Below are 144,179 nucleotides of genomic sequence, written 5' to 3' on the forward strand. Positions count from 1 at the left end.
AGACAACGTACTGCCTTGAGTTGTTTTTTTTCCTATTTCATAGCCCCTACCGTAGTGTCAAAAATATTTTTTTATTATAAATATGCCAATTTAAGCAAACAATTTGTGATAGCAATTTAAAACCTAATGATCTCCCACAAATTATATGATTATCCAAAACACACAATCAAAACTCACAAGTCCACTCCAACCACTTAACTGTACTAAAAAGCTCAAACAATTCATTTACCATCACAGCACAACCATTCTTGATATGGAACATGAGATCATCTCTCACTCTCTCTTCTCTCTCACACACACACACGAGAGGGGACGCACCATGGCCTATACCTTATAAAAATGATGGTTAGGTCTAATTAAAGAAAGAGGGATTGAAAGTAACATTGGATTAAAGTAATGTTGATGAAGGTCCAATAATACAAGTCCCATGTGAGTTGATTAGCCTTAACAGCAGCAAGTTCGATGGGGAATTAAATATGAAAATGTTGGCATGCAACGTAACAAGATGGACAAAGAGAGCAAAAAAAACATAACAGAAACAATTAAGTACAACAAAAACTCTATACTATAATAATGCACTCATTGTAATTGAAAGGGACATCTCAATCATAGAGATTCATTCCATTGATTCTAATATTGGATTAAGTAAGAATGCGCACAGACCAAACAGCATTAACTTACATCAACAAGAAGCTTAATAAACAACAATCATTGCCAAATGGATTTTTCACAACTAGGACAAGAATAGTTGTCTGGTTTCTAGGTAGTTTTACATATAAGAGAGTAACACTGATCAGATTCATATCACCAAAATGCAGTTTATCCATCTAAATCACCTCAAAATCAGATGCTTCAAAAATATAAACGAGTAAACAATTCGTATTTTCCAGTAGTTAAGATGCAGCAAGCAAGATTGATTCACGAGTCACAACCATATCTTGATGCACAACAAAGAGGAATCATACCAAGTAACAAAATTTAGAATCTAGGTATATGAATAACTCCATGATCAAAAGCATAGATAAAATCCAACCTGAATTCTTTAGGACAAGAAGGAATTATACCAAGTGATGATTATGATTATGATCATGCTCTTTAAACTACCCAATATCGATGCTCACCATAATAATCCCTCAAACAAAGAATTGAGTTAAAAGGGTTAAATTCTTTTGTAATTTTCATTTTGTTCTCCCTTCCCATTTCTGGTTTTGCAACACTGCCAATGCATAGTTACAAACACAATAAATCTGCCTTGGAGCAGAAAAGAAAAGCAGCACCAAGCGAACAGTAAGTAAGATCCACCATTAACATACGACACTGAATAATATCAAATATATTAGACCATACAGTACTAACATGTGGCTAGTTCATCCGAAAGCTGGAAACAATCTGCCCGAGTCAGCGAGATAATTAGGAGAAGAAACTCAGGCACGATGAATATTCATTAAATTTAAAGGCAGTAGTTGAGTTTGTGAAATATCATAGCACCTTCTAGAAGAATTCCACATGCTTCAGCATCTCCAAGCCGTAGCAGAGATCAGTTCCTTCCTTTGCCAGCATAGAACGAGAGAAGACTGCCTCTTCTCAACCAGAAAACCTCGAACTGGAGTCCTCTTAATCACACACTCAGCTTGTGATTCCGTGAAGTTGCTAAACGTTATTTGGGAGAACCCTGAAGACAAAAAGAGAGACCTCCAATGCTGTGTCTTCTCAGGTGAGCGAAGACGGCTCAACACAATCTTCTCAATGGCCGGTTGGAGCAAGAACCTCTCAATCTTCTGCAGGGCGTCCATATTCACATTGGCAGCATCAAGAGACTCAAGCAGGTTCGAGTAAGACTGGAGAGCATGGATTATGTGGTGTGCAAACGGAAGATCAGTCCTATCACACCCCCTGTCAACAGATACCACAATCCTCGGTGAGAGCTGCTTGACAAAGCGCATGATCAAAGGCACAGAGAACTGATGAATGGCAAGAGAGCCAACAGGGAGATTCACTGCAACCGCCTCGTTGTCTTGCACGCGGAAAGGCGGAGACCAAGAAGCAGAATTCAAGGAATCAATACTAATAGCCTCAAACTCGAATGCAATGTTAATCTCACTAGCAAACTGGATGAGATTCTCTCGTGTGAGGCTCAGCTCAAGCTGATCATGGGTGGAAGTAGATGCAAGGGCAGTAATTTTGAAGGAGGGTGCGCCCCCTCCGCGAAGTGCAAGCTCCTGCATAAGAGACGCCCACTGGCCGCCATAGCCAATGTCAAAATCAACAATGTGAATCCTATCAAAGCCTTGGAGAGCTTCAAGAATGGCTTGATTGCAGGTGAAGTTGGCAAATTGGACAAGAGGAGAGATCTCAGAGAAAGATTTGTAAGCACCAATCTTGAAAACGAGGCTAAAAGGCGTGGAAGAAGAGTTGTTGACATTAGTGTGGAGGAGCATTTGCAAAGCCTCCTTGCAATAAAAGGCAGCCCTATTGAAAGGCTTACCAGTGGGGGAGAGCTGGTGATTGAGCCGCGCCAATATCCCTTGCGCGAGTGCTGGATTTCCAGTTTGGACCAGCTCTGCAGCCTTGAACAGCTGGTCGACTACGGCCTGCTGCTGCTGCTGCTGCTGGAGCCCTGATTCCTCCATTTTGGGCTTCTGCTGCTGCAGGTAATGAGGAAACTGCCCGGTGTCCGTAAACGGCCCTCTCGAGATCTGGGCGCCGGGCTCGTCAGCGGGCCACCCCGGGTTGTGGCGCTTGGCCTGAGGAGGCCCGAAGAGGCTATGCTCTTGCTGTTGAGTGAACGGCAGCGGGAAGTAGTTGGTCTGGTGCTGGTTGAAAATGGGAGGTTTCATTTCTCCAATCGGATGATGATGGAGCGTTGTTGCACCGAGATTGTTTGAAACCGAAGATGAATTCATCATATTTGGGGGAAATTTAAAATTAGGGTTTGAAGAAATGGGATTGGGAACCAAACCAATCTTCTCAACGCTGGATCTGTTGGTAGTTGGGTAAATTGGGATCGAGGGCATGAAGCTGCTTCCCCCAAATTGCTCCCCGCCGAACCCTTGATCCACCACACCAAAGCCGCCGCCGCCGCCGCTAAAATCGAAATCCCCGGCGGCGCCTCCGCCTCCGCCAAATTGGACGAACTTACTGAGATTCCCCATTGCAGGATCGTCCACATCAGCCATGACATAGCGGAGGAATGCCTGTTCCTGGGTGGGAGACTCCGACAGCACGCCCTCCCAATCCTCCATGGCGAATTTCTCCGGGTTGCCTCGGATCTCTAGAGACGGCGGAACGGGGAGGAGGTCGGAGTCAGTCGCATTGGAGCTGGTGGCAGTGGTGGAGTCTTGCTGCCATTTAGCGTCCGAAACAGCCGCCACGCCGGCCGTGTCGGTAGAAGCAGCACCACCACCTCCGCCGAGAGATGAAGACAGAGTTGAGGAGGAAGTAGGCCTGCTCCGAATTCTAGCAGAATCCAGCACAGATGTAGGCTCGCTGAGGAAGCTGCCTTTCTTGACGAAATCAGTGATGAAATCTTTGTTCTTTACCACGAAATCCAAGTCGAACACCCCCTTCCCCTCAAATTCAAAGGGTAAGGGCATCCCCTTCATCTAGATAACCGAATCCCCAAATTCCACAGGCAATAATTAATCAAAGTCTACGTTTGCAAAAATGCAGAGAATTCGTGAATATATACATGCATGTATGTATGTATGTATATGCTCGGCAAAAATGGTGGGTTTGTATTGTTGGAGAAATGGAGGGTGTGGATGAATTTTTGTTGGTGTTTAATTTGCTATCGTCTAGTCGATGAAGGAGCAGTACTCTGTCTGCCTTCTGTTTTCTGCCATGGCTTGTCTAGTTATCTTTCTTCCTAGGGTTTCTCTCCCTCTCCATTTCCCACGCGCTAAAACCATGACCATTCTCCACTTGCGCCATGCTCAAGTTTAAATCACCCTGTCGGAAAGTACTTTGATCCGACCAAGAAATTTTTTATTTCTTATTTTTGTTTACTTTTATTTTTATTTTTTATTACTCCCACCGTCCCACATAATTTGGCATATTTTGATCCGGCACGAGTCTTAAGAGATCTAATCAAAAGTAAGTTGAAAAAGTTGGTGGGATGTGGATCCTACTTTTAAAGTATTAGTTCTATAATAAAATGTGAGTATAAATAAGTTAGTCGAATATGGGATCTACTATAAAAAAATGGTAAAAGTAAAATGAGACAAGTTATATGGGACGGCTCAAAATAGAATAATGGGTCAAATTATGTGGAACGGAGAAAGTATTTTTTATAACAGATCGTATATTTCATTAACTTTATTTAACTCACCTAAACTATTTTAATCTAATTTATACTTATAATTTTTTAACTTCATTATAAAACTATTTTAATCTAATTTATACTTATACTTATACTTTATTTAATTCACATCAACTATTTTAACTTCATTATAAAACTAGCTTACAATTAAGAATTACCTTCCATAAACTATTTTAATTTAATTTATACTTATAATTTTTTAAATTCGTATCTAGTCAAATTTGCTCTTTTATCGGGAGATGGAGGGAGTATACTTAATAATTAGCGCTTATACTTTAATTTTTCTCATTAATTTAAATAAAATGTAGTCAACCAATATACATGAATAAGATTGTAGCAATTTTCCAAACATTTACTATAATTTTAGTTAAATCATCAAAACCAGACAAAATAATTATCTCAATCAATCATAATTTCATGATTTATGTTTCGGCAGATTAAAATTATAATTGTGATAAAAGTCGTAGATTAACTGAGATGCAAAGCAAAATTAAATTAGTAGGAGTACAATTCATTTAGAGGGAGTGTGTGCAGACGCGCTGGCTTAGAGCGTGGGGGAGGGATTTAGTGCTCTCCTACTGTAGTATTTGTACAGGGACCAACAACGCAGTGGAGGGATGAACTGGCGCCATTTTAATTCCGGAAATACCCCTCCTCGGTCACCCCACATTGACATGTTCTCCTCCATCACAGACCTTATTCAAAATTGTGTCCTCGCCGTAATACAAAGCCACCTTCACCGACTTCTCTCACTAGATCCACTAGCTAGGTGCTGTTTTCTGACAACCCCTTTTGATCCCGGGACTGCCCCTCCTCGGTCGCCACCTTCTATGCCAATGCGGGGGCATTCCCGTCTTTTACCTAAAGCAGCTTCTGCTGTCCATGTCCTGAATTTCGAAACTGCGTCTCACGACACGAGATAATGAATGAAAAAGGCTATTGTTTTTTCCCTGAGCTCAGTTTTTGAAAATATCGAGGACCGAATCGACGGTTGAGATCTCGCATGGGGGGTGGGACGAGGATCTCGGTTTGCTTCTATTGGTGTAAGGGCCTGTTTGGTCGTGGGCTATTAAATAGCGGTTAAAAGGCAAGAGGGGTTAGTTTGTGAACCAATGGCTGCTTCAGGATTCACTGTCGTTTTCGAACGACAGACGTAACTAAGTAAGAAAAATTTACTAGTTTACTGTAAAAACTAGTACTAGTAAAAAGTAAAAGTGTGATTTTTTCCCCCTTTTATAATAGAATTGTGGTGTTTGTGGGCTTTTTTGGTCATTTCACTGTGGTTGCTTATGATTTCATGCTCAAGGATGTAAATGTCAGTTCGTATATGAAAGTAGAGTATTGTATTTACTTCGTATTGGTCCTAAAAATATGTATTCTTTTCTTTTTAATCCGTAACATAAGAGTATTCACTTTCTAATTTAAAAAAAAAAAAATAATTAAGGTGGAAGTCATCCATAAAAATATTGAATTTTAATATTTTTTCATAACATATTTTAGTTTTCTATATGTAAAATGTTGATTTGAGGAACATGCATTTTTAAATTGACAATGTGATTTAATTATTTGCTAAGTATATACAGAAAATTGATAAAATTCATTGACGTGTACATACTCTAGAAATTTTTTAGATTCCGAAGTAAATACTGCTTTCATCCCGTTAGTGTTGAGTATTTATTTTAGATACGGAAATTAAGAAATAGCAAGAGTATGGATTATAGTTAAAAAGTTAAGTATATTGAAAATAAAGTAGAAAAGAGAATAAATTAGGAAAAAATAGAGTAAATGAGAATATAAAGTAAAAGTGATAAGTGTGTTGCATTTGGCCTAAAAAGTAAATGACTCAACATTAACGGAAAAACTTAAAAGGGAATATGATCACTAATGAACCAGAGGGAATACAATTTTCCAGATAAATCTCGAAAAAAATTGAGAAAAATATTTTTAATTTATAATTTGTACGTTCGATATTTACATTTTCGAGACAAATCAGAATTTAACCAAAAACAAGTTTTTTTTTCGAGAATTTGTCCTTAAATAAATTGTTTGAGTAAATGATAATTATTCTTTACGTTTTACATGCACACGGTTTATATAATTGAGTAAATTACGGTGTCGTACTGTTGACATAACTAATTATCTTATGATTATCCATATAAGTTTAAGTTGTGTGATTCAATCTCATAAATCTATCATAATACATATTTAACCTCAAGATATAATATCGTAAAAAATAAAACATACATGAATCTAGAAAATGAATCGAGATTTTAATTATTTGAATCATAGGTCGGTCGATAATTCATTGACCTTCATTCATCTCTCTTAGATATCATGTCTTTTATATCTTATAGTATATGTTCTCTCTATAAAGTCATCGACCTTCTCACCACAATGTTGCATAATGCCGAATACATATGCATCGTGGTTGACATTAGTGAGCGACTTCCAAATTTTATTAGTAACAAAATTTAAAAAATTTGGTCAACGACTTATAAGCCGGAAAATAACTAAACTGAATGTATGCGTAGACTCGTAGTTGTAACAAATTAGAAATTGCAAAAAAATATGTATATTTCCCTAACCTTAGCTAATATTTATGGCAAAAGACCAACACAATAAAAACTACTATACGATTTTAATGATTTTGTAACCATATATAGACTTGTTTACTTGAATGTAAGGAGGCGAAAATACAAATTATAATACTATTATATGCATTATGGTAGTTGCCTCCTGACACTTGACCCATACAAGAGCACTTGGATTTGTAATAAAAATGTGATTTCTAATTTATAAATTCATAGCTTTATAATTTTAATATATTTAGGTTATTCAATAATATTACATTTGCTATTTTATTAATTTAATAATTGTTAATGTTTCTCAATATTTCATAATTTCATTTATTGAGCAAAACAATATGTACTACTATATGGATCAAGATCATACTTTGTGTTACGTATTATAATAATAATAATTATTATTATTATTATTATTCTGTGCTTATATAATAATACTCCTTTAAATAAAAAATTTTACTCTCAGTATTATGCCTATGTTTATAATTGTAATATTTTTCTTGATTATGTGCTTGTAGGAATATTTTTCAAGGACATTATTTTCTTGTTAAACACTAAAGAAATTATTCTATTTCCGACCCCGACTTTAGTAAATTAGGAACGTGTCCTCCTCACTTGTAGGCGTTTGCTCTAATTAAATTTAATTTAATTCTTAATTAAATTTTAAAAATTGCAGACTCCGGACTAGAGTCATCTTCTTTATGACCACAAAAAATAATGAAAAATTATTGTCAATGTGTTGGTGAACATTCTGCGTTCTGCCCCTTATTAAATAGTTTAATGGAGTAATTAATGGCGTAATAAAAATTACACCGTCTACAATTACGTGCTTGTATCTATAAAACATTAGTATTCCTATATATTTTTGTTAAAATATTTACTAGACGGATCACATTACAACTGGTTTTAAGGTTTAACTTGTAATTCTTATTATTTATTAAGTTGCATGTGCCAAAAATTGTTTGATGGTTTTAAACTTTTAATACTACATAGGTAACTCGATAAAAAAAATTGACAGTTTAGGGGAGAAAATAAATACTACTCCCTCCGTCCACGAAAATTCGTCTCGGTTTGACCGGGCACGAGTTTTAAGAAATGTAATGGAAAGTGAGTTGAAAAAGTTAGTGGATTGTGGGTCCTACTTTTAAAGTATTAGTTTTATAATATAATGTGAGTAGGAATGAGTTAGTGGAATATGGGTCAAAAATGATAAAAGTGAAATGAGACAAATTTTTGGGGACGGACGGAAATGGAAAACTGGGACAAATTTTCGTGGACGGAGGGAGTAACATTTAAAATTAGAAGCAACGTGATCAAACTTTATACACACTTTTCCGGTTCATTTTAAAACAAGTAGAAAATGAAAAGATGAAATTTATTTTGGCTAAAATCGAAAATAATGTATAGCAAAGTGCACTGTAATATTGGGTTCGAGTCTATTGACTAGGATTGTCTAGGCCTTTATAGGTCTAGATTTGATTGCAGTCAGTAGTGTAGAAAGTAGATTTGATTTTAAACTCTTTTATCACTTTGTAGATATGAATTTTATTTGATAGTTAAAATTAAAGTTACTGTACCTATCCTAGTAAAAAGAAAAAAACGAGAAAATTTATTGAGAGCAACAATAACTGGGGACAAGCTCGTAGACCGTTGTACTAGTACTTTTTCGTATAGATAAATTTTATTTACTGCTATCTGCGTCTCCCAAATTTTGACATAGTTTATTGTTTCAGTCCGTCCCTGAAAATTTGACGCACTTCACTATTTATTATTTTTAGTAGTAGACTTCATATTCCACTAACTCATTCCTACTCATATTTTATTATAAAACTAATACTACTTTAAAAGTAGAACCCACATCCCACCAACTTTTTCAACTAACTTTTCATTATATTTCTTAAAACTCGTGTCGGGTCAAAGTGTGTCAAAATTTGGGGGACGGAGGTAATACTATATAGTACCAAAAAATAACAAATCATGTGTATGTTAAATAACTTAGTTTATATTAAAGCTCGTTACAGATGTAGAAAACGGAACTTGTATGATCAGAACTTGCCACTTGAAGAAGGTGGACTCTTACTCGTCAATGACAATGTAGTTTTAGCTAGAACATGTGTTTCATGTAACTTATAGTGCTTCAAAACTTGATATTGTAATTTAAATCTCGAACTCTTAATTTATAACTTTGATCAAACTCATTCTTCTGAAAAAATCAACCACCAACAGCTCAAATTTTCGAATCCCATTAACAAACTTTAGCAAGTTCATTTCTTACGGAGTATTAGCTTCGTTTTAAAAGTCTGAAAGAATTTGAAATTGGTTCATAATTATAGCTGGTGTTTAGAATGATAACTTTTTCCAAATAGTAATAAAATATGAAGAGATGAAAATAATAATGAAAAGGGACAGACACAGAGAGTATAAAGAATTAAAGAGGTTTGTTAAATTGTCCTAACAATGTTGAAAAATGTGTGAAGGAAGAGTGGACAAGCTTAGGTTTCATAACATTAATAATGATTAATTAGCACAACCATGATTTGGATTTGGGAGCAATTAAAACCTTAGTTTATTATTTCCCTCCCATCCCATGTGATACCTTACAAACTTCTTCCTTCTCAATGAAGTGGAAAGTGCATCCAACTCAACTCCCTCTTTACTTGCCCCCTTGTTTCACAATCTCTTGTCTTTCTTTATGCATAGATATTATATCTCTCCTCTCTTTCTCTCTCACAAACACACACACACACACACTTTTCTCTAATAACTAAAAATGGTGATTTTATGTTCTTTACTATATTCTCAAGGAACCAACATCTCAAGCAACACCATATTTTGGGTTGATAAGTCACAACATTGTAGTACCAACGATATCATATCGTATATCATACCAAAAATATCAATACGAGAGAATGTCATAATTTTATCCTACCAAGAATCAGTATAGTGAATTATACTAGTAATATACAATAAAATATGATATGAAGCATTTCCAATACTGTTATGGAAACAAACTTTGGGACAAAATCATCTTTCTTATGATGGTAGATTTTTTTTGGTCATACAAATATTTTATAAATGATTAGTTATTTTTCTAAGAACCACCCCTGTGATTAGGGGACACCAAAAAAAATTCCAGCTAAAATGGTTGTCTTATTACAAGACCACCACCACTTTACCCTTAGATTATAAAAAATGAGAAGTACTGCTATATACATTCACATTAATCATACATGCATGCACATGTTTGTGGACTATATATAAATTTCGTAGGTCAATAGTAATTAAACTATATATCTAAAAAAATAGAAGTTGAATTAGTGGACAGCTACATTTTGCAAATTGGGTGACCGCCACTCGTTTAAGATCACTGCAACAAACAAAATATGTCAAATGAACCTACAACTTCACCTAGATTTTTAGACACAAGTAAATTATATATGTAGGTTTTGAAATTTTTTAAAATGCAATCAATAATGAATCCAGGTGGGATTAGGGAAATGGATCGATCTTTCACCGCCTATGAGGAGTTGGCTCGATTTCACAGTGCAATAGCTCCGCTAATCCTTCGGGATTGAGATATACGAGTACTTTATTTTCTTGTTCGCTATCTTGCAAGCAATGATCGCCGCACCGTCTCTTATTTACAAATAATTCAACTTTTTCAATGTTTATAACCTACAACTCTTATTTACAAATGATTCAATTAATATATATATTACGCCATGTGTATTATTATTACAATGTACTTCTATAGGAGTATTATATATTCAACGGGCGGTTCCATTTCTTTATTGTTTGCTGATCTAATTTGTCTATGAATATTCAAGTTCGTCTATAATGTCCGACAATATAATTGTAATTTTACAACCTATCATGCTTAGCGTATTTATTTTTGGAACATTTCCAATTATTCTCTCTTATATCATTTTTACATTAAAATTCGTGGAATTAGCGCTAGGGCCTATATAATCTAATCAATTATTTACTTTTTTTTACATTAATTAATTTGATAGCATTGTTCACTCCACCAATCCTACATATCATATCACAATAAGCAAATGCTTCCTCTATATATCGATACATTCAAATTGTAAATAGTTTCACCTTTTGTAATGGAAAAATATTTGCTAAGGTACCGAAGTTTAACAAGGCCTATTCTTTTGCTATGTTAGTGATTTTGGTATGTTTACTATATCTTTTTTTTTATTATTATTATTATTATTATTATTATTATTATTATTATTATTATTATTATTATTATTATTATTATTATTATTATTATTATTATTATTATTATTATTATTATTATTATTATTATTATTATTATTATTATTATTATTATTATTATTATTATTATTATTATTATTATTATTATTATTATTATTATTATTATTATTATTATTATTATTATTATTATTATTATTATTATTATTATTATTATTATTATTATTATTATTATTATTATTATTATTATTATTATTATTATTATTATTATTATTATTATTATTATTATTATTATTATTATTATTATTATTATTATTATTATTATTATTATTATTATTATTATTATTATTATTATTATTATTATTATTATTATTATTATTATTATTATTATTATTATTATTATTATTATTATTATTATTATTATTATTATTATTATTATTATTATTATTATTATTATTATTATTATTATTATTATTATTATTATTATTATTATTATTATTATTATTATTATTATTATTATTATTATTATTATTATTATTATTATTATTATTATTATTATTATTATTATTATTATTATTATTATTATTATTATTATTATTATTATTATTATTATTATTATTATTATTATTATTATTATTATTATTATTATTATTATTATTATTATTATTATTATTATTATTATTATTATTATTATTATTATTATTATTATTATTATTATTATTATTATTATTATTATTATTATTATTATTATTATTATTATTATTATTATTATTATTATTATTATTATTATTATTATTATTATTATTATTATTATTATTATTATTATTATTATTATTATTATTATTATTATTATTATTATTATTATTATTATTATTATTATTATTATTATTATTATTATTATTATTATTATTATTATTATTATTATTATTATTATTATTATTATTATTATTATTATTATTATTATTATTATTATTATTATTATTATTATTATTATTATTATTATTATTATTATTATTATTATTATTATTATTATTATTATTATTATTATTATTATTATTATTATTATTATTATTATTATTATTATTATTATTATTATTATTATTATTATTATTATTATTATTATTATTATTATTATTATTATTATTATTATTATTATTATTATTATTATTATTATTATTATTATTATTATTATTATTATTATTATTATTATTATTATTATTATTATTATTATTATTATTATTATTATTATTATTATTATTATTATTATTATTATTATTATTATTATTATTATTATTATTATTATTATTATTATTATTATTATTATTATTATTATTATTATTATTATTATTATTATTATTATTATTATTATTATTATTATTATTATTATTATTATTATTATTATTATTATTATTATTATTATTATTATTATTATTATTATTATTATTATTATTATTATTATTATTATTATTATTATTATTATTATTATTATTATTATTATTATTATTATTATTATTATTATTATTATTATTATTATTATTATTATTATTATTATTATTATTATTATTATTATTATTATTATTATTATTATTATTATTATTATTATTATTATTATTATTATTATTATTATTATTATTATTATTATTATTATTATTATTATTATTATTATTATTATTATTATTATTATTATTATTATTATTATTATTATTATTATTATTATTATTATTATTATTATTATTATTATTATTATTATTATTATTATTATTATTATTATTATTATTATTATTATTATTATTATTATTATTATTATTATTATTATTATTATTATTATTATTATTATTATTATTATTATTATTATTATTATTATTATTATTATTATTATTATTATTATTATTATTATTATTATTATTATTATTATTATTATTATTATTATTATTATTATTATTATTATTATTATTATTATTATTATTATTATTATTATTATTATTATTATTATTATTATTATTATTATTATTATTATTATTATTATTATTATTATTATTATTATTATTATTATTATTATTATTATTATTATTATTATTATTATTATTATTATTATTATTATTATTATTATTATTATTATTATTATTATTATTATTATTATTATTATTATTATTATTATTATTATTATTATTATTATTATTATTATTATTATTATTATTATTATTATTATTATTATTATTATTATTATTATTATTATTATTATTATTATTATTATTATTATTATTATTATTATTATTATTATTATTATTATTATTATTATTATTATTATTATTATTATTATTATTATTATTATTATTATTATTATTATTATTATTATTATTATTATTATTATTATTATTATTATTATTATTATTATTATTATTATTATTATTATTATTATTATTATTATTATTATTATTATTATTATTATTATTATTATTATTATTATTATTATTATTATTATTATTATTATTATTATTATTATTATTATTATTATTATTATTATTATTATTATTATTATTATTATTATTATTATTATTATTATTATTATTATTATTATTATTATTATTATTATTATTATTATTATTATTATTATTATTATTATTATTATTATTATTATTATTATTATTATTATTATTATTATTATTATTATTATTATTATTATTATTATTATTATTATTATTATTATTATTATTATTATTATTATTATTATTATTATTATTATTATTATTATTATTATTATTATTATTATTATTATTATTATTATTATTATTATTATTATTATTATTATTATTATTATTATTATTATTATTATTATTATTATTATTATTATTATTATTATTATTATTATTATTATTATTATTATTATTATTATTATTATTATTATTATTATTATTATTATTATTATTATTATTATTATTATTATTATTATTATTATTATTATTATTATTATTATTATTATTATTATTATTATTATTATTATTATTATTATTATTATTATTATTATTATTATTATTATTATTATTATTATTATTATTATTATTATTATTATTATTATTATTATTATTATTATTATTATTATTATTATTATTATTATTATTATTACTACATTGGGTCATACAATGTACATATAAATTTTTATATTATCTGTTAGTGATATTTCACTGATTTATAAATTTGTTTATTAATATAATATGTGTGCTGCAGTCTGGGCCATGGCCCAACAACCAAAGGCTGAAGGCTACAAATCATGGGCCGTACCCTAAGCACAAGTGTTTTATTGTTTTATTAGGATAAGGCACGATCAAAATCATTTCAATCAAGGACATAGTACTAGTATTATTTTATAATCTAAGATTGAGTTATAAAATTATTTTAATTAAAAATTATTAGCTAGGACTAATTATCACAAGACTATCTATCTAAGAATTAGGATTGAGTTGTGTTGTGAAATTTAATCTCATGAACCAAATATATTTGTTTTAATTCCGAGATACAATGTTGCAAACCAAATAACTTTAAAAGATTATAACATTATCTTATTCTTATATACACTATACTAATCCAAATAATTCACACCGTTTTTTAATATTTGTCTCAATGAAGCTATAGACAAAAATGTGCAGTACCTTTCATTACTCTGAATACGTGTGTTTTTCATGAATGTTTTCGTATTTTGCATATGCCAGTGAATTGTGATTTAATAGCAAAATATTGTTGTAATTATTTAAAAAGATAGGACTTTGAATAACTATAATTCATAAGTTTGTACAGAAAAACTCATTTAATGTGAATTCAAGTAGTGGCGGAGCTACATTGGAACAAGGGGTAGCATTGTACCCCAAAATTTGTCCTCGTAATGAATTTAGGTATGTCTAATAGCATTTGACATCCTTGGTCCAGTGCTAATCAACTCTTATTTCTAAGGTAAAGTCCCAAGTCGATTCCTATTAGTGCATACATTTTTTGTTTATTCAAATATCTTTATCTTTTTTAATTTTGTGTTATTCAAATCTTTTTATCTTTTTTTAAAGATTCTTATATGGACTCCAAAATAGAACACATATCTTTTGTTTATTAAATCTCATGCACTTTTATACTTTTCATTCTTTTATATTTTTTAATATTCTAATGCATTTGAAATCTACAAAATTAATTTTTTTTTCAAATCTTTAAAAGCATTTTTTATACCTGCATCATTTAAGCTTTTCAAAAATATTTTAATGCATTTGAAATCTATACAATTCACACACTTTTTCTTTTTCCTGTTTTTCAAATCTTTAAAAGATATTTTATATATTCATCATTTTAGCTTTTTAAAAATATTCTAGTGTATTTTTGTTCCATATCGTTTCGTCATAATCTATAGTAATAATTTTTTATGTTTCTAATTCTCTTCTTATCTTATGTACACCTTTACGATGTTTTTAACAATAAAAATAAAATAATCAATTATGATTGAGAAAACAAATTAAAAAAAATAAAGGAATCGATTAGATTTTGAAGCTTTGAGTTGATACAATTATTTATTGTACCCTCAAACAAAAAATTATGGATCCGCAACTGAATTCAAGTAGGGATGAGGGTTAACGGGCCCCACCACCAGCCTATGAAATCAAAAAAGCCAACTAAATTTGTCAATTAGAGCTGCCACTAATTCTAAAGTTTCTAAATTTGACCCGGGAACATAAGATTCAGTGTCAGAACACTAAACCAACACACAAAGGGACTGTTCAGTTTGAAAGATTATATCTCGGGATTAAAGACGTATTATGTGATTCATGAGATTGAATGTCACATCTTATCTTAGATGGATAATCATGATTATAGACATGACCATTTTCTCTAGCTAAGATAATCTTACAACTTATTTATAGATGAATTATTTCATAATAATTAGTCATTGCAACCAAACTGCACCTAAAACTTAATTCGGTATATTGTACTGAAAATAAGATGAAAACTAAAATGTATTAGTAATCGCTCATTAACCAAGGCATTAACTTGCATGATTCTCTCATGTCCAATGCTAGTTTTTCGACCATACTCAACCGAAACTTTAAGAAATATAACGACTCATTTGGTAAAATAACCACAAAATATAGTATATACAAATCATAGTTTGTGCTAGTAGTTATCTATCTCGTTGTTGTGTTTGGTAGTTAAACTAAAAAGTCACTATTTCTTTAATTATTACCATGTTAAATTCTATTACATAAAATAAAAGTGAGAAAAATAAAAATTAATAATTTCAACCGGTAAGTAATTCGACTCTCAAAACAGTTAGTGTGGTCGACCAAAATGGAGAGTTAATTTTCTAAACTAAAACATGGCCTTTAACACATGCTTCGCCAAACTATAAAAATAACGCGAGTCATTCGTTAAGATCAATGGTGAAATTATGATTCAAAAACAGAGGAGGCGGAATATATATTAATAGCTTGGTTTTAGTCTGACATAACTTTTTTTTCGGTCTTCGAGTCATCATCGGAGACAAATGGAGGAGGCAAACATGAGAATTTTACGTACGAATAAGGAGAAATTAGTCGCACGGCCCCTCCCGCCCCCTCAATCCACCACTGATTAAGATAAAAAAAACTTTTAATATATGGGCTGGACATAAAAAAATTTAGGAAAGAGTTATGGACTCAAATGTTAACCCGACCCGATGAAAAGTTGCAGCAACTGTGGCCCATCTTTATCTTTCACGCAATGACCATAAATACACATGCTGGAAAATTCCTCCTAAAAATTGAGCCTTTTGCGCGTCCTCGATCGAACAGGGCCGTCGTTTCTGACCTGTAATTTGGAGGTATTTTGGCGTCACGGCTGTTTTAGGCGAGATCCCCTCGCCCAATTATGAGCTGATTATTGCTCGAGGTCAAATTTCTCTCTAATTCATTCAATTTCTTAGGGTTCTTGCTTTTAATATTACTGAAATTAAGCTTATTTATGCCTTCATTCGTATGTTTATACCGCTTGAGGTTGAATTTTAGCTGCATTTCTCTTTTCGATCCCCTTCTCTCTAGACAGATTTTGAGCTGGTTTAATCTGATTTCCGTTGCTTTATTTTTTATTTAAGTTTTTATGTAATTAAATAGATGATTTGGGGCATGCAATCAGATAGAGTTTGGGCATAAATTCAACCGGAAAATGCTGTGGTTTTATTCCAAGAATAAATTTTTAGAGTGCTCGAAATTTGAATTACTGTTTGTGAGCCTTATCTCTTGAGAACACGTGAGCCAGCTGGTATGTATAGCTGAAAGATTATTTGGTAGAGTTTTTTCATTTTTGTTGGAGAGGGCAAACACTGCTGGGGTCAAGTTTTTTGGATGTTTTGTTGCACTTGTTTTAACTCTTAATCTAAATCTTCTCCTAAATCAAATCGACCATAGTCTGTGTTAGATTTCGTGCGAATGATTAACATTATCTTGATAAATAGTGTGAAATATAAGTGATGAAGTCATGCATGCATATATAAGTGCTTGGGAAAAGTTTTTTGCCCTATTTATTCTGGTTTGTTGACCTCTTGTTTTCTTCTCACTTTTTGTATGAATCATGGATCTTACAGTTGTGTCAGTGTCGTTTACTCAGTCACATTCTAAGTTGATTATTCTGATGGAATTCAATATCTTCATGCAGTCAAGCAAGTTGCTGAAAATTGACACCTTGGGCATGCTTCAAGATTCGAAGAAAGACTTGCGGGTTCCTGAAATCTGGTCTGCTGATTATCTTATCTGAACAACTTGTTACATTGAGCAGCTATCAGATTCAGAAAGTGCAGCATGGCCGAACCTCTGATGAAAGCTTGTAGAAAAGCATCAAAGCCATATGATTTCAAGAGAGTATCTTCTAGTCCCAAGGATCATATTCAGCAATCGAAAAGACCAAGGAAGGGGGAAAACCCTGTTCGAATACCACCGAGTCCTGACCAGTGCCTCGATTTCAAATCATCTAACTCTTGGACCTGCAAAAATTCTGCATGTCGAGCCACACTTTCAATAGATGACACATTTTGCCGGAGGTGCTCTTGTTGCATTTGCCATTTATTTGATGACAACAAGGATCCGAGTCTTTGGTTGGAGTGTGTATCTGATTCTGGTTTAGGAGATTCATGTGGTTTGTCATGCCACATTGAATGTGCCCTCCAACATGGTAAGGTCGGGGTTGTTGACCTGGGACCATTGATGCAGTTGGATGGAAGCTATTGTTGTGCTTCCTGTGGCAAAGTTGCAGGGGTACTTGGGTAAGTTGTTTGCTTCTAGTTCCACCATTATTTTTTCATTACCAGACCTCCACAGGCACCATTTGTTTTCTGTTTTCCAATTCTACTGTCTTACTTTAATGAGTGGTCTTGTATGCAGCCAGAAATGAGTACATATAAACTTATTGGGTAAGTGAAAGTTCTTGATGTTCCACCTGGAATTTGCATTTTTAGTTCTTGATGTTCTTGTTCATGTGATGATTGCCTGCTAATTTTATATTTGAAGGATTGAACATGTCTACCAAAAAGAGTGAGCATAGATTTGTAGCTTTTGGTGAACCTCTTATGCTTTCTAACTGTGTATTAATTTTGGCAGATGCTGGAAAAAGCAGTTGAGTATAGCTAAGGATGCTCGTCGTGTTGACATCCTATGCTATCGGATATTTTTGAGTTTTAGGCTCCTGGATGGGACTTCTAGATTCACTGAGCTCCACGATATTGTTAGGGATGCAAAATCTACATTAGAAACAGAGGTTGGTCCAGTCGATGGAGTTTCAGCAAAAATGGCTCGGGGTATTGTTGGTAGACTCTCTGTAGCTACTGAGGTGCAGAGGCTCTGCTCTCTTGCTGTTGAAAAAGCTGACAAACTGATGGCCTCGAAATCTACTGCAGCCATCTTGGGTAATACTTTAATCTCTTGGTAGTTCCTTTATGATATGCTGTTGCCAAGTGCTTACATTCTTTTACTTCCCCACTTTGGCAGAGGGTTCACTTCCTGCAGCTTGCAAATTCCTATTTGAGGAGGTGACATGTTCTTCAGTAGTACTTTTGTTGATCGAATTATCAACTGCAACAATCAAGGATATCAAGGGCTACAAACTCTGGTATTGCAAGAAAAGAGATGAGGTTTACTCTAAAGAGCCTGTTTTTGTCTTCCCAAGAGATCAGAGGAGGATCTGGATATCCAATTTGCAGCCTTGCACGGAGTACTCTTTCCGGATCATATCTTATACCGAAGCTGGTGACTTTGGGCACTCTGAAACGAAGTGCTTTACAAAGAGTGTAGAACTTATTCACAAGCACCAATATTCTTGTGCTGAAAGACCTGAAGTGGATGCATCACATGCAGGAAGCTCTAGTTCCAAACAAAATCACAGGACTGATGAAATAGAACTAGACTCAGGATTCAAGGTCCGAGATCTTGGAAGAATCTTGAAGCTCGCTTGGCTGCAGCATCAAGGCTATTTGGAGTCGTTTTATGGTTTACATGTCAATAAATGTGGTAATGATCATGGCATAGTTAAGCAAGAAACTCAGCAAGACAAGCCGGCATCTGTTGCACGTCAACTTGACTTGAATGTTGCTTCAGTGCCTGATCTGAATGAGGAGTTCACACCTCCTGTTGAATCATCTAGGGAAGAAGAAAACGGGTGCACTTTAGGGCAAGCAGTTGAGGCAGATGATGCTATCTCTCACGGCATACATAGAAAATGTGGAGAAGCAGCCACTGATTCCAAGTTGGTTAATTGCCATAATATGCTACATAACGGCAATAGGGAGAACCGGGATTCTGATAGCACTCTGACAAATGGATCCCCATTCCAAGTTCAGAACGACCTATGCTTGGATGAGAACTTTGAATACTGTGTAAAGATCATCCGTTGGCTGGAATGCGAGGGGCATATTAAGAAGGATTTTAGATTGAAGCTGCTGACGTGGTTCAGTCTAAGATCCACAGAGCAGGAGCGCAGAGTGCTGAACACCTTTATACAGACGTTAATTGATGATCCAAGTAGTTTGGCAGGACAGTTGATCGACTCATTCTCAGATATATCCAGCAAAAGGCCACAAAATGGCTCCTGCAGTGAGTTTCGGCATTAAACTTTGTTGGCTATATAGACTTGTGATTGATTAAACTTGACCACGACGTTGGCTTTTGTTTACAGGCGTTTTATGCTGAGTCAAGTGGGAGCAAGTTGTTGGTACCGATGGTCGTCTATTAAGCTAGCACAGATAAGAACTAGCATCCCTGATTCATTTACTGACTGCGTATTGTTTGAGGATGAATCTCACGCATTGTGGGATGATTTTTTTCAGTAGATAAGCCACCTCCTGATTGCTTATTGACTAGTGAATGTAGATTCCATTAATTCTAGGCATGAATTTTGTTGGTAGACTCCTATGCTTATTCCATCTAAATTCTATCTAAATTTAAATGTAGGATCATCTGATGCAGACTGCTGTATTACTCCACTTATCTTTTCTTTATTTATATAATTGAAAGGCTATTTATGCACTTTCCTTTATGGTATTTGTCTCTCTCAAAGGCCTGTTGTGTTGTTACCTATATGGATAAGGCCATGCTTGATAAACTCTGATTTAACTTTAGTTTCTGCAAATGGTAGGATATAGGTTGATGAATGATGACCTCTTAGTCTTAGATGTAATAACATCTACATATGTCTAAATTCCAACATTATGTTTGTGTTATGTGATTTTAGTTGTCTTATTCATACCATCGACATAGATTTTGCACATATTCAACCCCACCAACCACCACCATTTATCAATTACTACTACTATATGTCAACTAATAATGTGTTTGTGTGTGTGTGTGAGAGAGAGAGAGGGGACAAGGGATGTGGAGATGCAGGGGTTTAGGATGACAATGTGGGATGAAGTCACAAATCCCATAGCAACATCGGTACACCCCACTGTCGCGCCGACGTTCCCTTCCCTTAACATACCCATCCAACAGCATTGGTAATCAAAGATAAGAAAACTGAAATATAGTGTATGGAATGTGTTTCGTATGACTGACATTCGGTGGTACTAAATTTGCATCAAATTTGTAACTTGTGGCGGTTGAAGAAATTCAAAATCTGTTGCAATATGATGTCAATTTATTACTGCTACATCTTTTTCAGATCAAATGTCCAACTTTGATTCGATCTGAATTTTAGGGAAGGTAAACGAAACTAGTTGAACAAAAGTTAGTGAAATAAGTATATTTTATAATATTAATTTTATAGTATAATGTTAGTGAAATAAGTTAGTAGAATTTGTGATTTGTGATTTACTCTTATTTAAGTAATTAAAATACTCTCTCCGTCCCAAATTACAAATTAGGTGAGGTGTGAATGTTAAAAAGCTGATATTTAAAGGTTGGGTAGAGATGGATTAAGGTAAGAGATTAAAATTGCTGCTATAAAAGAAAATGACTCAACTAATTTTGGACATCACAAAATGGAATACGATTCAACTAAATTGGGATGGATTAAGGTAAGAGATTAAAGTTTTTGCTATAAAAGCAATGACTCAACTAATTTTGGACAATACAAAATGGAATACGATTCAACTAAATTGAAACAGAGGGAGTATCAAATATTGTTTGGCTAGCAGCAGTAACTATGCACGCACATGAGACACTTTCTACAAATGAGGCATGACCACATCTACACTTTGGAGGTTTTGAAATGAAGTGAGTATGTGCTATACGCGTGGGAAAAAATGAAGTTGCACCGCAGAGCCCGAGCACATCCACAATCCTCAGAGCATCCACAACACAACCTCTATTGCGGACCGCAGTGGGGCGCCAGTAATGCGACTTAGGGCATCCACAACCTTGTTGTCTAAGAGCATCCACAATGGGGCGGAGGATGCGACGCCCTAAGTCTCGCCCTATGCTCCGCCACATCAGCATTTTATCTCCGCCCCTTCCACCTGCAATGGGGCGGACTATAGCCCGCCCTATAGTCCGCCCTAAGCATTTTATTTATTATTTGAATATTTAAACACTACAAAAATTGAAAAAAACAACTTCATTTCATTGAAAGTTCAAATACAGTATATCAATTAATTAGCAAGAATAAAAATATATTTTTTATATTTGGAAATTCATTAATCCTATTTTTTATATTTGCAAATATATCAATTAGCAAGAATAAAAATATAAAACACCACAAATTAAAGGCATATCCTATTGTTAGTATTTATTATTTATTTTTTATATTTTATGCTTGCAAATATGAAAATCTTCGGAATTCATTATTGAATTTAGAGAGAAATTGAGATGGAGAAGAGAGTGGAGTGAAAGGTGTAAAATGAAGTAAAAAATGGTGATATATATAGAAGAAAATAAAAAAAAATAAAAATAAAATAAAAAAACGTGTGCATCGTCCATGGGGGTACGAAGGATAGGCCGGAGGATGCATCCTCCGTGCCATAGTCCGCGGAGGATAATGTGTGCTTAGTCCGTGGTGCTGCAGTGGCGGACTAAGGGGCGGAGGATGCATCGTCCGTCGCATCCTCCGCCCCACTGTGGATGCTCTAAGTTTGCATCTAGTTGGCAAGTGAAGCCACATGGGAATTGGTGACACGTGGCATGCTAGACCGTTATTAGCGGTTTAAGGCACTCACCTATAGCTATGTGCCTATGTCCCTTGCAATAGCTACAATATTTGTATGAGTTATGCTTACCTGTCTCTCTTCTTTCACTTCATGGCTTCTCTCTCTTGAGTTGGTGTGTTTGTATTAAAACTTTGACTTGCTACAAATTATAGTATACTTAATAAATTGATCCCATTCACCAAGGGGCATTGGGGGGCGTCTTAATTGGGAAAGGGTTGCCACTTTTTGCCCAAATCTTATAACAAAAATAGCAGATTTTCAAGGCTAAAAAGAAAGAGTGGTGAGTGATGCACATGCCCTTCCACACAAAGACAAGCAAATAAGGCTTCCTCGGTTTGAACAAATCAGACAGGCTCTTGCTTTAGTGTTTCTCTTGTTCTTTACAGCTCTCTCTATATTTCTCTTCAAATATATCTCATCACTATTCCTATAATCCTAGTAGGAGTATTACATTTAATTTTTCTTTCTCCTAGTTTTGATCATAGTTCATGAAGATTTGAAAAGGGGATCTTAATCTTAGTTCATGAAGATTTTGATGGAGAAAATGCATTTTGTGCCCCTTTTTTCTTGCTGAAATCTAACCTAGCTAGGTACAAGTATTAGCAGCACAAGTGTACTACTTCAAATGTCAATTGTGTTTTCTTTGCTACTCCTACTTCTTCTAGGGTTTTCTTTCCATGCATCCGGTGCTCGAGCTCTCGGAGTCGTCGCTGATCACCACCACTTAATCAATAAGGTTGGTTAAATTAATTGCTTGATTTAATTTTCATGAATCTAGTGAAATAATCTTTTGTTATTGGTGGAAATGATCCCAGGAAAGTGATGAGAAGTTGATTCCGGATGCTAGGGTTTCTACACCTCCAATGCCTAATGATGCCACTAATCCGAATGAATCGGATGATCGTGATCTTGATCAAGGGGTAGAAACGGTGCAGTGGAGAGTGCCTCACCCGAAGAAAGGGGAAGCGGTGTCAGAGTTTAACTTGGACTATTTACCGCCCAAAACGCATCCTCCCGTGCACAACTGAGATCTTGTCTTTGCATCCATCGTTTATATTTGGGAAAGTTTATGTGGATCGACACTTTGAGTGCCCTAGCTAGTTAGAGTTATGTTAACGTTAGGGCACGTATGTTGATTATACGTGCTCTGTATATCTTGATCATACGTATCTTAATCTCATATGTGCTCTGTATCAGTTCACAAGTCCGCCCTATTTTAATTTTGACATATAAGTATAATGAAAGGATACTAAAAATTACCATGATGTTCACTAGTGTATATTTGAGATACATGGAGTTTGAGTTTCGTAGTATGTATATATACTATGTGGGAATTGTTGCTATCATTTTATAGATCGCTACTAATTAATTAACAAGGAAAAAAAACTCTAATTGATTTATATTGACATGTTGGTTTTACTTCATACAATATGAGAAAGAATAAATGTTGAGAATTGGTGATTTTATGTATGCTTGTTTGGTGCCTCCCTTTGCAGGCATTTAATTCACGTTATAATGTAAGGTAAATAAAATTAGTTGAAGTAAATAGTAATGATCTTCATTCCAATGGTCTTCGAGAAAAACGATTTTCTCTTTTGTTATCTATCTTTTATTCATGTATTTATCCCGGACAAAAAGACCTAGCTAGTAATGCACTAATGTGTTTATGTCCAATTTTGGGTAATTAGTTATATAATATGAACAATTATATATATGAAGATCTAAAGTAGCTAAAAAAACTTATCCTCTCAAAAACAAAAAAAGAAGAAGATGAGTTTTATTTTTTGCATCGGCGTTTAAATTAGATTTATGTTGATACAACGGAAATTGTTATTGATGTAATTAGTTTCATAATTTAAATCAAGTACTTATCATTTTATTTATTTAAAATCATAGAAAATATAAAATGGGAGATTTGATTTTTTATGTATAATTTTTAAATTTAATAATATCAATTATAAATTTGTAAACATTTATTTATAATAAATATCTGAATAAAATACTACTAATATAATCTAATTGGGATGGTACTACAGTAAAATATGTAAAAGTAAATATACCTTTTTATAAAGTAGCAGTGAATTCTAAGAACAGAAGATAAATTGAAAAATATACAAAAATAAATTTTATCTTTTTTGTGTAAGAGGTCAAAGTACTTATCTAAGTTACCACTTTAAAATTGAAGAATGTATAATAGCTTTACACATTCTAACACCATCCAAAGCCAATATCATACTATTTCATACCCAACTTATTTATTTCCTATGCTAGATCACAATTCCTACAATCATATACCTCTTCCCATAAAATCTACTCATACCAGAACTTAATTTTGTTTTCATAGTATTTTTTATTTACCATCACTTTGCAAAATTAAAACAAATAACACTATAAATAACAAAATAACTACTCAATTAAAATTAAAATTCATAAATCAGACTAAGTTGAGCGGTTTCATTTGAAAATACTCCCACCAAACTCAGCTTCAAATTTTGAGCTCTCTCTCTCAATTTCTAGGATGGATGTGAAAGAAGCAGGAGCGTCTCTCGATGCGCTGATTTCCTCCTTCAATTCCCGAATAGCCGAGCTCCAGCAGCTAGTTATTGCTCGCAACAGTTTAGTATACTAATTTTCCTACTCAAATTTTAATCACCATTCCATTTTTCCTCATTTTTCTCTTCAATTGTTTCCAGTGTACCCGGCTGGCAGCATCGCCGATTTATCGGCGATAGATGCGGCGTTAAACGGCATGGAGCTCCAGGTTCTAAATATCAAGAATCGCTTACGCGAAGAGACTCGAGCTATCCCTAAAGCCAAGGTTATAATTTCTCTTTTGGATTTGAACGAAATAAACCATGGGTGATGCATTACTTTAATTTGAATTTCTAATCGTTGATAATTGGTTATGAGCAACAAATTTGAATTTTGATGATTTTTAAATTTATTAACATTTTCATTGCGGTTGCAGAAGTTAATAGAGGCAGCACTGCAGCAACAAAAGAAATTGGAGAGCATATCTGCTTGTGTTCCATCATGCATCCCTCAAAGAATTACTAACTTCAATCAGGATGATAATAAATGGTAGTAATGTTATTATCTTTAGATGCTACTATAATTTTAGGTTCATAAGGTTATCACCTTTAATCTATTTTAGTATGTTTGTATCTACTGGTTTTAGGGCACAAAAGGAAGAGCATGTGCAAGATCTTAAATTTGAGTCTTTGAAGCTTGAGGAGCGTACTGCACCTAAAGTAAGGCATCTCGTTTATTGTTTTGCATCTTTTTGTACGTCTGTGCGCTTCACAAGTCTACTTCTTCACTAAATACTTGATTGTGCTGATTTGTGGATGTTTAGAATTGCATTTTGTAACCTCCAGCATGTGGATTTTCGAATTGAGGTTTGTTTTAATGTAAAACAAATGAGATTTTGAATTAGGGCCTCTATATTATGTTGAACCGAGGCTTGCTAAATCACCTTGTTATAGAGCATATATTGTTATAGTGTTTTAACAGGCTTGGTCATGTTCTTGAATTCTTAGTTTATTGTTATTCATTGAGCTATGGGTTCGTTAGGTTGGATATGAATTCAGGGAAATGATTGAGAAACAATCAATTCATTTCCAGAATGTGAAGGAAATTGGCTGATTGTTGATGTCTATTCTTTGTCTATCCAGGGTATCATACCTCCATTAAATTAAGACTCCCCTGAATATGGAGAAGTCCCTATTTCAAATGTCTTAGCTGGGTGATGGTTGAAAGTTTACACAGACCCTATGTATTCTTCCATGACAATTTTTGTTCACTGGCATGAAGTGAAATCTAGTGCTAATATATGCAGTGCTGAGTTAGTATACATGAAAATTTTGCATTTTATATATTCACTTTCTACTCCAGGAGAAGAAAGGTCGAGCTTCCGCTCCAATGTGGTATATTACTGCCGAAGAACTGAATTCAGTGCCACCGTAAGTGAACTCTGTTTAAGCAGTCAGTATTTCAGCTATGATCTGTAATAAATGAACTTAAAATCACTTGAAAGCTATTCTCAGATTCAACCTTTTATTTGCCCATTTCATGCTAGTAGGTCTAAGATTTAACAACTTGTAGGTACATGAAGCAAAGGCTCACTTTGGATAAAATGAATGCTGCAATTGGTGACATGGCAAACTATGCTGAAGCAAATGCACACCTTATCACAGCACCGAGGAAAAAGGTATGTGTTGCCTGTCATGTAGCCTAAATCTCACACCCCCTTAATTAAACTAATCCGTATTCTTTTTAACTTTTTCAAACCGTGCAGCTGGCAGATAACAACTTGGACAAGGCTCTGGTAAGTTTTTTTGGTCTCATGTAGGTGTATATGCATTTTATAATAACAATTTTTCTTAGTTATTTATCTACTTGTATAGCATGCTTTTAGGGGAAGATATTCAAACTGCTGATTCTGCGATTTGTAATATGTTATTGCTGCTCAAACTTCTAAACGTAGCTAATGAAATAATAATCCGGCAGATATCTTGTGATTGTTCTGTTTTTTGTTCATGTTAAACATAGCTTACGGATAATTTAATGTGTATTTTACAACTTTTGCAGAAACTAAGAGAGATTTCAACAGCAGATTCAGTAAAAGGAAAATATTTTTTCCTAGAGTCAGATATAAAAGGGCCTTCCCTAAAACTTGATAACACAGGAAGAGCACTGTTGACGGTAGGTGTTCCTTTATCTGTATGGGATGCCTAGTGACTTTGGGGCCTAAATCTGTTGAAGCAATTTTCATCTAATTATAATGTCAGATGAAGATATGAGCACTTACGTTGTCACATTTTCATCCGTACCAAATTTTGTACCCCTATCATGTTATGAATAAATGGTTGAAGGAGATCTAATTCTCCATTGCCTTTTTGACCTTGCTAGGTGCTTAGGCATCTCGGGCGGATAACCGAAACTCGAATTGGTCATGACCGTGTTATCATCCTGTTGAGGCCTTGACCAAACATGTATCTTCAAACAAAAGTTTAGGAGGCCTGGCCGTGTTCTTGGGCAAGCGGCCATTGTTGACTCAATGTTGCTTGGTTGGATTAGGAGAGGCATTATATTCTTTAGTTATAGCTGCCTTCTCTACTTACGATTTTTTTTTATGTTTTAATTCTTTCATCTTACAGTTGTAACAGTTATGCTTCTCAGTTGCAGTTACTGAGTCTGAGTTACCTATATTCATTATATCAAGCTGAAGTTTCACAAACTTCTTTGTCATTGTGTGTGTGTTGTGAGTGTGAGAGAGAGAGAGAGAGAGGCTCCTTCATTGACATTACTTAAAGATGAAAAGCAATGGAGCTGACATGCCATTGACACAGAAACAGCAAAATCAAAGTGAAAATCACAAGCAGGTACAATCAAGAAACAGGTGGAGGAGAGTACAATCCATGTCAGCAGGAAAAGCCTTCTGGCACCTTCTTCCCACAGGAGTTGAGCACCAGACTTGTGGCAACTGACACTTTAAATTTCAGAAGGCCTAAGACATTCCCCTTGATTGCAGTGCACAGACACAATGCAGCTTCGAGATCAGCAATGCCCTCCAAAACTGCACAGCACTCTCTGCTAGGCTCCGTCCCGATAACCTCATGGAGAAGCCCCAGCCAATCCCCACAGACACCAAACTTAAGGGTGTCTCTCGGGCACTTAGCTGGCGTGGGGGAGGGCGGCAACGGAGCTGGTTTTGGGGTCGGAGGGCATGTCGCGCAACCGAATGAAACACAGTTGGAAAATAGTATGTTGAGTATGATGATAGCAGCAGCAACTGGTTTCAGTTTCAGACCTCCTGCCATTTTCCCTTAGCTCAAGAGCTTCTGAGTATTATTAGGATAATGCAGATGGTGGGTTATATATATAACTGTAGCAAATACTTGCTATTTACTTTTGTGGCTGATTCTTGGCCATGGATTTCATTTTGTTTCATCTAATGGTTGGTCTTGATGAATCAAAGCAAGATCTCTATGTTTATGCTAGTGGCTACCCCATCTTTATGTGCAGCTGTTGGTGGTTTGGCCTATATTGCAAATGTTGCATGTGAAGATTTTGAATTTCTTGTTAGTTTTATCGTGTGGGATCCAATCCAATGGAGATTTTGTCACGATTCAATATTGTATTTCGTCACGGTTGTTCATTACGTATGTCATAAAGTTTAATGGCCAAGAAGCCCTATTTTCTTGTTCATCAGTGAAAATAATTCATCATCATGTCATCCAAAGTTTGATCCTAAGTTGCAAACCAAGTTTTGGTGAAAATTCGGGCAGAAAACATGGGTTTAATTGGGTAGGGTTTCGCGGTGATAAAATGGTGATATGGATCTTATGTGTGCAACGACTGAAATTTGTTGGGCTGGACACAGTGAAGAAGGTCATTGTGAGTGTCAGAAGGTAGAGATGGTGAATGGAAGTGAAACCCAAAGGGTGTGGAGCTGAGCTTCCGCACCATAAGGTAGGCGGCAACTCTAAGAAAAATTTAATAGAATTTTCCGGTCCTTATGAGCGATGGTGGAGTCGGTCAACCCTCGACCCACATGGATCACCAATTGTGTATGTCATATTTGCATTGTTGTGATATAAAGAATTTGTATCACTTCGATTTTCTACTAACTTCGGCATCAAAATCCATCTGTCCACAATTTTTTTTATATCATTAGTTTATTCCTCTCAACAAAAATTCTCTTTCTAGTTAACTATTTTTTTACTTAATTAAGTAATTTTACACTTATCAAATGCTCGTAGTGTTTTTCTTCAACTAAATTTTAGAGTAATAGTATTATGTTTTTTGCTCATATAAAGAAAACTAGGTTTATATCTAACAAAACTGTAGCAATTTTACAAAATGAATTTTATCAACATTCACAACGATTTTGAGAGGCCACAACAATTCCAGGCTTTAAAAAAGCACGTCACCTTCACCTATTTCATTAAGGTCAGGCTGAATGAACCAAGACATTTTGTATGTCGATGTTTTCTAAAAGAATCAGATACCAAAATTTGGTATACTACATAACAGAAAGCCAATATCTTCCTGCGAAAAATTAAATAATAAACCTAAAGTCTCTACTAAGGACAAGACTGAAAGAGATTCCGGTGAGCAAATGTATGACATCTGAACAAAGACCAAACCTTACTGCAGTGTAGGCACTTGTATCCTGAGAAAGTATCCCACCAATATTCCGAGAATTAGCCCAACTAAAAGTATGAAAACGGATCCAAATCTCCCTTGTCCAGTTTGTTTCCTCATGGATTCCTGGCCAGCAATGCAATGAAGCATGTTAACATAGAAAAGCAGGCGCATATATGAAAAGCTCACAGTGTGTAGCGCACGAAGAAGGTTGAAGCAGATTAGAGATACAGTAATTGTGCGTCAATAGAGCAGACAATGACAGGAGGATAAAGAAATCATCTATATTCTTGAATTGAGATCCAGTTTAGAATGTCTTAGGTTTATGTCAGTGCAAGCAGATCCAGAGTCTCGAAACAAACAGAAACAAATTAGCAAAGCATCACTGGTTAGAAAAAAAAAACAAATTTTATTTTCATGTTTAAGTCAAAACCTAACAGATTTTTCCAGCTAGAGGAGCCCGGAGACTAGATTAATATGTTAGACATATGTCTTTAAAATTGTCTTATGAATATGTTTTTCAATATAGCAGTCTTCCTCGAGACTCCCAGAAACAGACAAGGGCATGTAAGCGAAAAGAAATTGACTCTTAACAAATTTTCTTATCTTTAAATTTACTTCATGTGATATTGCAATTTGCAAATATTTTAAAGACCCCTTTGTGAAATATCCTTGCAGCTTATCGATGACACTGGCATTGGTGAGAGTTACTATATGTCTTGTATTACGGTCCTTGCTTTTAAATTTCTCCTAAGACTAAGAGTTTGCAGAAACTATAGCTGAGGTCAGGCCTAAATGCAAAGACCTACTGGTCTTTCTAATTACAGCAACCAACCATCCTTGGACAAAATCACCCTGTCCTTTGAGTGGCAATAACTGTTTTGCACTTCATTAAGATAGACATATATAAGCTTGATGTTTGTCCATAATAACTACATTTCCTGAATGTATGTCAAACTGAAATTGCCTCAGATGAGGTTTGTGTGGTTATGAAGGTGCTCGTAAGATGAGATGCGAGTCATTAGACAAGAATACAAATAATGCAGTGCATGGAAACCAAAGCATACCAATTCGCCGAGGAGCTTATCATTTTGTATATTAACAGAAGCTTTCTCGTCTTTCAACTTTAAGACAGTAGACCGTTCCTGAAGATCAAAATTACATTTCAAACAGAAGTCTTAGTAATATTACAAGAAAATCTTAGACACGTTTGAATAAGTAACTATACTTTTACTCTATTTTATATGAAGAAATCAGCTAAACAAATCATAACAACAAACAGAACAACTGAAAGAAGATGGTCGAATAAAAAGGCCCAGATAAACAAAGAAAGTTTAAATCAGCGTCCTTACACAGGCCTAAGTTCTAAATAAAAATCATAGTAATATCCTTGGTCATAGCTTTTAAGTATATAGCACTTCAGCATAAGATAATTATATAGATACCTGTTCAATTAGTATGTATCTGCATATTAGTTATTTTAGAAAAACATAAAGAATGAGGCAGTAAGAACTAAGAAGCTTCAACTTTCAAGGCTAACTACAAGATAGTCTGATCAAGCTTCACGAAAGACATGGAAATGCATGATTGCTAATGACTTCATCTCTCACTAGAGATTTTCAGCTAGTTACATAGTGCAACACGATTGAGTGGTGACTGGTGAATCTAAACCAATTGTATACATATTTTGCACTATATCCTTCCTTGCTCTAGGAGAGTAACATAAAGATCGGGAGACATGGTCATGCAATTGCAGTTCTAAAAGAAAACCGACTTGTTTAGTTTTAATAAACTTCAGAATTCATATTATTGAATGTAAAATTAGAAGGTTCTTTCTAATATGCCCGAAAGGGAACGACCAATCACCAAAATGATGCATTTCCCATTGATTGCTTAAACGATCTGGCTAAGAAAAGAAGATGAAAAATATTAACAGTTCACTACACTTACAGGTTCAGACAACGAGGGATTTTTTATTTCATCCTCAGTTGAAGATGTTCCAGGTGAACTCACTTCTTCATCCTCTTCGGGTACTGGGGAGGGAGGGTTTGCAGGAATGAAAATGACCCTTAATCTGAACTCATCGACAAACTTTTCACCCTCCCTGTTGAACTACGGAAAAAAATGACGAAAGTAATGCTCACATTAGCTCAAAATTTGTTTACGCAATATCAGACAGTATAAAGCAAACTTGACCAACCATTTCCTGGTTTATATCCTTAGTTGTTGTGCCATTCGGAACAATAACGCTCTGAACTAGAAACTTATCCCTACATTGCATATCAGGGGGAGCCTCCTTATGTGCTTGCATAGTAACTAAAAACATAAAACCACAAAAGAAGAAAACAATTAAAGACAATAAAATAAGAGAATGCTTAGAATTAGATTGATCATAGTGCTTTTCACCTGTGATATTGCACACAGAATAGGGCAAAACAACACCAACATTCGGCCGAACAGAATACCTTTTTGGATTGGTTGTCTTAACCTATACCATTAAAATGGCATAAAAATCAGGAAACTGCACACATAACTCCTCAAACAAGCATATACACTAACTCAGCTATGATCTCTGAGGAATTATTACCTTAAACGCCACATACTGATCTGTCCTATTAGCCAACTGCAGAGCACATGAACTCTGTTTCCTCACTTCAACTGAATCCACAAAGCATTAATCACATACCAAAATTAACTAATCACGTTCAAGCATTTGCTATAAAAAAACAAAATTCTTAGATTCATGTGAAACGGAAAAAGGTTTGAACAGTCACAAAAGAATCTCAAAAACCTAAAAGTATTAATTACGCTGTAAAGAACCCCCAAAAAAAGCATCTTAAAAGAGCTAACAAAAGAACAATAAAGTGAGCACACGATTCCTCTTTTTATATTCATCCATTCATCGTCGCAAATCGAACAAAATGGATGAATTATCGAAATTCGCTTACATGGGAATTTTAGCTCTGAAGGCTGAATACGGAGAAGCTCTCCCATTGTCATCTTTTCCGAAATTTTTTTTCTGAATCCAGAAATTTTAACGCGAAATCGACCGCAATTTCTAAGAATTCCGAAATCGTGAAGGGGAACAAATTGAGAATTCCCCTAAAATTGAGAAAACGAGAAATTCCCTTCTGTGTCAAATATGATCCTCTGCAAGATCAAGATTCAAAGAAGGGAATTGCCTTTTTATTTTATTTTTTGTTTTTATTGCTGCTTTATGCTTTTTCCTGTATTTAATTTGTTTTCAATCATTATTGAAGGTGATGAATTTCTTTGAAATCCATTTTTTTAATTAAAGATTATCTACTACAAATTTCACTATGAAAGTAGTAAGTATTACTCCATAACTATATTTTATATCTAAATAATACTGGCCCATTTTAAATTTGATATCAATATTCTCGTTGGCTGTTGATAGATTATTATCAATGACTATTTCTAAGGCATAGTTTGATAGCTATCATAATTCTAGAATAGTTTATTTAACCTGCATCATTGATCATTTGGCAGCATAATTTATTTATTTTTAAAGCCTGTGACTAAAGACAAGCTTGATGAAGCCTAAGATAATAAACTCCAATACTACAGATAAATTGTTTGGGTTGCATGGTCTGATTATTTATGCGTATTAATTTTAAAACGTGACAACCTATTTGTAAAATAAAAAAGTAGTTCAAGTAGCATTCCAAATTATAGATATAATATCTTTTTCTTGCAGTATAAATTTTCAAAAGAAAATAAATATAATTATAGGACTTTACTTTTTCCTTGGAGATACGGTAGCAAGTACAAGATAAAGATATTGAAATGTATATATCCACGAATGTTGGTATGGTTTCGAAAATTGTATAGTACTACTATGGTTTGGTCAGCCATTTTCAAAATTAGGTCGGAAATAACACCAATTTCAAATTAATTTAATTTTTCGACATTCAAAGACCCACTTGGGTTTGTAGAAACTTTTTTCTTTCTAATAAGCTCAGACTCATTATCTACTAACAATATATTAAAAAATTTATCTTTTTATCGTTCTATTATTTTTTCAATTATGCATTAAAATTCAATACCAAACAAAATGTTTATATTTTTCTTGGAACGAAGGGGGTATTGATTTTTTGTCCGATTCTAACCAACTAATCATTTAATTCAATGTAGGCATATGCATGTCCATATTCATTGCCCATTAACCAACTACTCAAATAAGTTGTACGAGTAATTTAATTACATACATACTCCCTATATTCATTTTATTTGGAGGTGCTACATTAATTACTGTAGTCTGTAGAACTAATCAAATTGTTTCAATGTTAATTCAAACCAATGTTTCTTTTCTCACGAGTATTAATTGTATATTATACAGAATCGTCGTAGGATTTGGTACAATGTTGGGTGTTTCTTGAATTCGTTTAGGGTTTAGGGATGTGAACTTAACCTTTTTATTACACGTTTTGACATTTTGTATAGCATTAATTTTGATAATGATTGGGCTACCATATTATTTTTGATCTATAACTACAAATAATTTTGCAATAATCGAAGTCAAGTCACGTACATCTCAATTTAACTAGTCGCTACTCACCGTGATTAAGATGATTTTCGCGTGAAGCTTATAAGCTATAGTTTTATCAGTTATAAAAATAGATTTTAATAGCTTATAATCTCCTAAAAACAATTTATATAAATTTATTTTATTTTCTTTATGGTTATATAAGAAATAACTAAACATAAAAAGTAGTAGTAATAATTTGTTGTTTTTCAACATATAACCTTCTAAGTTCGTTTATACTCACTTTTCTCAATCTAATTAATATTTTCTGTTTTACCTTATAAGCTTAATTATACAAACACTTTGACTGATTCTAATAAGCTTTAGACACGGTTAAATCGGTTAAATCTTATTAGTAATTAAGCCTATAGATTGTTTAATTTATACTGCTATAAGCTTAAAGAAACATGTTCAATGTTGTCATTCCGATATACTGCGTATCTAATTCATTAATTATCAACTCTATCAACTAGCAATAATGTAACACTATATAAATTTATTACATGCCCAAGATACCTAGAGCCACCTTCTACTAATTAACAAACAAACGAACATCCTATATAGACTTGGGACCAACGACAATTAATGTAAATACCTAGATGCATAACACAGATATTTAAGATAGATATTTGTTTGCATATTAGTAATTTATTTGACGTATATACATGTAGTATAGTATACTCCATAAAAAGTAATTTTTGTACACATATATACTTTGCTTTGTCTCAATTCAGTTGCTTCCATGCATCATAGAGAAATTAATAGTAATTCTTTTTCATCCTTTTTAGAGCAATGGAACACTAATAATAATCTTCCTCTTGTATAACATACTCATGATATTTAATGCTGTGAAGAGTAACAATATAATACTACACCTATTATATAGTATTTCATCCGTTCTATAGTAATAGAGTCATTTTGCTATTTTGGTACGTTCTATAATAATAGAGTCATTTCCTTTTTTTAGTAAAAGTCAACACATTTTCCCACGTCTATTTTACTCTCTCTCTTACTTTTTTTTCTCTTTATTTTTCTACCTTTTTTCATTTTCGACTTTATTCTCCATTTACTTAACTCACCCAACACAATTATTTTTAATCTCCGTGCCGAAAAGAAACGTCTCCATTACTATGGAGCGGAGGGAGTATTAGCTACTCATAACAATAATATAGGCACATTGCAAGATTGTTTTTGTTTAGATTTGGTTTCAACTTATAAATTACTACTCCCTCCGTCCCAGAGTATTAGACTCGCTTCTTTTGGGCACAAGATTTTAGGAGGTGATGTTTAGTGGTGTAAATGAAGTTGGTAATAAAGTAGATTAGGTAATGTGATGTATTTTTATTTTTAAATTTAAAATAAATGGAACACAACTTTCAGATCTTTTAATTTCAGCTGACCGCTCTTGAACTTCTTTACGGCAGGGGTGGTAGCGTCGGCAACCGGAGCTTTCCTCTTTCCTTGCACCACGACGAGTGATTTTCCTCCGCCACTGCCACTGCCAGCAGACCACGACAGCGAGCGAGTAAGGGGCCGTCGGGGGTTAACCCACCCATCATCGCTTGGATTAGGCTCACATATTTCGTCGTTGGAAGCCATGGATGCGTGAGTTTGACAGGAAATGTTAGATCTAGGGTTTTTTTTTTTTGGAAGAGGCGTGGAGAGAGAATGAGGGATTGAGTCTGGAAGAGAGAGAAGACAAAAAATGAAATGATGTTGGTGGGTTGGGTACCAATTTCCATTCAATTAACATTATTTTAATCTTAATTGTAATAAGGGTGTTACTTAAATTCTTTAATTTTTACCATAAATAGAAAGTGGTCAATTATATTGGGACACCCCAAAATGGTATACGAGTCTAATACCCTGGGACGGAGGGAGTACAACGCAACGCATGTTACTAACACGTGCGAGAAAAAAACAGACAATCTTGTAGGGACAAAAGGTGATTACGTAGAAGACGTTAAGAGCCATTATTACATGATACAAATAAAATCTAGCTATTAAAATTAAAAAATAATCATAGTATTTGCTAGTATTTGATTCTTTAATTAATCTATTATACTTTATTGACAACAAAGAGGTTTATATTTGTGAATCATACCCCGATATCATGTAGTAATGCACAATTAAAAGTATTTGGAATTAGTTATGCACTACTAATTCGAGGTTAAAAATGCCATCTTTCAGACCCTAAGATCGAAAAATGCCTATCTCAATGATGAGTCGAATTTGAACAACGTGCATGAATCTGATTTAGTTGGGAATTCTTTTTCCTAAAGGCTAAAAATACATTTCGTTTTATATAACCGATGGTTGTTAAAAAAACTAATAGTATACCCTTTGCACCACATATATCAATGCTTAGGCACACCCTTCCTCCGATTCATTATGTACTTGTGATCCGGTCAACATGACCGACCAAACCAACCATACATTAACATATAGTAAGTACTACTATAGTACTAGTTCTACATTAAAAGGCAGTGGAAAAAGTTTGAATCCTACTTTACATAATTATAGTTTATTTTTTACAGTAAATAATAAGTAGGTTTTAGATTCCATTAACTTATTTTATTTATATTTTATTATAAAACTAATACACTCCTTTGCGAGTCTACGTTGCATTCGACAAACTTATTCAGCATAATTTTCTTAAAACTCATGTTTAAACAAATAAAATTCCTATTATGACAAGTATAATGCCATAAACAGAGAATACAATTGAATGATAAATATCCAACTATCAGAAAGAACAAAAGCAACCACTAAATTCATTGCAAGTAGGCTATCCATCAATCAATAACATGCCTTAAATAATCCATGTATATATATACGTCATTTTCACCATTTAAATCTATAATACTCCTTCGATTCAAAAGAATGTATTAAAAATACTCATTCCGTTAAGAAAAAAATAAAGCACAATTATCATTTTCAGCTGTCCATAAAAAAAGATTAGGTTCATTTATGATACATTTTCAACAAATAATAATCATACACATCATTCCACTAATACTACTTCTCACTTACTTTTTCTCATTCCCTCTTACTTTTTTCCCTTCTCTTTTACTTTATTAATTCTACATTAAAACACATATGATATATAAATTGTTCTATTTTTTATGGATAAAGGGAGTAGAAGAGAAGAATAAAAATAAAAAAGGAAGGAAAATAGTATAGGTGATAAAAGTTAACTAGGAGTTACTCCCTTTATCCGCCATTAGGAGTCCATTTCTTGGCACTTGGCAGCACTGATTTTAAGAAATGTTAAGAAAGTCAGTAGAAAAAAATTAATGGAATAGAGATCCCATTTATATATTTAATTTAAATGAAATGTGAGTGAACTGAGTTAGTGGAAGATAAGACCTTATAAACATTTATGATAAAGGTGAATTGAAACTCCTATTCACAGACGGACTAAAATGAAAAAGCAGAACTCCTATTCGTGGACGGAGAAAGTATTAAATATTTTACTTTTTATTAAAAAGAGTGAACTACAAGAATGGTCTCTGGACTATGAGTTTATCTCGCCCATAGTCCCTGGACTAAGGGTTTATCTCGAAATTGGTCCTTTTGGCTTTTTTTGGTACGAAAATACCCTTTGATATTATTTTGGGGGATTTGGGCAATTTGGTCTTTTTACACTTTTAACATTTTAAATCTGATATTATTTTAGTTATGTTCTAACTTTGATATTATTTCAAAATTATCATTCTTCTTCCATTTTGTTATCCTTCACTGGATTTGTTTTTTTATTTCAATATTAGATTTAATTTTATAAAATTAAATTTAATATTTAGATTTTTAAATATCAATAAATTTTTTTAATGAAAACTATTAATTCATGGACACTATAAATATTGATTAAAACTATTAATTTTTATTATTTAATATTCAATTGAATTGAAGAAGTACAGAAAAATAATATTAATCATGATGGAAAAATAAGAGTTATTCTATTTAGCCTCCGTTCGGTTGTTATAATTGGTTGTGATTAAATATTATAAAGTTGACTAAAAATTTGATCCTACATAAAATTTTATATAGGAGTATTCTTGTTGAAATTTTCTAGTAAATTTTGATTTTTTTCAAATTAATAAACGAAAATTATATTAGTCTTACATTAGATGCATATTTATTTCAGAATAAATTGTGTTATATAATCTATTTATGATTAAAGCTACTATTAAATATTGATTAAAACTAAGGAGTTGTCATACCTTATTGATTACATAGTACTATACACTATCAAATATTGATTATAACTATTAATTTTTGCTATTTAATAATTTTTATAATTAAAAAAATTTATTAATATTTAAAAATTAAAATTTAAAATTTTGTAAAATTAAATCTAATATTGAAATAAAGAAACAAAGTAAAAAATGACAAAAGGGAAAAAGGATGATAAATTTGAAATAATATCAAAGTTAGTACGTAACTAAAATAATATCAGATTTAAAATGTTAAAAGTGTAAAAAGACCAAATTGCCCAAACCCTCCAAAATAATATCAAAGGGTATTTTCGTACCAAAAAAAGCCAAAAGGACTAATTTTGAGATAAACCCTTAGTCCAGGGATTACTGGCGATATTTTTAAAGTCCAAGGACTATGGGCGAGATAAACCCATAGTCCAGGGACCATTCTTATAGTTCACTCTATTAAAAATAAAGAAATATCTCAATTTAATTAGGACATTTCAAAAGAGAATATAAATCAACTTAGTTGGAACATATCGACTGACATATGTAAGAAAAATCAAGTAGCTTCCATTTTTAACGAGCACAGATCCACGAGATTAATCGTTTCTACTCTGTAGTGATACATGTTAAATCAAAATGAATGGCATTACTATAACCAGGCTAAAAAAAGTCCGGTTTGAAGCAAATAAAAGACCCTATAATGCCATTATCAACACTAGAAGTTGAAAGAGTTTCACATAAATTAATCTGAGATTTTCGTATAATCAAGAGAGTTGTTAGCAATGAACCACACTCATCATATCAATGCAGCGGAGAGCGGTGCGGCGTACCCTTCCTCCGGTTCATTATGTACTCAGAATCCGGCCTACAACCCGGCCCGAACCTGGTTCGGACGCTCCGTTTCCCTCTTACAGCCTCCGTCGTAGCCGTAGAGTCCAGATACATACACTCCGCCAATCCGCCGCTGCTGGAACCAGACTCGGTCCGCATCGACAGAACCGACTCCGGCGTCATTTGACCATCGTCCAAAGGCAAAACCAGAAACTCAGAGTTGGGTAAATGTATGGACAGTTTGCCACCGGTTTCGACCATATGATCCAGCTGATGAGAAATTTGTGTGAATTTTAGCAATTGAATTCGTAATTAAGCTAATCAATTACTCCCTCCGTGTCTCCGATTAACAGTCACACTTTTCCATTTCGGTCCGTCTCTAATTAAGAGTCACACTTCATTTTTACCATAAATAGTAAGTAAATCTCACGTTCTATTAACTCAATTCACTCACATTTTATTATAAAACCAATATAAAAAAATGGATCCTACTTTCCACTAACTTTTTCAATCAACTTTTCTTTACATTTCTTAAAACTCGTGTCAGATCAAAGTGTGACTCCTAATCGGGAGTACTAAAAAGGAATTAGTTTTTGAATGTGATGATGCACCTTGCAAGAGATGGAGCAGAACAGAGCTGATTCCGGCAGGTTTCTGTCGCAGCCGACGCAGATGCTGCCGGAGGCTCGCGGCGGCCGATTCAGCGGCCTCTGTTTCAGGAAAACTACTTTGGCGCCATTGTTGGTGTATGTCTATTGAAGAAACAAAAGGAATTCGATCTCAATTTGGAAATGCGTAAACCTAGAATTTAGTAATTGTGAATTGAATCTGGAGAACTGACTTGAATGTGAGCGCAATCGATGAGCTTATCGGCGTCGGCGATCCTTATAACTTCATGGTACACATATCTTCTTATCTGACAGAAATCAAAACCAATAGTAATTGGATTATGACTTGTGAAATGGAAGAGAGAATTTTTCTAAAAAAAAACCTGCAAGAGGCGGTGGGAGGGATGAAGCGGTAGACAATGAGGGCAAATTCCGTGGCAGCAATCCAAGCAGAAGATGTTCTTCTCGTTCTTCTTGGCATGGTGGTGAATTACGCAGCAATTGAAGAACTTCTCGGACAAGAGAGCGAGGAGCCATTGGGGCGCAGCGTCCAACTACACAGAGTTGAAGACAGATTAATTATTAGTAACAGTGTAAACACAAGAAGAAAGAGAGGGGAGGGAGTGGAGGGAGACCCCACCATATCGAATGGTAGTAATTTGATGGGTTTGTTTGAGAAATGAATTGTTATTAATATAGGGAGGAGAGGGCCCTTGATCAGAATATCAGGAAAAAGATCTGTGCATAGTGTATACTGTATAGTCTGTCTGAGAGAGAGAGAGAGAGATGTGACGATAGGGTGCAAGAAAAGAGAACGGCGCCTGCAAAACTGTAGCTACTGTTACCAATGAAACAATGGTCATTTAAGTTTTCGGGTATACTGCCTTTTCATTATGCTAACCAACGTAGTTTTAAAAAATATAAAAAAAAATAGGTGAAAAAAAGTTAATGGAATTGTCCAATTTTATTTGTATATATTAATTTTAAATAAAATGTGAGAGAAATAAGTTAAGTAAAGGTGGAATCTTATTATTTATGGTAAAAATAAATCGAGACTCCTATTCGGGACGGACTAAATCGAAAATATAATACTCTTATTCGCGGACTGAAGGAGTATTTTTTTTTTCAATTATCATTACTTTATAAGGAAAAAAATAATACTAATGCGTAGAGGGAGTATAAAATTACTCTATTAATTTAAACAGAGAGAGATTAAAATTGATATAATGGCGTTTCCTCTTGTTTAGATGTGTGATTTTGAATGGAATATCTAGAAAATATTTTAATTTGGAAGATTATTACTACTACTCTCGTCCTCCATTTATTGGACCTAGAGATGCTCAAGGTTTTCGGTTTCGACAGTTAACCGCAGAACCGTAATCGTGACTTTTTTTTTAACCGAAACCGCCATATTTTTGAACCGTGGGCCGGTTCCGGTTTCAAATTTTACGAACCGAAACCACGCCGGAACCGTCGGTTCCGGAACCGTGAAAAACCATAAAAAATCGGAGGAAAATCGGCGGTTCCAAACCGAAACCGGAACCGTGAAATAGTCTTATGGTTCGATTTCGGTTCCACATTTCCCGAAATCGGAACCGCCTCGAACCAAAATCGGAACCGTGAAATAGCCTCACAGTTCGATTTTGATTCCACATTTCCTGAAACCGGAACCGGCAGTTCTGGTTGAAAAAAGGTCAAATTTTTATTAGTACAAAATCCCAATCTGCAGCCCTAGAATTTAAGTACTCATGATAGAGATCATCTCTCTATACTCTATAGGCAACGTACACCAAAATTGGAATAGTACAGATGGGAGAAAACTCAACACTGGAAACGGGTATTCAGCAGAGATTTATAAAAGAGACCATTTTTTTTGTCTACTGAAAAATGTTGGTATCATCTTTTTGGCATAACTTATATCTGCTGCTAAATCAGGTTTTCTGCATTTTGCAGCCGAATTTTTGCACATCTTACATATAAATTTATATTATATACCCATTCCCTCCCTAGTCCATCACTCTATTACAGAACTATAGTACTCCATAATAAATTTTTGCACATCTTACATATAAATTTATATTATATATTTTTATATAGTACTACTATTAAAGAGAAGTATTATTGAATTATATTTTTATATGTTAATTTTATGGAGTAATAAAATATACTTTCTCTATTCCATAATAATTAGTATCACTTTTATTGTGGGCAGAATTTTAAGAAATATAAAGAAAAGTTGATTGAAAAAAATAGTGAATAATTGCCACTCTTATTGTGGACACGAATTTTAAGAAATATAAAGAAAAAGTTGGTTGAAAAAGTTAGTGGAATGTAAGACTATTTTTTTATATTAGTTTTATAATAAAATACTTATGAGTTAAGTGAATTTGTAGAATGCAGGCATACTTACCATTTATAGTAAAAATGAAGTGTGATAATTATTGTGGAACTAATCAAAATGGAAAAAAAATGATAATTAGACAGTAAAAATGATAATAACAAAAGTTTGTGTTATATATATAAGATCAGTAAATCAGACAATAATTCGTAGAAATATGAGATAATTATTTATAAATGTAATGATTGAGTCATTGAAAACAATTTGATACAATTGACTAAAGCGTGAAATGTGAGAGAACAAAGTTTGAGTATAAACTAGACAGGAATGAGTCATTACTCATAAGTCATAACAACTTAACGAGGCCAATTTTGACTCATTATAAAATGAACAAATCAAAATATAAAATATGACTATTATATCGTTATATACTCCCTCCATTTCATGTTACTTGCACTGTTGCTTTTCGGTTCGTTACAAACTCCTTACACTATTTATAGTTTAAGTTAGAATTAATGCATTTAATTAATATGTTATATTAAATTAAGAATTCTCTTATTAAGTGATGTCTCATTAAACTTAAAATTCTAATTTAATTACACTAAAAAATCAATTACACATTTACGGTCTAAAATGAAAGTGCGAGTAACATTAAATGGAAGGAGTATTATACTAGTAGTATATTTTTACGAAGGTAAGTAGTAACAGTTGATATATGGTGGAATTTGAATCTTCTATTTTTAATCAGGATGACTAATAAATGTGCATTGTAGATGAAAAATCAATTACACATTTACGGTCTAAAATGAAAGTGCGAGTAACATGAAATGGAAGGAGTATTATACTAGTAGTATATTTTTACGAAGGTAAGTAGTAACAGTTGATATATGGTGGAATTCGAATCTTCTATTTTTAATCAGGATGACTAATAAATGTGCATTGTAGATGAAAACGGTTCTTGCACCCTTTGCAGCAAAAGGCAATTTCGCCGCCTTGGCGGCTCCCATACTCCGACCCAACATTATATGAGGAGGTTTAATCAGAGTACGCAGTAGTTCGTTAAAGGGGAGGTCTTAATCCACTGGCTACCAGAAGCCCATCTCCCAAAGCCTCACACTTGTGCATTAGAGATGGAAGCAACTACACGGCAGTAGTGGGATTCGAACCCAAGCTCATTGCAGCAAGATCCGTCCCTCCGCTGCCCGTGCGGGCAACGCTTCTCGCACTCTATAATGTCACCTAGGGAAAATTGTATTTACTCTTTAGACCATTTTTAACGATACACTAAAAACTAAAATCTAAAATAGTACTACTTAATTAGTAATTAGTTTCAATAATACTCCAAAATCATCCTATTTTTGGTTTTTGAATGAAAAATATATTTAGATTTACACTAAACCAAAACAAAAAACTTTTTCAAATTTTGTAAGGAAAAAAAAGCATAATATAGAGGAATATTATTTTAAATTTGAGTTTAGCATAAATTATTAGAATAAAATCATGTTTGATGTGACATTTACATTAAAATGAGTTTGAGTTTAGTGTAAATGGTTGGAGATGCTTTTTTTTCAATTTTTTAAATTTATATATTAAATTCGAAAATGAAAAAACATTTTGGTTACCATGTTAAATAAATCTTACACTCACTTTAGATTATAAGAATACTACTACTAGCTACTACTTACTTTGTCCATAAACGTTACAGTATATACTTTCTGCAACAGCGATGCAGAAACGTTAGGGGCGCTCTGCTGGAACTGCAGGAAGGACTGATTGGAGAGTTTCAAGGGATCCAACGACCCCGCGTCCTGCATTGCGCCAGCTGCCATCACTTGGTAGATGTCGGGTTGTAAACAGAGCATCGAAGGATCTAGCCTCGGTTGCATCCAAGGGGATACACCCTGAAACTGAAGGCCTTGATCTCCGACACCCCCACGAAGCCACGCCATTGGAAATTTCATCCCCATATCACCATCTTTAAGACCTGAAGGATGAATCATGATAGGATCAGAATAATGTCCGGTTGAAGGTGAAGGAAGCCATATAATTTCAAGCTTTTCAATAAACCAGACCAGGAAATGATGGCAATCCAGATGGCCACGGTCGCTTCAATCTGAGAGAGAATGGAGATGGGTACATGGGAAAAGTCGTTAGAGGTTCAATCTCCCACAAGGACACTCTGGATTGCCTTTCTCCTACAGTCGACTCGTCCCATCCAACCTGAAAAATAAAATACAAGACACCTCAAATCCAAATTTTTTTTTTTTTTTCAAACTGATAATTAGATCAGAGTAGCTTAGACATGTTCATACCTTCACGGAGCGCCAATGCGAGCTCGGCCAACGAACCGGATCCAAATCACTGACTCCCGTAATTGTACCCATATACCTGACAACCCGAATTCTCGAAATATATATAAGCAGACAAATACAAAATAATAAAAGAAATCTGCATAATCTGAGAGAATGGGGGGAGGACAAAAAGACGTACCTGCGGACGCTTGATTCTTCAGTTTCGAAAAGCATCCTAAAGCGCATACCAACAGAAACTCTCGTATGATAAACTGCTTTGGCATATTTTGCGAGAGGTATCACAAACTTCGATGGACAAGCCCTGAAATTCGTAAACCCGGGAATTTGAAGATTAAATATTGCCTAATGAGGGGTAACCACTTGCACAAATTTACCTGGGATTATAGAAGATGGTGAACCGGCTATTTGTCGCCGCAGCATGGGCAGCAGCAGCAAGAAGCCCAATGTGCATACTATCACTCGAGAGCACTGACGAAGGCATGACTGTCTGAGATCGATTTGCACGCCGAATCCCCAAGAATAATTGGTTGTTTTCGTTCCTTAAAAGTGTCAAAAAGAGATGTGACCGCAGAAAATATAAAAAAGGCACATCTAGTCCGCAACGTATAAATTTTTTAAAATATGACCAAATGCTCGAATGACGAAGCATAAAGAACTAAAGCTGCATACCAAATGAAAATAACAGAATCTCCAGCAACAAGTCTCTTTGCACTCACGAACACACTCCAACCTGTTGTTAGGAGATGCCTCTTCGGCTGACCTGGATAAGACGAGATTGCAGCTTCATAAGTAGGTCGTAACAATAATTACCACAGGCCGAGTTAATAACATGAAAGAAGCCCACGTTGCCCTGATTTTGAATCATGATTTGGAAGAAAACACAATAGTCCCTTCGGACAAGATATTTTGTACAAATAATACTATGAGAGAACAAATGTCAAACTAGTTATTTATGTAATACGATAATCACCCCAAAATATATGCCTAAACTTCCACTCGTTGCCGTGAAGATCCTTCGCGATTCATTCTTGAGCCGGAGGGGTTTGAGAGTAGTCCTAAACACACATTAAATTCATGACTTCCAAAATACTAGTCAAACAAAGTACAGATAAACCTACAAGAGGAGGAAAAACTTTCTCAACTGCTCGACGAGGGACAGAAAATCCTCCATGAGTGCTGGTGTCACTAGCAGTCAACGTCTTACAGAAGTAATTCGTTGGCTGTTTGCTTGGAGTGCCAAGCTCTGACGGTAGTAGGCATATGTCCTTCTGCTCTTGCTAAAGAAATAGTAAACGAGTAATTAACAAATAACGAGATCAAGAACATGATACAAATAAGTAAAAAGTAAATTACAGGTAAGTGGCTGCAAAGTCATTTGAGCGTGGACTTCACCTGTTTCAGCTTCTGCCTGTAGTATTGAAATCAAAATTTTAAAATCTGAACTTCCAATAAGATTTAAGAACAATATAAAATCCTACAACAATAGTATAGTACACAACTTACATGCATGGTAACATTGTGAAGTTGGCATATTAGCTGCGGCTGCAAGCCAGGATAGTTAGGGATAGCACTGTCTACTACCTTGTTCGTAGAGGCGGAAACCTGGATAAATACTACCAAAATGTTACAGAGCATTTAACACAACCTCCGATAGCTTAGTGTTAGACACTTGGACCAACATCATCACGACTCCAATATATATCATGATACCGGATAGTAACTGTTCAAGAAAACGAATCTATAAAAGTTCTCTTTCAGGCGATCCCAAATTCCTAATTAATGTTTTTCAGTGTCGCGTTAGCTTCTCATTCATGATGACAAAGTAACAACCAACAAGATGCAAGCACACATCCACGGTCCACTAAAGCAAATATCAAGTAATTATAGAATCTCCCAGCATAAAGCTACCCCCCTAAGGTTACTACAGAGGCTGCAAGAACCTATCATCATAAAATTTACAGAGAGTTAACATTGCATAGATCTCGGGTTATGCAACTAACAAAAAAACGAGGCCATTGTTCACCACCACTTGGAAAAAGAAGGGGGGGAGGTGAAAAAAATACGCACTAATTCACTGCATAAGCATCTCAAAGTGATGGAGTTTGAAGTCCAATGCAGCCTAAAACCCTTGAATTCATCTTTTCACGTCTCTAAACCGACATTACGCATCACACTAACCCACATGAGCTATCAGCTTCTCTATACATAGAATTTACTTAACTTTCCAGACTACATTATTTACAAGCTGCAAGCATAGAAATATCATATAAATCGAAAAATAGCAATGCATTAATCCCGCTAATGACAATCAATACCCTGAAATATGATAAAATATCCACAGACAAATCAAGACCTGCTCGCTATGGCCTTGAGGGAAATAAACCACCCTGCTCCCGAGCTGGAGAAGCGAAACCAGTGGCCCGGCACACGTACCTCCAAAGGCAACACTAATAGGGTCATTATGGCCTCCACCAAAGCTTTCCAGTGCACTGGCGAAAGCTATGTCTCCATCATATCCCTCACCGAGTCCTTCACTACAAAAAGCAAAAGATGCTTCAAACTTTCGAGATAGACTCCACATTATCACATAGAAAAATATAAAAGAACAAGTAAGTGTAGTTTAATAGAAACCGAAGGAATAGTCCAATGGTGCAGCTCACTAGGACTTTGGAGCACCTTGCTCCAGATTGATAAGTTAGCTCATAATTTTCAAAAATAAGAATCACTACTATGTAAGAGAAACGACTCTCCTTCACTAAGAAAGATAGCAGTCAACGTAGCTTCAACTGATAACTTGTACTCCCTCCGTCCCACTAAATGTGAAGCATTAGCGTTATTTTGCGAGTTAAGGGGAGAGATTAAAAGTAAGAGTAGAGATGATGTTGTTTCCATTTTAGCAAATGTGTCACTTTTAGAGCGACAATCGAAAAGGTAAAATGTGACACTTTTAATGGGACAGAGGGACTACCAGCTAATAAAAAGTTTTTTTCTACATTTTGAAGATGAATTTAAGCAGAGCATACATTGTCTGTGGTTATTGTTGAATTATTACACCACTCAGTATCAGCACAAATTAGGCAACAGCTTATAACAGTTTTGGCTTGAGTTTTAGGCACCACTAAGCATTGATGCAGTGAAACCACATATATAAGAGAAGCAAGCATACTCATTTCTACGCAAGAATACTCATTTCTACTTAGTAATAAGAAAAATTGTAGATAGTCCATACTTAATTTGAGGTCAAAACCAAATAGTGCTAACATGAAGTACCATAAAAACCAAGAAATATCAGAGGGGATGAAAACATCATGACCACAGAAAATAAAGCATAACAATACTAGTCTCACGTGTATCTGCAACATCCTTTGCAAAACTTTAAACATCTTTCCCCCAAGGAGTCAGCACTTTCCTTCAAAGTCTGTATCTGTTTATAGAGAAAGCAGAGTGTTAGAACTACCATTGGGAAAAAATATCAACGAACATCAAGAAGCAAATGTAGAAGGAATGAAAACATATTTATACAAATAAGTATGTCATGTCTGACAAGTAAGTACAACTCATAATTTGCAACAGAACGAGCTCAAATTTACGATGTTTGAGAAAATTGAATGCAGACTACTGTCACTTTACGATGTCAGGTACTGAGGGGGGAAATTAAGCACAAAAAAAACCCAGCATTTTTCAATTTTGAGACACGAGCTAGGCCTAAACATTTTAACCAAAAGTTTTGTTAAATTCAGAGGAAAGATAATCTAACAAGGACAAACAACTAATATCACAGAGCTAAATGGTATAGTGATCTATTATCAGAAAAGCATGAAATCCAGGACAAACCAACCATGATTTTAGTAACAGACTCAGATTCTCCAATAAATTCAAATAAATGAGTGTAAGAAAAGAAAAGAACACAAACCTGCTTACGGAACATCGGAGAGTCATCAAGCTTAGCAAAATGCATGTTTGCAGAAACAATTCTTCTGCTCTGTTTTACCGTTTTTGGTTCTAGACAAAATTAAATTTCATCAAATTTCCATAGGGAGGTGACAACATGGATCTTTACCCCTGGATCTTTACCTCTCCTTAAGCTTAAGACTTCACTACAATAACCACTATCATCTCTGCGGATTTCAGAATCTAACTCTACCTCCAATCTCAGCTCTAAGAGAACACAAAAGGGAAAATAAAAATATGATTACAAAATTTACTTTTCCTTGAAAAACAAAATGTGTTTTCTTTTTCTTTCCCAATTTAACACTTTTCCATTAAAGACTAAAGTGTTCGGATTTGAGTCTCAAGAATTATATTAGGTACTTTTCCACAGAGCTTTCATATTAACACACATACAATAAAATCAAGGTATCCTCATTTCCACAACAAAGCCATCAATTAGGCAAAAATACAATTGAATCTAGTTAATACCCATCAATTAGGGTCTAAATCCACAAACGGCCATCAATTAGGCAAAAATCAAGAACATAGTTTTGGAATCAGTGTACATAGAAATCACTGTGTCGTGCAAAGAAATTTGCCGTTCAGTTAGGCAAATCTAGTGAAAAATGGAAGCATTTCCACTCGCAGCCTGTGATTTTAAAAAAGAAAAAAAAGGCTAATAAAAAAAGAATGCTTAATCAAATTATAAATTCAAGAAGGCGTAGTGATTTTAAAAGAAATTACCGTAAAACCTCCTCTATAGATCACGCATGTGGCAGTTTAGATGATGCTCTCTTGCTCGGACAAGAATAGCCTCATCATCGGTCAAAATGTTGACCTTCAAATTTGGGGCCTCCGCTATCAGAGCGTCCAAATCTTCATCATCATTGACCACGAGTGTCCTCCCTTGAAGTTGCTTAATGAAGGCCAGTCGCCTTTTTTGCAACGATTTCGGAGTTGCCGTTGAGAGCTTCAATTCGTCATCCAATATCTTTAGAGCTCCTGTCTCCTGAATGATTCGAGTCTTGGCTGCTGCGGTCAGCTCAAGGAGCTCTAGTCTTCTGGCAGTAATAACATTTAGATCCATGTGGTTTCGCGTCATTGCAGGGAGACCCATGGGATCTTCTTGATTCTCCATGGGGTTTAGAATTTACAGGCAAAGAAGTGGGATTCAAGAGGGCAGAGAGATGCGGGGAATTGAATTTTCGGTGAGAATTTTCGATGTATGAAAAGAATGAGATATGATGAGGAAAGAAGTGGGATGGGATTTCAGAGGGGAGAGAGATGCGGGGAATTGAATTTTCGGTTTATGAAGAGAATGAGATATGATGAGGAAAGAAGTGGGATAGGGAGAGTTTCGGTGAGAATTTTTTATTTTGGAAGAGAATATGCATCATATAACCTCACACGGCCAGATTTAATTCATACTACGATTGGAGGTAGCATTTTTATTTATAGTAAACAAAAACAAAATTTAATTATAGTAAACAAAAACAAAATTCATATATAGTAGTAGTCTGCATTCAATTTTCTCAAACATTGATAACGTATCCAATTATACAATCACGCACTACGGGGTGTAGAAAAAGACGAATTCGATATACTAATTCGGAGAAAATTAAAATCTTATTCTACTTATTAAATTTTAAATATTTAGATTAGTCTACTTAATTGATATACTAGCTTCTAACACATTGAAATTCAACGTGATCATTTGATGTTATAATTTATACTAACACATACCAAATTTATACTCATTGTTTGCCCATTAAACTATTATTCTCAGATGTTAACTATCTTGACATGCAAAAATTAATGTGAGTGAAGTAATTTAATTAGTTTAATGTGTGTAAAATAATTCAGTTTAATACTTCCTCCGTCCTAAGATAAGTGACTCATATTCTTTTTTGGGACGTCCCAAGATAAGTGACCCATTTTCTTTTTTGGTACTCTCTCTCTTACTTTTTCTCTCTACTTTATTAACTCTCTTACTTCATTCACTTTCCAGTTTCCACTTTACTAACAAAATCTCATTTCCTTAAATCTCATGCCGAAAAGTTTGTAATCACTTATCTTGGGACGGAGGGAGTATAAAATTTGTTTTTCGATAAGCATAAGTTACTTGGTCCATAAAAAGGTGGCGATAGAAGAGAGATAATTTAGGTAGCAAATAACTAGACAATAGTAAAACAATCTTACAAACCAATAACAACATGCTACTATAATAGCAATGAAACGACATCAAAATAGTCACCAAAAGCTACACAATATGACATCAATTATGGGGGAAGCCAAGTAAAAGATGAAGTAAAAACTAGCAACAAAACAATCCAATCAACAAGCTAATAACAAAGCAACCCAATCAATAAGTTTTACAAACACATTATCCACGTACCAAATATAATAAAAGCCGAGACTTTAGACTTCTTAATTGCAACATACCTAGATAGCATGAATGAAGTACTATAATTTATCAAAATAATTAATTATATTGGCTTAGTGACATCACTTGTCGGTTAACTATACTAGTAGTAGTTAACAATTTCATATTTTAACGATAAGCATGATTGTGACTTATGCTTAAAGTCTACTAAAATTCTAATATTTCTACAATTATGTGGATTCCAATCTAAGTGAGGTGGGCGGCTTCCACCCATTTTTAGGACATAGCAAGAATCTTGGAAGATTATTTTGTCTCCAATAAACATTTTAGACAATTTGACAAATTTCATGTCTTTCACTCTAAAATGGGCCTACAAAGCATGAAATAACATGCATTTCCATGTTTCATGCATCATTACTTTTGTTTCACCAAACTTCTTATCTAAGGTAATTAAAACTCCCCAGTTCCGCAATTAATTGCCACTTTCATTAATTAGTCAAACCAATTTAATCATTTATCGAGAATTTCTGTTTAATTTAGTGATTTTGATATTTGACAATAATTATTGAGATTTATATGAAAAATGAAATAGAAAATCAAAATTAATACCTACCGGCGACCATTTACGGCAAGTGCTAACAAATGGTGTGTAGCATATCACTTGTTCAAATTGAAAATGATATAAATAGTTGATTTCAAATTGAAAATGAGATAAATGGTTGATTTTAATTGAGTTGGGCATGAAATCATGCCCCGCCAATATAGAATATATTAAGTAAAGACAAAAAAGTTGTGATGCAGACTTAATTAGCTAAATTAAGGACAAAATGTCTAGAAAAGGGTGACTATTTCAGCACATTTTGCTACGATCGAGTATGATTCATAAATTGACTAATTTCCCGACAAAAATAAAATAAATAAAGTTCCAAATGTTAAGGATCAGATTGAGGGATGTTTCACTATTTGGCTTGATTAAGTGTATTTGTGATAAAGTTGTTGTCACACTCAAATTTCAGTCGCGTTAAATGAGTGTTATCAATAGATGGTCTCATTTGAATAGTATCTACCTATCCATACTATTATGATTTTATATATAAAAAAAAAGGTCGGCTTAGCCAGCGCAGTTAGCAACAGAGGGGCAGATCTTGCTGCAATGATTTTATAAAAAATTTAATGGCTTGATTCGTAATAGTTACAAAGTTACTGTTATATTTAAAGTTTGAGACTTAAATATTTGATTTGTCGACCAATTTCAAGGTTAAACACAAAGTATACGCATTTTTCGATTATTTTACAAGAATTTTCAATCATTTCAAATAAAATAAAAATTAGCATTAAGGGAGTCAACTACTTTTACCATATTTGCTTAATTCATATTAGAATTTTCTTCCGTCTTTGGTTTCGTTAATTATTACATACACTATATATTAATAGTCGATTTCATAAATAGCTGGCAACCTTTATATTTAATTTTTATTTTATTACATCATCAAAATTTGTGGAACAAATCGAACTACGAACAATAGTCAATTTATAGAAAATATGTGTATTTCCAACTTTTAGCTTTTCATTTGGTAGATATAAAAACACAGAAGGTGAAGTGTGAATTTGATAAATAGGTATCTTGTTCGTGTTTTGGTTGTATGTTCCATATTGCTTTTTTTTCTTTTGCCTTTTGGTTCTTCTTTATTTGTTAAGCCTTATACATTGGACCACTAGCGGATACACATAGGCATACGGGAGGGCTTAAGCCCTTCCCAATTTTTTTTTTTTTTTTTACTTTTCTAGTTGTATAATATTATAATTTTGTTAGTAATTTGTGTGAATTAATGTGCAAAAGCCCCTATCAAAATAAAAAATATAAGGAAGTTATTATCCCATACAAAATTTGAATATATAGCTCCTACCCTGACAAATTTCTGCGTCTGCCACTATAATTGGACATGCTTGTTCGCCTTTTTAATATATCACACAAATACTGGTTATTTTCTTGTAAAATGTAACTTATTTAAGTTTTTTGTTTTTTAGCTATTTTTTTCGTTATCAATTGTTAGTTAAAATCATAACTATTTAAATTTTAGTTTTTAGTAAATTTCACAACTGTTGTTCTTATCTAACCCACACGATGTGCATTTAAAATCTTATGATATTTATAAGGTGTAAAAATAATTTTAATCATCGAGTCAAATAATTATTTTGTCAAATTGCTAGGATGATGATATATTATTTTGATATGTTTTAGCTGGAAAACACTCCCGTATAATTACTATTCCTAGACCATGTTTGGTAGGGGTGATAACTCATCTAGGGATAGAAAATCATGAACAAAATCCCTAGATGAGTTATCACCCCTACCAAACATGCCATAGAGTAGTAACAAAAATTAAGGAAAACGGAACTTCAAATAAATCGTCTAGCAGTCTAGCACAAACTAAAATTTACCGGGAATATTATAAATAATTATTAGTTGATAATAAAAGAATAAATTAAAGAAATTTCAATTTGAAATTGAATTGTTGTGTTCATATATGATGTTATTTAATAAGCTAGTACTATGTATTTGTATTTTATTACAATATAGTTGTTCTTTTGAGAATTGAATATGTTTGATTGATAAATGAAAATAATTAAAGATTGTGATGGACTTTCATTGTATTTTGAAGCCACACAAACATACCAATTTTGACTTTACTAACTAAGGCGTGACACCAGCAACCGAATATTCCCCGACCCTACTATGTTAATCAAGATACATTTTTTTGCGTCACCTTTAATTCTTCCAATCTATGCTGATATAATTGCACCTTTTCAATTCTTTTATTGGTTAGATTTTTTGTCTTTCCTTTTTCTTATTGATGTAGATAATTTTTTATTTTATTTCCTCCATCAAAATAAGTATCTTTATTTATTTATGGTAAGTTTTTACTTACTCCCCATCAAATCAAATGTCGTCTTTTTGACTTGGTACAGATTTTAAGAAATGTAAATAAAAAATAATCTAAAAACTTAGTTTTATATTCCCTCCGTCCCAGATAATTCGTCTCAGTTCCTTTTTCACACTCATTTTGCAAAAATAATAATAAATAGTTAAAGTGGAGTGAAAGTAAAGTAAAAGAGAGAATAATGTAGAGAATAGTCTTACCTACATTATTGTTTCTCTTATTTACTTTCTCTCAACTTTACCTATTTATTATTATTTTTGCAAAATGAGTGTGAAAAATCAATTGGGACGAATTATATGGGACAGAGGGAGTAATAAAATGCAAATTTTTGGTGGAGGTGTTGTTGAACTCCACTCACCATATTTCAGCTTGAGCCTTTTATTTATCAAAAAATGATGGAGTAGAATGCAAGTGTAACGAGTTAGTGGAAAAAGATGTCTACTTACTAAAAATGGAAAAAAAGCAAAGTAGACTGTCTTTGTAGATGGACCGAAATAATAAATGTGGATAACATTTGATGGACTAAGGGAGTACTATTTAATAAGGTGAGTCACATTTTTTCATTAACAATACTTCATCCATTTTTTTTCTTTTTATCTATTTCTTACTTTACCAATTTTATATCAAAACGCACTCTTTATCCATTATTAAAACAATCTTTTGCTTAGGAAGGTAGAATTAGCTTTCTTAAGTTATAAGAAGCATATATAGATATGAAAACTTGACACTGTAGTAGCGGACTGAAGTTAACATGAGCCAAATTTTTGTCACGGGATGAACTTTTAGTTTATTTTACTTAAAAAAAAATAAATTTACACTATTGAGCAAAGGTTAAATATTAGGTATTTAATGCACCCGTCTATATACACCTTTATTAAGGTATATATTTGTGTGTCGTTAAGTTTACGTTGGTGGAGAACCACACACACATTATATATATGGAAATGCTTTTGGAACTCATTGCAATAAATTAAACAATGTTCACACATTTAATTATTCGAATATAACGCTTATAAGTAATGAGGTCAACCTCTTTTTTGTACTAGTCATGAAAGTGACATCTCTATAATTCCATATCGATTTTAATGACATCTTTTTCAATTGAATCAATTTGTAATCCGTTTAAATGAAAAATGTAAATAATATCACATTAATTGTCGAGGGATTTTAGGTAGATAGGGTGGTAAAAACATGCAAGATCATGTCCAAACTCCAACGTCCAATCATAACAAATGATTGCCAAAACCACACCCCATAATTCCAATCCACCCAAAATCAAGAAAATAATTAATTTAAAAAAAAAAAAAAAACTCAAACCACCCCAAGAAAAAAGATCTAACAAAATTAAAATCTGTTAGATCCAAAAAAATCTTAGTAAAAAAAAAAATTAGTATTTAATTAAGAAGTTGCCACCCAAAGAGCTGAAGTTTTCCAGTTACTGCACAATCCCTTGCTTCCATGGCTGTTGCACCTTCTAAAACTCTGAATTCTCTCCAACACATTCATTTCCACCCCCAATTCCGATTCAAATCTGTTCCCCTTCCCCTCAATTTCCCCCTCCTCCGTCTCCGCCGCCTCCGCCGCGCCGCATTCCTCTTCTTCGCCGGCGCTGCAGGCGGCGGCGGCGGAGAAGGAGAGCTTGAGGCGGCCGTCGGTCCTCTCGGCGTGGAGGTAGGAGTTCCGGAAGGGGCCCTCCACCGCGTCGATGATCAGGCGGCCGCCGTCGCTGCGGCGGCGGACCTGCAGCGAGCTGGCGCCGCTCATTGTGGTGAGCGGCGGCGGGAAGTTGTTGACTTTCCGGGAGTATTTGTCCGCCGGCGGCGGGATTCTGGCGGCGGTGGGGCTGGGGGCGGGGAGGCGGAGAAAATGCTGCTGCAGTCGGAGAAGGTGTCGGAGCCGGACTCGCTCCCCAAATTCTCGGTGCATAGTTGGAGGGATTGGGGGCTCAATTTGGAGTTCTTGGATAGAGGGTGTGTGTAGGGGAAGTCTTTGTGGATCATGGTTGATGATTCTTGGGAGTTGTTTTGGAGGAATCCCCAGCCTCCGAGGTCGGCGTTTGGTGGGGGCGGCGGCGCCGCCGTGACTCGCAGCTTTAGGGTGGTCTCGGCGAGGTGAGGCTCGTGGATGGAGGCCTGATTCTGCTGGTACACTATAGTGGACATGGTGTTGATTGACTTGGAAAGAGTTGAGTTTTGATGGTGATGAGTTTGTTGAAATTTTATGGTGAAGTTTGAGTTTTGAGGGAGAGATGAGAGAAGAGAGGATTGGACGAGGGATAAGTGAGGGGATGGGGGGCAATTTGTAGTGTGGAAAAGTGCTGTGGAGATCTTGTGTGTGTGTGTGTGTGAGGTAGGAGGGGTAGGGTGGGGGGAGGATGCTTTTTAGTTTATACACCACTTGAATTATATAACTATTAAAATGCCACGAACAAACAATTTGAGAGGGAAAAGGGAGCAAGGGGAAGTCACTAGATTGGAATTTAGGACTATGAGGGGGAGTAATGTTCCTTCTCTCTATTTAGAAAATGAAATTCGTGGATCGGAAAAGGTTACCGACTCGCGAGCGTCATCTATCATTCTTAAGACTGTGAAAAGATTTTTTTTTTTTTTTTATATATATAACTATTTGTATCATGAAATTGTCGTTTCCACGAACATGAAAATTACACAACAAAAGGAGAGATTGCGGCGGAGGCAGAACTGAGGTCTACCTCGCAAAAGGGAGTAAGGGGAAGTCACTAGTTTGGTGTTTAGAATTTAGGACTATGAGGGGGAGTAATGTTCCTTTTCTCTATTCAGAAAATGAAATTCTTGGATCGGAAAAGGTTAGAGACTCGCGAGCGTCATCTATCGTTGTGAAGACTATGGTGGGATTTTTTTTTTCTTTCTGTAGCTATTTGTATCATGAAATTGTCGTTTCATGAACGCGAAAGTTGCACAACAGAAGGAGAGATTATAGCGGAGGTAGAAGTGAGGTCGACCTCGCACAACCCCATCTAAATCCCCATCTAAATCCGTACATAAATGCTTTATAGTATATAATTATAATTTGTGTGACATGAGTTTGTCTTTATTAGTACTATACTCACATTACGCATTATTTTGTGTTTTGACTTGCCCTATCTAGGACATCCAAAAATAAGTATTGATACTGAATTAATGACGAAATACATGTGGGGAGTTAATTTATTTAAAAGTGCGTTTGTTTTTGCCTTGGTTTGGGAAATTTAAACGTTATTAGTAGTATATGTTTGAACGGAATAAAAATGGATATAAGTATTTGCAGTATAATTTTCTTAAAAGTGATAGTGTGGCAATGGTTTTTCTACTTTTCAAAGTGTGTGTTGACTACAAATTAATATGTATACGTGATATTAGAGGAATTATCGAGTCAAAATCGAAGGGGGAATAAACCTATATAAGTTCATTATTTTTCACATGGTATATATATTGACAAATACAATAAATATGTAAAGGATATTTCTATATTCTCCAGTAACAGTTGGTACTTTTCTAGGCCTAGAAGGTACTATAATGGAAGAGCGTGGTCACTTTAATTCAATTATCAACATGGATAGATAATATAGTCAATATGAGTATATATTATTGCGCGTACTATAAAGTATAAAGCCAAGAATCGCTTAAATTATTTAACTAAAAATCTAACAATAGAGTTCTCCATGATGAATCTAATTTCAAATTTATTTGATGATTAAAATATAAATTACATCGAGTAATAATCAAAGACAAGATTTATTGTTATATAAATTTCTTCAAAGAGTTAAGGGCGGAAATGAATGAATTAAATTCTCTGACTTTTATGTATTTTATAAATTTGATTATAGTAATTGGTCCAAGAAAAAATTCATCAGCAATAAAATAATTATTGAACCTTTTCCCACTATTATTTTTTTTAATAGAAACCATCAATTAATAGTAGTCAAAGCCCATTTTGGATGACAATTATAAAGAAGTAGACATCACAGCCCACAAGCTTTGAAAGGTCTTAAATTTACGAAAATGGATGTTTAGGTAGCATCAAAATCCAAATTTAATTTGTGTCGAAATAGAGATTGTAAGGCCATCCGCAACGCTGTCTCTTATCCGTCTCTTAATCGTCTCATCTCTTAACTAAGAGACAGCACTTGCATCCCTCCATCTCTTAACCATCTCTTAAGTCTTAACTATTCATTCAATTTCATTTTTTATTTTTAATTCTAACAAATTCTTTTAATAAAAACACACTTCATTAAATAAAATAAAATTACAATTTAAAAACCTAAAAAAATAAAAACAATACATAATTTAAAATCCTAAAAAATATAAAAATACATAATTAAAATACTCTAAATTAAACTATAAAAACTACTCCGCCGGCGAATCATCATCCCCCGAAGTCGGCGGTGCACCCAAGTTAGGTTGATTCCCTATACTAAGTTTAGCTTGCATAAACTCAATTCCGGCCATATTATGGGCTGAAACTTGGGCAGGAGTCATTTTTGAAAGGTCAGCCATCGTGGCGACCAGGTACATAGACAGTAGGGTGTTCGAGCCCGGGGCCGTGCCGGAGCCCGCCTGGCTTGATTCGCCGCGCCCCCCCCCTTCCTCTCCCTCTCCCCCTCGCTCCGGCCGCCTTCGCCGCCTTGATCCCTATTGGCCGACGCCGTGAACCGGAAGAAGACCCCCTTGCAATCATCGGTTGGCGTGCCCTCACGTGAGGTGTTGCCTTCTCCGCCATCACTAGACGAGTAGTGGCCACACGCCGTGCGCTTCGTACGCTTCGAGCCCGACTCGACACCGCCAGCCCACCTTTCAAGGTGGTGGACTTGCGACCAAACATCGACAAACTTGAAATCTTTACCGACGTCGTCTTTGAAGACCCGCAACGCCGCTCTCAGAATGTGGGCTCCACTGGCTCCGCTCTGATAATTTGCCTCTTCTGCCCTGTATATCGCGCAAATATTTTTGACATCTTTGTCGCATCGGTCCCAATGACTGCGGAGCATGTTGCGGGCGAAGGTGTTCTTCGGCCTTCGTGCATTGTAAAGTTCGGTGACTTTTTTTCCAAAAACACTTGTTGGTTTGTTGATTCCCAACGATAGGATCGTACGAGACGCTAATCCAAGCGTCGTACAGAGCCAACGTCTCATTTTGGCTGTATGGATGACGAGTGCCGTCTCCCACAACCTCTTCCTCCTCGGCATTGACGCTGAGCCTGAGGCCGACCCTGCCGGAGCCGGAGTCTCCACCTATTGGCCAGTCGGGCAATCTGCTTTCAGGCGCCAAAAAATTCTCCAGAATTTGGGATAATCCAGGCGATTGCTCGTACCTCGAGGGGGTGGGGGAGGGACGATAGTATGCATCCACATCAAAATGTGGTGTTTGGTACGCCGGCGGGGTGGTCGAGTCTTGGGTGCCCGGCGACGAACCGGGAGTACCCAAATAGTTGTACATGCTCGCCCAATCGTCGAACAAGTTCAAGTCGAACCCGTCGGAGCGTCGCCTGCCGGAGCCGTCGCCACTGGAGTTTCCATCGCCGGACATTTTTTCAATAATTTGAGAGAAAAGAATAGATGAGTGTAGTGAATGGAAGAGAAATGAGAGTAGTGTTTGTGTGTAAAATGGTGAATGGAGAAGGAGTATATTTATAAAATAATAAAAGAAAAAAAAAATTAAAAATTTGACCATTTGAGGCCAAATTTTTTTTATTAAATTCGAATTTATAAAAAAAAAATTTTATTACGTCGAAATACCGACGCCCACTCGCGGGCCGGCGAGTGGGCGTCACGCCACCCTCCAGCGCGCGCCACGTGTGGCGTGCGCGTAGTCTCTCCAGCTCGAGGCCGGCCTCGCCGGCACGCGTCGCGTGACGAGATATCTCATCTCGTCGAAACGAGACGAGTGTCGCAACGCTGTCTCGATGCTGGCTCGTCTCGTCGAGACGAGACCGAGCCAGCATCAAGTCAGCGATGCGCATGCTCTAATATGCTTGTCTGATAAATTTTTTGTACACGGTTGATTTGATTTCAGTATATATAATTTTTAAATTAATAAATGCGAGGGCAACTATGTCACTTCACAGAAGCGTGTTGCTCATAAGGTTAAAATGGACTCGTGGAGTCCACACTACTTAAGAATTTCATTTTAAAACTTCGAATATAAAATGAGATGACAAATTGATAATTGGAGTATATAGTAACTCAAATATTCATTATACATATAATTATGTGTTATGTTGTGATGTTTGGATTTGCGTTTGAAGATTGGCGCATAAATATATGAACTTATATTGTATTTTGATTTTGCACATAAACCATGAAAGTTATCAATAAATACATAAGTTTAACCATTATAGTAAGTGTAGTATTAGTAATTACCGGTGTGGAAATTAGGATCATTAAAAACATGATAAATTAGTGTAAAACTATTTATTGTTTAAAATATGTAATAATAAAAATATCTAAAAATGAAATACTAAATTTGTCTGTTATCAATATTCAAAACCATGGACGACACGAGTTTCAATGAAAAACAATAAAATAAGACAGATAAAAACAAAAAAAAATGATTGAATTCATTATATAGATAAATTTACTACAAATATAAAATAACTAATTTTTGTGGATGATCTAAAACTGAAAATTCAAATTATTAATTATAGATGGATTTAATATACTTCATTCGTCCATAATATGTGCACTTTCTATTTTTGTCATTCCCATAAAAATATGAGTATTTCCATTTAATGAAAGTTTTCTCTAACTCATTATCCGTATATATCAATTTATTTACATGTTACTATATTAACATTATTATGGATTGTATCCATTAATACAACTCACTAAATATTAGTATAATAATATGAATCTCACTGCACAATGATATTTTAATTAATTTTCTCTTATTTCTCTTTTCTTATTCGAAGACATTTCAAATATTTTTAGTTTTATGGAAATGAGATGGAGAATACTAGACACACTAATATAAGATTAGAAAATCCAATTGCATCACAAAAAGCTTTCCCACGATTGATGAAATCATCCCCCACTAACCCTTTTTGGTTTGTCGGCTATATGTAGCCTATGAAAAATTAACCCCCCAACTCTCTATATATACATATATTATAATTTACAATAGTACTATGCTAGCTAATTGCCTTTTTCATCTTTTTAATTATTATTTTTACTATTGGATTAGAAATTTCACAAAAGAAACTTTTTTATGTGTGATGCTCTCACTTTCCATTATATAGAATCCATGTGAGTAGACATCAAAATATGACTGTGACCTACCCTATGTCTACTACATCTTATTGAATTTGTAGTCAATTTAATTCCATGTATAGTAATGCTGAGTGTGTACACACCTTGGTGATGTACAAATTAGCAAAAGCTAAAAACAGCATATATGTGACCAGCATAATATATTTGTTCTTCTAGTACTATATATTGTCCTGGTAACATGGAAATTTATTCATCAAAATACACTTTTCTTGATTTTATGTTCTAAGTTCACAACTTGTTCAATTTTCTAGTATTTCTTTTGTGGATTTAAGTCCTATAGAGTGTGCCTGTGGCTGGCATGACTTGTCATAGATACTATATTATATCGATTATTTAATTAGTTACTATTATTTAATTAGTCCATTTGTAATTTCTAGTTCATATATTCCTTTATGCCCAAAGATATATTGATTGTGATACTCGACTTTAATTAATTAAAATTGGATCATAATTAACTTAAGGCACATAATTAAGAAAATACAAGCTCATGGATACAAAATTTATGGAGCAATTAATATCTATCTCTATTAATTGTAAAACAATACTCTTAATTCAATATGGATTTCTTTGATTTCTATATGGAAGGGTTGTAGCAAAAATTGTTTATGTATCATATTAACATAGACATATATATCAAAAGTAGTGGATTCACTTGCAAACTTCAATCAAATCAATGAAGCGAATTTCACGGCAAGCAAATATTTCTTCTGGTATGTAATTACATGTTCAACTTACAATATCAATTACGAATCTAGATCACATTCTTGATAATGCCAAGAATTTTTAATAGTTTTAGATTTTTTTTTAATTAAGACATGAGCATGAGTTGGAAATATCCAATGTCTTTTTCATCTAAATTTCCTAACTTGATTCTTGAACTTGGGAGTTTTTATGATGTGTGACGGTTAATGTCGTTGTCTAAGGGATAATTAGGTTGGATCATCTGAGACGCTATGATTTAGTGTGTGTAGTCCATTTAATTCTATGTTTACATCAAACACTGTCTCTTCATGAATTGGAACCTACTTAGACATTGTGTTAGTTTCACCAATTATTGGAGAGAATATAGAATTAATACACTAAGATATTCGTAGATTGCATCAAAAATTGTTGTAATAAGATTATGATCACCCGATTTTATATCTTGATAAGATTTAAGCATGACGGTGACAATAAAAATGAGCACGAATCTAATTCCGTATCAATAAACCAATGGGATTTGACACTAACAATTAGTTAAAAAAAATTAAAAAAAAACTAGAATATAAAAAACATAATTATTTTTATTAAAAATATCAATCATATCGTATTTGCAATTATCAATTTTAATAACAATTAGCGTCATTTTTTGAGTATGGTCTCATTTAGATAATTGAAACTAATTAACTAAAAAAATCAAGAAATAAATAAATAAAATAACTTAATTTGACGCAATTACTTTTATTAAAAACAATTACTACTACTTTTAATAGTGATTATCGTCATTTTATTCTTTTGGGACACAAATTCACTTTGAGATTGTGACTTATATGTATTGCAATCACTTTTTTTTCGTGACACAGATTAGGAAAATTTTGGTTAATTGAATGTAATTGAAAGATGATGGATGGAAAGTGAAAAAAAAGTTACCCTCTATATATAGGGATATTTAATATTTTGTTGTAAATTATAATAAAAATTGATTATTATATCTGTCCATGTATCGAATAATTATTATCGATCCAAATACCATAATAATGTTTATATATTTGGATATGGGCAGCTTCGGATTTCCATAAATCTAAAGAAAATATAAAATTAGCATATACTATTTGATACTCTATTATTCATATAAATAGAAAATAGACATTGAGATTTTAGTGAATGAAAATAGTTGCCATAAATGTCAATGTTTCTTTAGTCAAGAAAACGAAATTTAAAGTAGGCAACGAGACATACGTATGCTGACACCAAGTAAATTACTACCATTTTCTCTACAGTTTTAGTCAATATCAAACACACAAATATTATATCTCGACATCATCGTCTACAATTAGCCATTGCACTTTGTGACATATCACGTAAGTGTTTTGCTAAAAGCATAAATTTGATGTTACTATGCATCTTAATAACAAAAAGGGTGAACTAAAGAGATAGAAATGTGGTTTGTTTGATTTATAATTTTTTCTTCATGAATGACCCAATATTGAAAAGAGATTCTTTAGAGTATGAGTTAGTGATATTAAATGTGAGTGGTGTACTTTTCCTAAGAAGGAATGAGCCCATAAACCACATTTTCTTCAGCTAGCTAAGATCTCCTCAAGTTTTTGGTACTATTGATGTAACCGATGGATTATATTCTTATCTTAAACAAACAACTAGTGGTATGTCTTATTTCTTGGTCTGGAGCTCCTTTCGGAAGGTTTGATATGAAAATTTAGTTATTCTTGTTCTCTGTTATCTTATGGTCACTTTGGGATATACGAAATATAGTGACGATTCAAGGTGTCAAACCTAAGTGCATAGTTTGTTGATAGTGTTTCCTTTTCTACTAGGACAAATTATTGGAAACTTGAACAATGTTAGAGAGTGATCGGACTCAAGGGTATAACGAGTAGGGCACGTTAACTGATAGAGTATCATTTGTTGTTGTTGCTGCTGCTTGGCTTGCTCTTGTTTGTGTACATTGTTGGCATTGATGGCTTGTATTTCGTATGTTGTTGAGTGATTTAACTTTTGCTTTAAGTGATCCTCATACCACCGTTTCTTGCGATTAGAGGCATTTTTATCTTATAAAAAACATGTACGTCATGACTTATATTAGAATTTATGAAAATTAACTGTTCTACAAGATTTAATTTATAAATTTATTTTTTACATCACATTAAATTACCCAATATTTAACTCAAGATGTATCTATTAACTCATCACATTCTATAATAGTTATCTAAATGACTAAAACTCATTCAGGAATTCGCATATATTAAACATAAATAAAAGAGACAGAATATGTCATAAAACTTCATACATTACTAAAATCAGTGGATAATCAAATAAGTCCAACTATAACTTTTGAGGTTCAAACAAAAATCAAAATAATAAATAATTAAAACAAGGCCACACAACATAAACTAAATATTAAATTTTGTGCAGTGTATATTGATGAGAAGGACCATCACTGAAATTAATAGAAATGTGGTCCTATCCACATTCCATTAGCATATGAAATAGGGAAAATGTTTTAGAGACATAATGTCTCCAAGCCATAATGTTTTAATAAGGTTAAAATAGTTATTTTAGATTATTTTAGATTTTTATTTAAATTAATGTTTTGTACATATACCATACTACTCTTATGCATATGAAATATTTATTTGTATTTAAAAATTACTTGTTTAGGAAAATTGTATGTATATTTATGAGTGGCTTGATTTAAGCAAATATATACTCAAATCTTCTCTCCAATCTCTCATAAATTTCCAAACTTAATATTATTAGTTTATTTAAATTCATTACATCAATATGCTTTTGAATTATTCTTTCTAACTTCACGTAATATTACTTTATTTAAATTTAATTTAATATAATGAATTAACCTTTATTTAAATAATACTTTATACAATATTTTTTAAATTCTAAACTTATACGTATTTAATAGATTTAATACTCAATCTTAATTTTATTTTTACAAAACATTATTAAATCTAGAATTTATATTTATAAAAGTAATAAATCAATTTAATTGCATGAGTTCTTAGAACATCAAAATTAAGATTTGAAATTTATACATCTTTTATTTTATAATTTCATTAATGGACAAAATGTTAGGGAACAACGATTTAAATTTGTATACCGAAATTAAATTCTTGCATGGTGTCAAAATAATTTTTTTTTTTTACTATTAGAAAATTAATAGTCATGTTTAACAACAAAGAAATTTCATTTTTTATTCACAACTCTTCCTTCTATTGGATGTGAATGACTATTACTATATTTATATAGTCATATTTATGATTCGAAATTATAATAATAATTTAATATTATTAAAATAATTTGATGAGAATGACTAATACTATTTCGTCGAATTATAACAATTAAATATATATAGATATCAATGAATATTACTATTTCGTCAAATGATAACAATTAAATATATATAGATATACATATTCACGTACATAAACTAGTCTTTTACAATTTAGAACTTTAACGATTATTTAAGAACAAAATAATTGGATGCGAATGAATACTACTATTTCATTGGATAATAACACTAAAAATTTAAGTAAATATACACATATAGTCGTTTTTATGTGTTTGAATTTTAATAATTACTAAAAATACAATTTGATGCCAATGACTATTATTCTTTCATTAGATGATAACAAGCACAATATATAACATAGGTATACTACTAGTATTTTACAATTTAGAATTTTAAATATTATCTAATAAAAAAATAATTTGATGTGAATGATTATACTATTTCGTTTGACGATAACAAGAAAATAAGTATATAAATGCATGTATTCATTTTTATGACTAAGAATTTTAATAATTATTTAATACTAATAAAATAATTTGATGTGAATGATTATAACTATTCCATTGGATGATAACACTAAGAAATTAAGTATGTATGTGCATTTAGTCATTTTTATGACTTAGATTTTAATAATTATTTAATACTACAAATAAAATAATTTGATGCGAATAATTATTACTATTTCGTTAGATGATAACAATTAGAAATTAAGTATATATACACATGTACTCATTTTTATGACTTTGAATTTTAAAAATTATTTAATACTAATAAAATAATTAGATGCGAATGATTATTACTATTACATTGGGCAATAACGCTAAGCAATTAAGTATGTATATGCATATAGTCATTTTTATGACTTAGAATTTTAATAATTATTTAGCACTAATAAAATAATTAGATGTGAATGACTATTACTATTTCGTTGGACGATAACACTAAGAAATTAAGTATGTACATGCATGTAGTCATTTATATGACTAAGAATTTTAATAGTTATTTTATAGTACAACTAATAAAATAATTTGATGCGAATAACTATTATTATTTCGTTAGATTATAACAATTAAAAATGAAGTGTATGCACATAGTAGTCGTTTTTATAACTTAGAATTTTAATAATTATTTAATACTTTCTTAAAAAAATAATTATTTAATAAAGTATTAATAAAATAATTTAATGTGAATGACTATAACTATTCTGTTGGACGATAACACGGAGAAATTAAGTATGTATGTGCATGTCGTCATTTTTAAGACTTAGAATATTAATAATTATTTAATACTAATAATATAATTTGGTGCGAATGACTATTACTATACCGTTGGATAATAAGACTAAGAAATTAAGTATGTATGTTTATGTAGTCATTTTTACGACTTAGAATTTTACTGTAATAATTATTTAATACCACCAAGAAAATAATTTGATACGAATAATTATTGCTATTTCGTTTGATGATAACAATTAAAAATTAAGTGTATATACATGTAGTCATTTTTATGACCTAAAATTTTTAGCAATTATTTAATAGTACTAATGAAATAATTTAATTCAAATGATTATTACTATTTTGTTGGATGATAATACTAAAAAATTAAGTATGTATATGCATGTAGTCATTTTTATGATTTATGGAGTGAGAAATTAATATATTTGAGATTTATGCAATTGTTTAATCTCGTTAGTTTTGATTTAGTATATTTAGATGATTTAGTATATTTGATAAAAGAATGTAATTTGATGAGTTGATTTTTGATATGAATTTGATTGATTACTTAGATAAAAGATATAATAAATAAATTATCTTTCTTTTTATAATTTAAAATAAGGGTATATTAGTCCATATAATAATTTAGTTTATGGTAAAGTGACATAAGAGTATTATGGCTTGGAGACATTATGTCTCTAAATCAACACTCATGAAATAAAACAATTTAATTAAACCAGATTTAACCCTTGGCGACTCTAAACGAGCATGCTTTTTTAGTTCCTTAATTAATTAAGCAAAGTCCAAATACAAAAGCTTCTTCATCAGCAAGCTTAAGCATAATTTAGGTCACCCCACTTAATTAGAGCTAAAGGACAATTTATTTAGCATCAAATACCATCTGTCTTTGATTAATTATCATATTTTTAGCACAAAAGAACGGTTAAAGGAGTTTGCGTCATGTTTTTATGCATCTTTTATATATATATATATATAATTACATAAATTGTGATCACATCACATTTGAATTTAGCCCGAGCAATCAAGAGGGAAGCCTCCTCCCCTAAGATAAGTTTTTGCTTACAAGTCAAATATTTAATTAGAGCCTTGTATGAGATCGTTTTACACTATAGAAAAATCCTTAAAACGAGCCGTGGTCTCAATTTCAAGTACTATAAAACTATGAGCATGATTTTTCGTTGTTTACATGTACTAATTTTAATAAAATAGAAAAATCTAAAATAGATTAGTTTGTATCAGTTTAGATGATGTGATACAAACGTATACAGAACAATATCGTTTTGATTTATGAAATTCGAATAATCATCCAAATACACGGCTTCGCTCGTCTCTCTCTCGGTTGCCCATGCTTCGCCTTCATGGCGGCCATTGCACCCCACTACAAAAAAAAAAAAAAAAAAAAACTCAAGAAATCTAAAAAAACATCTTTTTTTTGGCGAAAATCATAATTTCAAATACTCACTTATAACGATTAAAAATGAATTTCTCATTTTCTCAAATTTCCATCAAGAAGAAAAAATTAATATAGTACTACTACTAAACAGTGGCGAGTCTACACTCTTCGTAAGTGAGGCAATTGCCCCACCTCATATTTTCATATTCATGTATATATTGTACTACTATATTTTATCTTGTATTTCTTTTAATTTCTGTCTCACTAAATGTCGCTCCTCAAATTCTTAATATTTTCTCACATGTAAATGTGTTATTTTCATACAAATTTCTGACTCCGCCCCTGTTACGAAATCTTATAGGAGTAATTTGATGACATGGAACAAACTCAATATGGATATGGATGGGCGTGGACATGTTACGTTAGGTCATATGTATCGAGTATTTTATTATATAGTACAAATGTAATTAGTTTAGCACTAAAGGTATATCACATGGAGGAATATTTAAATTAGAATACGTCATCTGGAGATGTAATTTGATTGGGCTTAGAAAGTTGGCAAATTGAGATATTTTTTATGTTGGATTAATTTGTAGTGCAGAAACAACAGAATCCAGTTCATTTGTTGACTACCATGTTACAGCCGTTTTTCTCTTTCTATTATTGGTAACCTATTTTCACATTATATATATTTTGAGATCACAAACTCTACACAGTGCAAAACATTATTCGATATTAATTATTCAGTTTAAATGATCCAGCAGCATATACCAATAATGAAAAATCTGTATCTTTAGATAGGGCAGTAATAATGTATTACCAAAAATAGAATTTCACAGTTTATATTTTTTTACGAGAGAGAAAAGGCTCAAACCGCTTAGAAATTGGTAAGCAAAGGAGCCACAGTTCAGTATCAAAAAACTAGTCCAAAAAAAAAAAAACAAGCAAAATACCTCAAACCAAAAAAGCAAGCTAAGCAAAGGAAAAGCACCCTCCAAACAGAACCACGAAAATAAAAACTAAACAAACATCAACCAAAGCTACCAAACAAAAACTGACTAAGAAGCAGGGCGAGCTACATTGCACCTTTATGTTTATTAGAGTTGCTTCTATGATTATGCTACGTCCATCTTCTAGCTTTAAGTAGGTCCTCACACATGTGGCCTGGTGAGAAAGGAAATTTCGGGCACGACCCTTTAGTCCATGCTCCAGGCCTCCAAATAATAAGTCTCTTCTCAGTTTCCCAGTTTGGTTCCATTTTTTGAAATACTCCATAACTTTATTTCTGGGCCACCAAATAGACCATGAGATCACATAGAATAAGGAACTCCAAATTAAAATCAAATCTCGTGAAAGGTGCATCCATCCATGTAAGGAAGCAAGCCATCGGATCTTTGGGGAGATAAAAAAGCAAGGTTCCAGCAGTTGCATTCGAAATACCACAAGCTACTAGAAAACCTGCAACAAAAAATAATATGATACACTGTTTCAGGTTCCCCCCATAAAATACACAAAGCTCATCCTCACCTCCGGGGAATTGGATTCTGTTATTAGACAAGGGATTTTATAGTGTTTCTTGTTATTAAGATTATATGACTTGAATCTTGATATATATAATTGTTATCTATAGTTTGAATAACCATATGATTTTTAATTATCATTATTGTTTTTTAAGTAATTCACATATATTTACAAAAATAATATACCAACACTGAGGGCAAGAACAAAGAACCTAGGGCTAAGACTGGTGATTTTTGAACATTTTACTTTGATTTCATCTTTATAGTGTCTAAGACTAGTAAATTAGTACTACTAGCTAATGTAATGCATAAACATTAACCTCTAATATTGCATATGATATGAGAATGACTTTTGTTGGAAAGGGAAAGTGTCGAGATTGAAGAACCGACTATTTGTGACTGTTAATGGAAAGTTTAATTCTCGAGCCAAGGAAAATTAACAATTAAATCAAGTACTACTATATTAATATAAGTTGCAATTGAGGTACTAGGTTGTAGCTTTTCCAAAGACAGTTCATCTAGACGTACTTTGAATCGCATCACTAAACAAATAATATTAATTAATCTTCATCATTATCATATGACTAATTAACTCTGTCATTTTCATTCCACTTAAATAAATTTTCGCAGTTTAATGTTGGCCTCACCAAGATATATAATAATAATATAATTCCTTAGTTAAGTAGTACTAACATATATATATGAAACTTACCGTAAAGCGATCAGACAAACAGAATCTCGAGATAAAAAGCATAAAGAAAGAAATTAAATTGTTTTAGCAAAATGAATGATTAATTATAAATTTATTAAATATTGGACGTGTGAATGTTTTTTTACTAAAGGCATTCACAAACTTGTGATAAACTTATTAAATATAATTTCCGATTATGTTAGATTCGATCATTCTACTAACATTTAATTAATTCCTTTGATTAATTTTTGTAATTTATTTAATCAATACCTACCCATATTATTTGTAAATTAACGGGCGAGGTGCAATGTTATCAATAATCAAGAGCTTTATTTAATTTTAAACGTAGTAACCAAAAATTAAAAAATTAAATATACATTTACCATTAACCACATTCAACACTGACATCTTCCGAAGATTATGGGCTAGACCAACTTGATCGTCTCCTTACATCATCTTATTGATTGGTGATTTCAACTTTACTATAGGGAAAAAACTATATACTAAAAGAATAAAGAATCTATATCATATCCATATACTATAGTTAGTTAATTTGGAAATTCTGTTTGCAGATTGCAAATTCCGATAACCTTGATTGCGCGATATTCATTTTTATATGTTTGTTTCTACATTTTTCTCTTTTTATTGCAGAAAATTGAATAAATGCCATATTTTGTGTTCGAATTGTGCGATATGCATTTAGAATAAAAGTGTGGTTGAATTTATAAAAACAAATGCGTGAGCCCAAAATTGTCAAGCAAAAGTTTAAGCAACACACATCAACAAAAATAAAAATAAAAAAAATCAGAGTTTTTATCGATCGTAAAAACAAAAAAATAGCAACAACAATGAAACTACAAACAAGCACAACGATGCCAAAACGTCGTCGAAGCACCCAAAATAGAAAACAATAGGAACATGTAGTGGTAGTGATCAAGCCAAGATTATGATTATAATGAAAATATGATGCATTTATTTTTTGAAATAATTAATTTATAGCCTAATAAACTAAAAGATTATTTTTTTGATAAAAATAGTATACATTGCAAAAGCTAGTAAATTCTCCATTTTATATAAATCAAATAATTGTATTTCAAAGGGTGGAAGCTATCCAATAACATTAGTGCGTTTTTTTTTCCATGCAATGAAGTTTCTAATGAAAAATTTTAAATATAATTGAGTTAATAGCAAAAAATGGATAAATTGAATTTTAAATCGCTTAATTATTCAATATTTATCACACGACAATCCAAAATTTATGGATGCACCTCTATCCATCGTGAAAAAAGAAAGTTTGAGAACCAACTTCAGCCTATTTAACTAAATATATTTTTTCCTCCACACCAAATCAATGTGAATAGGATTTTTTAATTTTGAATTGCTGATTAAATAGAAATTTAATTGTGATTAATCTCTCAAGACTAAGACAATGAGAATAGTATTTCTTATTTTTTTTTAAACAGTTTACGCAGAAAAATTGAAACAAACCATTCCACTGATTCCCACGTTTTCAAACATTGACCATTGGATATAAGCTTATAAGAGAACATCTTCATTAACATAAATATAAAATACTAGACATTTTTTTTTTAAAATGTGAATGTGCCACTAAATATAAATTATTTAATACGTATGTTGGCGATAATTATGCCAACACCTTTGACTCGACTAGTATAGATTCGGACAATAATTATCCTTAAAAGGGAATATATTGCCTTAGGATATTCTTTTCATTTTGTTTTTTATATTCTTTTTATTTCTCATCAATTTTGGTGTACTAAATTCTTATACTTGAATGAGTTAAAGTCTTAAATATAATATTCTTGTCACACGTGCTATTTAATTTTTGTTTTTACAAAGATTTGTTAGTTTCTTATGCCCAATTTTATGTTTAAGAGTGATGCTAAACAACCACATTATGTACGACCATACAAGAATATTTTGGTAAATTTTAATATTAATTATATATTAAAATATTAATGATAGTTAGTGGATCAATAGAAAAAGACTCTATTAGCCTTCAACCCAATTTCGTTTTTTTAACCAGAATCTCTCTCTTCTTGCTTTTTTGAATTTGAATTCAAATTACGCATTAATTGTACACTTTACACTTCCAATAAAAATTTAATGCACAAATCTTATTGTTAACCACAATATTACTACTGCTTTTTAATGGAGAAACTTACTACATGAATGCATTGCTTTTGATTAAATACACGTTAATTTGCAATAGTGTGTCATTGTTATCCCCTAAAAAAATGAGATCTTATTGCCTATGTTCATTTTAGGAGTAATTGTAGTTGATATTCTAATTATTTTATTTGTTCTTCAAATTTCGTGAATAACTCATTGATTAAATGAGCAGGATGATAAAAAATTATTAATATATGTATTGATAGCAAATAAAAAGGATAGTGAGAGCAAATTATTAATTGATTTATTTAGATTGTAATAGTATTAGATTTTGAGCACTTTATAAAAAATCATTTGATTAAATACTAATGTCATTATAATTTTTATAACAGATCAAAAGGTTGGATGAGAATAAATAACTTATTATTATATCTTAAGTATAATAAAAATAATTTAATTAAACAATAATATCATTAAGATTTCTCTAATAAATTAAAATGTTGGATGAAAATAAATAACTAATTTGATTTTTCTATTTTGCAATATTAGATCTCAATCAAGACTAAGTCATTAGTATTTCTCGATAAGAAAATTTACTGCTTGATTTATTTATTTATTTTTATATTAGATCTGAAGTAAACTAAAAAATTTATGTAAATAAATAATAATATCGGTTGGATTTCTATAATAAGTCAAAAGGTTGGATGATAATAAACTACCATTATTAGATATCAAGCACATTAAGAAACTATTATATCATCTAATCAAATCACTAATTGATGTATCTTTTTTGCAACATTAGATTTCAATCAAGATTTATGTTAGTATTTGTCGTACTAACCAAATAGTCGGATGAGAACAATTTACTAATTGAACTATATATTTGTAACATTATATCTCAATTAAGACTAATGACAAAATTTCATATTTAATTTGAATTGAACTACTATAATTGAATATTTGATCTATTGTGTTTAATTCTAAATTCAACATGACTTAAATTTAATTGAATAAGTAAGTTGGACTTTAGATTCAATTTAACTTGTATTAATCTTGAATTCATTTAATCTGAAATATAGTAAAATTATAGAATATTTTGATTTGTGATTCGATTGATCTATCTTAACAACAATAAAAATCAATTTAATCCAATTAACTTAAAATAAATTAATAATTCTGTAACAATTTAGAAAAATATAAATTTTTATTTTAAATATTTGTATATTAGGTTAAAAACGCAAAACATAATTAAAGAAAATATATGAGAATTAGAGTAAAAAAATTAAGAGCGAATAGTCATTTGCCCTCAACTATGATACTATTAAATAACTATTGACATTGTAAATAAAATCAACCACATATATAATTAACTTTTAGTATATCATCCAACTAGTTGGTGGTGATTGACTCAATATCCTTGTTTACTTGACATATTAACCAAAAAATGCGAAACATATTAAATTAGATAGTATTCCATATGATAGTCTTAAAATAATTAAATTGCAAATAGTCATTACTCATTCGTACAACTATTTTATTATTAAATAGTTTTTAAAAATGTACATAATAAAATTAACATGATTTGCATATGTACTTAACTTGTTAGTATTATTATCCACTAATCAACAATAATTCACTCTATTTTCTTTTATATTCGACGTCTTGACTTAAAATACAAAAGGTAATTAGATTGGATATATATGATAGTTGAAAAAATATAGTTATATAGTATTAGTTAAAAAAAATAAACTTAAAATAGTTACTATTTATATCTAATTATTTTTTTATTAAATAATTTTTAAAATTATAAATTATAAAATCAACCACATTTATATATAGTTAAGTTATTAGTTACATTTCCTGACTATTTGATTTTTATTAAATGATTTCATTGTGTACTAGCTATATATACATGTTTACTTAAAATTCACAAATCATAATTAATTGGATGTATGATAGTAAAAAAAATTGTGAATAATCATTTGTATCCAACTATTTAATTATTAAGTAATTTTAAAATTTATAAACATAAAATTGACCACTTGTATATATACTTAAGGAAGATATAATAATTAATATTTCCTTACTATAAACATACTCATCATTAAAAGTAAATTATAATTAAATAATATTCACATATCTATTTTTGGATATTTAATAGTTAAATATTAATAATTATAGAATGTTTGAAAAATAGTAAAAACATACTTATGTAAATATGTACTGTGACATCCCTAACCCGAAACATGCATTATTTTGCATATTATCATATTATATTGTCATTGCATATTAAATTGTCTTTACTACAGAGATATTAAGTACGTCATAGAGAATATACTTATTGTTATGACGACTCAATACAGTCGAATATGTGGATAGTTTTGATTTACAAAAATAATTAAAATGAATGTGTGTATATTATTTTATTATATAAATTAGTATATATATATATATATATATATATGGAACTTTAGTATATTGATTTTTACATACGTGAACTAAACAAATAAAATAATGAAATGATAGGAAATATAAATATGGTTCTAAAGCTAGACTTGCTAGCTATTTTAGTTAAAATATAACTCCAACCACTAAATTATAAGTTGAAAGTTGGGGGTTTTATACATATAAATATTTATACTAATTTGGCATGTAATAGTACACGTGTATTTTTCATATCACAATAGAGAATTTACCTCATTGGAATTTGGAAACATAAGTCGGTTAGAGTGGATATACATAATTTTCAATATCAAAATTAATAGTAATTTTTTTCTTTTAAAAAGAAGTCGTAGGCAATACTCCAAGAGGATAGAAATTTTTTCAAGGAAAGAAAGCTAGTCTGTGTTCGAAAGAAATATGAGAGGGGGGGAAGTAATAAAAAAAAAAAAAAAAAGAGGATAAAAAAAAATGGAACGAAAGTAGGAGAGAAACCGAAGAGAAGGTCGATGGCAGTGGATAAAGAATCTGAGTCTATGGTCTAAACCTTTCCGTCGTAAGCAGGTGTGTATAAATCACACTTTTAATTTTACATATTTTATGTGCTTCTTTGCTAGATGTTAGATAAAGTTAATAATTTGATTATATGATGTGACTATGATATAATTATGTGTTATTTGATATTGATGGTGAAATATGATGTGGATATGTGATTTGTGCAATGAATATGCATTGGAATTATTATTGATGAAATATATGGATATGTAATTGGTGCAATGGATATGATTGATGCATGGTATTGGAATTATCTGAACCATGGAATTAAAGAGGATATGTGACAGTCTTGCTCTGGATTGATATACAATGGAAAAAGACTTACGGGTCATATTCAATGATAATGGACCTACGGGTCAATGAATATATGCAAAGAGGGACCTTCGTGGAAAGGTCAAATCAAAGAGGGACCTTCGTGGAAAGGTCAACATGCAAAGAGGGGCCTTCGTGGAAAGGTCAAAAAGCAAAGAGGGGCCTTCGTGGAAAGGTCAAAAAGCAAAGAGGGGCCTTCGTGGAAAGGTCAAATAATAAAAAGGGACCTTCGGGTCGTATACAATGGAAATCCCGGGCAGATACCAGGCTTGATCTGTCACATAATAACAAAAAGAATGGAGAGGCATATGCATATGAATATTAAATTGTTTATGATATTTATTACTTCCGGTGATATATTTTGATGAAAGAATGAGTTTGATATTTGTGTGTGAAATTAAAGGTAAGGTTTATATGCACTGAGTTGTGGCTCATATAAACCACTAATATTTTTCAGGAATAAGATATCAATGATTCGTGGGTTGATGTGAGTTACAGTTATTATAAGGGTCGGCGGCTGGCACGTTTTGACAACCTTCTCTTCCTCATCAGTTTCGCATGCAAATAAATGTATAGTATCTAGAGTGGTGAGAGGGTCCCACTACTATTAGAATGTTTTAAAATATGTACTTGATAAATGTTGATTTCTGAAATTATATAATACGTGTGCTTTTGAAAATATTGAATTTATTTATAGAAAGTGTATAAGTCATAAGGGTTGAGGTGTGACATGTACTATATGGTGTAATACAATATTTTACCTAATGAAAAAGTAAAAAAATTATGTATCATCATTTGATTATGATAGTTTAAGTAATAGAAAAGACTTATTGCCATTTAAATACTATGAACAATATTTCATCTAAAATTTGATACGAATCTTTTTTTTATAATAGTGGTTATTTTTTAGAAATGAATCAATTGCATATTTTACTTCTTAATTTTCCCTTACAATTGTAGAGGGGCAAATTAATCATACAAATATGTATAAATAAGAAAACTGATTTTAAACAAAATGATGTTATCTAGTTCAAAATAGAAGATTACAAACTGAATCCTACTATAATATTGGAATGAATATGGATAGTTGCCATTATTATCTTCTATCGGGAATTAAGGAAAAGGAAATGGAAAAGGGGAAAAACAGGCGCCATTTGTAGGAGGAAATGGGAGAGAGGGAAAACTAGGCGCTATTTTAGGGGAAGAAAGAATAAGTGCAAAAGTATTAGTAAAGGATAAAAAGGTAAATTTAATTGATAGAAAACCAGAAATTATATATAAACCGATTTTTTCTTTATTGAACCAGATTATGGTTGTACATAATGCGGCTGAATAGCTTTTCCTATCCTTATATATAGTGGTATTAAAGTTGTGGTTTAGGTCAGGTATAAGTGGCTCAGGGTTCTATTGTTTTACGATTTCCACGTGTTCGAACCCTCAAAATATTTAACAAATTAGAAAAAATAAATTGTACTTGGAATTTGAAAATAAATTGTGTTTTGCACGTTCCCATGTGTTGGAACCCTCACATTGTTTAATACTACTTCATAAATAAGTAAGTCAAAACTTGCCACGGGTGGTAGCTTGGAAATTGAAATTAAATTGTGTTGTAGTGATACGTACCTAAACTATTTATTTATTGTGAAATGCCTGCAAAAGATGCTTTAAACTCTAATCCGGCATCTAATCGCATACTAATCGACACGTTTAGTGTTTTTTTTCCGCAAGAGGGGAATTAGGACATGCCGACATGGCATTTCAATAGGAAATTTAATACTCCACTACTTGATATATACTTTATACTCTATTTATATTGATTATTACACTATATTTGATTTAAATAATAACCAGGTGATCATTGGTATTTTCTTCATCACTCAAGTCATATATGAAATAGGTACAGGGAAATAGCGATAAAATTGAGTTCTTCTTGGCCACTTTATTGTATAATTGGTTGGTGAAATATTGTTGCTAAATTCACAAATCTTGATCCCATTTTCTGTATTGCAGATTACTTTGACATTTGAATAACAATGTATGATCAACTTTCAGTCTTGTTTTTATTGTATTTTATTTTTAAATTTTCCCATGAGTTATACTTTCAGTGAAATAAAAAAATGAGCTGAAGTGCTGAACTACTGAATTCCTAATTAATATGGACAAAATGTTGGATAGTTTCTTATTAAATGAAACATCAATTTATCATTTTAAATTAATCTATCTTATATTCAATTTCTCTTTACGTAAGACAGATTAAAATTTTCTTTCTTGAATTTCACATTTCAGTTCATTTGTTATTACTGTATTAGTTAGTCTCATTTAGTCAAGACAGAAATTTACAAATAATCTCCAGCTCAACCTTAATTTAAACTGAAATTAAAACTCGTGCATAAAATGTAAAATGATATTTATGTAATTCAAATTTGCAATGTAATTAGCCGCAATTAACCCGTGCGATACTATTATAGGTGTACATACTTGGCCGTTCATCTCATTTAACACAAGTTTTTTATATAGATATTTATAATAGGTAGTACTATTATATTAATCCATTCGAGGTCGCACACTGTCTATTCAATATTCAAACACGACAACAGAAATTGAAAATCTACTACTACTAATTATTAATTAACATCTACACCGTCATTAGATTCCTTGAATCATTTTTTTATTGGCATATTGCATGAATAATTCTTTTTACGCACCGTGCAAATTCAAGTTATGTAATTAAAGACTTAAATTAGATCATCTTTTGGGTTGTTAATTGTAAAATATACTTGGGTCCAAAAAATTAAGAAATTTTCTTTAAAATTAAAAAAAAATTATAAACTGTAGTAACTATATATGATAAATTCGATTTTGAAATTAGTTCGATATAAATAAATGGCGTGCTCACAGTAAATCAACTTATAAAATATTTATACGTACCACCGACCGCCATCCATTGCATTATTTGTATAGCATGCCCGTTGTTGAGAGAATAAGTTATACTTACGTAAATGCGTGTTATTTATAGTATTAAATGACTCATTGAGTTATTTTGTTCCATTTAGTAAATACTACTATGATTTTTAATTTTACATTCCCTAAATTCATTCCATTAAAAAAATAATAAAATATATAAATAAAAATTTATATTGCACTATTTTTTTACATCCACGTTTCTTAAAACTACAGTCATCAAATATATAACTAAGCACCGTCTGATAGAGTAATATTGGGAAATTGTGTCTTAATCAATTAATAATGGTTGAACTTTGAAGGTTTTCTATTAGAGCAATTTCAAGGGGAGAAGGTAAATAAAAAGGTATACCTTCTCAAAAAGTGTAATATACTTTTCTAAAAATCAATCAACTCCAAGGATAAAAGGTATATGGAAAGGTATATCATTTAAAAAAAATAAAATAGTACTAGTACAAAAGCATTAAAAAAACATAAAGTGTAATACATTCTCAAATACCTTATCCCTTGGAAAATGATTTTTTATGAAAAGAAGGTAAATATGGTGGTTATATGATTTTATCTCTCCATTGATGGAGAGGTAAAGATACCTCTTCAAAATGGGAAAAGGTATAATACCTTCTCAAATACCTCTCCCCTTGGAGAATGATTTTTCATGAAGAAAAGGTAAATATAGTAGTTATATTAGTTTACCTCTCCATTTACCTCTCCCTTTGGAGATGCTCTTAGAGCATCTTCAATAGCGGCTAGCTTACCGGCTAGCCGATTCGCTGCGCTAGCCGATCGGCTAACCGAAGTACTGCAACCGGCGAGCGCCGAAAGGGCGAGAAATTAGGCGAGCGCACGTCGATTTCCAGGCGCTGGCCGATTCGCTCGCCGATGCGCTGGCCGCCATTGTAGGCTGACGATCGGCCAACGCAATTTTTTATTTTTATTATTATTTTTTAGTCTTGAAACACTATAATTTTTTTTATTATGTAATTTTTTTAATCAATGTACTTTTTTATTTAAATGAAATTAATGAATTTTCCCGTATATGTCTCGTAAATTTTAATTAATTTGTCATAAATTTAATTCCGTAAATTGAATTATTTTTATTGCGGCTAGCCTTAGGCTAGCCTATTTGCTTAAGAGCACCCACAATGACTTTAGGCCAGCCACAGGCTAGCCACTCTCTCCCCTGCCACGTCATCAACACTAAAAATCCACCTGCCACATCATCATTTTAATCAAATAGGCTAGCCACAGGCTAGCCGCAATAAAAATAATTCAAAAACAACTATATTTATGAAATTAAATTTATGATAAATTACGGAATTAAATTTACGAGACATACACATGAAAAATCATTAATTTCATTTTTAAAAAAATACATTCATTAAAAAAAATTACATAATAAAGAAAAAAACTATCGACCTGCAGTCTTCCGTGCTCACAACTCTTCAATTAAATCCTTTTGGAGTTGAATATGAGCATCAACTTGGCGAATGTCGGCATGTGTCTGGAGACGACCGGCTTCATCGTGAGGGAAAATTCATTAATTTCATTTTTTTTAAAAGTACATTAATTAAAAAAAATTACATAATTAAAAAAAAAACCAAGCTTCCACACACGAGCCTCCGCCGCACTCTACTCCTCATTAATTTATTTAAAAAAATACATTAAAAAATGCAATAAAAATGCAAAAAATTTATATAAATTAAAAAAGGTCCATCCTTAAAAAAATTACATAATTAAAAAAAATTGCATAAAAAGAATACATTAAAAAATACAATAAAAAAATGCAAAAAAAGAATACATTATAAAATGCAATAAATAAATAAAAAATGCATAAAAAATACATTAAAAAAAGTGCAATCGGCTAGCCGAAATTAAGCCTACTATGGCGGCTAGCGGGGTCGGCCAGCGGTCGGCTAGCGCCCGCAAATCGGCTAGAGCTCGCCGATCGGCTAGCCTAAATTGCTGCAATAGAGGCCAACGGTCGGCTAGCCTCTCCGCTAGCCTCCATTGTGGATGCTCTAAAATGATGATGTGGCAGGTGGAATTTTAGTGTTGATGACGTGGCAGGGAGAGTGGCTAGCATGTGGCTAGCCTATCTCCATTGGAGATGCTCTTTAACTCATAAAATGACTCTAATCATACTCCCTCCGTCCGCGAATAGGAGTCCCGTTTTTTCGTTTTAGTCCGTCCGCGAATAGGAGTCCCTGTTCATTATTGCTATAAATGGTAAAGAGACCCCACATTCCACCAACTCATTCCACTCACATATCATTTAAAACTAATATATACAAGTGGACCCCATATTCCACTAACTTTCTTCCACCCACTTTTCTTAACATTTCTTAAAACCTGTGCCGAAATGGAATGAGACTTCTATTCGCGGACGGAGGGAGTAAATTATTGATTAGGAAAAAAAAAAAGTTTTACCAACTCAGTTGCACTTTATTATAACTAATCTATACAATATGTAAAAGGGTAGTTTTGAAGAATTTTATAAGATTGCCATTTAATTTAAAAAATTATAAAATTACATAAAGGTTATTAATTAAGTGAAGTGAGTGGGTGGGAGGTTTTACTATTAAGTGGAGTGAGTGGGAGGATTCATTTTGATTCTAACATTGTACAATATTTGTGTTAGAACACTTGATATCATTACTCTAATTTATTTTATTCATTGCCATTGTCTCTTATTTGCTTCTAATATTCATTTGTGTATTCAGGTAATAGCAGCAGCAAATCGAGCTGATATTTTAGCCCTGCTTTGATGCGGTCTAAATTGATATGAAATGACCATGTTGTTTAGCCTTTGATTCTTATGCAATATTTCACTGAAATAATAGTTTTATGGGCATTTTCAACAATGCAGAAATGATATGGTGAAATACTGGACTGGTGAAGGAGATTGGTGATGTCGATGGTGCTTCAAGAGATCCATTCGTTACAGCAAACGGAAGGGATCTCAGTCTTACTCTTAACCAAATGAGGAACTTTAAAAAGGTCAGTTAAGATTTTTTAGACACCATCTCTTAGGACTCATAAGAATTTTGACTCTTATATTCATGGCTCATTTATGTTGATTGGCAGATTAAAGAGGAGGATGACGATAAGGATGACCTCAAGCTCCGTAGGAAAGAAATGAAGCGTAAAAAGCGAAACCATAAAGGTTTGCTTACAAGCTTTCAGTTATTCCGGTTTCTTTTTTCAGCAATGTCATTCTTTCTAAGCTATGCTTCGAGGCTCTGCTAAAATTTTCATTATCACGATTCTGTTCAGGGAGAGCTTTCCTTGATAGACGAGGAGAGTCGTATGGATGCCTTCATCATTCATGATGATGGCTCTACTAAAAGGATACGGTTGAGAGGAATGATGAGATTGGTTTTAATAATTTAAAGTTAATGTATTATATAAAGAAGTTTTAAAAATGATGAGTAATTATTTATTGTGTTTAATTTTTTATTGTGATAGATTTTTATCTTCCTGCTTCATGATTTAATGTTTAAACATTATATAATTATATTATGTGATTTGTTTCAAATTTATTATGCTTCAATGTTGATTTGTATAGATTTTTTATTCTTATATAACTAAAATTGTTACTCATATTATTTATTGTTAATATTGATTCTAATTTTGTTTAATTATTGAAAATTAATATTTTAAAAATATATTATATTAATCTGTGCATAGCACATGTGTGATACTATTACAGTTTAAGCTTTACAGTTTTGAATGTGTTCGGAATTTCAATTAATCTCTAAAATTTATTTTCTGATAAGCAATTCATTACTCCTATTTTACACAAGTATTTAAAATTATTACAAAAAATGATTTATTATTATTTGACGAAGGGAGAGTATAGATTAAAAAAAAAAAAAAAAAGCGACAAAAGCAGGAACCACAAATTATAGACTAGGGCATAATAGTAACTTCCAATCGAAATTTGAAACTACCGTGCACCTCCATACCTCCTTCCACGGTTGTGTTGGAAGCTAATTTTGGCGGCGAAAAGCGTATACGACGCGCCACCAATAAGCGCATCTCGATCATTCGGATTATGGAATCCAGGCGGCACTCAAACTGGCGGTACTGATATTTAGGCTTCACCTTTCCGCATTGTAGAATTCAAAATTATTTTGTGTTGGAATTACAGATAGGTTTACATCGACTTCTTCGCTATTTCTTACTAATACATTCGCGTTTACTTCTTAATTCTTATGTTAATTTTTTTTGAATGAAATATATGGCATTTTTTTTATGAAATCATAAATGCAGGCAGAGCTCGGAGTTGCTGAAATTTTGACTCTTTCTGCTCAAGACCTATCTTAGAATTACAGTTGTGAGTTTTCTGATTCATGAGTGATTAGGAAATTTAACGAGTATTGAAAAAATTCTAATCGTGATAAATGCTGGATTGGGTTAAGAAATTTACTCCTTAGTTGAGTCTGCAACATTCGGATTTGTTCCTATGCTGGAAGAGAGGGGGTATAATGATTCGAAGCTGATTTTCTATATAAGTGTGTTTATAATTCTTACCTGTAGTAGTATTCTGTTGTGTACAAGTAAATTTATAACATTTCATACTTTACTTTCTAAAAAAAGTTTATGCTTCAGAATACCATGTATTGGGGAAAGAATGATTATATGTTGGATTCAGTGATTCAGATTTCATAAACTATATGCAGTAGAATACATGATAGAGTATTCCTTCTGCACAACATGTTTGGACTTATGCAGATTGATCCCTAAGGATGCACATCTTCTAAGGGAAGTTAAAAGCTGCGGAGATGAAACTAGGAGATATGTATTGGCACCTCATACCATGACTTGTCAGAATACTGTGATTTTCCTAATTTTAATTTGTATAGCTGCTTAATCATAGTTTGAGAAGTTCCTCTAGATAATCTTTAATTAAAAGTTGAGCAAACAATAATGATTTTGTTCGATTAGGGAATGAGTAAAGAAGGGGCCACTGAATTGATGTTTGAGTGTTGGAGTACTGATCCAATCTCTCAGCAATTAAAGAACTGGTTCCTGTTTTTCTTGGATTAGAGAATGAGTAAAGGTATCAGGGCAGTGATTTTCCCAAATTCTTAACTTTTGATAAGTTAGTGATGTGCTGCAGTTCCATTTATGAGCTATACAATTTTCTTCCTGAATGTAGATATGCACAATATCAATTTGACAAGTAGATGCCTAAATTTGCTCACTAGGAGAGATGCACAGAAGCTAAAATAAAAGAAATGCATAAAAGAAAAATATGGATGAATGTCTAGAAAGTATAAAATTCATATTTGCTTATCGCAATGTTGCTTGTAATCTGAGTAATCCTGTGCTGCCGTGTACTCATGTATCTGTTGATGTCATGCATGTCAAGCAAATATTTTAAAAAGCTCATGAAGACTAGTGAATTTTTTAAGTAAACTTTATCGTTATAGATGTTCCAGTGTTTTGGTTTCATTCTTCTAATCTAATCTGCAGTATGACAAAATCTACAAACATGTGTGTTAAATAGTCTCCCTTCTTTCCTTTCAGAGAAACTTGGCAGCTTCAATCCACATACACTGAATTAATTATCAGCATGGTATAGATATCTCAGAATGGGATACTGCTGAACGCTAGCTACAAAAATTTGCAGCAATGTATGGCATACATATTTATGTGTAAGTTTCTCTTTCTGCAGTTCTGGTATTCCTTGTTATTTTTCAAAATAAATACTCATATTCTATATATATGTATAAATAAATGAATGAACTATTATTCAGAATTAAAACAAGAAATGATAAATTTGGCATGTCGAAATTTTGTAAGAATGTACCCTTTAATAATAGTGATAGATTATCAGACTGAATAGAGACATATTGGCATTTGGCATGTACAGATAAATAAAATGTTTCTCATTTATAGGATTCAATGATCATATTGGCATATTCTTAACCCATTTGGTAGTTGGACTCTCATCGATTTGAAGCAGTCTATCTGTTTGTGCAGATATTATTATCAGTGCGCTGAATGAAGCATCCTGTCAAATATTAGACTTGAGCTGATGCTTTCACTGCTGTGTATTTTACTCTGAATGAAGTTAGGATGCTATAAAATTAACTTGTCCTGTAAAACTCGTAATATTCATAAGATAGTATCAATATAACTTATTCCAAACTAAGCACTCCAATACACACACACACACGCATACACATAAGCACTCAGACACACACTCAACATGCAGGCACTCGACACACTGTTCTTTTTCCGGTCAAACTTTCATGCACTAACACCACAGTATGCCTTAGCAGTGCTCTCTGTCATCGAGGTTGCACCACTGAGGTAGAAGCGGGCCAACTCAAAATGATCAAAAGGCTTAAACTGCAAAGGGTGTTCGGCATCCACCAGCTCCTCAGGTATGTTAATTATCCCATGGTTGAATGAAAACATTGCCAGGCAGTATCTAGGCTTGTCAGCTTTCATTATGACTTGATGCTTGGCTGCATATATCCTTCCGTTGCTCCATACCTATTTCAAATATTTTTCCAAATTGACAAAATAAAACAAGAATTAAGTCTGTCATTTAGTAGAAATAGTGGTGCTTCTAAGGTACTTAAGATTTAGAAAAATACTTCATAAGCGTCGCCAGCCATTACGACAAATAATCCAGGCGGGACATCAATATCCAACCATTCCCCGTTCCTCAATTGTATCTGCAGTCCATTAACCTGATTCTGGTGAAGTATCGACAAGAAGCTCTTGTCTGTGTGGATATTTGTTCCCATATTACTACCGCTGTCTGCATCAAGTTCTGGAACTGAGTATTTTATGGTTCTTAGCAGATAAGTTGTCGATCCAACATGGGAACCGTGGTGTTTTTCTGCACCATAACTTTCAAACACCATTCTGTCTACTAGTTGCTCCATCTCTGAAACTAGCCTTGCATAGCATAGGATGTTTTCACTGCAAGGGTGCACACACACGGACACATTCTCAAGGACATGGATATATATGTATACATACAAGGAACAAATAGAAGTGAAGTAGGGTTTTAGTTTAAAGTTACATATTCATATGCATATGTGACATACCAGAATTCTTTGTTTCCTGATGGCCACATTAGATTTGTGAAGCTTTGAACAGCATCTAGAGTAGTTGCTTCTGGAATTCCCATGCTTTCGTGGACGGGAGCATGGGGCAGTTGTCCAACATAACCATAGAAAACTAAGTCAGAAGTGTTTCTAGATTTGGTTTCATATGGCAGATCAAACACTTGTTCCAACACATGGAATACTTGCTTGTCTAGTTGAGATGAAACATTTTCATATTTTGCCAAGAAAAATCCGAACTCTTCAAGAGCCTCTCGCAAGCTCTTGCAAGTCGGAAGCCATGAGCTGGAACTAGGACTCAAGTTTTTAGTTGAGAGATCAAAGATTGGAATTTTAGGAAGTTCTTGAGTAGTAGCCATGGAAGTTTTACAATGATTTGAAGAAAATGTTTTGGTGGGAAGGTTTGTAGGAGTGATTTGCATTTATACAAAATGCACTTGAATATTACAGAAATATACAAGAGTTACTAATAAAAATGTGTGATAATGAAGTTAGGGTGTCAATGACATCGGCATGAATATTAAACTCAATCTTGATTGACCCATAATCTACTTATTTACTTGTTTAATGAATCATCTTGATAATTGGACAATGTAGATATGGTCCTTCATGGTAAACAATGCTAATTAAATGGGGCAAATTGTCATGTTATGGAAGACTAGGATGTTATGTATCGAATAATTAAAAGGTTTAAGTCTTAAGATTTTATCAATCGTATCTATTTGTTTTGTGATATGGTCATTCATGTAGTTGGCTGACATCACATAATCTATTAATTTGTGATGGGTCTTGTTGTTTATTGGACGCTCCACTTAATCATGGTCCTACAGAATAAATAAATGATGGCAAAATTGGCATGATGTGGCACAATAAGACGTATATATGAAATACTACTAGAATTACAATGTCAAGTCTAAGATTTGTCACAGCATCGGTTTGTTTTACAGGGGGGCTACCATTTTGGTGGAAGATGTGAAAAGAATTGATTGATTGTTACTTACTAACAAATTCCTGCCTAATATATGAGAAATTATGGAGGTATAATTGTTATTTATCTTATTCCAGGTACAATCAAGAGTTTAAAATTTGAATCTTGAAAGGATCAAACAAATTGTGGTCAACAAAATTATGTGGATTTTTGCCACTACTTTATTTTTTGTCACAATCCTGGCTGACTATAGGTTCAAGTGTTCAAAATGAAATATGATTTGTTTTAAAATATGATTGATCGATGTGGTTTGTAACTAGAATGTTCTTATATGTCTATGTTGGTTTCTGTGTATGTGGTCCACGAATTGGTGACATTCATGAAACAACAATGTGATTTTTTTGTCTCACATTGGCTGACCAAGTTCTAATTGTTCAGAATGAAATATGATTGATGTGGTTTGTAACTTATGTTTATTTGATGTCTGTGTATGTGGTCCACGAATTGGAGATTGTCATGAAACAACGATATGATATTTGTTACCATCTTTGTTCCCCTTGAAGTGGAGTATTTCTTGTTCGTAGTGAGATTTTAATTATTCAACTTTGTTTTGAGATTTAAGCGAAGAGAATAAAGTGGAGAGGCTTATGTTTCAATTTTAGAAAACGTGTCACTAGAAAGTCCAAAAAAGAAATATCAGTTGCTATACATTGCATATGTTATTGTCATATCTACTTACATTGAAGAAATACAGTTTATGAGAGCGAGCAACATTGTGTGCATGGTTGTTTATATATAAAAACACGCACACACAAATAGTTGTAGCGGATGTTATGTGATTTTTTAGGTAAGAGAAAGATTATTGCAATCTATTAAGGGAATCAAACATTCAACAGTGCACTTAATTCCCATTGAAAGATTGTTTAATCTGTCATGCTGCTGTTCTTGGGCACCAACTACTCTCCAACAACATGCTCAACTTCCCATTTATATTCACCCTACTTCTGCTATCTCCCACCAATTTCTTCTCCACCCCTTAGCTCTACCCTCCAACCATGTCCCTTAATGGCAAAGAAAACCACCTCCACCGCCGCACCCCCACCCCGGGCAAGGCCACCCTCCTCGCCATCGGCAAGGCCTTCCCTCGCCAGCTCGTGCTTCAAGATCTCCTAGTCGAGGGCTACATCCGCGACACCAACTGCGATGACCTTGCCATCAAGGAGAAACTCCAACGCCTTTGTAAGTCCGAACAGGCTCCACTCTGCGACTATCTAAATTGTCGTATTTTCATATCTTATTTACTCCCTTCGTTCTATTAAAATATAGTTCATTTTCAATTTTTACACTGGAGTAAGAAAATACATTTAGTAGTATTTGAAAAATATATGAGGATTAATTTTATGGGATGGAGGGAGTATTATTTATATACTGAGAGTCTTTTCATAACAACTACTTTCACTGACAGGCAAAACCACCACGGTGAAAACCCGATACACGGTGCTGTCGAAGGAGATACTCGACGAGTACCCTGAGCTGGCGACGGAGGGGTCCCCGACGATCAAGCAGCGCCTCGAGATCGCGCACCCGGCTGTCCTAGAGATGGCGAAGGAGGCAAGCCTGGCGTGCCTAAAGGAGTGGAAGCGCCCCGCGCAAGACATCACCCACATCGTCTACGGGGCTGCGCGTGGCCAAGGACATCGCGGAGAACAACCCGGGCAGCCGCGTCCTCCTCTCCACCTCCGAGACCACCATCCTCGGCTTCCGGCCCCCGAACAAGGCCCGCCCCTACGACCTCGTCGGGGCGGCCCTCTTCGGCGACGGCGCCGCGGCGGTGGTGGTCGGCGCCGACCCGATCCCCGGCGTGGAAACGCCCTTCATGGAGCTGAACACGGCGGTGCAGCAGTTCATCCCGGGGACGAGCAGCGTGATCGACGGGCGGCTGTCGGAGGAAGGGATATACTTCAAGCTAGGGCGGGACCTGCCGCAGAAGATAGAGGAGAACATCGAGGAGTTCTGCAAGAAGCTGATGGCCGGGGCCGGGCTGAGCGACTACAACTCGGTGTTCTGGGCGGTTCATCCGGGCGGACCGGCGATACTGAACCGGCTGGAGAGCACGCTGGGTTTGGAGAGTGGGAAGCTGGAATGCAGCAGGAGGGCGTTGATGGATTATGGGAATGTGAGTAGTAATACTATATTTTATGTGATGGAGTATATGAGAGAGGAGTTGGGGAAGAAGGGAGAGAAAGGGGAGGAGTGGGGGCTGGCCTTAGCGTTTGGGCCGGGGATTACCTTTGAAGGGATGCTTCTGCGAAGCCTGCTTTTTTAAGGAAAACTAATGATCATGAAGAAGAAGAGTTCAGCTGTAATGGATGATGTCGTCGTGATTAATTATAAAGTATTCATTAATCTTACTTATTAATTTCATCCATATGATCATTATGGAATCGGTGGTCCCAATTTATTAATCAGCTCTACTTATGAAATAATTGAGTCTAATAATTAATTAAAATATTACTAATAATTTGATTTTGGAGAAAATAATTCCGCTTGATGATTGTAAACATAACACCATACTAGTAAAATTTAAATTGGAAAATGATTAGATTGAGGTAAATGAGAAATTATTTTTAAAAATAGCTAGATGTGAGCGAGACTAAAGCAATAAAGCGGGTACATAGCTCTATAAAGTGTTTTCATAGGAAGGTAGCTGACTCCAAGATTCGATAACTTTGCTCCAAATTTTTGGGGTTGTGATTCACTTTTCTTCTTTCCCAAGCAACCATTGCTAGCAACGACCATTGTGTCGTCTCTACCTTTTAACAACAATCACAAACATTTTTTCTCGGTTTTTGACCCGCAATAATTTTTTCTTCTGAATTTGTCATATATGCTAGTACTTCTTACGTTCTAGATTCTATTAGAGTAGAGCTTATCAGTGTTGAATTTTTTTTTATGAGATACGAGTAATTTTGTAGTAGTAGTATTCATTTATAAAACAAAACTAGAAAACAGGAACACTATGATTAAGATTATGTTTATTAGCAACCATGATCCAATCCAAACATCCACTTTTTGAATGTAAAATTTGTTTCTATTTTCTCTAAATCATCAATATTCATTCAACCTAACCATATTTATTTTTCGTGATTTTTCAATGACTACCCAATTATACAAGTATATGGAGTACTATCTTTCTATATACTTATGTAAGTAATAATTTCTATTTGTTTTTAAAAAAAAGGTATTAGAAAATTATAAAAATACAAAAAATAACAAACTAAAAAAATACTACTATAGACGAAAAACCAAAACCAAAATTACACAATTGTGTACAAAATTAAGAATTATAATTGATAGTACTAAGAAATTGTACAGTAAATAAAAATTTTGAATTAATTTCTTTATCCGCCCCATAATTAATTTCTTTTGAATTTTGACGCCATTTCATCTTTTAGGAAAAGAGAGGGGCTTTGCTGCGTAATCTAAATCTTGTTCAGTTTTAGGATAAACCCTTTTGGCTTTTGGCTTTTGGGTATGGAAGCAAGAGGTTCTGATATCGGTGAGGGCGCACCGCTTAGGTAGTTATCTCCATTTGTCATTAAAAAAAAAAAAAGATTGATTTTTTTCGTTATTAATATACTCTCAAAAACTATAATTTTAATTGTTTATGGATTGCAATGAAAAAGGGAAGCACCGCGGTGGCGGGAGACGATCGTCCGGGATTCCTCAATTATTTATCTCAGTGCCATCTCTGAATGAGGCGGCATCGTATCTCGCCGGAACCACGTCGATTTTCACCCGCTGCTTCCCTGGTATTTCAAGTAATTTCTTAATTGTTATTGACTTAGAATTTTGATTGATGAAGTTGTGATTCAATTTTGTTTTCTTGTTGTTGGATGTTAGCTAGCTCATCTTTTGTTTGTTGCTGATACAAAGCTACATTAGGAGGTGAATCTTGAAACTAGCTGTTATGTCGGCTAAATACTAGGGTTTGATCGTTTCATCGACAGGGAAGCACTGTTGCATGATTTTGTGATGTTCACTAGCTGCGATTCGATTCTCGTGTTAGGATGTTGTTTGTTGATTCAGTGTTTGCTTGTGATAGGATGCAACCTAATTGAGAATTAATGTTAGCTAAGGAGGCAGTGTATTCGAATAAGATATCGACTATCGTACTAGCAGCATGAGCTAGAGAAAAGATGAGATTTGTGTCAAGTTTGAGTCGAGGGATGAAGTATGCTTGTCTAATGCGTCGTCTTTTTAAGCTTTTAAGATGGATAATGATCGGAACTAATCTTTTGTATAGTACTATAGTACTTAACAAATTCCCATGTGCTGTGATTTTGCTATCCCTTATCTTGCTCAACTCAATTAGTTCTTGTAATTTTTTCATGCAAGATTTAAATTCAATGGCAGCTCCTCCATCTTTATATGTTTTTTGTTGTACAGAAAAACATAAAAAAAAAAAAAATACTACTCTTGCTATGTTCATTATACATATCTTAGTCAAAATCTCTCTGATGCCACATTTGCTTCCACACTTTTTGCAGTAAGCCCTGCATCTGAAGAACCTCATGGAAATGAAATGGTTCAATTTGCTTCGGAAGATGCTTCAGCAGAGACCACATCTTTAATAACTAACAGAAATGTTTCTTCAAGTGGACATGATTTATCTGCTTCCGAATTTGATGCTCCTTTAGACCATGGTGCAATCAATAGGGGCTCAGCTCAAGCGTCTTCTCAAAATTCTAATGCGATTGTGCCAGCAAATACCAACCTAAACGGAAATTCCATTTTTCAGGGGTATTTATAGTTTAAACCCACTTATGGATATATTCTTTTATGGACACGACACTTAGGAGTAGATATATAGGCATTACATGCTAAAAACCAATATCTGTATGTCCTGTAAAATTGTTTCTTAATAGCTATCTTGGATGCTTTCATTTATATTCTATTACCATTTACCATATTTTCTTGTTCCTTTGGTGAATTGATTTCTCTCACTATCCTCTGCTACTAGCCTCATTGAAAAGGTTAGGAGGACAGTTCAGGGCTCTGCCGATGATATTGGCTGGCTACAAAAAGATCCAGACATGCCACCGGTTGAAGATGGAACTGAAAGATTTACTGAAATACTTGATGAAATACGGTATTTACTCTTAAATCTGACAAGTTAGTCCCAGAGTCCAACGTTATAACAGTGTGTTGGCCTTGTGAATCAGACATGGTGTGCACCGGTTGCCAAACACAATGATTTACTTGTTAGTCCCTGGTACTGATGTTTCTATGCTCCTTGTATTCATTTTCTCTTGATTTCAATGCAATTGATCGATTCAGTGTCAATATTACGTAGTAAGTATATATGAAAGAAAATAATGAATCTTCCATTTCTGCTATATGGTTGGAAAATTGGCCGAGAATGAAATCTGTGAGGACATTGTCAACATTCATACTGTGTAAAAGGCTAAAGATAGCTTCTCTCTTGTTGTTATATCATAAATTCTGTGAAGACATTCGTCGATATTGACTGTAGTTTTGCGCTGTTCCTTAGGTCTCTTCAGCAACCACGGTCCTCTTTATTTTGTGAACATAAAGAAAAGTTTTTCAAAGATGGGGCTCACTTGTCATATAGCCAAAATTCACAGTGAGGTACGTCTGATTAATTTTGTTATCCATTGTGTGTGCTTCTTAGTTCTTCTGTTCCTTGACGAAGTAGAGTTTTAGGCTTCAGTGGAAAAGAATGCCAAAGAGATAAAGGACTATATAGAAGAAATATATTGGGGTTCCAAGAAACGTGTGTTGCTGCTTGGTCATAGTAAAGGTGGAATAGATGCTGCAGCTTCTTTGTCCATGAATTGGGATGAACTGAAAGACAAGGTTGCTGGATTAGCGTTAGCGCAGAGTCCATATGGTGGTAGTCCAATCGCTTCTGATATACTCCGGGAAGGTCAACTTGGCGATTATGTAAACATGCGTAAGCTGATGGAGATCCTTATATGTAAAGTCATCAAGGTATGAAAATTATACTGCTCGTATGGTTGAACGTTTGGCTGCTTACTCGAAATGCATTTTCTTATAGCTGATACTCCCTCTGTCCCTGAATAAGTGCCCCATTTCATAATACAGTGGTAAAGTGATGCTGAATTTCCAATTTTCCCCTTCTAAGAATTACAAATTCTTTACCTTTTCAGTTTTACATGCAATAATTATGGGTAACAAGAGTAAAACTAGCCAGTTCCTTGGTATTTCTGTTTTGACAATTATTCAAGGTCGGAGGGAGTAGACGGATAGGTAATTGGTTCATTGTAAATGTTTGCTAATGTTGCATGTGTTATATAGGGTGATTTGCAGGTTTTAGAAGACTTAACTTATGAGAAAAGGAAAGAGTTCTTGAGGAAATATCAATTACCGAGGGAGCTGCCTGTCGTTTCCTTCCACACCGAGGCAAGGATCTCCCCTGCAGTTTTGGCCACATTATCTCGTGTTGCTCATGCAGAGCTACCAATGTTCTCTGGGCAACCTACAACACTGCCTGTGATCATACCTCTGGGTGCTGTAATGGCTGCCTGTGCACAGCTGCTTCAGATTAGGTATGGGGAGAAGAGTGATGGCCTCGTCACTCGCCGTGATGCAGAGGTTCCTGGCTCGAGAGTGGTCAGGCCAGAGCGCAAGCTAGACCACGCCTGGATGGTTTACTCATCGCTGAACGATGATCCATCAGAAGCAGACGCTTCTCAAGTATGTGAAGCACTTCTCCGCATGCTTGTGGAGGATGTGAAGAAAGAGAAAGACGAAGTTGCCAAGAAGCAAGAATGAGATGGTTCTGGACTTCTGGTTGCTTCAGTTTTACTAATTTTTTGCTTCCTTTTGTACTGATAGATGATTACAGTTGGATTAATTCTTTGTTTCTTTCTTTCTTTCTTTCTTTTCTCGTTTTGAATTGGCTATGTTCAACTAATTATAAATTCAAGCACGGCTCACAAAATTTACAGAATTTGCACTTCACCAAAACTTGAGCAACTGATTGATTCTTCCCAACTAAAATGCCAAAATGGCTACTTGCAAAATTCATTTCAACAATCATCATGTTGAAGGCATACATCTCTATCACAAATTCACAGTAGGATATGGATGGATGCTGTCAGCCTAACATCGACGAAGAAGGCCCGGGGAGCATAGCTTCTTCATCTCGAGGGGGGTCAGATGGATTTCCCACCATAAATTGAGGAGAATAAAGGGATGTAGAAATCTCCTGTAGCTGCTGTCTTGTTCCGGTTTTCAGTCTTTGGCTTCTCGTTGCTCGAGAATCTTTGTATGATATCCTTGACGTCGTCTTTGGAGCTGCCATACTTCTCCAGCAGCGTCAACATTTCTTGCATTCCATTTGCATCTCTTTTCTCTTGTAGATATTCTAAACATGCTGAGACTACAATGAGGTTAGGTTTCCAGCTGGGCAAACTGGCTAGAAACGCCTTCTTTGTAAACTCCACGGCCTTCTCCATCTGCCCATCTTTTAGGTATCCGAGCGCCATATGACTAAATGTCAATGCATTAAGCTCCTTCCCTGCATCCATGAGTCGCTTCATTATTATCTCAGCATCTCCTACACCACCTTTCTTGCAGTAAGCACGGATGACAAGGTTCGGAATCTCAATGTCAAAAGCTGCGTTTGTTCCCTCCCATTCCTCCAAGATATTTCTGGCACCATCAAGGTCTTCCAACTTCTCCAGTGAACTTATCATAGTAACATAGTACTTATTCGATAACTCAGCAAAGTCCGGAAGCAGATTCCATACACGATACACATCTTCTGCTCTCTGCATTGCTGCATAGTAAGTTATCAAACTCAGATACGTGCTACTTCCTCCATGAACTCCAGTCAGACTCTCGGCCTTCCTCAAGAGTGCATAAGCTTTCTCCGAATCACCAGCTTTGAGATACCCTTTAGCCGCTGTAGCATAGGTATGAAAATTGATATAGTCCCAATCAACCGACTCCATCTTCACCAAAAGCCTCTCCATCCGCTCTAGATCAAAACGAGCGTATCCTTTTAACAATATTTCGTAAGTGAGCCTGTTGTAAACAATGCCCTCATCTTGCATCTCTCGTGCCAATGCCTCGAGCTTCACGTGCTCCCTGTTCGTACAGTAAAGACTCAGCATTACATTGTAAGGAATAGTACTGCAGGATTTGAACTTCCGAACGCATTCCATGACTTGCTCTGCTTTCTCCACGTATTTCACCATGGCGTAACAGTTCAAAAGAGCTACATAAACGGGATAATCGAGTAAAATGTGGTCGAGTTGGTTAAAGTATTTCTCTACTTCATCTATGCCATAAACCTTAAACAATAGATCTAGCTGAACCGCAGCGAGTTTAGGGGTAATTACATAATGATTCCTGCTACGGCTCATCCATTCAACTATCTGTCATGAAACCATAAGCAAATTTGATCCAACACAATAAAACACAAAATCAGCAAATACAGCGGAATCAACTGATATGAAGAAGAGGATGCGTACATGAAGGGCGGGCGTGAAACGACGGCGTTTGGTGAAGTTTGTGATGAATAGTTGGAGTGTTTGTTGGCGTATATCACCAACTTGAGCGACCCATTCGTCCAGAACTGGAATCACAGAAACCCTATCTCGATAACATTTCACAAGTCTGTCGTACAGATTGGGCGATTTCTCGCTCGAATACATTGAAATTCTCCAACGTGAGAAGCTCAAAACTGTCCTTTTCATTATTGAATCAGAAAATTTCTGGAGGAATTTCATCATCCCAAGCCCTCAGTTTTCACTCCATATTATATAACCAGCGAAATGCGGCTGATTAATGAAACGCAGACAACCTGTTTGACAAAATTACACTATTCAATGAAACAAAATTAACCTCTCCTTACTGTTGGATGGGAAGAATGAATTTTCAATTTGGATTGATTGAGAAAAGATACATTTTACATTATATAGGAGTACAATATTAAATATGCCTAGGAAATTATAAATTTGGGACTATACCATATTAATGATATATTCTCTTGAGAATCTAAAAACATCTTTTCCTATAACATTGAGACTTCAAAAAACTCTCTTTCCAACACTCCCCCTCAAGTTAAGTAACGGGATTTCCGATGCTTAACTTGCCAAGCACATTTACAAAATTCTTCGTGCCAACTGCCTTGGTAAGAATATCCGCAAGTTGATCTCCGGATCGAACGAACGGAAATGCAACTATCCCAGCTTCAATGTTTTCCTTGATGAAATGCCGATCAACTTCCACATGTTTAGTCCTGTCATGTTGGACCGGGTTTTCAGAGATACTAATTGCAGCTTTGTTGTCACAAAAGAGTTGGCAAGTTTTAGGGGATAACAAGCCCAACTCGTTCATAACCCTTCTTAACCATAATACTTCCATTAGACCACTTCTAATTCCCCTGAATTCAGCTTCCGCACTTGATAATGCCACGACTTTTTGTTTCTTGCTTCTCCACGATACTAGGTTTCCCCCAACAAATGTAAAGTACCCAGCGGTAGATCTCCTGTCGACTGGATTTCCTGCCAAATCTGCATCTGTGTAGCCATGAATTTCCAAGTGATCGTTCTTCTTGAACAGAATCCCATGATCAAAGGTACCCTTTAGATATCTCACAATTCTTACTGCTGCTTCCATGTGATCGGTCTGAGGATGATGCATAAACTGGCTGACTACGCTAACTGCATAGGCTATATCAGGTCTTGTATGTGACAGATAGATCAATTTCCCTACCAGCCGTTGATATCTTCCACGATCTGCCAATGTCGATCCTTCAACTATTTTCAAGCCGTGATTCTGAGCAATAGGAGTTTCAGCAGGCTTGCAGTCCACCATTCCTGTTTCTGCCAAAAGATCCAAAATGTACTTCTTTTGGTTTATGAAAATGCCATGTGGTGACCTCATTACTTCAACTCCCAAAAAATACTTTAGACGTCCCAAGTCCTTCATTTCAAATTCAGAAGCCAAGTTTCTTTTCAACACTTCTATTTCCTTCAAATCATTCCCAGTAATAATCATGTCGTCCACATAAATCAACAAGCATGTGATCTTCTCTTCTTTCCTTTTGATGAACAAAGTATGATCAACATTACTTTGGCAGTAATCATATTTCTTCATTGCTTCAGTGAATCTTCCAAACCAGGCTTTCGGAGATTGCTTTAACCCATATAGAGTTTTCTTTAGTTTGCATACCTCTCCATTTCCAAATTCGTTGGAGAATCCGGGAGGGACTTCCATATATACTTCCTTTGTCAGCTCGCCATGGAGGAAGGCATTGGTTACGTCAAGCTGATGTAGGGGCCAGTCCTTGTTTGCTGCAATCGAAAGCAGTACTCGAACAGTGTCCATCTTGGCTACTGGTGAGAATGTCTCTGAGTAGTCAACTCCGTAGGTCTGTGTGTATCCCTTAGCCACTAGACGAGCTTTATACCATTCGATTGTGCCGTCAGGTCTTCTTTTAATTGTAAACACCCATCTACACCCCACGGGTCTTTTTCCCTCGGGAAGTTGACACTTTTCCCACGTATTATTCCGTGCAAGTGCCCTCATCTCCAACTTCATTGCCTCTCTCCAGTGCTTGCTTTTCCATGCCTGTTCTACTGTTTGAGGAATCTCTTCTTCTTCGTACAACGCTTCTTCAAATGCCCGGGCCATTTTGGAGAGATTTGCCCTGGCAAAATTTCCAATTGAGTATCTTGCTCGGGATCTATCCTTTTCAGGAGAGTATCGTTTCGGTGGAACTCCCCTATTGATGCGATTTGGCAAGATATATCTTCCGGTGTATCCATCTTTAGCATTTGTCTCTGTATCATCATTGTTAGAAGAACATGAACTCTCTTGAGTATTAGTAATGTTTACCTCAGATTTCGGAGGGATAATGGATGTGTTACTCAACTCCACAGGTTGCATTGATGTGTGCGAGACCTGCTCGGCAGCAGGAGCAGCTGACTCGGGTGGAGCTTCAGTAGGGATGTTGATGGGTGGCATAGGGAACCAACTTAGCGGATCACTAGGTTCTACGGATTCCTCCCCCTGACCGGTAAGTTGGGTATGGTAAAAGAATTCAGACTCCAAAAAATCACAATTCATTGTAGTGAAAACTTGTTTATTTTTCGGATCAAAACATCTATACCCCTTTTGGTTTATCCCATATCCTATGAAGACACATTTAACTGCACAAGGAGAGAGTTTAGATCGTTCATGCTTTGGAATGTGAACAAAGACAGAGCTTCCAAAGATACGAGGTGGAAGGGATAGGGCAGCAGGGACAGAGGTCAGTTTGGATAATTCGAAGACTGGAGCTTTGAGTTTCAGGATTTTTGTGGGAAGTCTGTTTAGGAGGTAGACTGATGTAGCGACAGCTTCTGGCCAAAAGAATTTGGGAACTTTAGAATCAAGCATGATAGATCGAGTCATCTCTAGAATGATCCTATTTTTTCTTTCAGCGACACCATTTTGTTCTGGGGTATAAGTACACGAGGTTTGGTGGATAAGACCTTTTTCAACAAAAAATTGTTTCATTTGAGTGTTGACATATTCCCCCCATTATCAGATCTAAGAATCCGAACATTTTTTTGAAACTGAGTTTGAATCATGTTGTAAAATTCTGTGAATTTTGAAAAAACATCAGACTTATTTTTGAGGAAATAAACCCATGTCATCCTTGTGCAATCATCAACAAACAAGACAAAATATTTTATCCCATTTCCCCCAATAACCGGTGACGGACCCCAAACATCAGAGTGAATTAAGGAAAAAACAGAATCGACTCTAGTATTGCTGGATTTGAAAGAATGTCTGTGACTTTTCGCCAAAACACATGTTTCACAATTTAGAGAATCAAGTTTAGCAAAATGGGGAAATAAAATTTGCAGATAACCGAACGATGGGTGCCCTAACCGCCTATGCCATAGCCATGCCTCCCGTTCTGTAGTTCCGTGAGTCAACATCACCCTGCCAGTTTGAGCTATCTCGTCCACATAGTACAACCCGTGACGTTCAGTGCCACGCCCAATAATCGTCCCTGTCCGAATATCCTGGAGAAAACAAAACTTAGAATGCATTAGGAGAGCACAGTTCAGTTCTTGTGTAACTTGACTCATAGACATTAACTTTTGAGTCAAAGATGGGACGTATAAACAATTTGAAACTTTCAAGGTTGGAGATATTTTAACAGTACCAGCCCCTTCAACCCTCGAGATTTCCCCATTAGCCGTTTCAACATGTGTCCTTCTAGACTCATGAAATGTTTCAAAATCCGACCTATCATATGTCATAGTGTCGGTGGCTCCACAATCAAAAATCCATCTCCTATCTTTTTTTCTACTAATTTCCCGTACTTGACACGAAATGGCAATTTCAGGGTCATTTTCTAGGACAGAAAATCGATTTTGGCAAACAATATTATCATGTTTTTTTTTCTGTGGGGTGTATTTTGCAAGAAAAAACAGTTTTGGGGGGGATTTTGAACAAAACTAATATTTTGGGGTTCAAATTGTAGTTCTTTAAAAAGAGAAGGGTTTGGGTTAAACCCAAACCCTTTACCTTTAATCTCGACACCTTCCGCCGTTCCCCCAAAATCCCCTTTGCTCTTTCTCCTTCATTTCCCGTCGGCTGTGCTTGAGTAGCCCACCATCCCGGGGCGGTCTCCGATTGTCCACTTATTCCTCCGGCGTAGGCAACCTCCTGGTTGCCCGCCGGAGGTTTTTCGCCTTGCGCCGTATCCTGTCCTCCGATTACCATTTTTCCCTTTGCGGTGGTGGATCGATTTCCCTTGTGGCCGTCCTCCCACCACTCTGGGAAACCGATGAGGTGAAAGCATGTCTCCCGTGTGTGCTTTGACATGCCACAGTGAGAGCAGATCAACTTTGATTTGTCAATTTTGGAGGTGCTCCGGTTCTGCGGCGGTGGTGCTGCCTTGTGCGGTGGCGGTGGTGGTCCTCTGTTTGCTCGAGGAAATTGGGCGGACGGTGGTGCTCCGCTGTACCGAGCTCCAAAACCCGACCCAATTTCGGAGAAGCCCGGCTCCTGGGCCGCTGGTTTCCAGATGCGGGTTCGATTTTCTTCTTGCTTGATAGCAGCGAATGCCATTTCGACAGTTGGCTCCGGGGATTCTTTGAGTAAATCCCGTCGAAGTCGATCATATTTCACATCTAATCCGGACAAGAATTGGTACAATTTCTTCTTCTCGTTCTCCCTTTGGTAAATTAATACTCCCTTGTCGCAGCAGGTATATGGGCAAGGATTTTTGGTTTCGATACCTACCCATAGGCTCTGCATTTCACTCCAATACTCCTCTAGAGTTTGATTTTCTTGTGAATATCTGCTTACTTTTGTGTCGAGGTCGTAGCCTTGAAGTGGGTCTGCTCTTACTTCGAAGGTTGTTGTGAGGCTTTTCCATACACCTTTTGCCGTTTGGTGTTGAGCAAACTGCATTACTAACTTTGGCTCCATGTTTTGGATGAGCCACGAGTATACTGTGTAATCGTCTGCCTGACATTGCTTGAACTTGGGGTCGTCGGGTAATGGTGGTGTTGACTCCCCTTCGAGGTGTTCCAGTTTTTCCCGACTGCCTATTGCGGCTTTCATCAATCGGGACCAAACTGGGAAATTCTTCCCATCGAGTTTGATTCTTACGTTTACTGTTTCAATGGTTTTGGACATTTTTGTGTGGTGCTCACTTGATTTTGGCTATTTTTGGCTGTAGGGCTGGCTGGATTTGATCGGACTTTTGCCGGATCTTGGTTGAGGGGTTTGAGAAGGGTAGAACGATGATGATTTTTTTTAATCTGAGTTCAGAAAAATTTAGGATATTTGGATCGAAAAAACTGCTCTGATACCATGTTGGATGGGAAGAATGAATTTTCATTTTGGATTGATTGAGAAAAGATACATTTTACATTCCTATATATAGGAGTACAATATTAAACATGCCTAGGAAACTATAAACTTGGGACTATACCATATTAATGATATATTCCCTTGAGAATCTAAAAACATATTTTCCTATAACATTGAGACTCCAAAAAACTCTCTTTCCAACACTTACTTGACACCCATGGACGATCGCTACCAGTTTCCTACAATTTCAATACTTCAGAATCCTACCATTTTGCGGTTTATGCATTCTATATTTTAAAAATAAATAAAGAAGAAGAAGCTAAAATTACGTGTGTGGTAGGAGAGATTTAAATCACATGATCATCTCGACTGCATAGGCCTCCTCATCCAACGGACGTGTTCCCGTTGCCTTGATTCTGCTGAGCTGGATGAAATGCGAAGTTGAACATGTTCGTCGACTGCAAAAATTACAAATATGCCATTAGATATGAGCTTAAACACACCTGAGGCGAAGCGCTTTGCGTCGAGTGAAAGTTCATATAGTTAGCATATTGCTCTTGGAAACTCGAGCTTGGCATATGGTTCGGATAATTAACATGGTTCAACAACAGGTTATGAGAGCCGACCGGAGCTTGGATCGACCCACTCATATCTTGATCCATGCGTGACAAGCGCATTAGGTTATGAATCTCGGGCAGCATGGTTGGCTCGACACCCATCCCTACACGCGACTGATACGCTCGGAATTTGCACGGTTTTAAGACCATTATTTGGTCCGTTTTTAATATCAAAATCACTCTACATGTCTATTATTTGCATATTTTATACATTTTGGTATTTTGACGTGTTTTGTGAGAAATGTGCATATTTGAGCCGAAAAGGGGATTAAAAACGCATAGTCTGGAAATCTGGAGTCAGACGGCGACGGCGACCGCCGCGAAGTTGTACGGCGACCGCCGGAGCCCGGCGGACAGAGCCATGTGGCGGTCCGCGTCGGAAATTTACGCTAAGAGAAGAGTTTCGCCAGGCGACGGCCGGAGTACATGCGGCGGCCCGCCACCGAAGGGTCAGAGTCTATGGACTCCAACACGGCGACCGCCGGCCAAGGTGCGGCGGCCTGCCGGAGAAAGGCGGCGAATCCGACCAGCTCTAGATTTGCTCCGAGATTTACCAAATTATGAAGACCTTTTCCTTCTATGAAGAGGAATACTTCGCCCCTATAAATAGGACCTCAAGCTTCATCAAACCAGACATTCAGAGACATTCGAAGACATTCAGAGACATTCGAAGACATTCAGAGACATTCGGAGACATTCGGAGACATTGAGAGAGATTCGAATACACCAGCATTCATCAAGAGACACCAATCATTCACATTCAAGACACAACCACTCACAGAGATCAAAAGTTAGAGTACTTCGATTGTGCAAGGAGTTGGAGAAGGATCTCAAGAACATCAAGAACTACAAGGATTCAACCCAAGGGTTTTATTTGCTTTAGTTTTATGTTCAAATTTTTTTCCCTTCAATCTATGATTTTAGCTATCTCAATCATGTGTAACTAAACTCATAGGATTCTAGGGATGTGTTAGTAACAACTTTGGTTATACAATTCCGTTTTCTATTTAATATCCGTTTTGTTCTTACTTTGTTTCTTCCTTAAGTTAATCATGATGCTTCGTAATTGAGTGACACAATTATGTATGATTCGATATAGCTTGCTTCATAATTGTGACAGAGTTCTAGCGAGTTAGATCCACTTAGTAGACACTACAGTTAGCTTCCTTTAAAACGGCACTGTTAATTGAGAGTGAGGACTTTTCAAGGGTCTTAGGAGCTTTTTGGAGTTACGTGTTAGGATTGACAACCCTAATGTTAGTAATCAACGTTTGTATCGCATGAGCATAAGCTAGGCGACTCGTCCTTTCAAAGTATGAACTGTGCTAGGGTATTGTAGTTTGGAATTTGTATAACCATAAAAGTGAAAGCACATCCCTGGAATTCCCTTATCTCTAAATTTTTACCTCTGTGATTTGCTTGCGTTTTGTTATTTACTGCTTTAATATTTTTCCGTTTTCAAAAATCTTCAAAAATTATTGTTTCTCCAAATAGTAATTGAGTTCTAGTAGGAGATAGACACTTGTGTAACATCTTCCCCGTGTTCGATATCCGGTACTGACCTTTTGCTATACTATACCTACTCTGTATACTTGCAGGTAATTATAGTGCAAATAAATAGTGCATCAAGTTTTTGGCGCCGTTGCCGGGGAAGATAATTCACTTTGGAGTGATATCTTCAAACGGATAATTTTACTACTTTGGATTTTTATTGCTTTCTGTTTTTATTTTGTTTTAGTTTAATTTGTTTTTGTTTTCGAGTCTTGCAGGTTTTGTATGCGAACGCGTTCTGGGAAGGACATCTTAGAGCCGATCGATTTAGAACTTGAAAGAACTCGTAGAAAAATAAGAAGTTAAAAAGGATCAGGAACAATGGGTGACAGAACTGATATTGAGAAGCTGCAAGAGATGGTAAAATTGCTGATGGATGAGAGAGATGCGGAGAGAGCAGCCCGAGAAGCCATGGAAAAGAAGAACAGAGAAGCATTACCCGTGATGAACATGTTCAATCATGGGAATATGATCACTTTTCCTAACGGTCCTTGTATTGATGCTAACAACTTTGAGTTACGCATGCCCCTTATTCAAAGGGTCGAGCAAACTCCTTTTGCAGGTAGGGCGACTGAAGATGCTAACCGCCATCTCTCAAAATTCGTGGAAATCGCCAACACTCTGAAATTAAATGGTGTCGACGACGATGCCATACGGGTAAGACTTTTTCCATTCTCTTTGATTGATTCTGCTAAGGAGTGGTTTGAGTGTATGCCACCAGAAAAGGTCTCCACATGGAATGACATCGTAGCTGCCTTCCTCGACAAATACTACTAGCCAGGCACTATTTTGAAGCTCAAGAGTGAGATCTTTCAGTTCACTCAAGGCCATGACGAGCCCCTCTATGAGGCATTTGCTCGTTTCAAAGCTGTTCTTCGAAAGTGCCCAAACCATGGTTTTTCCATAGACCATCAGGTAGGAATCCTCTATAACGGGTTCAATGAAAAAATTTGTGCTATGCTTGATTCAGGAGCAAATGGAGGATTTCTAAGAAAGACAGGAGAGGATGCCATGGTGGTGATCGAGGAGTTCGCCACCAACAGTCGGGGGTGGTCGAAGGAAAGGCATGCCACGAGAAGAGTAGCAGCCATAGAAGAGGCCGAGGAAAGTTTTTTCGCTAAGGAGCTAGCGGAACTCAGAGTCAGGATTGATCAAATGGATGTCTCGAGGAAGGAAGATCCAATTCCGGCAACTTCCATAGTGGCGGTCAAGGCACCCGAAACTGCCGTGTCAACTGTGGAAGAAATCAACTATGTGCAAGGAGGCGGCCCCAGAAATTTCAATAACAATTATCGCCCTAATCAGGGGGGCGGTAATTTCAATAATTATAATGGGAACCGTCCGCACCCAAATCTTTCTTATTCTAACAATAATTACTTGCAGCCCCCTGCAGGATTTAATGTTAGCAAAGGAGGAGTGGTTGAGCCGATGAAAAAGGAAGACAAATATGAACAAGGAATCACGAAGATTTTGGAGGTAATTACACAAGATCGGAAGATCAATGACACCAAGATCGGAGTGGTCGAAGCAAGGAATGAACACAATCTCGACAGCTGTAACCAACATTACCACTCAAATGGAGCAGATTCAGAGGAAGTTAGATGAGGACAGAGCAAAGGCTGCAGCAAGAGTGGATGATATAAACAAGAAGTGGGTGGCGAAGCAGAAATCTGGCGACTGCCCGGTTTCCGGCGGACCGCCGCAAACCCCGCAGCGGCCCGCCACTGAGACGGCAGAGTCAACCACGCAGGACTGCCCAGTCGCCGGCGGACCGCCGCACACCTCGCAGCGGCCCGCCACTGAGAGGGCAGAATCGTCCACTAAGCAGGAGCTCGTGCGGCACAACGGGATTGTACATCCTTTTCAGCCGAAGAGGAAGTTCAAGCTTGAAGAGCAGTTCAAGCATTTCCTAAACATGTTTTGCAAAGTCCATACTAATATCCCTCTAGTTGAATCGTTGCAGGAGATACCAAAGTATGCAAAGCTACTAAGGGAGGCGGTAATGAGGAAGAAAAAGCCGACTAAAGCCGACCTTAAGCTACCGCATCATTGCAGCGAGATCATCCAAAAGGAAAGGGCAGTGAAGCAAAGAGATCCGGGCCAGTTCATCATCAGGTGCCGAATTGGAGAAGGGAAAGTTGACAAAGCACTGTGCGACTTAGGATCGTCCGTCAATCTCATGCCACTGAAGTATTACGAAAAGCTCAACATTGGGCCACCTCAAATCTTCAGACGTAACACTCAGGTTGGCAGATAACTCGTCTATCAAGACAGTAGGTATGATTGAGGATGTCCTAGTTAAGGTAGATGATTTTATTTTTCCCGCCGACTTTATTGTGCTTGACATGAAAGTAGACAAGAACGTCCCTCTAATCTTAGGGAGAGATTTTCTTGCCACTTGCAAAGCTTTGATTGATGTAGGTCGTGGCGAGATCACAATCAGTGATAATCGTAGTCAGTCCACCTATAAGATCGAGAGTGAGATGCTAAAGTTTGAGGAGGCAAAGCGGGCAAAAATGGAACAACAGTGTAGAGCAGTCATGGCTACTGACTTGACCAAGCCCAAAGATCCCTTTGAAGCGGAGGATCCTTCTACCTCCACTATCTACATTGTCAAAGAGGTAAGACATTATCCTAAAAAGAGTAATACTAATCCTTCTACATCTGCTCCACATAAGAAGAAAAAGAAGGGAAAGAAAACACCCAAGGAGTACCCCGAGATATACGTCATCAAAACCAAGGAGGGGAAGTACAAGTGGTGGAAGAAGCTAGGGACCAAGTTGCTCCCTATGCCAATTTTCAGCACTCGGGTTGTTGATCCGCCCAACTAGTGGGCCACTTCAAGTCGAGCTAACGACTTTAACAAAAGCGCTTATTGGGAGGCAACCCAATTTTCTTTTACTCTTTTATTTTTTGTTTTAAAAAAAAAAAAAAAATTATTTTTAATGGGTGGCGGTCGCCGCATTTAAAGTACGGCGGTCGCCACACGTGTGTTAACATGTGCAGGAAGGATCGGGCCTAGGGCGGGCCGGTTTAACCGCTGCACGGGCCGCGGCGGCCCGCCAGACTGCTGTTTACGAAGGCCCGTGTGGCGGCCCGCCACGAGATACGCGGCGGTCGCCACACGCAGTCCAGAGACGGGATTAAGCTTTAAAAGGTATGTTTTTCATTCCTTTTCCCATTCCTTCTCAAATTCCTTCCTTGCACACAACTCCCACTTATATAAATCACCAAATTCACACACCCACACTATCATTCTCTCAATTCTCTCCAAGCTTAGAGCTTTTCTTCTACAAATTCTCTCCACAAAAAGGTATGAATCCTAAATCAAATTTCTGAGTTTTGCTTTACTTCTTCCATGGATTGTGCTGTATTTTGGGTGAATTGTTCGGTAGAATCTCTTAATTCATGATGGGGGATGATTATGTGTTTGAATTTTTGAAATTCTATGGTTGGATTTTACTTGGATGGTGATTATTAAGATGGGAATGATGATTCTCTCTTGGTTTTTAGAAGTTTAAAAGTTGCAATCATGTTCATAGCATTGTGAGGCTATTATTACTTCCATGAATTGCAATATTTGTGATTTTGTAGAGATTGTTGGTTTCTATGGATATTTGGTTGATACGTCTCTGCATGGGGGATGAATTCACGTTGGGAGATGATTTTTGTGTCCTAATTTTGTTGATTGTGCTAAACATGTTATCATGCTACAAATTAGGATGTTATCATACCCAAGCTTGCATATAAGTTCTTATCTCTTGATTTTAACTTGGTTGAATGCAAGTTTGGGGGAACTTTTGATCTCCTACTTGTTGGTACTCTTTTAAGAGTGTAATTTCTTTTGTAGGATAATGGGATCAAAAGGGAAGCTAGAAAATGCGAAGAACTATGGCATTAGCCTTGCCACGGAGGAGCAAAAGGCTATGTGGAAGAAAGTGTCGGCCCGAGAAACGGCACCTTCTAGATATCCCCACGATTTCCCTCTCCAAACATTGGGGATCATGGAGGATTTCTGGAAGTTGTGCGACGTGGGTAATGGGAATGGCCTCGTCTACATGTTCCAACGGAAGTGGCCATCGTTCAGAAAATATACCCTCGAGTTCCTCAGCTCGCTTAAGGTCACTAAGGAGCGCCGCCGAAATCTTCCACTTAGCATCGATTTCCGTCTTGGGAACCGTTGGCACTCGCTCACCATGGAAGAGCTTAGTGGGATCTTCCATTGCTTCGACCCCAACCCCGACGAGGACTATGAATATGATTTTTCCGAGGCTTGGGGGGCGATGACGAATGAGCAAGAGCATGCAGCGGGCTATGCCAAGTCTTCATCGATTCGCAACCCCGTCTTAAGGTACCTCCATCGTGCTATGACTCAACTTATGTTTGCTCGTATCGATGGGGGGAGTGTCTCCCAAACGGAGCTCGACGTGATGTGGTGCCTACTCAACAAGAAGGGAATCGATTATGGGACCCTTTTTACTTATTATGTGGATATGATCACGAAGAAAGACGGGGGCGTCATTTGTTGTGGGGGATTGATTACGGCAATTGGTGAACATTTGGGGATCTCTTTTGCCGGTATGACGGAAGATGGTGGAGAGAAGTTTATCACTTATGAGGTGCTCTTTTCGGTGGGGCTTTTGAAGACCGATGGTTGGGGTCAAGGTTACTTTATGCAAGTAGCGGGGGATCACTTTCCCGTTCCCCTCCCGCAATTGACCAAGGTCGATGTTTGGGCGAACCAAGCCAATTGGAAGCTCGACACACCCGCCCACCGGAGAGCTATCGAGGCTAACCCCGTCCATGGGGAGTTTAGAAAGAGGAACATTCCCTCTCGCATTCCTCAATTTGAGCCCGATGTGGATTCCGCGTTTGATGCCATTGATAACTATGAAGAGGGCGCGGAGTATTCACAAGCTCAAGGTAGTGAAGCACCGCCACCACCGCCACCCCAAACACGACAAGAAGAAGAAGAAGAAGAAGAAGAAGAAGAGGAAGTGGAAGGACATCGCCGCCGGACGAGAGCAAACCGCCGCTGCGGGAGGCCAAATCCGGGAGAAGAGTTTCAAGCCAACACCTCCGCCCAATTAGGAGAAATTCTCTCCTACATGCAAAACATGTCCAACACTTGGGACAATCATTGGGCGGAGCAACAAACGGAGAATGCCTACAACCGCCAAGGGTGGACGGCTCAAGGCGATTGGCGCACGACGGAGCAAGAATTTTGGGAGCGACAACGGTTGGAAGACGTCCATCGGCGTCAACAATATGAAGAGCTCCGAAGGATGGCCGCCGAAGCTAGAGAGGAGCGAGAGACAATGAGGAATGATATCACGTACCTCGTTGGAGCTTTCGAAGATCTTAGCGCCCGTTTTCCTCCACCCCCTCAAGATTGAAGAAGTCAAGCTCGATGACTTTAAAACGAGCATTTGTACCGTGCCATTGTTTTTGAGACAATTTATTTCGTTGTGTTAACAATTTTTTTATTTTTGCTTTAATTTTAAGTATATTTGGTTTTCGTTTAATTTTGAGCTTTGCAAAAATTTTCGCAGGTTCCGACCTCTCTGTGGCGACCGCCGTAAGCGCTGCGGCGATCCGCCACCTGAACGCGGGAAAGCATCATTGACGTGCGGCGACCGCCGAACAGCTGCGGCGGCCCGCCACCTGGGCACAAATTTTCCAGCGCGATTTTTCGAAATTCTTCGAATTTTCGCCCCGCTCAACCTCTACGCGAAATTTTTCAAGGTACGTTTTTTTTTCAGTAGTATACTCACGCCCCTACCGACTCTACAAACTTATTTTACACTTTGTTGTAAATAAGTTTGGGGGGATGAAGTGGTGGACCGTGAGTTTAGGGTTTTCTTTTGTTGTTAATTTTTTAGGGTTTCCTTTTGTTGTTAAATTGTTTTTGCTTTTAATGTTTAGGGTTTTCTTTTTGTTTTAAGTGTTTTTTGTTTTAATTTTTCTTGTGTTCAAAAAAATGTTTTCTTGAATCCATGTCATGAACATAACATGAAGAACTTAGAAACACGCATGCTTAGGGACACATTAGACCGAGTTGCCAATGATATTATATTCCATCTATGTTTAAGTGTGGCTTAACGTTTGATATGATGGTTTGGTGAAAAGGTGCATAATTAGTGAATTGCTTGTTCGCCTTGAATCGTGCTTATACCTTGTGAGATTTGAGCTTTAAATTCTTTCTTGTGTGATTTATCTGTATGCATGTATATGTTCTAGAACTTGCTCTTAGTCTGCCAAAGTTTACATAGTGTTTAAGCTGATTTAGGAGGATGTTAGGCCATCTTTTCTTAGCTACTTTTATATCTAAAAATTTTCGACCCTCTCAAATTTTTCCCTTTTGAGCCAATTTTGAGCCTTTAAGCCTTTTCTTTGGAAGCCAAAATAAATGGGAGGACAATTCCTTGGGTTAGTATAGCTTTTGCTATCTTCTTTTGTAAACAAATTGGAGAGATAAGGAGGAAAGTATAAAAAGTAGTGTGCTTAATATTAAGAAAGTACAAGTTGTGAAATTGAGAAAAATTCCAAATATGTGCTTGATCTTAGAAAAAAGAGAAAGGATGTGTAAGAAAATAAAAAAAAGAAAGAGAAAGAAAAAAAGAAAAAATGTGTGAAAGGTTGTGAAAAGAAAATAAAAACGAAGGATTGAAAGTAAGTTGAAGGAGAAAAATAAAGTGTTAGAAGTGCCTTAAAGTTTTAGAAAAGTAGAGTCATCTTAACTTTACATGGGATATTTTTATATTTGAGTCACTTTTTAGCCAAATATTCCTCACCTACCAAAGAGCCTACGTTACAACCGAAAATAAAGACCTTTCAGACTTTTGATGCTTAATCACATTGAGTAGAGGAGGGATTAGACTTTGAGCAAGCCTATGGTAAACTTTGCATGATGCATGATTTGAGTGATATACACTTTACCTCTATACACTTTGAGAGTGAAAGAAAGAACACTTCCCATCTTTGGAAGTTTGCCACATGTGAGTGCTTGAGTTCAAGGTGTTCCACGAGTTAGTAATGAAAGTGCACTAATAAGCCTTGCTTGATTTGATTATGTTAATTCATGCTTAATCCATTCTTCCATCTTTTGAGGCAATTATGACGTCCAGTCCTTGTGCATTCCGTGCGTCTATTCTTGTGTCTTTAATGTTTTGTTTGAGGACAAACAAAAATGTAAGTTTGGGGGAGTTGATACGCTCAGAATTTGCACGGTTTTAAGACCATTATTTGGTCCGTTTTTAATATCAAAATCACTCTACATGTCTATTATTTGCATATTTTATACATTTTGGTATTTTGATGTGTTTTGTGAGAAATGTGCATATTTGAGCCGAAAAGGGGATTAAAAACGCATAGTCTGGAAATCTGGAGTCAGACGGCGACGGCGACCGCCGCAAAGTTGTACGGCGACCGCCGGAGCCCGGCGGACAGAGCCATGTGGCGGTCCGCGTCGGAAATTTACGCTAAGAGAAGAGTTTCGCCCGGCGATCGCCGGAGTACATGCGGCGGCCCGCCACCGAAGGGTCAGAGTCTATGGACTCCAACACGGCGACCGCCGGCCAAGGTGCGGCGGCCTGCCGGAGAAAGGCGGCGAATCCGACCAGCTCTAGATTTGCTCCGAGATTTACCAAATTATGAAGACCTTTTCCTTCTATGAAGAGGAATACTTCGCCCCTATAAATAGGACCTCAAGCTTCATCAAACCAGACATTCAGAGACATTCGAAGACATTCAGAGACATTCGGAGACATTCGGAGACATTGAGAGAGATTCGAATACACCAGCATTCATCAAGAGACACCAATCATTCACATTCAAGACACAACCACTCACAGAGATCAAAAGTTAGAGTACTTCGATTGTGCAAGGAGTTGGAGAAGGATCTTAAGAACATCAAGAACTACAAGGATTCAACCCAAGGGTTTTATTTGCTTTAGTTTTATGTTAAAATTGTTTTCCCTTCAATCTATGATTTTAGCTTATTCAATCATGTGTAACTAAACTCATAGGATTCTAGGGATGTGTTAGTAACAACTTTGGTTATACAATTCCGTTTTCTATTTAATATCCGTTTTGTTCTTACTTTGTTTCTTCCCTAAGTTAGTCATGATGCTTCGTAATTGAGTGACACAATTATGTATGATTCGATATAGCTTGCTTCATAACTGTGACAGAGTTCTAGCGAGTTAGATCCACTTAGTAGACACTACAGTTAGCTTCCTTTAAAACGGCACTGTTAATTGAGAGTGAGGACTTTTCAAGGGTCTTAGGAGCTTTTTGGAGTTACGTGTTAGGATTGACAACCCTAATGTTAGTAATCAACGTTTGTATCGCATGAGCATAAGCTAGGCGACTCGTCCTTTCAAAGTATGAACTGTGCTAGGGTATTGTAGTTTGGAATTTGTATAACCATAAAAGTGAAAGCACATCCCTGGAATTCCCTTATCTCTAAATTTTTACCTCTGTGATTTGCTTGCGTTTTGTTATTTACTGCTTTAATATTTTTCCTTTTTCAAAAATCTTCAAAAATTATTGTTTCTCCAAATAGTAATTGAGTTCTAGTAGGAGATAGACACTTGTGTAACATCTTCCCCGTGTTCGATATCCGGTACTGACCTTTTGCTATACTATACCTACTCTGTATACTTGCAGGTAATTATAGTGCAAATAAATAGTGCATCAGCGACATGTAGGGCTGCATCATCTGTGCCATCCCCCTCCCCATCCACATCAACTACAACATCGAACAAGCACACACAAAGATTGAAACCAAACACTCATCACATATTTATAGCAAAACTGACCTAAATCCACTCCAACTTACCTGAATCTGCAGCTGCAAGGCTTTCGTGTACTCGATCGCCTCGTCTAACATGGACGCCTTATCCGACTGCAGCTACCACTACCGGATCCACCAGAGCAAGACGTCCTAGCCTGCCCGGGAACCTCCCTCTCCACGCCCTCGTTTTTTCTCCTCCCAGCCCCACGACTACAAGCCCAACTCATGTCCACTTCATTCACAACTTGGTTACTCGCACAATGGCTCGACCCTACAGTCATGACAGAGCACTCAATGCTCTTCCGGCCACACCCTCCTCAAATCTAGGTGGAGGTGGAGGCAGAGGCTAAACCTTGGTGAATAACCTCGGATGATTCGCCAAATTTGAACTCCCTTTCGCCATCCGGCTTCTTGCTCGATTCATCCAAGGATGGAGGGATCTCAGACAAGAAATTAACACATAACTCCCTCTGAAATGATTCATCAATAGGGCAATCAATCCATGAAACTATCTCATTATCATCACCACCTTGAATCAAAGTAGCTTGCTTTGATCGTTTCCTAATGGTTTGACAATGCAACACAATCTCCCCATTTTACCACAATAGTTCAACCAACTCATTTTGTAATCTGCCAACCACAATAATAGATAGATTTTAGCCACAAACATCGAGCAAGCAATGAGGTCTAGGGTTGAAACACGAAAAAAGGAAACTTACCCAAGGGGTTTTCTTTGAAGAGGGACAGGAAATTCACCTCCAACATCAGTGTTCCAATCAGGAAGACAACTATCTATGCCTAAAAAAGTTGTAATAAAATTGTACTAGTAATTATTAGTAGACTAAAAGTCTAAAATTGTTAGAAAATGGACTAATCATCAATAGCAAACTATTTGAAACATCTATACTTTAAAAAGAAGGCTGTGTAAAGGCATCACAACAAAGTCAGACAATACACCTACAAGACAAAATGAACAAAAACATGAATTCAAGACTCAATCACTCCTCGTCGGTCGCCGTCGTCACCGCTACTACCCGGGACCCCCAAATCTGCCGCATCTGAGCCCCCCGCGTCTCCCGTGCCGCTCCCCGGGAGCCCCAAATCGGCTCGCATACTCTGGAGGAGGTAGTAAAGAAGCCCCTTCTCAACAGGGTTAGTTGCGTCCCGCCATTCACGTAATTTTCCACATGTTCATCTGCGTTTGTTGACACCCGAGGCGGGAGAGCTCGGCTGACACGGGGGATGCCGACTGGACCTCCGGGGACCCTTGGACGGGAACTCCTGAGCATCATCGGGGACATCGTGGGAACCACCACTGCTGCTGTAATCACCGGCGTAGTTCAGCCGCTGCTTCTTCGGCCAGCCAGCATCGACACCCGCCCAAAACTTCTCAGAATCCCCCGCAACACCTCATAGCAGTTTCAGTACGTGAACTCCTTATAAACCCCTTCAAGGGGAACTCTTTCTCCGCGGCCCTCTCACGTCGTCGTCAGTCTGGCCACTAGTCTTCATGCGGAGGTTGTTGGTGTACAAGCCCACAAATCGGGAGACCGCAACCCTGATTTGGTCCCAACCCTTCCGGCACTCCTCCTTGGTATGTGGCTTCCCCTCTAGGTGAAACCTGTGGTAGACTGCTGCTATTTTAGCCCACAGGTTGGTGATCCTTTGATTGTTCGAAGTCAGGGGATCATCGCAAACACTCACCCAAGCCTTCGACAGCGCGACGTTCTCCTCATCCGTCCACTTCCTCCGACGGTCTTCTTCTTCTTTGGTGCGCCCCGACCTACTCCCCCCGTTTGAGTGGGAGTGTCCGCATCATCGAGATCTATCCCCAACTCCTCTGAGGAGAAAGTTTCACACCCAGTGAATTGTGTCTCCGCTGGGGTCGATGTGTGCGAAGAAGCAGTCAAAAAATCAAGACTGGGGCGATAGACATTGTCCCCCCCGGCATCCCCTGCATCCTGCCACGCCGGCATCCCCTGCCACCCCAGGCACCCCCTGCATCCCCTGCCATCCCAGCATACTACTACCCCCGGATGCCATCCTAGACATCATCTGCGACCAAGGGTACATATTGTAGTAACCACCCATTGGACCCCATCCACCAACGTGGGAGTTTGCGTCCAGCTTGTCGGAGTAAACTCGTTGTTGTTCTCCATTTCGCATTATTGCTCTTGTACATAAATTAAGAGAGAGAGAAACTCGTTAAAACAAGTGGTGCACATGAAAATAACGTGCACATCGCGTATATATAGAGTTTCGAAATTTTTTTTTAGAAAAATAAAAAACCGCTTGCCAATTGCTAGCCGATCTGGAGCCTGCAATGGCAGCTAGCCGATTGGCTAGCGAATCGGCTAGCGCCTAACAATCGGCGAGGGCTCGCCATTTCGCTCGCCGGTCCCAATGGTCGGCTAACGGATCGGCCAGCGCGCGCCGGTCCCAATAACTGAGCTAGGGTATTGTAGTTTGGAATTTGTATAACCATAACTGTGAACGCACATCCCTGGGATTCCCTTATCTCTATCGTTTATCTACGTGTTTTATTTGCATTTAGTTGTTAATTGCTTTTTATTGTTTTCTGTTTTCAAAAAGTTTTCCAAACGTTCTGCTCTTCCAGATAGTGATTGAGTCTAATTAGGAGATAGACACTTTGTGTTTGCCTTCCCCGTGTTCGATATCCGGTACTGATCTTTAGCTATACTATATACCCTGTATACTTGTAGGTATTTAGTGCTAATAAAAAGTGCATCAATAAGCGTGATTCGAGGCGAACAAACAATTCACTAATTATGCATCTTTTAACCAAACCATCAAATGATGACGTCAAGCCATACTTAAACATAAATGGAATATAATATCATTGGCAACTCAGTCTAAAGTGTGTCCCTAAGCATGCGTGTTTCTAAGTTCTTCATGTTAAGTTCTCGACATGGATTCAAGAAAATATTTTTTTTAGAACACCAAATTCTCCTAAGGGATTTTGAAAAACAAAAGCAAAAACTAAAATCAAAATAAAAACCCTAAACTCACGGTCCACCACTTCATCCCCCAAACTTATCTACAATAAAGTGTAAGATAAGTTTGTAGAGTCGGTAGGGACGTGAGTAAAGTACTGAAAAGAAAACATACCTTGAAAAATTTTGCGGGTAGTGGTGCCGGCGGTTTCTCAGCAGTAGGGTTTGAACTTGTAGCCTCTGTCGACGCTTTTCTATCCTTCTCCTTTAGTGGATTTTTTGTTGGGGTTTGTATACTAAAAGATGCTTCGAGCGTATATGCTTTTGTACAGTCAGCTTGTGCATGTATACGAGAAACGCCACGTCCACTTGTTTACCTAATTATGATAATAAATAATATAATATAATGGTTTATTATTGAAATATGGTAAACAAGTCTAAGGCTTTTTACTAAGAAGGTCAAGTATGGAAATTCGATGAATCTCCTCATGAGTTTTCCAGTAGGGAACTTGGCCAGATTTAGTAAGAAGAAAAACGTTTTCACAACCTAGATAGGCTTTGGCTACCTATTGGTACGGTTGCGGTGTTTGTGATAATTTTCTCTTACCTAAGAAGAGATTAGTAACACCGGTGTGGTAAAGCACTGAAAGGATCTAATGCGAAATGTATTCTTTATTTCTATCTACTTGATACGCTCGGATTTTGCACTATTTTAAGGCCATTATTTGGTCCGTTCTTAATATCAAAATCGCTCTACATGTCTATTATTTGCATATTTAATACATTTTGGTATTTTGACGTGTTTTGTGAGAAATGTGCATATTTGAGTCGAAAAGGGGAGTAAAAACGCATAGTCTGGAAATCTGGAGTCAGACGGCGACCGGCGACCGCCGCGAAGTTGTACGGCGACCGCCGGAGCACGGCGGATAGAGCCATGTAGCGGTCCGCCTCGGAAATCTACGCTAGGAGAAGAGTCTCGATCGGTGACCGCCGGAGTACATGTGGCGGTCCGCCACCGAAGGGTCAGAGTCTCTGGACTCCAACACGGCGACCGCCGGCCAAGGTGCGGCGACCCGCCGGAGAAAGGCGGCGAATCCGACCAGCTCTAGATTTGATCCAAGATTTACCAAATTTTGAAGATCTTTTCCTTCTATGACGAGGAATACTTCTCCCGTATAAATAGGACCTCAAGCTTCATTAAAAGAGAACACATTAATTTATCAAGAGAGATTCATCAAGATACATACAGAGAGAGTTACTGCTTGCAACATTCACAGAGATTAAAAAGCCAGAATACTTCGATTGTGCAAGGAGTTGGAGAAGGATCTCAAGAACATCAAGAACGACAAGGATTCAACCTAAGGGTTTTATTTGCTTTAGTTTTATGTTCAAATTGTTTTCCCTTCAATCTATGTTTTTAGCTTATTCAATCATGTGTAACTAAACTCATAGGATTCTAGGGATGTGTTAGTAACAACTTTGGTTATACAATTCCGTTTTCTATTTAATATCCGTTTTGTTCTTACTTTGTTTCTTCCCTAAGTTAATCATGATGCTTCGTAATTGAGTGACACAATTATGTATGATTTAATATAACTTGCTTCATAACTGTGACAGAGTTCTAGCGAGTTAGATCCACTTAGTAGACACTACAGTTAGCTTCCTTTAAAACGACACTGTTAATTGAGAGTGAGGACTTTTCAAGGGTCTTAGGAGCTTTTTGGAGTTACGTGTTAGGATTGACAACCCTAATGTTAGTAATCAACGTTTGTATCGCATGAGCATAAGCTAGGCGACTCGTCCTTTCAAAGTATGAACTGTGCTAGGGTATTGTAGTTTGGAATTTGTATAACCATAAAAGTGAAAGCACATCCATGGAATTCCCTTATCTCTATATTTTACCTCTGTGATTTGCTTGCGTTTCATTATTTACCGCTTTAATATTTTCTGTTTTCAAAAACTTTTAAAAATTCTTGTTTCTCCAAATAGTAATTGAGTTATAGTAGGAGATAGACACTTTGTGTAACATCTTCCCCGTGTTCGATATCCGGTACTAACCTTTTGCTATACTATACCTACTCTGTATACTTGCAGGTAATTATAGTGCAAATAAATAGTGCATCAAGTTTTTGGCGCCGTTGCCGGGGAAGATAATTCACTTTCGAGTGATATCTTCAAACGGATAATTTTACTACTTTGGATTTTTATTGCTTTCTGTTTTTATTTTGTTTTAGTTTAATTTGTTTTTGTTTTCGAGTCTTGCAGGTTTTGTATGCGAACGCGTTCTGGGAAGGACATCTTAGAGCCGATCGATTTAGAACTTGAAAGAGCTCGTAGAAAAATAAGAAGTGAAAAAGGATTAGGAACAATGGGTGACAGAACTGATATTGAGAAGCTGCAGGAGATGGTAAAATTGCTGATGGATGAGAGAGATGCGGAGAGAGCAGCCCGAGAAGCCATGGAAAAGAAGAACAGAGAAGCATTACCCGTGATGAACATGTTCAATCATGGGAATATGATCACTTTTCCTAACGGTCCTCGTATTGATGCTAACAACTTTGAGTTACGCATGCCCCTTATTCAAAGGGTCGAGCAAACTCCTTTTGCAGGTAGGGCGACTGAAGATGCTAACCGCCATCTCTCAAAATTCGTGGAAATCGCCAACACTCTGAAATTAAATGGTGTCGACGACGGTGCCATACGGGTAAGACTTTTTCCATTCTCTTTGATTGATTCTGCTAAGGAGTGGTTTGAGTGTATGCCACTAGAAAAGGTCTCCACATGGAATGACATCGTAGCTGCCTTCCTCGACAAATACTACCAGCCAGGCACTATTTTGAAGCTCAAGAGTGAGATCTTTCAGTTCACTCAAGGCCATGACGAGCCCCTCTATGAGGCATTTGCTCGTTTCAAAGCTGTTCTTCGAAAGTGCCCAAACCATGGTTTTTCCATAGACCATCAGGTAGGAATCCTCTATAACGGGTTCAATGAAAAAATTTGTGCTATGCTTGATTCAGGAGCAAATGGAGGATTTCTAAGAAAGACAGGAGAGGATGCCATGGTGGTGATCGAGGAGTTCGCCACCAACAGTCGGGGGTGGTCGAAGGAAAGGCATGCCACGAGAAGAGTAGCAGCCATAGAAGAGGCCGAGGAAAGTTTTTTCGCTAAGGAGCTAGCGGAACTCAGAGTCAGGATTGATCAAATGGATGTCTCGAGGAAGGAAGATCCAATTCCGGCAACTTCCATAGTGGCGGTCAAGGCACCCGAAACTGCCGTGTCAACTGTGGAAGAAATCAACTACGTGCAAGGAGGCGGCCCCAAAAATTTCAATAACAATTATCGCCCTAATCAGGGGGGCGGTAATTTCAATAATTATAACGGGAACCGTCCGCACCCAAATCTTTCTTATTCTAACAATAATTACTTGCAGCCCCCTGCAGGATTTAATGTTAGCAAAGGAGGAGTGGTTGAGCCGATGAAAAAGGAAGACAAATATGAACAAGGAATCACGAAGATTTTGGAGGTAATTACACAAGATTGGAAGATCAATGACACCAAGATCGGAGTGGTCGAAGCAAGGATAAACAACCTCGAGCAAGGAATGAACATAATCTCGGCAGCTGTAACCAACATTACCACTCAAATGGAGCAAATTCAGAGGAAGTTAGATGAGGACAGAGCAAAGGCAGCAGCAAGAGTGGATGATATAAACAAGAAGTGGGTGGCGAAGCAGAAATCTGGCGACTGCCCGGTTTCCGGCGGACCGCCGCAAACCCCACAGCGGCCCGCCACTGAGACGGCAGAGTCAACCACGCAGGACTGCCCAGTCGCCGGCGGACCGCCGCACATCCTGCAGCGGCCCGCCACTGAGAAGGCAGAATCGTCCACTAAGCAGGAGCTCGTGCGGCACAACGGGATTGTACTCACTTTTCAGCCAAAGAGGAAGTTCAAGGTTGAAGTACGGCGGTCGCCACACGTGTGTTAACATGTGCAGGAAGGATCGGGCCTAGGGCGGGCCAGAGTAACCGCTGCACGGGCCGCGGCGGCCCGCCAGGATTGCTGTTTACGAACGCCCGTGTGGCGGCCCGCCACGAGAGACGCGGCGGTCGCCACACGCAGTCCAGAGACGGATTTGCTCTTTAAAAGGTATGTTTTTCATTCCTTTTCCCATTCCTTCTCAAATTCCTTCCTTGCACACAACCCCCACTTATATAAATCACCAAATTCACACACCCACACTATCATTCTCTCAATTCTCTCCAAGCTTAGAGCTCTTCTTCTACAAATTCTCTCCACAAAAAGGTATGAATCCTAACTCAATTTCTGAGCTTTGCTTTACTTCTTCCATGGATTGTGCTTTATTTTGGGTGAATTGTTCGGTAGAATCTCTTAATTCATGATGGGGGATGATTATGTGTTTGAATTTTTTGAATTCTATGGTTGGATTTTACTTGGTTGGTGATTATTAAGTTGTGAATGATGATTCTCTCTTGGTTCTTAGAGTTTAAAAGTTGCAATCATGTTCATAGCATTGTGAGGCTATTATTACTTCCATGAATTGCAATATTTGTGATTTTGTAGAGATTGTTGGTTTCTTGGATATTTGGTTGATACGTCTCTGCATGGGGGATGAATTCACGTTGGGGGATGATTTTTTGTCCTAATTTTGTTGATTTTGCTTAACATGTTATCATGCTACAAATTAGGATGCTATTTTACCCAAGCTTGCATTTAAGTTCTTATCTCTTGATTTTTACTTGGTTGAATGCAAGTTTGGGGGAACTTTTGATCTCCTACTTGTTGGTACTCTTTTAAAGAGTGTAATTTCTTTTGTAGGATAATGGGATCAAAAGGGAAGCCGGAGAATGCGAAGAACTATGGCATTAGCCTTGCCACGGAAGAGCAAAAGGCTATGTGGAAGAAAGTGTCGGCCCGAGAGACGGCACCTTCTAGATATCCCCACGATTTCCCTCTCCAAACTTTGGGGATCATGGAGGATTTCTAGAAGTTGTGCGACGTGGGTGATGGAAATGGCCTCGTCTACATGTTCCAAAGAAAGTGGCCATCGTTCAGAAAGTATACCCTCGAGTTCCTCAGCTCGCTTAAGGTCACTAAGGATCGCCACCGAAATCTTCCACTTAGCATCGATTTCCGCCTTGGGAACCGTTGGCACTCACTCACCATGGAAGAGCTTAGTGGGATCTTCCATTGCTTCGACCCCAACCCCGACGAGGACTATGAATATGATTTTTCCGAGGCTTGGGGGGCGATGACGAACGAGCAAGAGCATGCAGCGGGCTATGCCAAGTCTTCATCGATTCGCAACCCCGTCTTAAGGTACCTCCATCGTGCTATGACTCAGCTTATGTTTGCTCGTATCGATGGGGGGAGCGTCTCCCAGACGGAGCTCGACGTGATGTGGTGCCTACTCAACAAGAAGGGAATCGATCGTGGGACCCTTTTTTACTTACTATGTGGATAGGATCACGAAGAAAGACGGGGGCGTCATTTGTTGTGGGGGATTGATTACGGCAATTGGTGAACATTTGGGGATCTCTTTTGCCGGTATGACGGAGGATGGTGGAGAGAAGTTTATCACCTATGAGGTGCTATTTTTGGTGGGGCTTTTGAAGACCGATGGTTGGGGTCAAGGGTACTTCATGCAAGTAGCGGGGGATCACTTTCCCGTTCCTCTCCCGCAATTGACCAAGGTCGATGTTTGGGCGAACCAAGCCAATTGGAAGCTCGACACACCCGCCCACCGGAGAGCCATCGAGGCTAACCCCGTCCATGGGGAGTTTAGAAAGAGGAACATTCCCTCTCGCATTCCTCAATTTGAGCCCGATGAGGATTCCGCGTTTGATGCCATTGATAACTATGAAGAGGGCGCGGAGCATTCACAAGCTCAAGGGAATGAAGCACCGCCACCACCGTCACCCCAACCAAACGAGAAGAAGAAGAAGAAGAAGAAGAAGAAGAAGAAGAAGAAGAAGAAGAAGAAGAAGAAGAAGAAGAAGAGGAAGTGGAAGGACATCGTCGCCGGACGAGAGCGAACCGCCGCCGCAGGAGGCCAAATCCGGGAGAGGAGTTTCAAGCCAACACCTCCGCCCAATTAGGAGAAATCTTCTCCTACATGCAAAACATGTCCAACCCTTGGGACAATCGTTGGGCGGAGCAACAAACGGAGAATGCCTACAACCGCCAAGGGTGGACGGCTCAAGGCGATTGGCGCACGGCGGAGCAAGAATTTTGGGAGCAACAACGGTTGGAAGACGTCCATCGGTGTCAACAATATGAAGAGCTCCGAAGAATGGCCGCCGAAGCTAGAGAGGAACGAGAGACAATGAGGAGTGATATCACGTACCTCGTTGGAGCTTTCGAGGATCTTAGCTCCCGTTTCCCTCCACCTTCTCAAGATTGAAGAAGTCAAGCTTGATGACTTTAAATGAGCATTTGTACCATGTTTTTGGATGTTTTGAGACAATTTATTTCGTTGTTTTAACAAATTTTTGCTTTAATTTTAAGTATTTTTGGTTTTCGTTTAATTTTGTGCTTTGCAAAAATTTTCGCAGGTTCTGACCTCTCTGTGGCGACCGCCGCAAGAGCTGCGGCGGTCCGCCACCTGAACGCTGGAAAGCATTTTTAACGTGCGTCGACCGCCGAACAGCTGCGGCGGCCCGCCACCTGGGCAAAACTTTTCCAGCGCGATTTTTCGAAATTTTTCGAATTTTCGCCCCGCTCAACCTCTACGCGAAAATTTTTCAAGGTATGTTTTTTTTCAGTAGTATACTCACGCCCCGACCGACTCTACAAACTTATTTTACACTTTGTTGTAAATAAGTTTGGGGGGATGAAGTGGTGGACCGTGAGTTTAGGGTTTTCTTTTGTTGTTAATTTGTTTTTGCTTTAAAGTTTAGGGTTTTCTTTTTGTTTTAAGTTGTTTTTGCTTTAATTTTTCAAAAACCCTTAGGAGATTTTTGTGTTCTAAAAATGTTTTCTTGAATCCATGTCATGAACACATCATGAAGAACTTAGAAACACGCATGCTTAGGGACACATTAGACCGAGTTGCCAATGATATTATATTCCATCTATGTTTAAGTGTGGCTTAATGTTTTGATATGATGGTTTGGTGAAAAGGTGCATAATTAGTGAATTGCTTGTTCGCCTTGAATCGTGCTTATACCTTGTGAGATTTGAGCCTTAAATTCTTTCTTGTGTGATTTATCTGTATGCATGTATATGTTTCTAGAACTTGCTCTTAGTCTGCCTAAGTTTACATAGTGTTTAAGCTGATTTAGGAGGATGTTAGGCCATCTTTTCTTAGCTACTTTTATATCCAAAATTTTTGACCCTCTCAAATTTTTCCCTTTGGAGCCAATTTTGAGCCTTTAAGCCTTTTCTTTGGAAGCCAAAATAAATGGGGGGACAATTCCTTGGGTTAGTATAATTTTTGTATCTTCTTTTGTAAAGGAATTGGAGAGATAAGGAGAAAAGTTAGAGAAAAGTAGTGTGCTTAAATGTTGAAAAGTGCAAGTTGTGAAATTGAGAAAAATTCCAAATATGTGCTTGATCTTAGAAAAAAAAAAAAAGGATGTATGAAAAAGAAAAAAAAAGAAAAAAAAAATGTGTGAAAGGTTGTGAAAAGAAAATAAAAACGAAGGATTGAAAGTAAGTTGAAGGAAAAAAAAAAGTGTTAGAAGTGCCTTAAAGTTTTAGAAAAGTGGAGTCGTCTTAACTCTACTTGTGATATTTTTATATTTGAGTCACTTTTTAGCCAAATATTCCTCACCTACCAAAGAGCCTACGTTACAACCAAAAATGAAGACCTTTCGGACTTTTGATGCTTAATCACATCGAGTAGAGGAGGGATTAGACTTTGAGCAAGCCTATGGTAAACTTTGCATGATGCATGATTTGAGTGATATACACTTTACCTCTATACACTTTGAGAGTGAGAGAAAGAACACTTCCCATCTTTGGAAGTTTGCCACATGTGAGTGCTTGAATTCAAGGTGTTCCACGAGTTAGTAATGAAAGTGCACTAATAAGCCTTGCTTGATTTGATTTTGTTAATTCATGCTTAATCCATTCTTCCATCTTTTGAGGCAATTATGACGTCTAGTCCTTGTGCATTCCGTGCGTCTATTCTTGTGTCTTTAATGTTTTGTTTGAGGACAAACAAAAATGTAAGTTTGGGGGAGTTGATACGCTCGGATTTTGCACTATTTTAAGGCCATTATTTGGTCCGTTCTTAATATCAAAATCACTCTACATGTCTATTATTTGCATATTTTATACATTTTGGTATTTTGACGTGTTTTGTGAGAAATGTGCATATTTGAGTCGAAAAGGGGAGTAAAAACGCATAGTCTGGAAATCTGGAGTCAGACGGCGACCGCCGACCGCCGGAGCCCGGCGGACAGAGCCATGTAGCGGTCCGCCTCGGAAATCTACGCTAGGAGAAGAGTCTCGACCGGCGACCGCCGGAGTACATGTGGCGGTCCGCCACCGAAGGGTCAGAGTCTCTGGAGTTTAAGGCTTATGCGGAGACGCATCATGAAAAACGTATCAAGAGCCTGCGATCTGATCGCGGAGGCGAATACCTCAGTGCCGAGTTTTTGGACTACTCATCAGTAGAGGGAATAGAATCCCAAACGACTGCGCCGGGCACACCCCAGCAGAATGGCGTAGCTGAAAGAAGGAATAGGACCTTGTTAAACATGGTCCGGTCGATGATGAGTTATGCACGACTGCCCATTTCGTTTTGGGGACATGCCTTGCTTTCCGCGAGTCATATTTTAGACAATTTACCATCAAAATCTGTTCCTGCCACTCCATATGAGTTGTGGACTGGGCACAAGCCCAATCTAGAACATCTCAAGATATGGGGGTGTCCAGCTCATGTTTTGGAAAAGGATCCAACTAAGCTGGGCTCAAGGACAGAGGTATGTTTGTTTATAGGGTACCCCAAAGGTTCGAAAGCTTATGAATTCTATAGTCTCCGAGACAAGAAAGTCATTGTGAGTACTCACGCGACATTCTTAGAGGAAGACTTTGTTATGAATCATAAACCCAGGAGTGAGGTAGCTCTTGAAGAGCTTACTTCAGTCACAAGTTCCATTAACCAAGAACAAGTACCATTAGTACAACCAATTCCTGAACCTTCAACTTCTACACCTAATGTTGTAGTGCCGCGCCGCAGTGGGAGGGTCTCTCATGAGCTCGAAAGGTACATTGGTTTGGGAGAATCTATGGATCACTCCTCGGACAGCAATGTACCAGATCCCTGGAACTTTGCAGAGGCGCAGGCGGATGTCGATCATTGCGAATGGGTAAAAGCAATGGATTCGGAACTACAATCTATGATAGACAAAGACGTCTACGATTTGTCCGTCCTACCCGAAGGCTGTACTGCCATTGGGAGCAAATGGATATACAAGCGTAAACGTGGACCCGATGGACGAGTTAAAGTCTTTATAGCGAGACTAGTGGCTAAGGGGTACACCCAAAAGGAAGGTGTCGATTACGACGAGACCTTTTCCCCAGTGGCCATGCTCAAATCGATCCGGATTCTATTGTCTATAGCAGCTTATATGGATTGGGATGTGTGGCGGATGGACGTTAAGACTGCGTTTTTGAACGGGAGTCTTGAGGAGACCATCTACATGGAACAACCCGAGGGTTATGCCGTTAAGGGCAAAGAGCACATGGTTTGGAAGCTTAAGAGAGCCATTTATGGCCTCAAGCAAGCATCTAGATCATGGAATCAGTGCTCCGATCAAACTGTTCATAAGTTTGGATTCGATAAATGCCCTAACGAGAGCTGCGTGTACAAGAAGGTAGAAAAAGGGAATGTGGTGTTCTTAGTTTTATATGTAGATGACATTCTTCTAATTGGAAACAATAAAAAGATGTTGTCATCAGTACGAACTTGGTTGTCAAACCAGTTCTAGATGAAGGATATGGGAGATGCGGGACACATCCTAGGTATCAAGGTCCTTAGGGATCGTGAGAAAAGGATGTTGTGCTTATCCCAAGAACCCTACATCGACACTGTACTTAGCCGATTTAGCATGCAAGATGCCAAGAAAGGTTTCTTACCTTTTAGACATGGCATTCATTTATCTCAAGAGATGTCTCCTAAGACAACAACTGAGATAGCTGAGATGAGAAGGATACCATACGCTTCGGCAGTTGGTAGTCTCATGTATGCTATGCTTTGTACAAGACCTGATATTTGCTTTGCTGTTGGCATGGTAGCAAGATATCAATCAAACCCGGGCCAAGGACATTGGACTGCAGTAAAGAACATACTCAAGTACCTTAAACGGACTAAGGACTATGTTCTAGTTTACAAAGCAGGCGAGCTATGTCCTATAGGGTATACTGATTCAGACTTTCAAGCTGATCAAGACTCGAGAAAATCTACTTCAGGTTATGTGTTCACCTTAGGAGGTGGAACTGTGATTTGGAAGAGTGTAAAGCAGAAATGCATTGCGGACTCTACCATGGAAGCCGAATATGTGGCCGCTTCGGAGGCTGCAAAAGAGGCTGTATGGCTCAAGAACTTCCTTATGGACTTAGGTGTGGTTGCGAATCTGCCCAAGAGCATCACCATTTATTGTGACAATTCTGGTGCTGTGGCTAATTCGAAGGAACCAAGAGCTCACAAAGCGAGCAAACACATTGAAAGGAAGTATCATATCATCAGAGATATAGTGCAGAGAGGAGACATAGAAGTGGTCAAGATTGCGTCAGAGAACAACCTGGCAGATCCTTTTACTAAGGCATTGGCGGTCAAACCGTTCGAGCGCCATGTAGAAGGAATGGGAGTTCGACTCGCTCGAGACCTCAACTCGCTTTCAGTATAAGTGGGAGAATTAGACGTAATGCACATTTTTTTGTATACTCGAAAGCTGTTTTGAGTATAAGTGGGAGATTGTTAGAGTTTGTATACTAGAAATCACCTTTCGAGTGATTGAATACTGTTGAAACTCTTATTTTATTTTCCAAAGGAATAAACAGATTATTTTTGTTATAATGTTGTTATGTTTTACATTTAATGGATGTTTTTACATGTTTAAATGTATAAGTAACTTAACAAAGTCTAAGTCTTTGTTTTAGTAGACCGGTTGTGGGCGTCGTTCACTTTAAGGTAACACGGTCAGTTCTAAACAAAGAAAAAGTATAATTTCACAACCTAGATAGGCTTAGACTACCTATCGTGAAAGGTTGCAATGTCAGTCCGATTATTTCTAAGCCTTACTGAAATAAGATGATGTTGGTGTGGTATAGCACTGAAAGGATCTAACAGCGAGACAGTCTTTATGCTATCTACTGAAAGACGAGGTCTCGTATATTATTTCTTAATCAATGTACGTTACCATTGAGCATACGGTATTGATTATGCACTACTTTGACTTACCAAATGGTGCGGGTTTTTCGCAACCCAATAAGCCTAGTATATTGGGTAGTGGTGATTAATATCTAGCGGTGCTAGGATTGCTATTATATTGAATCGTGCGCGAGGTGAGTCTCGTTTGATAACATCCTCAAGAGAAGTTTGAAATAAGGTTTTATTATTCGGAACCTAGCTAGTTGGAGTTTAATCACTCTATGAATAATAAATAAGATTTTCTTGCTGGGTCCTCTCTTGGAATAAATAAGATATTAATTAATTAAGTCAATAGCAGACAATAATTAATTAATGGATGTTTCTATCTTAAGCGCGGGAAATAAATATTAATTTTTGGAAACCCGAAGTACTTGTAATTTCGGATTTGGATGGGGAGTGCAGTATTACTTCTGTAGTGGCTGCTCGTAATATTCCAATTTTAAGCTTATATTAAATTGGGTTTAATTTAATTAGTAAAAAGCTAATTGGAGGAGCCCATATCCAAAGCCTTCCATAGATCCCTGTCTGGGCCCAATATGTGACTTATTATAAATAGGAGAATAAAGGAGACAGAAAACACACATCATTATTTTTCTTGCAATTTTCGAAAATTCCTCTCCACCAGCTGAGGAGATTTTCGAATTCTTCACCAATTCGCAAAAGGATTTCTCCTGTCTTCTTTATTTAAGTCCTAGTAATCTGGTGAGATCAGCCCACCCTGATATCAGTTTACAGTCCGGGAACCAGACAGAAGATTTGTGGTTTTGTACTAAAAGTCTTCACATGGAGAAGTCGCGAGCCATCTTCGATTCTTTGGAGATCATCAAGGTATAATGGCTAAACCGTAGAAAAGCATGTTTTAGGTTTTAATTAATCAAAGCATGATTTATTTGAGTTATGAGCATGATACGTGTGATAATTGCGCGAATAGAATTTGTCTAAATAATCCGCTAAATAGATCTGATTATTATGTAATTGATTTATTGCACGCGCTTCCGCTGCCAGTCCCTTCATGTGTTAGTAACAACTTTGGTTATACAATTCCGTTTTCTATCTAATATCCATTTTGTTCTTACTTTGTTTCTTCCCTAAGTTAATCGTGATGCTTCGTAATTGAGTGACACAATTATGTATGATTCAATATAACTTGCTTCATAACTGTGACAGAGTTCTAGCGAGTTAGATCCACTTAGTAGACACTACAGTTAGCTTCCTTTAAAACGGCACTGTTAATTGAGAGTGAGGACTTTTCAAGGGTCTTAGGAGCTTTTTGGAGTTACGAGTTAGGATTGACAACCCTAATGTTAGTAATCAACGTTTGTATCGCATGAGCATAAGCTAGGTGACTTGTCCTTTCAAAGTATGAACTGTGCTAGGGTATTGTAGTTTGGAATTTGTATAACCATAAAAGTGAACACACATCCCTGGAATTCCCTTATCTCTATATTTTTACCTCTGTGATTTGCTTGCGTTTCGTTAATTACCGCTTTAATATTTTTTATTTTCAAAAATCTTCAAAAATAATTGTTTCTCCAAATAGTAATTGAGTTCTAGTAGGAGATAGACACTTTGTGTAACATCTTCCTCGTGTTCGATATCCGGTACTGACCTTTTGCTATACTATACCTACTTTGTATACTTGCAGGTAATTATAGTGCAAATAAATAGTGCATCACCTGCCTTCAAACAAATTTCCTCAACCCACTTCTACTGATTAGTATAGTGGAGGTAAGGGTCGAATCCCACGAGGATGGACACGTTTCGATAACTGTGGTGACTTTCCTGGGTGTTTGGTTAGCTACCACGCTTGGGTTGAGATTTTACCTAGGCGGAAATTAAAGGTGGTACTCTACTGACTAGCAGGTGGGAAAATAACAGACATGTGGGAGCGTTCGTGAAAATAAGGGACAAGGTGTATCAGAGACATATGGAAGGTGGACAGTTACTAAAAGCGGAAAGTTAGACAACCAGGTGTATCTGATGGCTGGGGGTTTCTGACAAGTTTGGATAGTACCTCTGAAAAGTAGGGAACAAAAGTAAAAAGTAACTTAAAAGCAAAAGTGGTCCAAACTAAAGTTGATTTTGATGTTTTTTTCTTCACCAAGTATTGACAAAATTCATATGAACACAAACACCATAACTAAACTTCAGATTCATAAACTCGAACTCAAGATCCATTGATTAAAATGCTAAAACTTAAATTAAACACTAAAACTGTAACTTTACTTCTACTGGCTGACATGCAAGGTGGTGATTACGGCGCAAACAAGAAACTCATGCACGAAAACTTGACTAAACATAGCTACAACTTTTGAATCAACATCAACTTCGATAAGTAAACACTTAGAAATTGAAAGCAATAACTAAATCTAACTTCCCTAGGCAGATGAAGCAAACTCAAACCAAAGTGACATGCGAAATAGAAACCTCATAATGTAAAGCTGGAAATTAACAAAGTATTTCAAAAGAGCAACAGCGATGAGTGTTTGCAGAATAGCTAACGATGAAAACAAGTAAACTTAAACTAAGAAAGCGATTAAGATTGTTTTTGGCCACTCCGGGCGATGATACTACTACACTGCTACGATAACTGGCTGGAACGGCGAACTGATGACTTCTCCGGCAACTTCTGGACGTCAAGTGACCATGACTGTGGCGAGGAACGAGAGATAGGATAATGCTGAAGGACTGATCTTCTAGAGAGAATTCTACTAAGTATGGTGGCTGAAATCTAAAGTGCGAACTCCTTCTCTCTCTTCAAATGGCTTCTTTTATAGGGAGGCTTGCCCTTGCTTTTAGGGTAGACTTCTCCCGCGTTTTGACCTTTTTGCCCTTGTCAATGATCATCCTAGCTATCCTCCTTCTCCATCTCGAGCCTTTTCTCTGGCATGCATCCCGGTCAGTATCGCACCCTTCTGGCGCCCTTTTCACTTGCGTCACCCGAATCGTCACCTACTGACTTGGATCCTTCAATCATGCACACTTAAGCAACTGTTTTGCAGATAATACATGTATTTCACGACATACTGACCAGTAACCAAGGCTTAGAATACGACTTATCACTGATCCCGCCGCCTCCACCTCTAGATCCCGCCGCCTCCACCTCTAAATCCCGTCGCCTCTGCCTATATATCCCGCCGCCTCTGCCTCTAAATCCCACCGCCTCTGCCTCTACATCGCGCGATTTAGTGCCAATTTCTGGAATTCCGAACGCCTATAACAACTAAACGGTGAAAACAGTTCATAAGATATGTTAATTGGATTTCGTTTAGGGTTGAACGAAATAGGTTTCGAGAATGTTACTTTGTTTGTGTATGCAGATTTATGTATGTGTTTATTGATTTTTGTTCATATTTCATTGATGTTGCTGCGAAATTTAAGTATTATTCATTCAATTTCTGCCATGTTTAATGTTGATTGGTGTTTTTTTTGCTAAATTTATTGTTTAGATCTTAGGTTTTTGCGAAATTTTGGTTGATGTATTGGAAAACCTAGAGGAACTGAGATTTTGGTTTGCTGGAGTTTACTGAGTTTGCATTTTGGAGTATATGTGATATTGATATTGTAGTATATGTGATGTGCATTTTAGAGTATATATGAGTTTATGTGCATTTTTTAGTATATGTGCATATGTGATGAACATTTTGGAGTATATTGAGTTTACTGAGTTTGCATTTTTGGAGTATATGTGATGTGCATTTTGGAGTATATGTGATACTGCGTTTACTGGTTATATATGTGATACTAATATTGCCGTATTGCTTATAATATTTTGCAGTGCATCCTTTACAATATTGCAGTATTGTTTATCACCAATTGTATAGCGATTTTGCTCGGTGTAATGGTAATTTTGCTATTGTATGGCGATTTTGCTCCATGTATTGGTGATTTTTGCAATTGTATGAAGATTTTTTTATAGTTTTTATCGCGATTTTGTTATGTGAGTTTGCTGGTTATGTTGGAACATATATACTAAAAAGCATTTTTCGAGTTTATTTTGAATTTGATAAATTGCTTGTACATTGTAAACACTCTTCATTTAATGAGAATAATAAATGTTTTCTTCACACTGTGTATTTTACTTTAATGGGTATTGACCGTATTTAATTGTATATTAAATTATATAATTAAAACGCCGGAAAGTAAAATCAGTGTAAGTCTTCTACATTGAAGGTTGGGTCGTGGAACAGGTCATCACAGTAGGTGGCCCAACCGGTACCTTGTAGAAGTAAAACATTTTCACAACCTAGATAGGCTTTGGCTACCTATCGTGAAAGGTTGCAGTGTCCATCCGAAAGTCGTCTTTACCTTGAGAATGACTAGTGACACTGGTGTGGTATAGCATTGAATGGATCTAAAGTATAGACATGTCTTTGTTGCTATCTACTGTAAGACGATGTCTTGGAGATTTAATATTTCCTAATCTTTGTAATAATATAGGACACACGTTATTTAATCATGCACTACTTTGACTTATCAATAGGTGCGGGTTTTTCGCAACCCAATATTCCTGATATCTTGGGTAGTAGTAATTAATAACTAGTATGGTGTCAGTTTTATTATTGCATTGAATCGTGTGCCTGCGTGGTTTGACTATATCCCCAAGAGGTGTTCGAGAGAAGTTCTATTATTCGGAAACCCGGCCGGTTTGGATTTAATCCAAGAATAAATAGAAAAGGAAAAGTATATTTTGATATACATCTCGTAGTAGACAAACTCTTGGAAATAAAAGATATTAATTAATTTAAATTCTATAGCAGATTACAAGTTAATTAATGGATATAGAAAGTCTTAGACATGGGAAATAATATATTAAAGAGGTTAATCCGGATTGCTTGTAATCACGAATTGGATGGGCGGTCAATATTTCTTCTATAGTGGCACAAGAAATATTCCATTGGCCTTATATTAAATTATGGGTTATAATTTAATTAGTAAAGAAGGTCCAATAGGGGAGGCTCAATCCAAGCCCCATAGATCCCTAACCTAGCCCATCATAAACTCTATAAATAAGAATGTAAGGAGAAGGAGACAAATATCATCACAAACCCTAGCCTCCACACTTTGACCTTCTTGTCTTCTCCTTTAAGATTCTTATAATTTCTAAGAGATTCCTCCCACAAGGAATTTAGATCTATAGAGTTAAGGGTCATAGGTTAGAAGATCTTTGGTCTTGCATTCACATTCAAGCTTCAAGATCTACACGTGGAGAAGTAGCAAGCCACTTCGATTCTTTGGAGAATCATTGTTGTAAGTATTCAACACCATAATTTAATTTAAATTATGTGATTAATTGCGCAATTATATGTCTCTACATGTTCAAGCATGAAATTGAATCGACCCACATAATCACCTAAATAGATTCTTTTGTGGATTTATTTGTTTTTACAATTTCCGCTACGATTATCCCCAACAACTGGTATCAGAGCCATGCTTTTAGGCTCTATGTGGGTTTAATCTTGTTTTTTCAAAATTACATGGATCAATGAAGAATATTTTAGATCTATAAGTGAATACTCTAGATCGGCTAAAGAACATTCTAGATCTATGAATTTTATTCAAGGTTGATGAAGAATGTCTTGATCTACAAAAGAGTACTCCAAGATCTATAGAACATATTCTAGATCTATTTCTTAAAACCCGTGTCGGGTCAAAGTGTATCGAATTTTGAGGGACGGAGGTAGTAATAGAATTTCGTATTCCATATGATGTGTTAATGTGTGCATATATGTCGCAATACTTAAATTTTGAGTTTGATATATTGAGAAAAGAAGCTAGGGAGCTAAAGTATGTTATTGGATTTCAGGTTGAGGACCGTATCTCAGTTAGAATATTCAAGTAGTTTAGAACATATTCCACTAAATATTTCATACTCCATACTACAAATGAGTAATCAGCTACTCTGTCTATTGATCCGCACGACATTTTCTACTAACTAGGTTGCCACTTGTTCTTTAATTATTCATAATATTTCAATTTTTGTTTCTACAATTACTTGCATATATCTAATTATTGTACGACGTATATAATTATTTGTTGAGTACTAGTATTTGTGTTTTAGATGAATAGTGGATGATTTGGTTGATTTGTGGATGATTTGGTCGTTCATTAGTCTGCATTTTTTTTGTATGTTGCTTGTTTGGTGGACAATATTTGATTCATATTCTTTGTTTAATGCAGTGTAAGACAAATTAAAATGGCACGAAAAAGAACAAAGAGAAGAAGAAGAAGAAGAGATTGAAGAAAACTCTAGAAGGGACAGAAGAAGTTGAAACCAGCACTAGTCATCAAAACATTGATGAAGAAGAAAGAGAAGAAAAGGGGATCAAGAGGTTTAGGTATTGTGATACACTTTGCAGTTTTGCATGTTATAAATTGCAGTATTGCGTGTTATATATTGCAGTTTTGCTTGTTATATTATTGTATTGTTTGTTATACATTGCAGTGCATCATTTAATACAGTATTTAAACAATCCTTTTTTTTTTGTAGTTCTGGTAAAACTAAACAAGGGGTTGAATGCCCTACTGTTCAGATTAAAGGCCCTGCAACAAGAATAGGGCATTTGGATGTGTGTTGCGAATTGCCTAACATCAGTTCAAGGAGGCAAAAAAAGAGATGACCGATAGATGTGGAGAAGATGGTTGTGGAGTACAAGAAACCATAAACATTGAATTAACTCTTGGCTTTTCTGAACATGAATGAAATCTTGGCTGTGTGAATGAACTTAGCACTGAAACATGTAGTTTTGCAGTTTTAATTTGATTTGACTTTTTTTTGTAGTTGTTTTGATGTTAGTTACTTAAAAAATGTTTGCATGCTTGAGATTAAATATAGGTAAAGAATACGTCTCAACATTATACATCATATCGTTATTAGGTGCACTGCAACTCATATAGTCGTGCACTACAACTCATATAGTCGTGTACTGCAATATTGTCTTAGAGTAACATTGCAACATTCATTGAACAACACAACAATATGATAATATACAAATTTGTAGTTAAAAAAGGATTGGTTACACTTATTACTGAAATGGAAGGAAACCTGAAAACAAATAGTATAAAATTAATAATTAATCCTTCTGGAAATAATAGATTGAAGAAAATTGTGTGATCGGCAATCATTACATTAAGATTGCAATATGATGATACTAATACTGCAATTTACAATGTATAAGACTGCAATATGGTAATGAAAAAAATGACCTAATAATTTTATTTTCCCTTTTGTCGGCCACAGTTACTAGAGTCATGGTAACCTAATTCTCCACATTTTTTACACCGATGCAATGGTTTGTTGTTCAACTTTATAGCCTTCTCCTTCGTGGACACCAAATGGCTTTTAGAATCACTTTGCCGAACCTTTAGTTATTGGGTGCACTACAACTCATATAGCGGTATACTGCAATCTCGATACAAATAAGATTATTCTTGTCAACAAACACTAATTACTGAAATGGAATGCAACCTGAGAACAAAAATATAAAATTTAATAATTAATCTGCAATCATTTCTTTAAACTACAACAACATGAACAAAAATTATTAAAATAACATGTAAACTGCAATATCACCATGGTAACACTGCTAAAAATTTGTGAACAAAACTGAAACCAACAGGAAAATTAGCAACGAAATTTATGAAATAAGCAACAAAAAAGAAAGAACCAAGAAGAGATTCACAGAAATCAAAGCCGAATGAGTTCAGACTGCAATATACGATAGTATGGCTTACAATATACGACTATATAAACAGGAAGATGTAAAACAACAATTAGTACATAGAAATTACATAAATCAGAAACATAGTATTGCCGTAAAATCACAACCATTCTGCATAATTCCTTAAATATATTGAAACAGAACAATGTCAACCAAAAACTTCTCATCAATCAAACTATACTTGATTGATGAAATCCAATGAAAATTCATGCAACTGCCCGTGAAGAAATTAATTTGAGGTACGACAATATGCACCACATAATGCAGCAATCTTGTAAAAAACAGAGTATAGCCATAAGAACTTGATAAGAACAAATCAAAACAAATGTTAACAGAAATGAAATCAGTAGGTTCATGAACGAATCAAAATGAATTTAAATAACAATATTCACCGATGCAACTGATATGCAATTGCAAGTTCATAGAAATGCAATTCGTAATACATTACGAACCAATCTGGAATTAAAAAAACATGCTACACCTAAAAATGAATCAAATAAACAAATAAGAATGAATAATAATCATAAATCACATTAAGATCAACAAAGCTGGATAAAAACATGAAATTTACAGATTATCAAATAAGCATGAATTCAACAAACGTGCAATAATCGATGAATTTGAAGATTATCAAATAATCACTATTAAAAAACATAAAGTTTACAGATCCTAGGGCTGATAATCGATTTACCCATGGGCATGAAATTTGAGTGGAGTAGGTGGAAATGGTGGTCTGGCTACGAATGAAGTCAATTTTGTGAAGCAAGTTGACGTCGAGTTTGGATTGGAGTTGTTCAACGACGGCGGTAATAGTAGTAAGGGCGTTAGTTTCGCAAAGGAGAGAGTCCACCACCTGTGCAATTTGATGATCCGTGACTGCCATTCCCGCCGGCGGCGCTGCTGCTGGCCCTCTTTCACTCATAAATTCGCCGAGAATTCAGCGATTGAATAGCTCTTTGCAGATTGAAATCGCCAATTGGAGATAACTGCAAAGAAATTGTTGAATGCAATTCAACCGATCATGTGATTGAATAGCTTGAATTGAGATGAATTCAAACAGAATTGAGATGAATATTGCTGAATCGAGAATCAAAAATCGACAATGGTTGTGTGATTTGCAGAATCTTGCGTGGGATTGGGTGGAGAATTGTATGGAAAGTGGCGTGAAATTGGGTGGAGAATTGCATTGCTATATTAGAAAAGAAATTTCCTAATTTGCCCTTCAGCATTTTAATTTGATTAAATAAAAATAAAATGAGCTGCCATGTGGCAGCTTATCAACCATCCAATTTTCAGATCCTAGGGTTGATATTAGTGGTATGGTGTCATATTAGAAGGGGTTGTCATATTAACACATCCATATATATATATATATACATATATATATATATATACATATATATATATATATATATATATATATATATATTTATAGGGATGTGATCAAGTCCATAAGTGAAATTCTGTCAAAAATCAAAGCAAATCTCAGCCATTGGATCCTGTGATGTAACCGTTAGATTAATGCCACGTGTCACCGAATAATGTAGATTGTGTAGTCCAATAATGTAGGTCGGCTAATAATGTAACATGATTTTGTCTAATAATGTAGATTGTGCAGTCTAATAATGTAGCTTGGCTAATAATGTAACGCTTATACTGTAATAATGTAGTCCGGATATCATGATCACAACCATCCAATCTAAGGATCCAAGGGCCGAGATTTGCTTTGATTTTTGACAGAATTTGCCTTATAGACCATAGTGCGCCCCTATATATATATATCTATATATATATATATATATATATCTATATATATATATAATATGACAACTCCATTTAAGATAACAACATACCACCAATTTAAAACCATTACATCTTCAAATCAGATGGCTGTCAGCCTGCCACATGGCAGGCTATATTAATTATAAAATAAAGAAAAAAATGCTGAAGGGTATAATTGGTAGTCATATTTCATTCACGCCATTTTCCCTTTTCTTCTCCATCTGTCACGCCATTTTCCCTTTTCTTCTCCATCTTTCATGCCATCTTCTCTAATTATCAAAATCTTCCACAATCTTCACACGATTATGCAATTATCAATCGATTCTACTCAATCTTCACAAAATCGACCGATACCGAAGAGAAAACCTAAGATCTGTCCACAAAATCAATTCGATCTTCAAGCGATCTACTCAAAATCCACCGATTCTACTCGATCAAATCGCACGCTTCATAGTTACATTAGATTCAATTTGATTCCACGATTCGATTTTGTTCCAATTCATTCCACAAATTTATTTTCATCTCAACTCGATTTTCACACAAATTGCCTATGTCGTTCTTCAAATTTGTCTCCAAATTCCATATTCACAGAATTCAGCATCGATTCTCTTTCATACGATATGGCAGGCAACTCGATTATTTTGATCTGGAAATTTTCCCTGAAGGTGAGCAATTACATGTTCTCGAGTGTCAACAATGGATTTAGTGTTTAGTCGAGAATTAGTATAGTTGAGTATGTTTCTATTTCTGTTTAAACTACATGTTGTAGACTACGAATTTAGCTTTTTTTTTTGTTTATGAACCTACTAACTGATTCCATTCATCTTCCGATGTTTTTTTCTGTACTCTGCTCCATACCGCCACATTGCTGCATTATGTATTACATGTTGCAGGTTTGTTCTCACAATATTGTTGACTATTGTTTTATGGATGTTTTTTTTTTCTCTTCTGTACTCTGCTCCATACCGCCGCATTGCTGCATTACGTATTACGGATTGCAGATTTGTTCTCACAATAGTGCTGACTATTGTTTTGTGGATGTTTTTTTTTTTGTACTCTGCTCTATACCGCCGCATTGTTGCATTACGTATTACATATTGCAATTTTATTCTCACAATATTGCTGACTATGTTTTGTGGTGTGTAGTCTTTAGTGAATTAAATTACATTAATACTTACACAATACAATACAATTAATTTGTAATTTTATACTATTGGTCGGAGATTGCATTCTCATTAATTGGAAATTGCATCTTAACGAGTTCAATTTTGCAAGCGTCGTGATTACAGTGCAATGGTTCACATATTGCAGTACAAAACTGAAAATATTGATGACTAACATTGTAGCTATTTTACTAGAACTACAAAATAAAGATTATTTCAATCATGATGACTAACATTGCAACTATTTCCAAATAATGCAATGTAATATTCTAAAGTGCAATATATAACATACAAAACTACAATTTATATCATACAAACTGCAACACGTATCACAATACCTATTTTATATCCAAAACTACAAAAAGATGACCAAAATTGCAGTTATTTCCAAATAATGCACTGTAATGTTCTAAACGATGCATTGCATAAAACATACTGCAATATTCTAAATGATGCACTGCAATATTTTACATGATGCACTGCAACATCTTGTTATAAAACAATACTGCAATATTTTATATGATGCACTGCAATATAAACATACTACACTGCAAGATGTATCACAAAACTGCAAGATGCACTTCAATAATGTTTACACTGCTTGTTTCAGCTTCCTTCTCATTCATATTTTGATTACTAGTGTTGTTTTCAGCTTCTTCTTGTATCTCCCTTCTAGAGTTATCTCCATCCATATGTGAACTTGTTCTTTTTCGTGCCATTTTAATTTGTCTTACACTGCATTAAACCAAGAATATGAATCAAATATTGTCCACCAAACAAGCAACATATAAAAAAAATGCAGCGGATACAATACAACAACTAATGAGCAACCAAATCATGCACAAATGAACCAAATCATCCACAAATCATCTAAATCAAACAAAAGCAACTGGTTTAGGAGACACCAACTACAACGAGCCTCCAAAAGCAACCCTGCAACACACATTGAATAAAGCACGCACCATAAGGCTTTCAGCAACAATGCATTCAATTCCATATATTTGTGGTCAAAATACCATTTCAAAGAATTTAACAGTACTGTTGCAATCCGAAACCACATATCACAAATGAGATCAAAGCTTCAGCTCTAAATCCCTCTTTCGCTAACAATCATACTACATCTAAGATATAAACTAAACTAGAATCACTCTTTTTCCCCGAAGAAAAGAAGCACTGCTACAAATACTATACTATATCAGCAACACACATTAAATCAATTGAAAAGGTGATTAATCAAATACAAGCAAATAACATAAAATCCATCACACGCCTCCAAAATTACTCAAACTTTTCCTATTCTAATTACGTTTATGAAAATGAGATGCCATTAATAGAATGAAAAAATACGATAAATCCATAAAATGCATAAGAATCCCCAAAAACAGCACAAAATACAGCATATCCAACATCCTCACACTAGATACTGATCTAGGGTTTCATAATTGAGCTTCATCTAGGTTTTCCAAAACATCAACCAAAATGTGGGAAAAACCTTTGATCCAAACGATCAATCTCTCAATAAAACACAAATCAACATTAAACAAGGCATAGACTGTAGGAATATTACTTAAATCTCTCAACATCAAGTAAACATGAACAAAAATCGATAAACAATGATTAATCTGCACAAACAAACCAGCAATATTCTCGGAAATGTATTCCAATCGATATACCTTATCGACGGTGGACTAATTTCGACAATTACTGGTTGAGCGGTGTAGAGGCTGGAAATCTTGTATATGAGCACTACAATCTTGTATATGAGCCCTGCAATATTTGGTGATAAACAATACTGCAACATTGTAAATGATGCACTGCAATCTTGTATATGAGCACTGCAATATTTGGTGATAAACAATACTGCGATATTGTAAATGATGCACTGCAATGTACAACTAGCAATACTGAAATATAAGTATAGCAAATCAATAAAGCAAGCAAGCAAGCAAGCGACAACCAACCAAAGTACACTATTCTTATATTTGCAAAAATGTTTTTAATCAAAGTACATTAATTTTATGCAGATCATGTCACAGAGTCCTGCAATATGGTGTGAATTAGTATGCAACATTAGCTATGAGTGAGTTTTCCTACCTAAACCACCAGGTCCTCTCCGACTTGACTCTCCAGATCCAATCTCAATTATCTCTATTCCATCATCAGAATTTTCGTTCAATTCCTCGCAAGCAATCGTATATCACATAACAAATACTCCCTCTGTTCCAATAAATAAGAAACATTTGGTTTTCGGCACGGGATTTTATGCAATGTTGTTTTGTGAGTTAATGAAGAGAGAGTAAAGTAAGAGAGAGGGAAAAGTAGAGAGAGATGTTTCCATTTTAGGAAACGTTTCATTTTTAGTGGGACAACCCAAAAAGGAAAACGTTGCATTTCTAATGGGACAGAGGGAGTATTACATAACCAAACAATTTTGAAAAATCGTTGAACAAAAATTTGAACTGATATCGTTACTTAGGGTTTTAGAAATCATGAACTACCAAAAACTTTGGAGATAACTACCAAAAATCAACAATACACTAAGCGAAAACGTTATACAATTGCAAAACTCGCCGCGATACATAGCAAATTCGACAAAAAACTGAAAAATAAAACTAAAAATATAGTGAGGCGAATCGAAATTTTACCTAGGCGTAATCGGAGAAACGTAGTGCCGCTGAACGTAGTTCACAATCGCCAAGCAAATCTCTTTGATTCGCCATCAAAACTCAGTTCTACTCACGGATCGTCGGTGAAATCAGAATTTCGACGATTTCCCTTCAAATCGTCGTCGCCGCCAACCGCAGTCAGCAATCACCAAGTTTTCCCCTTCGAATTGCCGCTGGAAGTTGAATATTCAAGCTTGTGGATGGAGAATCTGGATGTGCTAGGGTTTCAGAATGAGGGAATGGATTTTGTGATCAAATGAAAACTCTAAATATTGTACAAACTCAAAACTATGATTTGGGCCATTGAAAAATTTTAACAGATAAAAAAAAGCATCAATAGGAAAATGTCAACAGAATTTCAACGGTAGTCATGATGCTGTGTTTATATTGTATTGATGCTGTGTTGATATTAAAATCTTGAAATTTTACACAGTGTTAATATTGTATTGAAGCTGTGTTGAGGAGTTTTAGGTTTGTACAATGTATAAGTTTGCATTTTATCACTACTATATATATATATATATATATATATATATATATATATATATATATAGAGAGAGAGAGAGAGAGAGAGAGAGAGAGATAGAGAGAGATGTGTTAAAATGACAACACCTCTTAAAATGACACTGTGACACCACGCTAGACTGCAATATTATATATGGTAGAGTGCAATAGTATAAACGCTAGACATCAATCTACAACAATATTTCTCTGTATTTTATTTCCCTCTACGAGAATACTTAAATTACTTCAAAGACGAAAATACAACGAGAGTTCAACGATTACTTGGTCTCTAAACGAAAATTAATTAAGCTAATAATTTTGATTTATCTCGAAAGAAGGAAACAAAAATTCGGGCCGTCACATAATATCATTCAAACTATAGTTTCTTAATTGTGTAAAATTATCATTTTGAATCTTATCAATGTATTTTACTCTATACAAAATAAAGAAATAATAACTAAATCCTCCATTTTTATTTTTAAAAAAGAAATTGGAGCAAACTAGCTATTCAGCGATGACTTTGGTTTACTAGAGACGCCCCCCTCCCCAAAAATAAGAACTTTTGAAACGACACGAGTTAATGGAAAATGGGTCCCACCTCATTAGAAAGAAAGAAATTTTTTAAAATAAAAAATTACAATTTTTATGGGACAAACAAAATATAAAAAAGTTTCTAGTTTTAGGAGATGATATGGAGTATATGCTAGCAAAATAAAATTTAATAAAAGATAAAAAAAAATTATTATAAAGAAATTGTAACGCCCCACTTTTTCAAACCCTAATTTTCGGGTTATAAAATTTTTGCATTAAGTGCCTTAAATGCTATGATATGTGGATTAATTGATGAGTGATTAATTACATGATGTCTTTGTGACCTAATTGTGTACGGGAGTTGAGATTGAGTTGAATAGTCAACTTGTTGAAAATATGACGTGACTATTGAATAGTCAAAGATGTGGAATATATGACGTGGCCATTGAAAGGTCAATGCGTTGAGAAAATGAAGTGAAAGTAAAGAAATGATTGATTTGGTGTGGATAATTGATGCGGAGTAATATAATTGTGGTGAATTATTTTCCTGAGGGATGAGTGAGAATTTAATAGAAGCATTTTTTTAAGTATGTGGAATTTTCGATCCCTCCTATTATTATTTGGAGAAGGAATCATAATTTCTTGGATTTAATTATTTGTTTGGGATAATTATTCAAATTAAATCCAAAGTCCGATTATTCTTTAATTCCACCTTGGAATTTTCGAAACCCACCCCCATTCCTTGATATTTTCGAAAATCTCATATATTAGGGAAGAAGGAATTATTTACTATATTATTTGATCTCTTATTTATTCTCTTGCATGAATAAATATAAATATGCTAGAATATCTTGCCATATCCTAATTAAATTAGGATTTGAATTTAAATTCCTTGTGGGAGAGGCATAAAATTTGCCTATTACCATTATATTGGGGAGGATTTATTATTTTATTATGCTCCGTGATATTTTATTCTACTCCGTGAAATATTGGAATTAAATCATAGGCTAATTAAATAGCCTAGAATTTCGAATTCCCCTGATTTCTCCCCTACTTCACGCCAACTTCAACCAAAAAATCTCTTCCAAATCTTCATTTATTTAATTATTGGATTATATCTTGCACTCTATATATACATGGGAAATCCTAAACCCTAGCATCACAAATCAACGTCCCACTCCCTCAAAATTTCAAAATCACTCTCTCCCACTCTCTCCAAAAATTCTTCTACTTTTCTTCAAGATTTATTCATCAATTGAGAAGAATCCAAGTTGAAATTCAAGAATTTGTTGAAGAATCAAGGCTATAACTTGTTTCTACCGTTCGTTCCTTTGGAAAAGGTATTTTCTATATTAAATTGATGAATTTGGGATGCATGGATGTGTGTGTGTGTGTGGTCGTGTAAGTGTGTGAGCGTGTGTGTGTGCACGCCTCGGAAGGCGTGCACATGTGTTGTGTTCGTGTGCGCGTGTTGTGTGTGCAGAACACTCATGCGTGACATGATTTGATGGTGAATCTGGAGTTGTTATTCGAATAAAAACGATATACTAATCGTACTTTGATTTTTGGATGTTGATATTAAAGATTTCGATGGGAAAAAGGGAAACGTGGGAACATGCATGATTTTGAATTAATGTTCGAAACTAATTTGTGATACGCCTAATTTAAAGGTGATACTTCACGCTCTCAGCGTGATAAACGAGGAGAAGAGAACACTTTCGAGCTAAGTGATACGCTCGGATTTTGCACTATTTTAAGGCCATTATTTGGTCCGTTTTTAATATCAAAATCACTCTACATGTCCATTATTTGCATATTTTATACATTTTGGTATTTTGACGTGTTTTGTGAGAAATGTGCATATTTGAGCCGAAAAGGGGAGTAAAAACGCATAGTCTGGAAATCTGGAGTCAGACGGCGACCAGCGACCGCCGCGAAGTTGTACGGCGACCGCCGGCGCCCGACGGTCAGAGCCATGTGGCGGTCCGCCTCGGAAATTTACGCTAGGAGAAGAGTCTCGCCCGGCGACCGCCGGAGGACATGTGGCGGTCCGCCACCGAAGGGTCAGAGTCTCTGGACTCCAACGCGGCGACCGCCGGCCAAGGTGCGGCGGCCCGCCGGAGAAAGGCGGCGAATCCGACCAGCCCTAGATTTGCTCCAAGATTTACCAAATTTTGAAGATCTTTTCCTTCTATGATGAGGAATAATTTTCCCCTATAAATAGGACCTCAAGCTTCATCAAAAGAAGAACACATTCATAGAGAAAGAGAGTTACTACTTGCAATATTCATAGAGATCAAAAGCTAGAGTACTTCAATTGTGCAAGGAGTTGGAGAAGAATTTCAAGAACATCAAGAACGACAAGGATTCAACCTACGGGTTTTATTTGCTTTAGTTTTATGTTCAAATTGTTTTCCCTTCAATCTATGTTTTTAGTTTATTCAATTATGTGTAACTAAACTCATAGGATTCTAGGGATGTGTTAGTAGCAACTTTGGTTATACAATTCCGTTTCTATCTAATATCCATTTTGTTTTTACTTTGTTTCTTCCCTAAGTTAATCATGATGCTTCGTAATTGAGTGACACAATTATGTATGATTTAATATAACTTGCTTCATAACTGTGACAGAGTTCTAGCGAGTTAGATCCACTTAGTAGACACTACAGTTAGCTTCCTTTAAAACGGCACTGTTAATTGAGAGTGAGGACTTTTCAAGGGTCTTAGGAGCTTTTTGGAGTTACGTATTAGGATTGACAACCCTAATGTTAGTAATCAACGTTTGTATCGCATGAGCATAAGCTAGGTGACTCGTCCTTTCAAAGTATTAACTGTGCTAGGGTATTGTAGTTTGGAATTTGTATAACCATAAAAGTGAAAGCACATCCCTGGAATTCCCTTATCTCTATACTTTTCTCTCCGTGATTTGCTTGCATTTAGTTGTTTACTGCTTTTAATATTTTCTGTTTTCAAAAGTTTTCAAAAAATTCTTGATTCTCCAGATAGTAATTGAGTTCTAATAGGAGATAGACACTTTGTGTACGTCTTCCCCGTGTTCGATATCCGGTACTAACCTTTTGCTATACTATACCTACTCTGTATACTTGCAGGTATTTATAGTGCAAATAAAAAGTGCATCACTAAGCCGACAAGGTGGACTTTCTTTTAAAATAAGGAAATTGTCCTAAACTGATATTGATGAGAATGATAACTATTTTTGGTGATAAAACTGTTTTCGGCAATGAGTCCACTGAGTATGATTATAGTACTCAGCCCTGCATGTGTTTTCCCTATGTGCAGGTTGAGCGGTGACGAGGGGGCGGCGGTGTTGAGTAGGAAATAATAACATGATCTGTTGAAACTTTAAGTGTCGTTGTGTCTCCATACATAACTTCACTTCTCCCTTGGTCGCTTCTGCTAAAAATATGAAACTTGTGATCTTTTGGTTGGGTTGAATTATTTTATTTCATGGGAATATTTTGGATATGAAACAAATGAGATTATTTTGGGGAACCTTGCTATTTCGGAGCATTTATTGTGATAGCCTTTTTTTGTTGGATTTCATTGCTAAGGCATTATTCTTCTCCTACTTAATTGTTCATTAAATGCTCTGGTAAATTACCTTTAAATGAGACCTTAGCCTATGATCTTTGTTGCATTTAAGTCTTCCTAGATAGCGATCGCCATTATTATTATACCCTAAAATAGCGGGTCGTTACAGTTGGTATCAGAGCCTCAGTTCTTTCCGCTCAGTGAATTTAAGTCTAAAAATGTGTAGATTTATTTAGTGATACTCATTGAAGGCTCAATACCACGACTCGTCTCCGCTCAACCATGACGAATGAGGTAACAAGTATCTCTTGAATATTGATTGAAATGTGAAATGTTGAAAATTGCAATGAATGAAAATTGTTGTGACATTTTGAGATTTCTTGGAGTATGAAATGACGAATATGCATGAATGAGAAATTGCTATCTTCGACTATGCCAAAAATGATGAATGCGGTTACGCAAATGAAAATGTGTTGAGACTTCTTTGAGTTGAATAAATGAGAT

General features: G+C 35.2%; 8 protein-coding genes, 1 long non-coding RNA gene, 2 other non-coding genes and 4 pseudogenes across 18 annotated transcripts; 5 read left to right on the forward strand and 10 right to left on the reverse strand.

The window, feature by feature from the left end:
* Nucleotides 1-1,304: 1,304 nt before the first annotated feature.
* LOC125222974 (scarecrow-like protein 6 pseudogene) lies at nucleotides 1,305-3,882 on the reverse strand (annotated as a pseudogene).
* Nucleotides 3,883-16,863: 12,981 nt separating this feature from the next.
* On the forward strand, nucleotides 16,864-20,657 carry VRN5 (Fibronectin type III domain-containing protein). Of its 2 annotated transcripts, XM_048125783.2 has the most exons (5): nucleotides 16,864-17,022; nucleotides 17,785-18,388; nucleotides 18,723-19,027; nucleotides 19,110-20,210; nucleotides 20,293-20,657. In XM_048125783.2, the coding sequence occupies exons 2-5, from the start codon at nucleotides 17,928-17,930 to the stop codon at nucleotides 20,304-20,306; spliced, it is 1,881 nt and encodes a 626-aa protein (XP_047981740.1). In that variant the 5' UTR covers nucleotides 16,864-17,022; nucleotides 17,785-17,927; the 3' UTR covers nucleotides 20,307-20,657. The 2 variants fall into 2 exon arrangements, with proteins under 2 accessions (XP_047981740.1, XP_047981739.1); XM_048125782.2 differs by lacking the exon at nucleotides 20,293-20,657 and having other exon boundaries at nucleotides 19,110-20,227.
* A 4,578-nt stretch (nucleotides 20,658-25,235) lies between these two features.
* LOC125222659 (spindle/kinetochore-associated-like protein) lies at nucleotides 25,236-27,970 on the forward strand. Of its 2 annotated transcripts, none has more exons than XM_048125390.2 (9): nucleotides 25,236-25,371; nucleotides 25,450-25,574; nucleotides 25,725-25,837; nucleotides 25,935-26,007; nucleotides 26,651-26,718; nucleotides 26,861-26,966; nucleotides 27,054-27,083; nucleotides 27,347-27,460; nucleotides 27,668-27,970. In XM_048125390.2, exons 1-9 carry the CDS (start codon nucleotides 25,275-25,277, stop codon nucleotides 27,740-27,742), a joined length of 801 nt encoding a protein of 266 aa, XP_047981347.2. In that variant the 5' UTR covers nucleotides 25,236-25,274; the 3' UTR covers nucleotides 27,743-27,970. The 2 variants fall into 2 exon arrangements, with proteins under 2 accessions (XP_047981347.2, XP_047981348.2); XM_048125391.2 differs by having other exon boundaries at nucleotides 25,238-25,371; nucleotides 25,495-25,574.
* Nucleotides 27,971-28,031: 61 nt separating this feature from the next.
* Nucleotides 28,032-28,619, reverse strand: LOC125222662 (putative lipid-binding protein At4g00165). Its single transcript, XM_048125394.2, has one exon. It carries the CDS (start codon nucleotides 28,576-28,578, stop codon nucleotides 28,180-28,182), a length of 399 nt encoding a protein of 132 aa, XP_047981351.2. The 5' UTR covers nucleotides 28,579-28,619; the 3' UTR covers nucleotides 28,032-28,179.
* Nucleotides 28,620-29,673: 1,054 nt separating this feature from the next.
* On the reverse strand, nucleotides 29,674-33,100 carry LOC125222660 (vesicle-associated protein 1-3-like). Of its 2 annotated transcripts, XM_089062676.1 has the most exons (7): nucleotides 32,854-33,095; nucleotides 32,493-32,563; nucleotides 32,312-32,393; nucleotides 32,106-32,221; nucleotides 31,856-32,017; nucleotides 30,973-31,050; nucleotides 29,674-30,031 (listed from the first exon to the last, which is right to left on the reverse strand). In XM_089062676.1, the coding sequence occupies exons 1-7, from the start codon at nucleotides 32,903-32,905 to the stop codon at nucleotides 29,909-29,911; spliced, it is 684 nt and encodes a 227-aa protein (XP_088918802.1). In that variant the 5' UTR covers nucleotides 32,906-33,095; the 3' UTR covers nucleotides 29,674-29,908. The 2 variants fall into 2 exon arrangements, with proteins under 2 accessions (XP_088918802.1, XP_088918801.1); XM_089062675.1 differs by having other exon boundaries at nucleotides 32,106-32,393; nucleotides 32,854-33,100.
* Nucleotides 33,101-39,222: 6,122 nt separating this feature from the next.
* LOC125200446 (protein RGF1 INDUCIBLE TRANSCRIPTION FACTOR 1-like) lies at nucleotides 39,223-40,958 on the reverse strand. Its single transcript, XM_048098088.1, has 5 exons — nucleotides 40,941-40,958; nucleotides 40,479-40,649; nucleotides 40,329-40,403; nucleotides 40,099-40,239; nucleotides 39,223-39,757 (listed from the first exon to the last, which is right to left on the reverse strand). The coding sequence occupies exons 1-5, from the start codon at nucleotides 40,956-40,958 to the stop codon at nucleotides 39,458-39,460; spliced, it is 705 nt and encodes a 234-aa protein (XP_047954045.1). The 3' UTR covers nucleotides 39,223-39,457.
* Nucleotides 40,959-44,027: 3,069 nt separating this feature from the next.
* On the reverse strand, nucleotides 44,028-50,038 carry LOC125200442 (auxin response factor 6-like; annotated as a pseudogene). The gene is made up of 14 exons (XR_016134588.1): nucleotides 49,420-50,038; nucleotides 48,659-48,747; nucleotides 48,093-48,169; nucleotides 47,099-47,279; nucleotides 46,249-46,347; nucleotides 46,070-46,153; nucleotides 45,864-46,022; nucleotides 45,716-45,800; nucleotides 45,415-45,505; nucleotides 45,120-45,284; nucleotides 44,924-45,046; nucleotides 44,746-44,821; nucleotides 44,506-44,653; nucleotides 44,028-44,417 (listed from the first exon to the last, which is right to left on the reverse strand). The product of XR_016134588.1 is annotated as an auxin response factor 6-like (transcript).
* A 5,089-nt stretch (nucleotides 50,039-55,127) lies between these two features.
* LOC125200441 (protein FANTASTIC FOUR 2-like) lies at nucleotides 55,128-56,259 on the reverse strand (annotated as a pseudogene).
* Nucleotides 56,260-75,049: 18,790 nt separating this feature from the next.
* LOC148933144 (uncharacterized) lies at nucleotides 75,050-76,263 on the forward strand. Its single transcript, XR_016128907.1, has 2 exons — nucleotides 75,050-75,281; nucleotides 76,042-76,263. It is a non-coding gene; the product is annotated as an uncharacterized LOC148933144 (long non-coding RNA).
* An 8,404-nt stretch (nucleotides 76,264-84,667) lies between these two features.
* LOC125200444 (putative 2-oxoglutarate-dependent dioxygenase AOP1) lies at nucleotides 84,668-86,085 on the reverse strand. The gene is made up of 3 exons (XM_048098087.2): nucleotides 85,616-86,085; nucleotides 85,157-85,487; nucleotides 84,668-85,052 (listed from the first exon to the last, which is right to left on the reverse strand). The coding sequence occupies exons 1-3, from the start codon at nucleotides 86,053-86,055 to the stop codon at nucleotides 84,804-84,806; spliced, it is 1,020 nt and encodes a 339-aa protein (XP_047954044.2). The 5' UTR covers nucleotides 86,056-86,085; the 3' UTR covers nucleotides 84,668-84,803.
* Nucleotides 86,086-87,549: 1,464 nt separating this feature from the next.
* On the forward strand, nucleotides 87,550-88,989 carry LOC148933145 (type III polyketide synthase A-like; annotated as a pseudogene). Its single transcript, XR_016132461.1, has 2 exons — nucleotides 87,550-87,800; nucleotides 88,027-88,989. The product of XR_016132461.1 is annotated as a type III polyketide synthase A-like (transcript).
* A 915-nt stretch (nucleotides 88,990-89,904) lies between these two features.
* Nucleotides 89,905-93,481, forward strand: LOC148933146 (uncharacterized). Of its 2 annotated transcripts, none has more exons than XM_089062860.1 (8): nucleotides 89,905-90,120; nucleotides 90,248-90,382; nucleotides 91,112-91,364; nucleotides 91,585-91,713; nucleotides 91,787-91,836; nucleotides 92,116-92,213; nucleotides 92,289-92,576; nucleotides 92,904-93,481. In XM_089062860.1, the coding sequence occupies exons 1-8, from the start codon at nucleotides 90,096-90,098 to the stop codon at nucleotides 93,378-93,380; spliced, it is 1,455 nt and encodes a 484-aa protein (XP_088918986.1). In that variant the 5' UTR covers nucleotides 89,905-90,095; the 3' UTR covers nucleotides 93,381-93,481. The 2 variants fall into 2 exon arrangements, with proteins under 2 accessions (XP_088918986.1, XP_088918987.1); XM_089062861.1 differs by having other exon boundaries at nucleotides 89,910-90,120; nucleotides 90,248-90,373.
* A 111-nt stretch (nucleotides 93,482-93,592) lies between these two features.
* Nucleotides 93,593-95,471, reverse strand: LOC125200447 (pentatricopeptide repeat-containing protein At2g20710, mitochondrial-like). Of its 2 annotated transcripts, none has more exons than XM_089062858.1 (2): nucleotides 95,087-95,471; nucleotides 93,593-94,990 (listed from the first exon to the last, which is right to left on the reverse strand). In XM_089062858.1, the coding sequence occupies exons 1-2, from the start codon at nucleotides 95,345-95,347 to the stop codon at nucleotides 93,764-93,766; spliced, it is 1,488 nt and encodes a 495-aa protein (XP_088918984.1). In that variant the 5' UTR covers nucleotides 95,348-95,471; the 3' UTR covers nucleotides 93,593-93,763. The 2 variants fall into 2 exon arrangements, with proteins under 2 accessions (XP_088918984.1, XP_088918985.1); XM_089062859.1 differs by having other exon boundaries at nucleotides 93,593-94,986; nucleotides 95,087-95,174.
* Nucleotides 95,472-103,399: 7,928 nt separating this feature from the next.
* Nucleotides 103,400-103,506, reverse strand: LOC148933147 (small nucleolar RNA R71). The gene has a single exon (XR_016134814.1). It is a non-coding gene; the product is annotated as a small nucleolar RNA R71 (small nucleolar RNA).
* Nucleotides 103,507-117,197: 13,691 nt separating this feature from the next.
* On the reverse strand, nucleotides 117,198-117,304 carry LOC148933148 (small nucleolar RNA R71). The gene has a single exon (XR_016134815.1). It is a non-coding gene; the product is annotated as a small nucleolar RNA R71 (small nucleolar RNA).
* Between the last annotated feature and the right edge of the window lie 26,875 nt (nucleotides 117,305-144,179).

The sequence above is a fragment of the Salvia hispanica genome, chromosome 1, assembly GCF_029641045.1.
Source record: "Salvia hispanica isolate PSC_SH4W2 chromosome 1, Shi_PSC_v1, whole genome shotgun sequence".
Classification (NCBI taxonomy): domain Eukaryota; kingdom Viridiplantae; phylum Streptophyta; class Magnoliopsida; order Lamiales; family Lamiaceae; genus Salvia; species Salvia hispanica.

Bases quoted from the DNA above. Each gene is read 5' to 3' on its own strand.
- VRN5 (XM_048125782.2), top strand. From the start codon at position 17,928: ATGGCCGAACCTCTGATGAAAGCTTGTAGAAAAGCATCAAAGCCATAT. The intron at 18,389-18,722 runs GTAAGTTGTTTG...TAATTTTGGCAG, and splicing joins AAAGTTGCAGGGGTACTTGG to ATGCTGGAAAAAGCAGTTGA. The intron at 19,028-19,109 runs GTAATACTTTAA...CCACTTTGGCAG, and splicing joins ATCTACTGCAGCCATCTTGG to AGGGTTCACTTCCTGCAGCT.
- LOC125222659 (XM_048125390.2), top strand. From the start codon at position 25,275: ATGGATGTGAAAGAAGCAGGAGCGTCTCTCGATGCGCTGATTTCCTCC. The intron at 26,008-26,650 runs GTAAGGCATCTC...TTTCTACTCCAG, and splicing joins AGGAGCGTACTGCACCTAAA to GAGAAGAAAGGTCGAGCTTC. The intron at 26,967-27,053 runs GTATGTGTTGCC...CAAACCGTGCAG, and splicing joins TCACAGCACCGAGGAAAAAG to CTGGCAGATAACAACTTGGA.
- LOC125222662 (XM_048125394.2), bottom strand. From the start codon at position 28,578: ATGGCAGGAGGTCTGAAACTGAAACCAGTTGCTGCTGCTATCATCATA.
- LOC125222660 (XM_089062675.1), bottom strand. From the start codon at position 32,905: ATGACAATGGGAGAGCTTCTCCGTATTCAGCCTTCAGAGCTAAAATTC. The intron at 32,018-32,105 runs GTTGGTCAAGTT...TTTTTTCCGTAG, and splicing joins AGGATATAAACCAGGAAATG to TTCAACAGGGAGGGTGAAAA. The intron at 31,051-31,855 runs GTAAGTGTAGTG...TTTGATCTTCAG, and splicing joins ATCCCTCGTTGTCTGAACCT to GAACGGTCTACTGTCTTAAA.
- LOC125200446 (XM_048098088.1), bottom strand. The intron at 40,240-40,328 runs GTCAGTTCTCCA...TTTCTTCAATAG, and splicing joins TCGATTGCGCTCACATTCAA to ACATACACCAACAATGGCGC. The intron at 39,758-40,098 runs GTGCATCATCAC...ATTTCTCATCAG, and splicing joins TCTGCTCCATCTCTTGCAAG to CTGGATCATATGGTCGAAAC.
- LOC125200444 (XM_048098087.2), bottom strand. From the start codon at position 86,055: ATGCAAATCACTCCTACAAACCTTCCCACCAAAACATTTTCTTCAAAT. The intron at 85,488-85,615 runs GTATGTCACATA...GCACCCTTGCAG, and splicing joins TCAGGAAACAAAGAATTCTG to TGAAAACATCCTATGCTATG. The intron at 85,053-85,156 runs GTATTTTTCTAA...TATTTGAAATAG, and splicing joins TGGCTGGCGACGCTTATGAA to GTATGGAGCAACGGAAGGAT.
- LOC148933146 (XM_089062860.1), top strand. From the start codon at position 90,096: ATGGAAGCAAGAGGTTCTGATATCG. The intron at 90,383-91,111 runs GTAATTTCTTAA...CACTTTTTGCAG, and splicing joins CTGCTTCCCTGGTATTTCAA to TAAGCCCTGCATCTGAAGAA. The intron at 91,837-92,115 runs GTACTGATGTTT...GCTGTTCCTTAG, and splicing joins GATTTACTTGTTAGTCCCTG to GTCTCTTCAGCAACCACGGT.
- LOC125200447 (XM_089062858.1), bottom strand. From the start codon at position 95,347: ATGATGAAATTCCTCCAGAAATTTTCTGATTCAATAATGAAAAGGACA. The intron at 94,991-95,086 runs GTACGCATCCTC...GTTTCATGACAG, and splicing joins GTTTCACGCCCGCCCTTCAT to ATAGTTGAATGGATGAGCCG.